Source organism: Giraffa tippelskirchi, chromosome 3 (genome assembly GCF_054371585.1).
Source record: "Giraffa tippelskirchi isolate mGirTip1 chromosome 3, T2T-mGirTip1v1.2.pri, whole genome shotgun sequence".
Taxonomy (NCBI): Eukaryota; Metazoa; Chordata; class Mammalia; order Artiodactyla; family Giraffidae; genus Giraffa; species Giraffa tippelskirchi.
In genome coordinates this window covers 152,588,666-152,732,844 of record NC_137277.1, presented here as the reverse complement: position 1 = coordinate 152,732,844, position 144,179 = coordinate 152,588,666, and the positions used below count along the sequence as shown (strand labels likewise).

General features: G+C 40.6%; 2 protein-coding genes and 1 long non-coding RNA gene across 4 annotated transcripts; 1 reads left to right on the top strand and 2 right to left on the bottom strand.

Annotated features, from left to right (window-relative positions):
* Positions 1-24,193: 24,193 nt before the first annotated feature.
* LOC145540493 (uncharacterized) lies at positions 24,194-30,500 on the bottom strand. Its single transcript, XM_081574988.1, has 6 exons — positions 30,433-30,500; positions 26,319-26,371; positions 25,254-26,237; positions 24,995-25,096; positions 24,541-24,907; positions 24,194-24,433 (listed from the first exon to the last, which is right to left on the bottom strand). Exons 1-5 carry the CDS (start codon positions 30,498-30,500, stop codon positions 24,723-24,725), a joined length of 1,392 nt encoding a protein of 463 aa, XP_081431114.1. The 3' UTR covers positions 24,194-24,433; positions 24,541-24,722.
* On the top strand, positions 24,947-92,854 carry INO80D (INO80 complex subunit D). Of its 2 annotated transcripts, XM_081577763.1 has the most exons (12): positions 25,481-25,753; positions 44,600-44,692; positions 44,798-45,044; positions 49,573-50,315; positions 56,859-56,967; positions 66,090-66,314; positions 70,113-70,222; positions 71,668-71,801; positions 78,344-78,561; positions 79,269-79,426; positions 80,846-81,955; positions 90,364-92,854. In XM_081577763.1, exons 3-12 carry the CDS (start codon positions 44,827-44,829, stop codon positions 90,390-90,392), a joined length of 3,054 nt encoding a protein of 1,017 aa, XP_081433889.1. In that variant the 5' UTR covers positions 25,481-25,753; positions 44,600-44,692; positions 44,798-44,826; the 3' UTR covers positions 90,393-92,854. The 2 variants fall into 2 exon arrangements, with proteins under 2 accessions (XP_081433888.1, XP_081433889.1); XM_081577762.1 differs by lacking the exons at positions 25,481-25,753; positions 90,364-92,854 and adding an exon at positions 24,947-25,156 and having other exon boundaries at positions 80,846-82,094.
* On the bottom strand, positions 63,328-81,364 carry LOC145541401 (uncharacterized). The gene is made up of 3 exons (XR_014078979.1): positions 80,585-81,364; positions 67,977-68,062; positions 63,328-64,015 (listed from the first exon to the last, which is right to left on the bottom strand). It is a non-coding gene; the product is annotated as an uncharacterized LOC145541401 (long non-coding RNA).
* Positions 92,855-144,179: the final 51,325 nt, after the last annotated feature.

Here is a 144,179-nt window from a genome sequence, read left to right as displayed (position 1 = left end):
CTATCTATCTATTAGTGAACCAAAAGATACCAGATCCCAGTTTCCTGCGGGACCCATAATTCTTTCCCTGGTCTCTTAACTCCCTTGAACCCACCCACCAAAGTAATACATCAAAAGCACTGACTGCTCATTTGCACCAATATGGGTGGACCTACAGATGATCATACTAAGTAAAGTACTTACTTAGTATGTACTTACTTAGTATTGTGTTTTGTCTGAGAGAAAAGAGACAAATATCATATGATATCACTGATATGTGGAATATAAAAAATAGTACAGGACTTACCTGGTAGCACAGTGGATAAGAATCCACCTGCTAATGCAGGGGACATGGGTTTGATCCCTGGTCCGGGAAGATTTCACATGCCTTGGAGCAGCTAAGCCTGTGTGCCACAACTACTGAGCCCAAGCTCTAGAGCCCATGAGCCACAATTACTGAGCACGTGTGCCGCAACTACTGAAGCCTGCACGCCTAGAGCCTGTGTTCTGCAATAAGAGAAGCCACCAAAAGGAGCAGCCCGCACACCGCAATGAAGAGTAGCCCAGCTCGCCACAATTAGAGCAACCCGAGCAAAGCAATGAAGACGCAGCGCAGCCAAAAGTAAATAAATAAAAAATAGTACAAATAAAATTATTTACAAAACAGAAACAGACTCACAGACATAGTAAACAAACTTAAGGTTACCAAAGGGGAGGGGGCAGGGAGGGGTAAATTGGGTGTAGGGAATTAACAGATGCACACTGCTATTTGTAAAACAGATAAACAACAAAGATTCATAGCACAGGGAACTATATTCAATATCTTGTAGTAAACTATAATGGAAAACAATTTTTAGAAAATAATATAGATATATACAGAAGAGGTGGCAAGAATACACAGAAGAACTGTACAAAAAAGATCTTCACGACCCAGATAATCACAATGGTGTGATCACTCACCTAGAGCCAGACATCCTGGAATGTGAAGTCAAGTGGGCCTTAGGAAGCATCACTATGAACAAAGCTAGTGGAGGAGATGGAATTCCAGTTGGGCTATTTCAAATCCTGAAAGATGATGCTGTGAAAGTGCTGCACTCAATAAGCCAGCAAACTTGGAAAACTCAGCAGTGGTCACAGGACTGGAAAAGGTCAGTTTTCATTCCAATCCCAAAGAAAGGCAATGCCAGAGAATGTCAAACTACCACACAATTGCACTCATCTCACATGCTACTGAAGTAATGCTCAAAATTCTCTAAGCCAGGCTTCAGCAATATGTGAATCATGAACTTCCAGATGGTCAAGCTGGTTTTAGAAAAGGCAGAGGAACCAGAGATCAGATTGCCAACATCTGCTGGATCATCGAAAAAGCAAGAGAGAAAAACATCTATTTCTGCTTTATTGACTATGCCAAAGCCTTTGACTGTGTAGATCACAATAAACTGTGGAAAATTCTGAAAGAGATGGGCATACCAGACCACCTGACCTGCCTCTTGAGAAACTGTATGCAGGTCAGGAAGCAACAGTTAGAAGTGGACATGGAACAACAGACTGTTTCCAAATAGGAAAAGGAGTACGTCAAGGCTGTATATTGTCACCTTGCTTATTTAACTTATATGCAGAGTACATCATGAGAAACGCTGAGCTGGAAGAAACACAAGCTGGAATCAAGATTGCCAGGAGAAATATCAAGAACCTCAGATATGCAGACGACACCACCCTCATGGCAGAAAGTGAAGAGGAACTAAAGAGCCTCTGGATGAAAGGGAAAGAGGAGAGTGAAAAAGTTGGTTTAAAGCTCAACATTCAGAAAACTAAGATCATGGCATCTGGTCCCATCACTTCATGGCAAATAGATGGGGAAACAGTGAGAGACTTTATTTTTGAGGACTTCAAAATCACTGCAGATGGTGATCGCAGCCATGAAATTAAAAGACGCTTACTCCTTGGAAGGAAAGTTATGACCAACCTAGACAGCATATTAAAAAGCAGAGACATTACTTTGTCAACAAAGGTCCGTCTAGTCAAGGCTATGGTTTTTCTGGTGGTCATGTATGGATGTGACAGTTGGACTATAAAGGAAGCTGAGCAACGAAGAATTGATGCTTTTGAACTGTGGTGTTGGGGAAGACTCTTGAGAGTCCCTTGGACTGTAAGGAGATGCAACCAGTTCATCCTAAAGCAGGTCAGTCCTGTGTGTTCATTGGAAGGACTGATGTTGAAGCTGAAACTCTGATACTTTGGCCACCTGATGCAAAAAGAGCTGACTCACTTGAAAAGACCCTGATGCTGGGAAAGATTGAGGGCAGGAGGAGAAGGGGACGACAGAGGATGAGATGGTTGGATGGCATCACTGACTCAATGGACATGAGTTTGGGTAAACTCTGGGAGTTGGTGATGGACAGGGAGGCCTGGCGTGCTGTGGCTCATGGGGTTGCAAAGAGTCAGACATGACTGAGCAACTGAACTGAACTGAACTGATACATACATATAATATAACTGAACCACTTTGTTTAACACCTGAAACTGATATAATTTTGTAAGTTAACTGTACTTCAATTAAAAAAATTAGCCCAAGGAGAGTAATAAGTAGGGATCATATTCATCCCTAGTTCCTGTACATTAACTGAGCAACTACCAGGGGTTGGGAACTATACAGGGGTTGGAGATTGACCCTGTCTTCAGTGGCAAAGGCAGATGAGTCACTGATGATTGCATATATGGGCAATTGCTGTGACAGAACAAGGTCCCCTGGGAACAGTAGGGAACGCACCTTTGTGACAGCCCTGACTGGGAGGCTATCAAGAGCTATCAGGGAAGGCTTCCAAGAGGAAGTGCTTACTGTGAGGAGGCCTGTGGGCTGAGGAGGAGTAAGTCGAGTGGACAGAAGGAGCACAGCAAGCAAGGACAGATTCCCTTTTGGAAAAATGGGAAGCAGCTCTGACAATATGGATGCCAGATAATGTGGTCTGCTCCATGAAAGATCTTACGCTTTCCTTGGAGGCACTGAAGTGACGAGCATTGATTTGAGAAAAGTATCTTGAAGTCACGAAGTCAGTACAGGTTTTGAGCTTCGCATAGCCTAGATAAGCTCCAGGTGTGGCAGTCAAACCATTTCACCTCTATAATTTTGTGGTCAACCAGCAGTAACACCCACCTCTTAGGGTTACTTTGAAGACTAGATGGAATTATTTACTTATATCAAGCTGGCAGCAAAGTGCATGTCACCTAATGAGCATTTTAATAAACATCAGTTTTCTTTCCCTAGAAAGAAAAAAAACCTGGCAGGTCTTTTCTCTCTATATAATCCACATTGCCCTGAAGCCTCTCCCCTTTCTCCTCCTATAACTCCCCCCCTCAAATCATTTTATTTTCCACCAGAGGCCTCCCAAATCTGTTCTCTGTTCTTCAATATATATGCACAAAATTCAGCCCCTCTCTAGCTAAGTTTTTTGTAGGGCATTGGAGGGAGGGAGACAAAGTGAGTTGGCAACAGACTGTCTTCTAGTTAAGTAGTGCATACAGCTGTCTTTTTTTAAAAAGTTACCTAGTATTCCCTTGTGTGCCTTTACCAAGATGTATCCCAATTCCCTATCAATAATGATAACTAAAATGTATTGAGCACATACTATGGACTAGGAACTATTCTTGCAGCCATGAAATTAAAAGACACTTACTTCTTGGAAGGAAAGTTATGACCAACCTTGACAGCATATTGAAAAGCAGAGACACTTGGCCAACAAAGGTCTGTCTAGTCAAGGCTATGATTTTTCCAATAGTCATGTATGGATGTGAGAGTTGGACTATAAAGAAAGCTGAGCAATGAAGAATTGATGCTTTTGAACTGTGGTGTTGGAGAAGACTCTTGAGAGTCCCTTGGACTGCAAGGAGATCCAACTAGTCCATCCTAAAGATCAGTCCTGGGTGTTCATTGGAAGGACTGATGTTGAAGCTGAAACTCCAATACTTTGGCCGCTTGATGCGAAGAGCTGACTCATTTGAAAAGTCCCTGATGCTGGGAAAGATTGAGGGCAGGAGGAGAAGGGGACGAGAGAGGATGAGATGGTTGGATAGCATCACCAACTCAATGGACATGGGTTTGGGTGGACTCCGGGAGTTGGTGATAGACAGGGAGGCCTGGCATTCTGTGGTTCATGGGGTCGCAAAGAATTGGACATGACTGAGCGACTGAACTGAACTGAGGAACTATTCTAAGTACTATAACAACCCAGTGGAGTAAATTTTATTAGCTTAATTTTACAAATGGGGCTCCCCTGGTGGCTCAGTGGTAAAGAACCTGCCTGCCAATGCAGGAGATGAGGGTTCGATCCTTGAGTCGGGAAGAGCCCCTGGAGAAGGAAATGGCAACCCACTACAACGTTCTTGCCTGGGAAATCCCATGGACAGAGGAGCCTGGGGACTACAGTCCATGGGGTCACAAAAAGTCAGACACTACTTAGTGACTGAGCACGAGCAAACTAATTGGAGAGTGAGATAATGTGTCCATGATCACACAGTAAATTGTGGAGATGGGATTTGAATCCAGGCAATTCTTAACCACAATGCCATATTGCTACCCTATTGATGGGATATTTAGGGCTTTCCTATTTTTTTTCTATTACAGTTAATGTAGTATTAATTATATTTGTACATAAACATTTTTATTGGTCCTTCAGGAAACTATCTTCTATTTCTTTAAAGTTATTGATAGACAAGCCTACTTATGAAAATCACTTACTTCCAAGTGATTAGCAATCTAGTAGAAATTAGTCATGTGTAGTATAGAGAAGGCAATGGCAACCCACTCCAGTACTCTTGCCTGGAAAATCCCATGGATGGAGGAGCCTGGTAGGCTGTGGTCCATGGGGTTGCTAAGAGTCGGACACAACTGAGAGACTTCACTTTCACTTTTCACTTTCATGTATTGGAGAAGGAAATGGCAACCCACTCCAGTGTTCTTGCCTAGAGAATCCCAGGGGCGGGGGAGCCTGGTGGGCTGCTGTCTATGGGGTCGCACAGAGTCGGACACGACTGAAGCAACTTAGCAGCAGCAGCAGCAGTCATATATATGGGCTTCCCAGGTGGCTCGGTGGTAAAGAATACTCCTACAGTGCAGGAGACAGGGGTTCAGTCCCTGGGTTAGGAAGATACCCTGGAGAAGGAAATGGCTAGACACTCTAGCATTCTTGCCTGGGAAATCCCATGGACAGAGGAGCCTGGCAGCTAGAGTCCATGGGGTTGTACAAGAGTCAGACACGACTTAGCAACTAAACAACAATAGTCACATATATGTTGACAAAACTTACTCTCAGATCATAATATAAATTTATTTTGAATATATTTTAGGTCATGTGTATTTTATTAGACTATATAAATCACATTTCATATACTTCATCTATTTTATTCCAAAACCTTCAACTATCTTGAATAATGTTTTTTCTTGTTGAGTGTATCCATTTTCAAAGACTTGTACAAACATGGATATAAGTTGAATTCATTTTCCCCCTTTCCAATTTATCTAGACTTACAGATTTCTAAAACTAAGTATGAGAAATATCTATGAACTTCAACATAAAAATATTTTGGATTTGAGTGTTCTGGAATAGAAAAATTTACATGTTTCTATAAATGAAATATGTAAGTACTGAAATGTATAAAGTAAACATGAAGAGCATTCTTTCTGACTAGATGTAAATAAAATATACTATTAAGAATCTATTATGAGGCAGCCAAAATTTATTTGCCCAAGTTTTCTTCCAGGATTTTTCTAAGAACTGGAGAAATAATACTGTTTTAATCTATTTGGGCTGCTATAACAAAATGCCACACACTGGGTAGCTTATAAACAACAGGAATTTATTTCTTACAGTTCTGGAGGCTGGAAGTCCAAGATCAGGAGCCAGCCTGGTCGAATTCTAGTGAAGACCCTCTTCCAGGGGGCAGACTACCATTCCTCGCTGTGTCCTTACATGGTGGAAGGTACTAGGAAACCCTGGAGGGTCTCCTTTATAACAGAAATAATCCCATTCATGAAAGTTCCAGCCTCACAACTTAAGCACCTTCCTAAGGTGTCACCTCCTAATACCATCACTTTAGGGATTTAGGATTTCAACGTATGAATTTTAAGGAAACACTAACGTTCAAATCATAGCAAATGCCTAACTTGACAGCAGTCATCCTCAATTATGGGAAAGTAACTGCCAATGGTAAACTAGATAACTGTGCTGGGAGCTATTGGTACATTCTCCCTGATTTCATGCTATCAAACTAATGGAATGATTTCAACAGCGGCAATGATGAACTGGAGTCTGAAATGTCCTGGGCTCTACTTATCATATGTGCATTCAATAGGACTTGGATTTACTAAGTCTGTGCAGCATTTAGGCTGCTGCTAAAATTTCTGTTCACTGTATGTATCACAATCTTTTGACATTACAGGTTTTCAGCTATATGCCAAAATTGGAGAAAATGATCTGGTTAAGAGCAGGATTTGAAGAAATCATTATATTCAACTTCTTTTTTTCTTTAAAAAAAAAACTGTGATACTGTACAAAATGATTTGTTAGAAGAGAAAGCTCCATAAATCTGTTTCCTAGATTTAAGTCTTGGCTCCACTGCTTAGCAGCTATGTCATCTCTATTACTATTCCCTTTTTTTTTTGCCGAGCCACACTGCTTGCGGGATCTTAATTCCCCATCCAGGAATTAAATTAGTTAACCCTCATCCTCCACAGTGAAAGCACAGAGTCCTAACCACTGGACCGCCAGGGAATTCCCACTATTACCTATTGATATGGCGTTGCATATGCTATGATGATAGCAACACTTGCCTCATAGATTTGACTAAATAATTTAATATGTGTAAAACACTGGACAAGAGTAAGTGCTTAATGAGTGTAAGGTGCTGTTGCTATTCCATCCTTTAAAAAGAAAGAAAGAAAGTGTATACCTAGAAGCCTGCCTGCAACTTAGTATGCAACCAATCCACAGTTTAGTATTAGAACAGACAGCGTTAAATGGCTTTTTACACAAAATACTTTACATCAAAAATTTTACTATGGCTCATTGAAAATAGTAAGAATGGGAATACCTTGGTTTTAGAAATGAACTAAAAAAGTAAACGCAGTTATAGGCAAGGCTATTTAGAGAACATGTAATTTTTTTCATTTAGCTCTGGCAATGTAATTTCCAACCAATAATGTGCATACATGTTATAGAAACTGAGGTCTTTGGACAGCAGAGTAATGCATCGTGGGAAACTATAATCATTGCTTTTTACAACTGGGTATGGTCCTGTAAAATCTGTGCTGTTGGTGACAAACAACGAAGGAGGAGGAGAGACAGATGGATGAATAGGAGTTCTTCACGGCTGCTGGAGGACAAATCAAAACTGATGTCCTACCAATGGAGGATTAATGACATCTACTTTTACCAAGGATTTAGACAAATGTGCAAAATAGACTGCAATTTTTTAAAAAGTGACTTACGGGGCTAAGAAGAAAAAGTAAAAAAGGATCTGTTATTAAAGGGATATTTTCCTTTTGCCTGATTTTTGTGGACTGATGGTCTCATCTGTGCAAATATATTCACGTGGTAGGTAGAATAATGGCCCCAAATATGTCCATGTTCTAATCCTCCCCCCAACCTGTGAATGTTACCTTACATGGCAAAAGGGATTTTGTAGATGTGACTGAATTAAGGATCTTGAGATAGGGAGATTATTCTGGATTATGTGGGTGGGCATAATGTAAGCAGAAAGATCCTAATAAGAGCAAGATAGGACAAGAGTCACTGGAGACTGGAAGACACTATGTTGCTGGCTTTAGAGTCATAGGAAAAGGGACTTCCCTGGTCCAGGGGTTAAGATTCTGTGCTCTTGCTGCAGGACGGGGTTCATCTCTTGGTCAGGGAGCTAACATCCTACGAGCTTCGAGATACAGCTAAAGTAAATACATAAATAAAAACATAGGAAGGAGTCAGGAGTCAACGAATGCAAGTAGCTTCTAGAAGCTGGAAGAGACAAGGAAGCAGATTCTTGCCTAGAGCCTCCAGAGAGAAATGTAGCCCTTCCCAACAACAAGTAAAACTCATTTCAGATTCCTGACCTGAGGACTGTAAGATAACATATCTGTGTTGTTTTAAGCCACCAAATTTGTGGCACCATGTGAGGATAGCCAAGTGGAAACTAAATACATTTACTAATCTGCACCTAACCTGTGGAGACACTGATTTGTAGCCAGTACAAACTGAAATGTACTTCTAGTTAGTCACTCCGTCACGTCCGACTTTGCGACCCCATAGACTATAGTCCACAAGGCTCCTCTGTCCATGGGATTCTCCAGGCAAGAATAGTGGAGTGTGTTGCCATTCCCTTCTCCAGGGGATCTTCCCAACCCAGGGATCAAACCCAGATCTCCTGAATTGCAGGCAGATTCTTTACCATCTGAGCCATCAGGGAAGCCCAGTGCTTCTAGTTCTCTTGGATTAAAACTGGAGTTATCTGTGGAAAATCGATTTCTTTCAGGGCTTGAGCAGGAAAAAAATGCAAGGTGAATCTAGAGTGTCTCACAGTGTTAGAAAGTAAAGAAGTGCTGAGAAAGTGTGAGGGCACATGGAAAAAACACAGGAGCTAAATGAAAAAGCTTGCAATGGCTAGAGCTGGGACAATTAGCACAGCAAAATAATGATAGTGTTGGATTATAACCCCCCAAATAAAATATGTATCCATGAATCTGCAATGAAATAGACAAACAAATAAATAAATGGAAGAGAATGGACAATTCCACTGGTGAGTTAACATTAGTATAGGAAAGTTTGAGGAGAAATAAAATGTTTACATAGTTCAAATGACCTCCCTCCAGGTATCTTTTAATTACAAATGGAAAGACAGTAAGGTTACAATGGAGAAACCAGAAGACACCAGCTATACCGAGTAATCAGGCTAATAGCAGTAATGTGGTAAGCAGAATTCTAAGATGTTCACACCCTGCCTTTCCCTCCCCACTCTTGGGACACACCTTTCGTAATCTGCCAGGTTGTGAATACCATGGATTTTAATCCTGTGACTAGGCTATATTACGTGACACAACTGACATTAAAAAAAAGGGAAATTACGGGTTTGCCTGACCTAATCATATAAGTCTTGTAAATATGGGTCTAGAAGTCAGAGATGCAAAGTTTAAGAGGGATTGTCAGGGAGGGTAATTCTCCTGCTGCCCTTGTAAATAGAGGGGCTGCAGGTGAGAACTTGAGAATGGCTTCCAGGAACTGAGAGAGATTCCTACTGCCAATCAGCAGGTAAACAATCCATCCTGGATTCTGCCAACAACCTGAATGAGCTGGAAGAGGACCACAAGCTCCAGATGAGAATGCAGCCCAGCTGACACCTTGATATTGGCCTTGGGAGACCCCGAGCAGGGAGACCAGCCACAGGCTGCCTGGACCCCTGACCTCCAGATAAGAATTGGGTGCTGTGTTGCGGTGCTAGGTCTGTGGAGATATGTCACAGCAGCAGTACAAAACCATAGAACCAGTCCTAACACAGTCAGCATCACGTCCTCCCTCACAGGATGCTCTGAAAAGGACACATCATGTCTGAGATTTTTTTTTTTTTTGCCAAAAATACATTCCCTCATCTAATCATGCTGCTGCTGCTGCTGAGTCGCTTCAGTCGTGTCCGACTCTGTGCGACCCCATAGACAGCAGCCCACCAGGCTCCCCCGTCCCTGGGATTCTCCAGGCAAGAACACTGGAGTGGGTTGCCATTTCCTTCTCCCATGCATGAAAGTGAAAAGTGAAAGTGAAAGTGAAGTAGTGTCCGACTCTTAGCGACCCCATGGACTGCAGCCTACCAGGCTCCTCCATCCATGGGATTCTCCAGGCAAGAGTACTGGGGTGGGGTGCCATTACCTTCTCCCATCTAATGATGAGGAACTATTAGAGAAACTCAGATTGAGAGATATTCTACAAAATAATTGCCTGGTACTCTTTAGGAGTGTGGAGTTCATGAAAGATAAGGAAAAACTGAGTATCAGAGACAGAAATAGGACATCAGTGGTAAACTGGTAAAATCAGAATAAAGTCTGTAGTTTAGTTAACGGCAACAAAAATTACAACAGAACATACCCAAAGCTATTTCTGTGTAGAACTGGGCAACTCCATGTAATAGTAAGCAATTCACTTCTAGAATTTATTTTTCCAATTGTTAGGTAACACAAAAAGCATTTGCAGTGTGCTTTAAGATTCTTAGCTGAAATGGTAAGTTATGCTGCTTACTGTTTGCTTTTTAATAATTCTATTTGCCTTTAAGATGACTTAATTTTGGAAGAGTTGGTGTGTTTGGGGAGACTTGGTGTGTTTCAACACTGTAATGACTTTGACGCAGTGGCAGAGATTAATGAAAGCAGATACTATTAATGGGTGAAATCCGAAAATGAAAAATCAGACAACATAGTACATTGTAGGGGCTTTTGTGGTTGTGGCTTTGATGTTTGCTTTTTACTTTTATTTCAAATTAAGAAGTTAGCATGTAAAACTATAAATACACAAAATCCTTTCAATAGCTTAAAAGAATAAACATTTTAGAAGTTTCCTGAATTCAAGAACCAGAGAGAGAAGCAAAAAAACTAACACACTATTTGAACAGTTTGATTCATACAAGATAGAAATCCCCTTCCAATAGGAAAAAAAAAAAAAGATAAATAACCTGCATGGGGTATTTGCAAAAGTTTTCTAAGAATGGTGTCATGAAATCTCTTTCCTTATAATTTTTTTCTTAGCTTCATTTCAGAAAACTGGACACATACTATAGAGATTAAATGATAATTTATCACATCATATTATTGCATGAAGTACTCTGACTTTGCTGCTTATACTTGTAAGTAAGGTAATTCTTCCCTCCTTCCTCCATAGAGAGAAACTTAGTGCCTGCCATCTAGCTCAAGGCCTGGCTTAACGGCCTCCTCTGAGGTTAATGTTAACATCGTTCTAGACAGAGCAACAGGAAGCATCTGTGTACCTTACCACAACTGAGATGATCCACTCTTTCCCCATTTGAAGTCTAAATTCTGTTGGTATTAAATTACTTAATTGCTCTTTCTTTGCACATTTAAAACATTTAGATATATAAAACATCATGGTAATAAGCTCTGAGGAAACTGAAATGATTTATGACTATGTAAATATTTATTTAATTCTTCCCAGCTGGTCAATATTGATTTTTTTTCTCCCATCTATAATTTAAAGGAAACTTGTGTTAGGAAAGCTATTCTGACAAATCTTTTGTTCTTATGTTCCAGAACCATCTATGGTGACAGCAAAACTCAGGGAACAATGTTAGTTAATCAACAGCTGCCAAGCTACCTGGAAGAGCAGATGGTAAAATTGATCCCATCCTAAAAAATGGGGGAAGGGAACACTCGAAGACATTTGCTCAAATATGCTTGAGAGTTTCCATACAAATGGCTTTAATGAAAGTCATATTGTTTTCCTTTTGTATGTTTGCCTTTTACTTTGGATGATTCTCTTACAGTGTATTTTCAATTTTTTAACCTGTCAAGTTTTCAGTATTAACTGACATTAGTCTTTTAAAAATAGAGTATATAAGGACTTCCATGGCAGTCCAGTGGTTTAGACTCTGTGCTTCCAATGCAGGTTTGATCCCTGGTCAGGGAAGTAAGATCCCACAAGTCGAGCAGTGTGGCCAAAAAAAAAAAAAAAAAAAAATGTACAACAGAATATGCCAATAGAAAAAAGTAGAATACTTAACACCACTCCCAGGTTTCTTTTTAGCGGGACTATAATATGGTCAAATGGAGAAGGCAATGGCACCCCACTCCAGTACTCTTGCCTGGGAAACCGCATGGACGGAGGAGCCTGGTAGGCTACAGCCCATGGGGTCACGGAGAGTCGGACGCGACTGAGCGACTTCACTTTCACTTTTCACTGTCATGCCCTGGAGGAGGAAATGGCAACCCACTCCAGTATTCTTGCCTGGAGAATCCCAGGGATGGGGGAGCCTGGTGGGCTGCCGTCTGTGGGGTCGCACAGAGTCGGACACGACTGACGCGACTAAGCAGCATAATATGGTCAAATGGAATACAATGCTCAAAGGTTATTGACATAATTAGAATTGTACAGATATTTTACTAATCATCTTGGACTCTTGTATTGAGATTGACAACAGTAAGTCCACACAAGCTTTCTTAGAACTTTTCTCATTTAACCTATCTAAAAGTCATATCTTAATTATCTTATTAGTCTCAAAGAGATTGTACTGTTTAAAAATTCAAAATTTCAAATTAATTCAATAAATATTTATGGTGCATATTTTGTGCTAGGCACTATTCTACATGTTAAGTCAACAAAACAGATCAAGAGAGAGAGAAAAAAAAAAGGACAAAACAGCTAGCCTTCAAGGAGTTTATATTTTTAAAACCAGGATCTGGGACTTCCTTGGTGGTCCAGTGGTTAAGACTTTGTGCTTCCAATGCAAGGGGTGCACGTTCAATTCCTGGTCAGGGAACTAAGACTGCTCTGCCAGGCAAGGGGTGGGGGGGAATAAAGAAGAGTAAAAACTAGGATCTGTATATAAATAAAACATCCCAAAGCAATAATTCTTACTTTTCTTGTCAGACTTAAGCCACTTGAGGGCAGGGATGCCATTTCCCCATATCTTAACCATAGTGCCTAGCACACTATAAATGATTCATAGGTAGTCCTTGAATAATTAACTAGCAGATTTTTCTTTTTTTGCTTAAGTATAAATAATTGTCTCCTTCATTGCCTGTTACATCTGTTCAAACTTTTTGGCTTGGCTTTCAAGATCCTCTTAACTGAGCCCTTACCCTACTACTTCCTTTTCCTCTATCTTTCCCAACACACCTTCTGTTGAGACATGCTCACTCCTGCTTTGGCAAATATTATTTCCTCTGTCCAGGTAAATAAAAATTTTTTCCATTTAGATTCAACGAACACTGATTTAGTATCTTCTACGCGCCAGGACTGTGGTAGAGCTGTCCACAGGTCTCCTTAAATCTACACAAGCACTCTCATTGGTTTTTAGAAGGCATGGGAGAGGCTCAGAGTTCTGAGAGCAGCCTGAGGTCCCTGGGCTACTGAGTTGGGTGGATCCCCCACAATAACCCAAGGCAGCCTCCTCTTCTTGCTCTGCCTCTTCCATTCCCTACTAGGAGCTCTTACTTGTTCTCCAAGGGCTTCCTGGATATTATCTACCTCTGCAACTAGATCCTAAGTTCACAACTGTGAATTTTATCAGTATCTTCTTTTACTTCCCTGCAGAACCTAACTAAGTACCATGCCCACTGAGCATGCAATATATAAGCTGCCAACTGAGAAGGTTAACCAACTCTGGCTGTCTCTTACTTTTGACGGTTAGGAAGTTAACCTTTGCAATAAATCCCATCTTTCGAATCAAGTTCTATACAGTCAGAACCTGCTGTGTGAAAAAAAATACTTCCTTTTAGTCATAAACACCTCATCTGCGATTCAAATTATCTTTTACTTATAGGTAAACAATTTAATGTTCAGCTGATCTAATTCTTCATTGACTTGAATCACAAGCCTGTTCAGTCGATTCTACTCAGCAAAGAAGACCTAGTGTTCCCAGGTTCTCTTTCATTCTTCTGATCACACGCTGGCTTCTTGGTGTCACTGAGGTATGGCAAGCAAAACTGCATGGCTAAACTGTATTTTGATGAGATAACCTATCCAGGGTCAGATGTTATAATCAGCCAACAAATCTACCACAGACGTGCCTAGCTTGGCCAGAGGTGGGGAACTTAAAATATTTTTAAGCCCAGTGGTCTCCGAGTTCCTCTCAACCAGGTCAGTTCAAACCCTTATCCTGTGCTAAGACTATAAAGCCAATGAGGATGGGGACGGGTTCACTTACTATTTAACTACTGCAGGCTGCTACAACTGTCAGCCTCATAAGATACACCAGTATCTCTTCAATTTTTTGTCCCTGATGCACCATAAAAATATACATACATGCATCTGTAACTGAAGAGAATCTTTTTGTGAAATAATACAGCAACCACAATGACTTTGGGTATTTTCTCTTCTATATCACTATTCTCTTCAGTAGGTCATAAGCTGCCAAACTGATTTCTTAAGTTCCCTCTTGTAAACACTCTATGCCACAGAGTTGAGGTGAGGTCTCTCGCCACTGTATCATGCAATACCCTGAACAAGAAGACTTGCCATCATTTAAAAAAAAAAATTTATTTATTTTTGGCTGCGCTGGGTTTTAGTTGCATCTTTTGAGATGCAGACTCTTAGCTGTGGCATATGGGATCTAGTTCCCTGACCAGGAATAGATCCTGTGTCCCCTGCATTGAGAGCACAGAGTCTTACCCACTGGACCACCAGGGAAGTCCTCCGTCAGCATTTTCTGTTAGAGCCAAGTGCCAGGGAAATGCATAGCTGCCTGGAACATGGCTAAATGAGTAAACACTTGTGGTTTTGTGTTGGTTGAGCCTCTTCTTGTTGTGAAAATATACAGTTCAATCATATTTTTAAAAAATAATTTTGTCAAAAGTAGTAATAACTAGTCAAAACAAGAAATCTCACACAAATCATGCAAGAAAATAGTAAACATGTAAGTGAAAATAAAGTGAAAGTTGCTCAGTCCTGTCCAACTCTTTGTGATCCCACGGACTGTAGCCCACCAGGCTCTCCTGTCCATGGAATTTTCCAGGCAAGAATACTGGAGTGGGTAGCCATTCCCTTCTCCAGGGGATCTTCCTCACCCAGGGATCAAACCAAGTCTCCCACATGCAGGCAGATTCTTTATCATCTGAGCTACCAGGGAAATTATGTAAGTAGGGTTCTAATTAGGTATTTGGTCTTCAATACTTTAGGAATTGCTTCTAGAGCAAGATCCTCTTTTACAGTTTTCTAATTAAAATCCTACCTTAATTCCAGGCACTTTCTATGAATTCAGTGACAAAAATGGAAATGGACAGTTGTGAAGTGGCTGTTACAGGTCCTACAGTATACTATATATGGTCTATCAATCATCTTATTCAATCGTGTTGAGAATGAGGGCACTGAGATTTGAGGGGCTGGGGAAACTGTCTTAGTTTGTACAGCTAACAAATAATATTAGCTCTGGGATTCACACATGGTTTTCTGATCTAAACCCCACAGTTTGTCTACTATTTAACACTGTAGGTACAATGAACTAGTACCTGCCCTATTAAACATTTCATTTTAAATGTGTCAAACACCTTTTGTGTGTGTGTGTGTGTGGGGTGACTTGTTTTGAAGATATTTCATAAACCTTTCCATGTCTTGTCAGAAAAGTCTTCTTCAAGATCTCATGCTGAAATTTAAATGCATCTCTCTCTCTTTAGAACGGGCTTCCCTGGTGGCTCCAATGGTCAAGCATCTGCCTCCAATGTGGGAGGCCCAGGTTCAATCCCTAGGTTGGGAAGATCGCCTAGAAAAGGCAATGGCTACCCACTCCAGTATTCTTGCCTGGAGAATTCTATGGACAGAGGAGCCTGGTGGGCTATGTGGTCCATGGCGTTGCAAAGAGTTGGACACGACTGAGCAACTAACACTTTCTCTTTAGAACAGCTAATGAAAAGGTGTAAATTGGTCACATTATTTCTCTTCTGCATTCTGTATGGACTCTTCCTGTATTTCATTTTACAGTTTTTAAGACCTTGAATGAGTCTGAAGGACACCCAGATCTCAAAAAGAGTCAATTGATTGTTTTTGTAGGTATTGTGGTGTAGGTATTTGGTATGCCACAATCACAGTCGTTGTCTTTCTGTACTGAGTTAATTCAACTTGTGACTAGTGCTGCTAAGTCCACTGTCTTGGTAATGTTTAAAAACAAAACACAAACAAAACAGCACTCCCTGACCTTGGGCTGTGCTGCCTGTAAGATGTTTATTGGCAAGCAACCAGAGAGCAGCTGACCTTCACATGGCACTAAGACTCTGCCTTATGCATTATGCCCTGTAATCCTCACAAGAATACAATGAGGTAGGTACTATTATTATCCCTGAGAGGCTAAGTAGCTTGCCCAGGGTCATACTCCCAAGGAAAATAGTGGAGCCAAGTTTCTAAACCAGATAGCCTGGACTGGAGACTAACCTCTTAAACTACTACAGCTCCTCCTGCACAAAAGAACACATATTGGGGGAGGGGGGGGGAGTCCTGGAAAACAACTCAAGGCACTAGAGTAAGAATCAGGTACACTCAGATTGGCACCAGAAGGCTTCAGAAACAAGACTGTGAGCAAAGCATCGGGGCAGAGTGGGACTTAACTGGCAGAGCTGAGAACAGAGGCATCATGACTGGAATGGCCAGGGCTTGCTCCGTGGGGTAAAACAGCATCAGGCTAATAGCAGGAGACTAGGTTATGTAATTTTTAGTAAATTTTACCTACGTCTATGCCTTCATTTCTCTTTCTGGTTTTCCTTAAGAAGAAAACAAAATGCAAATAACTACTATAGGACCATACAGCACTCAGACAGGCATAAAACAGAAACATCAGTGTATATAGATAAACAGTACAATTTTTATTGACTAAAGTCTTCTTCTTACTGGTGTACTACAACTGGCCTCATCCTTTTATAGCTTCAAAAATCTCCTTTACCTGAATTTAAATCAAGCTGTTTAAATTGTGTTAATGGTTATTCCTTACTCTAATTGAATGAGAGGATTTCCCACCACCCCCCTCCCCCATCCTTACTTGAATTCTGGCAGCCTGTAACAAATATATGGCAAAGATATTACAGCACAGGAAGTCCAAACTTGTTAATGGATTGTGTTGCAGAATATCACTGTAAATTAGCTATTTGGAACCTGAGATTAATTTTCCCATGGAAATAGTAGTTAAGTTCCTAGTGGGTCTACAAAGCTTGCTTAACCAGGAACATAGCAGAACAGTCACCTTTGTGTTGGTCTCTGCCTATTAGTCTGAGGACTCCATGGATTTCTCTTCTTATTACAATGTTTTAGCTAACATCACCTTTGGGCAAGTTTTCTCATTACAAGTTTTAGAAAAAGTTGAGTATCACAATTTTGCTCAAATCCAATCTTTGATACTGCTTTGGGGGGTGTTGGTTTCTACTAAGTGAAAAGTATTAGTCACTCAGTTGTGTCCCACTCTTTGCGACCCCATGGACTGCAGCATTCCAGGCTTAGGCTCAGGCTCCTCTGTCCATTGAGTTCTCCAGGCAAGAATACTGGAGTGGGTAGCCATTCCCTTCTCCAGGGGATCTTCCTGACCCAGGGATCGAACCTGGGTCCTCCGCACTGCAGGCAGATTCTTTACTGTCTGAGCCACAAGGGAAGCCCCTTCTTTCTACTCACCATTACTTAAAACACAGCTTCAGTTGGAAAGGTGTTTTCCTCAGTCTAAGGTCAGTCTAAGAAGGGAATACCAGGCCACCTGACCCGTCTCTTGAGAAACCTGTATGCAGGTCAAGAAGCAACAGTTAGAACTGGACATGGAACAACAGACTGGTTCCAAATCGGGAAAGGAGTACGTCAAGGCTGTATACTGTCACCCTGCTTATTTAACTTATATGCAAAGTACGTCATGAGAAATGCTGGGCTGGATGAAGCACAATCTGGAATCAAGATTGCCGGGAGAAATATGAATAACCTCAGATATGCAGATGACACCACCCTTATGGCAGAAAGTGAAGAAGAACTAAAGAGCTTCTTGATGAAAGTGAAAGAAGACAGTGAAAAAGTTGGCTTAAAACTCAACATTCAGAAAATGAAGATCATGGCATCCAGTCCCGTCACTTCTTGGCAAATAGATGGGGAAACAATGGAAACAGTGAGAGACTTTATTCTTTTGGGCTCCAAAATCACTGCAGATGGTGACTGCTGCCATGAAATTAAAAGATGCTTGCTCCTTGGAAGGAAAGTTATGACCAACCTAGACAGCATATTAAAAAGCAGAGACATTACTTTGCCTACAAAGGTCCATCTAGTCAAAGCTATGGTTTTTCCAGTAGTCATGTGTGGATGTGAGAGTTGGACCATAAAGAAAGCTGAGTGGCGAAGAATTGATGCTTTTGAACTGTGGTGTTGGAGAAGACTCTTGAGAGTCCCTTGGTCTGCAAGGAGATCCAACCAGTCAATCCTAAAGGAAATCAGTCCTGAATATTCATTGGAAGGACTGATGTTGAAGCTGAAACTCCAATACTTTGGCCACTTGATGCGAAGAACTGATTCATTGGAAAAGACCTTGATGCTGGGAAAGATTGAAGGTGAAGGGGACCACAGAGTATAAGATGGTTGGATGGCATCACCGACGCAATGGACATGACTTTGAGCAAGCTCCAAGAGTCGGTGATGGACAGGCAAGCCTAACGTGCTCCAGTCCATGGGGTCACAAAGAGTCGGACACGACTGAGCGACTGAAGGTCGGGGTCAAAAGAAATGGTCAGAGACTGCCAAGGCTGAAGTGATGTCACATTCTTTTGCCTGCAGTGTGACAAGAAGGCAGTGATATGGCATTGGGGACATATCCTGTCCCTGCTGCTGCAGGTGACTATCTGCTTCCTGGAGAGTATCTTCTATCCCTTATGGGGATTTGAAAAGACATTTCTGGCTTGGTATCAGGTAGTTGTTTCCAAGATTCAATGCCCTTGGGTAGGTGTCAGAACTTGGAGATTACCTGATCGTGTGTGCTCTGACTGTAGTTCAATCTCTAATATAGAACTTTCATATTTGAATAACCTAAAGCTATGATGAGGATATCTCCCATATACAATGCTTGTCTCAGAAATGTTTTCATCAGGGCATAAAAACCACAAGAAAACTAAAATCTTCGTTTTAGATAGAAACATTACCAACAAATGTTTCCAAAATAAACGCTTAAAAGTAAAGAAAAAAAAGTACATTTATGGCCACCATAATAGTGAGGCAGGAGACAGTGGGCCTCTGGGCTGGACACCTGGTATTTGTCAAGTGGAATAAAATTCAAGCTTTGTTCTCACCCAGATACTCCAAGGACAAAGCTAGTGGTAAAAGCTGAGCTCTGCTAGAGTAGAGATAAAGTGCCCGCTCCTGAGGTCAAGGAAAGCCTCCCTGTCTGCACATGTGCAGGAAGGCTTCTTGGGGGTCAAAAAGGGAGCGGGGAAACCCACCCATAGGAAGTATGGACACGCACTGTTAGGCCTCTAGAGTGGGATCCAGCTTAGCAAAAAGGCTGCCCGCGTATCTTGGTGAGGACCCCTGGATCAGTCAGGTGTGAAGAAAGAAACAAGATAACTAGCCAAGGATAAACAAAGACCTGGAGGAATGTCCTATGTAAGTGATTTACATCGCCTCCATACTGCACTCCTCTCCTGGTGTGTATCTGACTTACTGTACTCCTCCTCTCGAGAGGATGCCCATAACCTTTCTCTCTGGGTGTGCATCTCTACCCTGCTTCTGAGTTGGATAAACAAACTGTTTTCCTGTGAGATCTCCCACACATTGTGCTATGTCTCTAATTATAAACTTTGTACCTGTTTTTACAGTTTTTGCCTCCTTGAAACATTCTTGCTTTCAAACAGGGGCAAGAGCCAGGGCCACTTTGCTTCTAGCTTCTAGCTCCAGTGATCTAGTGGCCAGGACTCTTGGTTTTCATCCAAGTGACCCAGATTTAATTCTTGGGCAGGGAACTAAGATCTCTCCTCAGGACTGCTCACTGCTCTTTCTCTGAGATCAACAATATGATTTTTGAAAACTTTTAGGCTCTGAACACACCCTACTTCTTTTTACCTCCTTGGAAGTCTTCACACTAGGGGCCTCTTGATATGCCTTCAGAGTTTGCCTCAAGAAATGTTAGGAAAAACATTTCTGTGACTAGGGAAGGTTTATAATCACACCCCTACCTCTCTCCCAAAACCCCTCACTAAATTTGTATAATAACGTCTGATGTCACTGGTGATTCTGTGAGCACACATTCGCCAATAAAGGTATGGCTTTATTGCTTAAAGACATCTAATATATTAAACATGCATAAATCATTCACTTTAAATCCACACTATCTGTGAATCTAGGTGGTATTTTCTTTTTTGTGGCTACACCCTGTGGCTTTTGGGATCTTAGTTTCCAGACAAGGGATTGAACCCAGGCCCTTTGCAGTGAAAGTACGGGAGTCCTAACCATTGGACTTCCTAACCAGGGAAGTCCCTAGGTAGTATTTTCGTAACTTCACTACAGTGTTCACAATAAGGTGGTTAATTTTTACAAAACGAAAATCACTAATACCAAAAGGCAATTAAAATTTCTACTAATAGTAAAAATATTAAGGCAAGAATTTGTTTCAGCTAAAGGCTAAACAAGCTACTTGTGAAATTAAGGCATAACAGAATAAATAAAACACACTGCTTTAAAGATCACATAGGTAAACTTTGGCATTCATGGTTCCAGGTCACTTCATCCATTGATTAGATTTTTTAGAAAGTACCATAATTTCACAACCATAGGTAACATTTCTAACTACACTAGTGCTCCACATATACTGTCCACTTTTAGGATCAGGAAACAAATCTCTCTTAAACACAGTGTTTCAGCTGACATATATACATATTAATATAGATATGCATTCCTTAAAACAATGGATAGACATAGGAACTAGACTTTACAAGGGTGAAATAAGCCACTGGCTGCCACTAGTGAATGAAAGGGGGATCTAACTGCTGGCTACTCTGTTTTTGGCAAAGAGTAAATGGCAGAAGGGCTTCCCAGGTGGCTCAGTGGTAAAGAATATGCCTGTCAATGCAGAAGCCACAGGTTAAAGAATATGCCTGTCAATGCAGGAGCCGCAAGTTCGATCTCTGGGTTGGGAAGAGCCCCTACAGAAGGAAATAGCACCCCAGTACAGTATTCTTGCCTGGGAAACCCTACAGACAGAGAAGCCTGGAAGGCTACAGTCCATGGCGTCCCAAAAGAGTCGGACACAACGTAGTGACTAAATTACAAAAAAATGGCAGAAACAGCATTTCCAGATATAGAGTATAGAGAAACGGTAGGTACCTCAGCAAGTATACAGCAAAAGGATTTGGAATCTTTCAGTTCAGTTCAGTCACTCACGAAAGCCTTAGTACCAAGAAGATCTACACTCCTTGAAAGTGCAGGTAATTATCCCAACGGAATTTAAAAGAAGAAAGAAGGGGAAAGGAGTAGGAGGAGGGGAGGAAGGAAAGAAAAATAGTATTTTTTTGGAGCTGTTAGGGGAATTAAACCAGATCCCATAGATGAAAGTGTCCAGCAAAGTTACCAAGATATATTAGGTGCTCAGTTCAGTTCAGTTGTTCAGTCGTGTTTGACTCTTTGCAACCCCATGGACTGCGCACTCCAGGTCTCCCTGTCCATCGCCAACTCCCGGAGTTTACTCAAACTCATGTCCATTGAGTCGGTGATGCCATCCAACCATCTCATCCTCTGTCATCCCCTTCTCCTCCCACCTTCAATCTTTCCCAGCATCAAGGTCTTTTCCAATGAGTCAGTTCTTCACATCAAGTAGCCAAAGTATTGGAGTTTCAGCTTCAACATCAGTCCAATGAATATTCAGGACTGATTTCCTTTAGGATGGACTGGTTTGATCTCCCTGCTGTCCAAAGGACTCTCAAGAGTCTTCTCCAACACTGCAGTTCAAAAGCATCAATTCTTCGGTGTTCAGCTTTTTTTATAGTCCAACTCTCACATCCACATATGACTACTGGAAAAACCATAGCTTTGACTAGATGGACCTTTGTAGGCAAAGTAATGTCTCTGCTTTTTAATATGCTGTCTAGGTTGGTCATAACTTTTCTTCCAAGGAGCAAGCATCTTTTAATTTCATGGCAGCAGTCACATCTGCAGTGATTTTGGAGCCTAAGAAAAGAAAGTCTATCACTGTTTCCCCATCTATTTGCCATGAGATGATGGGGCCGGATGCCATGATCTTCATTTTCTGAATGTTGAGTTTTAAGCCAACTTTTTCACTCTCCTCTTTCACTGTCATGAAGAAGCTCTTTAGTTCTTCTTCACTTTCTGCCATAAGGGTGGTGACATCTGCATATCTGAGGTTATTGATATTTCTCCTGGCAATCTTGATTCTAGCTTGTGCTTCATCCAGCCCAGCATTTCTCACGATGTACTCTGCATATAAGTTAAATAAGCAGGGTGACTGTATACAGCCTTGACATACTCCTTTCCCGATTTGGAACCAGTCTGTTGTTCCGTGTCCAGTTCTAACTGTTGCTTCCTGACCTGCATACAGATTTCTCAAAAGGCAGGTGCTCAATGTTAGCCAAATTTGAGTACTGGGAATTTTACTGGGCAAAACAGGGTTATTTAAGGTTAACTATGTCAGTAGTTTTGTTAGCACCTGTAGTTTCTAGGAATTAAGAGATATAACACCTGAAATGAGTTCAGCTATCAATAGAAATAAACACTGACCAATCAAATTCACCCATGTTGCAATTGTAGCAGGATTTCTTTTTCGTTTGGGCTGTAATTCCCTCAGACTAGGCTATTTAGCTCAGCTGATGGAAAAACTTGATGGATCACAGCCCTGTACAAGTCAAACTTTACAAAGAGAAAGACACTGAAATGGTACTATATTTGCACCCTGTTATCCACATATCCCTATCCCCAGACAGGTATCACTCAAAAAAGCTTGTTGGTCACAAGAGGGACTGCATAAAAGGGTGCTGCTGCTGCTGCTAAGTCACTTCAGTCGTGTCCGACTCTGTGCAACCCCATAGATGGCAGCCCACCAGGCTCCCCTGTCCCTGGGATTCTCCAGGCAAGAAAGTGGAGTGGGTTGCCATTTCCTTCTCCAATGCATGAAAGTGAAAAGTGAAAGTGAAATCGCTCAGTCATGTCCGACTCTTAGTGACCCTGTGGACCACAGCCTACTAGGCTCCTCCATCCATGGGATTGTCCAGGCAAGAGTACTGGAGTGGGTTGCCATTGCCTTCTCCGATAAAAGGGTGCAGTCAGCTTAAATCAAACACATCTCAATGTCTTGAAAAATTCAAAGTATTTCTATTAAGTCATGTCATATATAAGGAACAAGTTGCTCAAAATCATGGTTTTCAACTCCACTAGATTTCATTAAGAGAATGGACTTCCTTGTTATGACCAAAGTGTTTTACCTCTAAAGATTAAAAAAAAAACAGTAAATGGAACACAACTTTATAACTGAGGCTTCTGAGATGTTAAGAATCAGTTAATTTTACTTTAATTACTTTAGATTTTTCTAGCAAATAGCGAGGAAAAAACTCCAGAAAAAAGACTATTCAGGTACTGAATTCAAACTGAGATAATAAAGATGCGAGTGAGAATGAAAATAATTAATATCTGTTATATGCATTATCTGAACTCACTTTAACGTTATGGGAATTTTGACATTTGGAAGCTCAAAAAATAAACATTTTAAAGTGAGTCATCAGTTATTTCTAAATGCTTTTTAGTCAATTTTAAATTAAAGGAATTAAGGATTCTACTGATGCAAGGCACTGACATTACTAATTAATTTCCACTATGTCAGGCAATCTGCATCAGAAAAATAACTTTTAGTACAAGATTCATCATTCCTTGTAGAAATACAAAAAGATCTTTTGTTCATTTTCTAGTATTCTTTTCTTTACAAAAATAGCAAAATATCTGCAATTTGTTCTCCTTCAGTAAGATTTCTATGGAATTGTTGCAAGTGAGCAGCACCCTTCTGTCCCTCATCTCTCTGTTATCTCAGCTTTGATCCCCCCTATCCTGGGTAACTTTGATCCCCTGTATCTACTAACCTTTTGCTTACTGAAGAAACGCTGATTCATGACATCCATCGCAATATATCAAAAGTAATTCATAGCTTGGCAACACATTGGAAGTTCTGAACATTTCAACTCTTGACAAAAACAGACACACTCTCAATTCTGTGACACAGAAAAGTGGACAGCAACATGTGCAATGCACCAAAAACCTAAATTTTAAAGGATATAAACTAAACAACAAAAAATCAAATGGCTGGATATAATTCTAAGTAAGCAATTTTACTTAAAAGAAAATCTAAAGCTGTCTTTATAAACTATTTGCAGTTTTTCAGTAATCTTTCTTCACAAGCAGACCACAACAGCATTAGGATTATTTCTAGAAACATGGTCAGTTATACTTGAGTTGTATTTAACCCCCCAGTGATCTCTGCCTTAATTTGCACTGTGAAAAATAAACAGCTGTATCTTGCCTTTCTGAACAGTCAATAGGTTTTATTTACATCGCTTTGGGAAAAGGAGACAAAAGACATCCCTTTACAATTGTCTTCCAGCAATCTCAGTTTGGAAGGGAATATATAGCACAAATTTTTATATATGAGGAAACAAATATCCCTTTACACAAAAACGTATAAATAAGCAGACAAATAAAGTGGCTAGGAAGTCTCTTGAAGTTCAAATTTATAAACTGACCATCAAACCCAGAACTTAGATCTGTAATGGGGGAAAAAAACACCATTATTAGCCTGAAAAAAAATTCAAATATCGCTATCGCGAACATGGGGAAAAAAATTAAATAGAAAACAGAAAACAATAATCACCGGAAAACCTGTGTCTTGTAAAGATTTCTTTCCATCAGAAGATGCCGAAACATTTTCCCCCCTGGAGCAAACGCAAAGGTTTCTCAGGTACCCCCACTTTCTTCCCCGCTTTCTCCCCCAGGCGCCGGTGGAGACGGCCGGTGTGGACTTTTCTCCAGAGATGAGAAGTAGAAATTGGTACTTTATCGGGAGCGGGTGCACTTTTCCCCCCGGCCCCCCTCTGCTCTGCCTCCAAGATGGTAGGAAAGTTGTCGTTTCGGAGGGCAGAGGAGCGGCTCTCTGGTGTTATGTCCTCGCAGTGCCTGTAGTGGTGCTGTAGGAGGCTGCCGCCTCTTCTTGTGCAGCCCCGGCAGCCCTGCCTTCTTGGCTGGAGAGTATATTCAGGGATTTCCCCTTAATAATCACCGACCCTGGGAGCACTTTTTAGTTTCCAAAATAAAAATATGATCCTCACCCCTCTTGCTTGACAGGGAAAGGCTCTCGCCGGAGCCCAGGGGGGAGCAGTAGCAGCGGCAGCCGAGCTTCCTAGTCCATTGCCAGCGCCTCTCACTCTGATCTGTCAGCCCAGCCGAGGGAAAAGGGGGGAAGGAGAAAAAAAAAAAAAAGCAGCTGAAAGGTAAGCAGAAGCGGCCCCAGGCCCGGCCCACATCCCCGGGCTCCCGTAGGGCGGCGGGCTGGGCCGCGCAGGCAGGGCGGGCGGCGAGCACGCTTACGTGAGGCCGGGGATTCGCCGGCCCGCGCCAGGCCCCGGGCAGAGAATGAAAGGGTGAGAGGGCCGGCGCCGGGGTGGCGGGGGCTGGGGACTCGGGGGGCTGGGGGGCGCCCACGGGCAACGACGGCGGGCCGCCGGCCAGGGGTCCAGCCGGGGCCGGAGCGGGGCGAGCGGCGCGGCCTGCGCGGGCCGGGGTAGGGGTGTGGAGCGGGGGGGGGGGTGCCGGTTAGGCCTCGGGCCGACGGGCCCCGCAGCGGCCGCGCCCTGCCCCCCTGCCCCCGCACCCCGGGCCTCCCCGCGCCCCTTCGGGTCCCCTGGGGCCTCCGGGCGGGACGGCAGCGCTGCTGGGCCGAATCCTGCGCGGGCCCCCGGGAGGCTCCCTGGCGGGGCGGCAGGCCTGAGGTTGCCGGGACAGGGGCGTCAGGGCCTAGGAGTGGGGAATGGGCGTCCAGCCGCCCCCTCCCCCGAGTCTCTCGCTGACCTCCCCCACCCCCGATTCCGGTAATAGTTGGATTTATTTCTCCCCCTCCTCTGCGCTCCGGGCGGCCCAGGCCGGGGCGGGGCGGGCGGCCTTGCGGGCGTGGGGTGGGGTGGAGGGGCGGTGGAGGAGTCAGGTGCAGCCGCGGCCCGGAAAGTTTCCTTTTAGGCCCGAATTGGGGGCTGGCCACCTTTCGGGGAGCCCCGGTCCTAGCGCTCGCGACCCCCGAGGGCGTGGGGGAGAGCACTCGGCTATTTTGAAACTCTTTGCCAGTTCCTGTCCGTGGAAGGTACTCCGCCCCTGCACCCCTCGCCCGCGCCCCACCCCGTTCCCCGGTGAGCCCTTCCAGGGCTGCAAACTCCAGCCCCGTCCCCGGGAGCCCCCCGGCTGGGGAGAGGGTCCTCTCTGCCCGTTTGCAAAAGTTTTCCAGGGATTTGTCTTGGCTGATTAGTTGGTGACTGGGCTTGTTGCAGTGGGAAAGGGAGGAGGTACATTCAGGTGGTGTTTCTACTGGGCAGGCTTTTCTAATCGCTTTTTTAGCCCGTACCCCAGGAAGCGAGGGTGTTTATTTTCAGACCGAGCACCCACCCTTCCTCCCATCCCGGACTCCTTCGAGTCTCGAGCCCCCTTTTCTGGACAGCCTTGCAGAGGGAAAGATGCAGGGAGGGGGGAGGAGACTGTCAGGGAGGGAGAGGGGGGCTGGATGTCTGGAACAGCCCCTAGATGGAGGAGTTTCCTGTCCTGTTTGGTCACTGTCCGGGAAAACAAACACGGGGACTGGACCCAAGGCGGGGACCCTGGTTGTTAGGACGGACCCCGCTGGGAAGCACTAAAAATGAGGAGGGAAGTGGAGGTGGGCAGGGCAGCTCCTGAAACAAGGTCTACAGTTTAAGGATAGTCCGTTTATTTTTTTCTGATAATAACTATTTGGATTTCTGTGATACTCTTCTGTTCGACCCTAGAAATAGAAAAGTGGGGGATTTTTAAGGAAACTTGTTATTGCCGCAACTCAGAAGGGTCTGTGGAAGAGCCCTCCGGGAACTGTACAAAGCTGACACAGTGTGGTTTGGGTATTTTTCCCCCCTCTATGTTTAAACGGATTCAATTTTAGCTATATTTTGGTGCCGTGAGTTTTGAAAGTTTTTTTTTTTTAATGTCTAAAACTTAAATTACCAAATCTAGATTTCCTGGTTTTCGGGGATGGGATGTTTCCTGTGGCTCCACTTAACCTCCTGGTGTTCTTTAGTGTGTGCAAGTCAAATGTTAATGTGCCCTGCCCGCCCCCACCCCCCACCAGCGCCAGCGCGGGATTGTCTGGGGAGGTGGTTTTTCCTCTTTTATTGGCTCTTTTCTTCCCAGCTCTTTTTAAGTGGACCTGGGGCAGGAGGCTGTGTGTAGGTATGTGTGTCCCGCCTGGTAGCAGGCTGTGGAGTTGGCTGGCAGAGGTGTTCCACACTCTGACCACTCACTCCCAGAGTACTATTATCCAGGAGAAGCTGGCACTTGCAGGGCAGTGGGTAACCCACCACAGGGTCAGTGCTGACTTCTGTTCCGCGTGCAAGTGAGATTCCTTCTGTGGCGTCTTGCTAAGTTTGTCTCCTTTTCCTTTTTGTTTGCCTGAAATAAAACTCCTGTTTCTCTACAATGACAGCCATCCAGCCATTTAGTACTTTGCTTAAGAAAGAAAGGCTTGATATTTGAAATTGTGTGGATTTCATACAAAAAATGTAAATTACACTTAATGGTTGTTTAACTTTACTGATTTATTGAAATTGCATGTTGATTTGGATACTTGTTTTCAGATACTTGTGTACCCAAAATTGTTACTTCTGTTATAGTTTGTCCTTATTTTTAGAGCATACTGTATGGAAGAAATCAGTTTATGAATCTCTTAGGACATTTTAAGGTTTTTTTAAAAAAAAATCTCTTTGCTTCCTAATTTGATATTTTTAAGGTATATTGTTGGCTTCATATTCCCAGACTTTCAAAATCTGTATATGTACAAATCCCAAAAGTTTTGTACCCCACTACCCCTGCAGTCTTTCCTGATCTAATCATTCCATGGGCTATTTTATTTTTGAAGGAATAGTGGGTTTGATAATCTAAAAATTTACATTGTATTTGAAACTAAAAGACTTTCAAGGCAAATACTGAATTAATTTTAAGTGGCTAAGGTAGTATACTTTTTCACTATTAAATATTTAGTTTCAAAAGTAGATGTTTATTTTCATTTATAAGTCTGAAGTAATCAAGTTTTCTTTCCTCTGAAAGATTGTGTAAGGAAATTTGTATACCCTACCCCAAACCATTTTTCTCAGTAAATCATGTTAGTACTATTATAGAGAATTGAAATTATCGTTTAGATGGATTTTAAAATTTCTAAGTCAGAGCACCCAAAATTAGACATGTCACTGCAAAAAAAAAAAAAATGGCTGATCCATTCATTCTTACCTGAATTGTTCCCCCAGGGTTAGCAGCTCTCACTATTCCAGGTTTCGAACCATAGTTATGGATAAGGAGAGGTCATTTATATCTGAATACAGTTAGACTGCAATGTTCTCAGACTGGTAGCACCCAGTCTCTTCCCCCTACATACCTGGTAACATGTAAACAATGGATGAATGGGTGATATTGGGTTGGAGGCAGCCAATTGTCCCCAAAGGAGATACTCCACTGCGTGTACAATGGTGTTCCATCCAAACCCATTTAATTTATGCTAATACAGCTCTGTGCTTTGCAAAACAAACAGCAGTGGAGTCTTCCTTTCCCATCAGGTATGAGTTTGTCCCAGAACCTCAACTGTAACGACTGGTCCTGGCTTTTTTGGGACAGTCACAGAGATACTCTTGACCTGCTCCTCTCTTTTTTTCCCTGGTTGTACTTAGGATGCTCGGTTACTTGGTTCAGTTTCTTTCCCTGAATGTGACTTGTTTTTAAGACAGCTTTTGGTTGCATTTTATTTGTAGCATAGTACCCTACAAGTCAGCCACATTTGAACTGGGCCTTGAGTTCTGATCCCAGCCAGTTCTTGCACTGGGCAGGTTCTTCAGCTTTATCTGTAAAATGGAAAAAAAACACTTTTTTTTCTTTTGATATAAAGATTAGATAAGATAGCTCATGTACTTGACTCTTAACTCCCCTAGGCCACTTTAGTCTTCTGTGCTCTATACTATTTCTCTTCTATGCTCTATACTATTCCCCTTGGCCACTTTGGGCTTCCCTTGTGGCTCAACAGCTGGTAAAGAATCCACCTGCAGTTTGGGAGACCTGGGTTTGATCCCTGGGTTGGGAAGATCCCCTGGAGAAGGGAAAGACTACCCACTCCAGTATTCTGGCCTGGAGAATTACATGGACTGTGTGGTCCATGGGGTCGCAAAGAGTTGGGCATAACTGAGCAATTTTCATTTTCACTTTCAGGTCACTTTACTCTTCTATTCTCTGTTCCGTTTCTCTTGTTTGTCTTTTTTTCTGATTAAAGGTAATATTTGAAAGTGAAAATGAAGTTGCTCAGTAGTGTCTGGCTCTTTGTGACCCCTTGGACTGTAGCCTACCAGACTCCTCAGTCCATAGGATTTTCCAGGCACGAGTACTGGAGTGGGTTGCCACTTCCTTTTCCAGGGGATCTTCCTGACCCAGGGATCGAACCCTGGTCTCTCGCATTGTAGGCATACGCTTTTACCGTCTGAGCCACCAGGGGACCCCAGGGTAATATTTACTCATATTCATTCCATTCAATCTGCCTGCGATACAGGAGACCTGGTTTCCATCCCTGGGTGGGGAAGATCCCCTGGAGAAGGGAATGGCTACCCATTCCAGTATTCTTGCCTAGGAAATCCTATGGACAAGGAGTCTGGTGGGCTGCTGTCAATGGGGTCACAAAGAGGTGGACACTTTTTGTGTCTAACAGTTTCATTCTATTCAAGAGATAACCATTGTTAACATTTTGTGATCTGTGTGTGTTTGTTTTGTGATTGTGTGTGCATACCGCGTGATCTCAGGATCTTCCATTTAATGATGTTGTATACTTTTGTATATGGGAGTCAGTGATGGACAGGGAAGCCTAGCATGCTACAGTCCTTGGGGTTGCAAAGAGTCGGGCACAGCTGAGTGACTGAACTGAACTGATAGTTTTGTATTGGTTAAAAGCTTGGGCTGTGGAGTCACATTGGCTTTGAATCCTACCTATGTGACTTAGATAAATTACTTAATCTCATTAAGTCTCAGTTTATTCATCTGTGAAAGGGGGTGATGATAACACCTTCATAGGGCTGTTGTGATTAAATGAGGAACTGCACATAAAGCCTTGTATGTGGTTTTGGATAATATTTTCCTTTAAAGATTTTTAATATTCTTGATGTGAATTTTTTTCATTGTGAATGAGTGCTTGACTCAGCATGTATTAATAATACTAGTAAGTATTTGAGTACAGATACAATATAATAATTACCTTCGTGGGACAAATATTTTTGTGCCAGTAAAAAATTAGAAGTATTTTCACAAAGTTTCAGCAGCTTGATGTTAGCCTCGTCTCTGCCATTGAACTCTTGAGTTGGTAAATGTAAGGAAGTGGTAAGTATACCAGTGGGCAAAGAAGGTGGGTTTTCTTTTAGCTCCTTTTAAACTTGAAGCTATATGCGTGCAGGTGTGTGTGTTGCATGGTTTTGAAAAGCCGAATAGTCTATGGCTGATTTGGTAGGCTCACCTTGGGAAGGTAGGATGCTTATCCGAGGTGACGGTAGGATTTGCTGAAGCCTGTGATGTTTCGTTCATTTATCGCATCAGCTTCTTTAGTGGTAGCTCAGGGTTTGGGAAAGATCGAAGGCAGGAGGAGAAGTGGGCAACAGACTATGAGATAATTGGATGGCATCACCGACTCAATGGACGTGAGTTGGAGCAAACTCTGGGAGATGGGGAAGGACAGGGGAGCCTGGCGAGTCCATGGGGTCAAAAAGAGTTGGACACAACTGAGTGACTGAAAAACAACTGGGCCTTTTAAGAAAGATACTTTGTTTGCCCTTGAGGAGGTTTTAGTCTAGTGGAGAAGAAAAATAAAGTTGACATTTACAACATTGAATGAGGAGGGATAGTTTAGCTTGGAGGAAGGAAAGTCTCTTTACTCTGGCCTGGGGCAAGAAGTAAGGATTTTCCAGGGGGGTGGGTTTCTGCCCAGAGTGAATAGGAGGAGTTAGATAGGCATTCCAGGAGGTGGGACCTGACAAAGGAGTATTCTGTATTGCAAATTGTAGGAACTGGGGGAGTAGGAATCTATAATAGGAGAGGGAGTGGTTGGCTTGGGCAGGTCCTAAGGAGTCTGTACTTGGGTTAAGAGGTTTGGATTTCTCATACATTTATGTAGGCCTTTGGCCAAATAAATTATTTGCATTTTGGAGGATTCAGATCATAAAAAAGTGGAACAAAGAAGGGCAAATGGACAGCTGCTGAGAAGAGATTGAAGGTTTGGACTGCCGTGATGGCAGTGGCAATGGGCTTGGAGAGAAGTCAGTGGCGAGGCTGGTTACAGAGGTAAAGTGGTCTTCTTTGGGTAATTGGATGTGAATTTGGGATCCATCCTTGTATAAATAACAGCTAAAGTTGTAGAAGTAGAAAAATTTGGCTTAGTCAGTGGTTCTTAGTCTTTTTTGGGAATCTGATAAACTTTCTGGACCCTGCTCCAGTAAAGTATATTTATACATATTTACAGTTTTATATATTTAGCTTGAAACCTGGGATAATGTAGAACAGACATTAAAATGGAAGCCGGTAAAAGTTTTTGTTTGGCATTCACTGTTTGTCACTTTTATCACTGACACTTTATAGATGAGGAAACAGATTTGTAAAATAACTTGCTCAGGGTCACATGCCTTGTGTTTTAACAGTTTAAATGAGCTGCTGACATGGAAGATTTTTGTGAGAAAATTTGGATTTGTATCTTTTGAAAAATTGGAAGATCTGGAAACCATAGGTCCTTGTGTGTGTGTGTGTGTGTGTTTTAATTCCAGCAACTTGTTGAAACTGGTTTGAGTCTGCTGCCTTTAGATGAGCAAAGTTTGCCAGTGTGCCCTTGGCCCACCCCTGTGGCCCATGTAGGCATTTCATCTTGCATCTCTATAAAACAAGATTAAAAGCATCTTTGGGAACAGTGACATTTAAGTGTGGGCGCCAAGAGGAAGGAAGCCACTGACTGAGAAGCCAAAAAGAGATTTTTCAAGAAAGAGCAAGTGGTCAGCAGTGTCAGATGCGGCAGAGAGGTCAAGTGAGATAAGGATGGAAATGAGTACCTGGAACTGAGCAACAAAGAGGCCATTAGTTTCAGATTCTTAGAACAAAAGAACTGTAGCTGCAACTTAATTTTTCTTTTTGTCCTGCAACATAGGGTTTCTGTAACAATTGAGAGTGACCCCATGGCAGGGATAGAAACTCAGAAAGCATTTGTAAAGGATTCTTAATTGGAGCTAATAAATGCCATAGCCCAATCAAACACTACTCATTCTGCAAGTCTTTTCGTCCTAAGAACACCAGTGTCTAGATGTTCTGTAGAATGTTGAAAACATTTTTAATATTAGATTTTTAACACATAATAATAGGAAACAATTTTCAGTGGATTCTGTTACTCTAGCCTCAAGAAGGTGGGAGGGCCTGATTTACTGGAGAATTACACTGTATCATTCAGAGAACCACAAGCAGCTGGAGACTGCCTTTCAGCCCTGCAGATCTTTGATTAAAATGATAATACCAATAAACCACTACTTAACTGCTTCTAATAGTAGTTAACATTAAGTGATTACTATGTGCTGGGTACCATGCATATTGAAATACCTAATTTAATTCTCCTAAGTGACTCAATGAGGTACATACTATTATAATCCTCTTTACAACTGAGAAAACTGAAACCTAAATAACTTGCCCAAGGTCAAACACCTAGTAATGAGCTGAGCCCGCTTTAAGCCCCATCTCTGATACCCACTGAAGCCAGTAAGTGCTCTCCACTGCTGCATGAGCTCTCCTTACCTTTCTAATAAATTAGGTAAGAAGCTCAACTAGCATAAAGGTCATTTTAATTGAAATTCAAAATGCAGACTTATTTGCACAGTGATATTTGAGCACAGTATTCAGCACATAGTAGACATTCAATAAGCATTTAACTTAGCTTAAAATACTCTCCTTTGCACTTTGTGTTGAATATTGTTTATATTTTGGGATAATAGGCAGATTTTCTCACTGATCTTTGAATCACACCAGTTGATAGATCTTTATAATTTCTGAGTCTAACACTGATGTGTGGGATATTGCCTTTTTTTTTTTTAAATCAACATACTCATTTAGTTTCACACTTCTGTGCTGCATGAATTTTGAGTCAAAACATTTAAAAAAGAAAACTTAAAATGGGACACTTTTTGAGTTTTTAAGCCTTTTCAGACTTTATATGATCTGGGATAAGCAAAAATTCTTTTCATTTGTATTAGATAATATTAGCTAGCATTCTGAGAATTTAGGTTCACATTGGATGAGAAAAAAACTGTGAGGTATGTTGTAGGTCCAGGCCCTTAAAAGGGGGTAGACTATATAAAATTACAGATGGCAATTAGGAGAAAATAGTGTGGCAGTGAAATGAACATGCCTCTGAAACAGGAGACTCAAAAGAGCAGTAATGACACGCAGAGATTCCACATGGAGGTGATAGAGTGGCAGTCCCAAAGAGACTGATGTTCATATTTTGCAAATTGGTTTCTGGTTGCTGTTGGAAGACCGAAAGGGCTGTAGGTTGCTTTTGTTAAAAGCTTATCTTCCTTATCTTTCTTCCTACTAATGTTTTATTCCTCCGTATTTGCAAGAAGAAAGAAACTATGGAAGGGAATTGTTTTATTTTTTATTAAACTCAGCATCTAATATCAAGGGGTTCCCTTGTGGTTCAGCTGGTAAAGAATCTGCCTACAATGCTGGAGACCTGTTCGATCCCTTGGTTGGGAAGGTCCCCTGGAGAAAGGGAAAGGCTACCCACTCCAGTATTCTGGCCTGGAGAATTCCATGGACTGTATTGTCCGTGGGGTTGCAAAGAGTTGGACATGACTGAGCAATTTTCACATAATATCGAGGATTTTTTAGAAAGATTTTACAGCTAACCATATTTCCTTCTCTTCAATTCTATATATGGATATGTTTGCCATGAAAAATTTATTTCTGTGAGTCTCTTCTCAGGTATTTTTTGCTTTTTTGGTAATAATAAGGGTATATTAGAGGATATATTGGAGAAGGCAATAGCAACCCACTCCAGTACTCTTGCCTGGAAAATCCCATGGACGGAGGATCCTGGTAGGCTGCAGTCCATGGGGTCGCTAAGACTGAGTGACTTCACTTTCACTTTTACTTTCATGCATTGGAGAAGGAAATGGCAACCCACTCCAGTATTCTTGCCTGGAGAATCCCAGGTGCAGGGGAACCTGGTGGGCTGCCATCTATGGGTCGCAGAGAGTTGGACACGACTGAAGCGACTTAGCAGCAGCAGCAAAGGGTATATTCTAGTGCTGCTGAGAGTGCTTAATTACCTTAATTCTCTTTAAGGAAGCATAGACTTGTTTCTATTCTTTTTCTAAGCAAGCTATTTCCACAGATGAAGATAGTATCTACTGTAGTGATAAATTTGGTCTGGTTAAGACTTTTTTAAGTGATATTTATCGTGTATTAAAAGATGTAGTTCTAAATGGATTAGACATTGGGATAGTATTTCAGTGGGATCATATTTAAATATTAGGGTCTATAAGACATTTGATTAAGATCACATGGCCTTCATACATTATATGTTTCCTCAAATTTTATCTTACAGTGAATGTCAATGAATGAAGGCCATGTGAACTGCACCTTTGGTGGAGTAGCAGTAAAGAACTTCAGTGTTGGGAGGCTAGATGTACAAAATAAAAAAAATGTAGGTTCCCCCACCCGAAATCTATTTTAGTACTTTTGTCATGATTACTTCTTTAATTAAAAAGGGGGAACCTTTTTTAAGATAGAGAAGACCATATTAATGGTCATTTCCAGTTTATAGACAAGTGACTTTGATACTAAATATCAAATATTATTTGATTAAACAATACTTCTTAAGAAGGAAGTTAGATTCAAAGCAGAAAGCCATTTTCCCCAAACATTCTGTCCTTTTATAGTGTATAAAGTAAGTCTGAACACATCAGGGAATTGAAAATGTAGCTATAAAGATTAAATTGGGCTTATTAAAAGAGGGATTTGAAAATGGAGAACAGGTAGGTGATTGTTTAAAAAGAAGATGGAAAGTTGGCTTTTAGTAGGATTTTTAAAATGTTAACAATTCAAAGAAATAGAAAAAATAATCACAGCTTGATGTAAAAAACATGAAGTTTGGAGAGAAGTTGTTTTTAAGATGTTGCAATTAAACACTTTGTAATGGCATAGAGATCGTTAGCAAGAGCTTTGGCATCTTGTGGCAAATGCTGAAAGATGGACTAATGGATAGATTAATGAATTCTTAGAGTTAGAAGGATGTTGAATAGGCAGATTTTAATGCGTTCTTACATTTATTAAAAAACATTATTTTAATGCTTTTAAAAAACATTATTTGCTAAATAGACCTTGGGTGGCAAATTATATGTATCTATTTGATGAAACTTTTTTTTTTAAATATTTATTTTTGGCTGTGCCGGATTTTTGTTGTGCACGGGCTTCTCATTGCAGCGGCTTCTCTTGTTCAGGAGCTTGGGCTCTAGGTGCACCGGCTTCAAGGCTCACAGGTTTAGTTGCCCCGCAGCATGTGGGATCTTCTAGAACCGGGATTTGAACTGTCCTCTGAATTGCAAAGTGGTTTCTAACCACTGCACCTCATGGGAAGCCCATGAAACGTTTGATGTTCATGAGATATATACGGCGATATTCAAACATTTTAAAGCTTCTAAATTATACTTTCTCTTGGCAAATGGCTCTGGCTGTTACAAATTACTGTGTAACTTAAGTACCAATTTAGTGATTTTTAAAAATTAATTATTGGTTGGTGAATCTAGTAACCTGTTTTGGGTAGACAACCTAGAATTGAGTTGCTATCACAGAAGCCATTTATGTGGGCAATGTGTACTTACTGAGCAGCTATTTACTTCTGGGCACTGTGCTAGGCTCTGGGTATAATGAAGAACAGGAAACTGTCCCTCTAGGAGCTCATTTCCTAAGAGGGAAGAGAACAGAAGAACAAGCAAAGTAGACTCTGCTGCTGCTAAATCGCTTCAGTCATGTCCGACTGTGCGACCCCATAGATGGCAGCCCACCAGGCTCCGCCGTCCGTGGGATTCTCCAGGCAAGAACACTGGAGTGGGTTGCCATCTCCTTCTCCAATGCATGAAAGTGAAAAGTGAAAGTGAAGTCGCTCAGTTTTGTCCAACTCTTAGTGACTCCATGGACCGCAGCCTACCAGGCTCCTCCATCCATGGGATTTTCCAGGCAAGAGTACTGGAGTGGGTTGTCATTGCCTTCTCTGAAAGTAGACTCTAATGAGGGTTAAAACGGGTAAATGCACAGAGTACCTCAAAAGAGCATGGAACTAACTCTGCCTTTGGGAACTTGCATGTGGTGACAACTAAGCTGTGTTCTGAAGGCTAGGACTGGCCAGGGGAGGGGACACAAAGAGGAAGACATCCACTGTTCTGGACAGAGGGCCTGTCCTTGGGCATGGTGAGACTGGAGGAGCCTGGGTGCTCAGAGCTGTGGGTAAAATCCTCCAGTTACTCACTTCCTTTCTTTTGAGTGCATCTCACTGCATATGGAGCTTCCCAGGTGGCTCAGTGGTGAAGAATCCACCTGCCAGTGCAGGAGACACAGGAGATGCAGGTTCAGTCCCTGAGTCAGGAAGATCCCCTGGAGGAGGAAATGGCAAACACTCCCCGTATTCTTGCCTGGGAAATTCCATGGACAGAGTCTGACGGGCTACAGTCCATGGGGTTGCAAAGAGTCGGACAAGACTAAGCAATTGAGCACACGTGCACTGCATAGATTGTAATCTTCTAAGGGGAAAAAAGTTGTCTTTTACTATTAATATACTCTGTAGCTTCTCAGAAAGTGATGGACTTGTCATAAGTGTTTAATAAATGAATGCTGCCGCTGCCAAGTCGCTTCAGTCGTGTCCGACTCTGTGCGACCCCATAGACGGCAGCCCACCAGGCTCCGCCGTCCCTGGGATTCTCCAGGCAAGAATACTGGAGTGGGTTGCCGTTTCCTTCTCCAGTGCATGAAAGGGAAAAGTGAAAGTGAAGTCGCTCAGTCGTGTCCGACTCTTAGCGACCCCATGGACTGTAGCCCACCAGGCTCCTCCGTCCATGGGATTTCCAGGCAAGAGTACTGGAGTGGGGTGCCATTGCCTTCTCCAAATAAATGAATACTTGCCATTAAAGCTAGAATCATGTGGATTTGACATAGTGATTATAAATCAAATTTAGTACCTTCTTTAATAGCATGTTTATTCATTAAAATAAGAAATTCAAGTGATCACAAAAGAATATGTTTGCAAAAATTAGATGTTTGTTTTATGATTTTTTATTTTGGTATATTTTACTATACAGAGTTTTAAAAGATACTTCTGGTTAATGATGGCAGAATACTGACCTCTCTGTTCTCTCCTCTCTAAACCAACTAAAAAGAAGGAGGAGAATGAGAAACAGAAGAGAAACTCAATCTTTGATAACAAAACCTTATAATTTGAATGTATGAATTAGTATTATTTAAGTGCAGTGGAGAATCCCAGGGATGGCAGAGCCTGGTGGGCTGCCGTCTATGGGATCGCACAGAGTCGGACACGACTGAAGCGACTTAGCAGCAGCAGCAGCAAGTGCAGTGGGAATTGAACCAGGGCAAGAAAGGATGCAAGGAGAGATGATTTCCTCTATATAACTCAAGCAGAGTGGTGGGAAACACCATGAGGACAAAACCAGTGATCCCCTTACTAGGAATGGCAGGGTTGGTATGTACATTGTGCTCCCTGAGTGGCAAGCGAGGTGGGATTGAATAACAAACTGTATGCGTGCTAAGTCCCTTCAGTCGTGTCCAACTCTGTGCGACCCCATGGACTGTAGCCCACCAGGCTCCTCTGTCCATGGGATTCTCCAGACAAGAATATTGGAGTGGGTTGCCATGCCCTTCTCCAAACAAGCTGTACAGTTGAACTATTTTTGCAAGAAGTTAAGCGTAGAGGAGAAACTGGCAGCATGCAGCTATATAGCTGTGTATCTGGTCAGCTGATGAGAAATAAAGCCTAAATGATCATCCCCCAAAATCTATGCCATGTGGGCCCTTTTGAGTAGGGGAGACTAGTCCAGCATTTAGTCAAGCCTTAAGGGAGAAATATTGAAGGTGATCATTTTAAGAAAGAACTGAGAAAGTAAAAATTATGAATAAATAGTTCCTTATGATGGGAGGCAGTCTGGAGAGTTGGGGTAAGACATGGGTCCTGTGAAACAGAAGTTTATAGATAGATACAAAAGCTCAAGAAATAAATGATAAGATATAAGAGTGGAGCTAATGAAACCAAAGTATGAAATAAAAGAGAAATGTATAGTTATTATAGAAATGAAGGTCACTTTCAAAGCAGCACATATACCCAATAGCTGAGAATAATGGAGGTAAGCTTGAGAAATTTGAGCAATTCAAAATGGAAAAAGTAAAAATAAAGCCTAGAGACAGAGACAGATATGCAAGACAGTAAATTTAGCATGCCTATAATTGATATCCATAAAAAAAAAACAGAATAAATGAAATAGAAAAACAATTTCAAGACATTAAGGAAGCGTTTCCCACAATAAAAAATGAGTTTAAATTCTAAAATGATTTCTAGACTTCATAAATTAAAAAGAAAATTTTTTTTGGCCACATCATGCAGCTTGCAGATCTTAGTTCCCCAACCAGAGGTTGGGCCCAGGTCCTGGCTGTGAAAGCAGCCACTGGATCACCAGAGAATTCCTATGAAGACTTTTATTGTTAGGTTAAAATACGGGGAAAATATGACCTAAGACTTTATGTCCAGGCAAGCTTTAAGTGTAATATCAATTGACATTTTTAAATAGAAAAATCATGGCTTATTTTCAGTAAGTCAGCCCTTGATGGGAAAGGTGGAGAATGGAGGTAAGTAAATTATAAACTATTGAATCCAGAGATGGATTGAAAACTAAGTTAAAAGATAAGTGATTAGCATCGAATAATTTTGAATATAGGACAGACATTAAAATGTTGTCAGCTATAGCAACGTAGAAATAATATAAGGAAGAAATATTGAGTTGGGATAGGTAGGTAGTTAACAAAAATGGAATTTTTTCTCATTCATAGCAAGATCAATCATAGGAATGCTAAGCACACTAACTTTCTTAATTGCAGTAAAGAAATGTGCTTTAAAGGACACCCACTATAAATCTTCCAAGAAAACAGGCTATAAAATGAAATATGTAATAAAAAGGTAGAATTGAAAGCTAAACAATATAAAAAATAAGGTAGTAAAATTAAGATGAAACATTTGTCATGTAAGTAAATATTAAATTATAAATTGGATGAACTCATTAAAAGAAAATGACTCAGATTGGAGGGGAAAAAAAGAACAACTGTTAAGAGATGCATTGAAAAAGGGAGCAGCAAGTAATATTTTAGTAAATATTTAGGCTTTGTGGCCATACAGGCTGTTACGGCTACTCACTTCTCCTGTTACAACATGGAAGCAATCATATACAATATACAAATGAAGGAACAGGACAATGTTCCAATAAAACTTTATTTATAAAAGCAGACAATGAGTCAAATTTGTCTTATAAGCCAGAATTTGTTGACCTGTGATCTTAAATAGTGCTTCAGAAAACTTGAGAGTAAAAGGATAGGCAAAGACTTAACCAGCAAATTCAGGTCCAAAATACGGAGTCCAGATACTAATATCAGACAAGGTTGAATTCAAGACAAATAACATCAATTGCCTTTTCTAATGATAAAGAGTGACAGTCTAATGATCACGAAATCTCTGTATCAAATAATATAGCTTTAAAATTTATAAATACAAGGGAAAATAAGGTTATAGTTGGAGATTTTGTTTCATCCTTTGGTAGACAGAAAAAGCAAACAAAAGAACAGTGAATGTTAATAGCGTGATATATGGTGTAAGTAGCAAGATACCCTAGAAACAACAAATGCTTTTTTTCAGGAGCACCTGCTGCTGCTGCTGAGTCGCTTCAGTCGTGTCCGACTCTGTGTGACCCCATAGACGGCAGCCCACCAGGCTCTGCTGTCCCTGGGATTCTCCAGGCAAGAACACTGGAGTGGGTTGCCATTTCCTTCTCCAATGCATTAGTCCCCAAATAAAAATGCAGTCAAATCCAAAATCAGAGATATATGCAGATTATGCTCTTTCTTCTTTTTTCCTTGTGAAATTTGTTTTTATTAGAATACAGGGGATAATTTGAGAATTATCTCTGTGGGTTATGCCCTACCAGAGAAGTATCCATTCCGATCTTCCTGGGATAGCTTTTGGAACTTTTTAGAGCTGCTTTTCTTGCTGCCAGCAGACTCTGAAGGCCCCCCTGCTTGAGTGGCTCCTCCATGGAAGAGAATTTCCTCTTTTTCTTGGAGACACTCTTGTTTCTGACAGTTCAGAGTCACTAACTGGTTCCTCTTTGGGGAAAGATTTCTTCCTCTTGGGAAGACTTCCACTGCTAGCTGTGTCTTCAAGATCACTACTAACCAGCTTCTCCTTGGAAAAAGATGTCTTTTTCTTGGGTTTGGAAAAAGAGATAGGCCTTTCATTGCATTCTCCTGAGGAGTCTCCTGGGGCTTTTTCTTCATTGGGGTCCTAGCCTCCTGGGAGGCAGCCAAGCCCAAGGAACCAGAGTGTGTTTGAGCCAGCTCTCTGGGCTCTCTGCAAGGTCCCAGCACCTCTCTTTCCTCATACTCCTCCACACAGCTGCTATTTTCTGGTGATGTGAGGGCAGTTGCAGCCAGCTGTTTCCTTCAAGTGTTTCTTCTCCTGTTTCTCCAGCTTCCTAGTAATCTCAGCAGCTGTCTGCCTGAACCGTTCACCTCCTTCATGACATCCAGATTCTTCTGTGGTATCTCTCCAGTCTCCTAGGACAGGCGTTCCTCAACTTGTTCGAGTTCTCCCCAAATACACTTGTGCACCCCTCAGAGAAGCAATCCATTTGTGAGGAAGTACCTCATTTGTTTGCTAGGTGTCTGGAGAGGCAGCCTTTGTTCTTGGCAGTTGCTTGGTCAATGAAGGCGGGATGGAAAATAAGTCTGTATTTTGGAGTGTTACCCCTTGTCTTCAGGGCTCTGGAAGCTTGGTGCTTTGCTAGGCCCAGGGAATCAGTCAGACACCAGTATGCTCCTTTTTCGTGTGTGTGTGTGTGTGTGTGTGTGTGTGTGTGTGTGTGTGTGTGTGTGTGTGTGTGTGTGTGTGTGTGTGTCAGACACCAGTATGCTCCTTTTTCGTGTGTGTGTGTGTGTGTGTGTGTCAGACACCAGTATGCTCCTTTTTCGTGTGTGTGTGTGTGTGTGTGTGTGTGTGTGTGTGTGTGTCAGACACCAGTATGCTCCTTTTTCGTGTGTGTGTGTGTGTGTGTCAGACACCAGTATGCTCCTTTTTCGTGTGTGTGTGTGTGTGTGTGTGTGTCAGACACCAGTATGCTCCTTTTTCGTGTGTGTGTGTGTGTGTGTGTCAGACACCAGTATGCTCCTTTTTCGTGTGTGTGTGTGTGTGTGTGTGTGTGTGTGTCAGACACCAGTATGCTCCTTTTTCGTGTGTGTGTGTGTGTGTGTCAGACACCAGTATGCTCCTTTTTCGTGTGTGTGTGTGTGTGTGTCAGACACCAGTATGCTCCTTTTTCGTGTGTGTGTGTGTGTGTGTGTGTGTGTGTTTGTGATCTTAGTTCCCTGACCAAGGATTGAACCTGGGTCCTTCGCAGTGGAAGCATGAAGTCCTAACCACTGGACTGCCAGGGAATTCCCAGTGGTCCTTATTCTTAACTAGAACTAAAACAAAGGGAAGCATAAACTCTGCCATCTGAAAATGTTAGATAACTCGTGGGTCAAAGGAGAAATTAAAAAATAAAATCCAAATCAACTAGAAAGTATTGATAATTAGAATGTGTATTACTACATATGGAATATGATTAAAACACTACTCAGGAAAACTCATAGATGTAAACAAATTACTAAGCAAGAAAAGAATGAAAATAAAAGAATTAAGCCCAAGAAGTTAAAAAAAATAATGAAAAGAATGGAAAGAAAGCAGAAAGAAAGTATTAAAAAAATATTAAAAGCAGAAATTGATGAATTAGAAAATACATGGAGGTGCTGATAATTCCAAGAGATTTTTTTTCTTCTTTTTGCGGGGGGAAGTATATTAGTAAAAATATTAAGAGGATAAACTCCCGTTGAACCCAGTCATGAACAAAAGGGGAAAACACAACTATCACAAATGTGTATGGACATACATAGAATATGAGAATGAGTCACATATTTAGGAAATTAAGTGTAAGAGGTCACATTGCTAAATCGTACGCAGGTAAATTTGAAAACCTGATATGCACAAAACACTGCCCAGGCAACCTTCTAAGGAACGTTACAATTGCAGTGCTTTTTAACTTGTTCGGGAACATAGATTTTATAAATTGTTTTTTAAAATGTTATATTAATACCTAATTCTGCCAAGGCGCACACATAGAAAAAACTCTAGACATTCTCAAAATACGAAAATCCTCAATATTAGCAATTATAGCCCAGTCATGCATTAGAAGATGACCAGGTTGTTTTCATCCCAGGAGTGTAAGAAGAGTACAGTATCAGGAAGTATTAAATACTAAATATTCTTAGTACATATTTTTAGAAGTGCAAGAGAAAAATGATCATTTCCCTGGAAACTGAAAAAGAATTTGGTAAAAATTATCTGTCAATTCTGAGTTTGTTTTTTTCTTAATAAAGTAGGGATTACTTCATACTTCCTTAGCATAACACAGAAGTCAGCATTTTCTTGCCATTGACTCAAACCAATTCTTATTTAAAATTAGGAGTAACAGTGGATGCTGTCATTCACATTGTTTCAATAGTTCTAGCCAACTCAAATACGGAAAAAGGATGCATGAACATTGGCAAACAAGGGGGAATCATCAATCTTGATAGACATGATGCCACCTAGGATATGTCAGAGTAAAAAGTGAAGGTTACCCTTCATGTGACTTGTAAAATATTCTCATACATATAGATATATAGGCTGCTTTTTTTCATAATAGCAATCAAATTGATTATGTAAATTCATTTTTTTCAGTTAGTTATATCCAGCCTATGTTTTTCCTAAAGTTCATATAGATTTACTTAACTAATTCATGAAAGATTTATGTTTGCCAGGTGGATGAGCAGGCCAAAGAGAGTGTAAAAATGAAACTGCATGGGTTTGCTTTGAAATAATTTCCTGTCCTGAACATCCAGACCTTCAAGGCAGCTGAATTTAAATTTTTAGTCCAACTTTTCTTCCTTGCCTCCTAATAAAGTGAAAAGGCAAAGTTCTTGTTTTTGTTTTACATTGATGCATGGTTAGGTTTACTCAGTAATGTGTGATTTTTTTTTTTTTATTACCCAAGTTAAAATTTCAGATTTTTTTCTGCTGATGTAAGTGAAATGCTTCTTAAAGGTAATATAAATTCTCTACCTTTATCATAAGCAGGTAAAATGTAGTAATAATAAGAACTTCATGAGTAATAACTCTCCTTTGTTCAAGGCATGGTACTTAGTGTGTTGCATGCTTTGTGTAATCTGATCCCTGAAGCAACCTCATAACATAGCTACTAATATTATCTCTATTTTACAGATTAGAAAACCAAGGTTAAATGATTTGTCCAAGGTAAATACTGTAGTTATCTTGGCAGATCTCTGACTTAGCAAACATATCTTCTGACTCTTCAGGGATTTGTGTATCTTGTCATTCACTGATGTAAGGAGTTTTTTATTTAGTTTCATAAAGGGGAGAGTGCTTCTTGAGGTTGTCTGTAGCTTATGTCTAAGCTGTTCATCATCTGTCTCGGTGACTTCTGGAGCGTAGAGCAAGCAGGTTGGACCACAGCAGCTCCCTATGTCCTGATGTGACCGATTAGTTGTTTCAGTTTCATTGTAGACGGTATGGTGTTATTATATATGTTACTCCTAGACCTTTTGTGTGTCGCGAGGTAGTGACTACTGTGTGATTTCTTCCTTCCATCTTCTTATTAAATTTCCAGAAACTCATCAGCCATGGTAATTATACTATCTGGTGTAATTGGGAGCATTGTGTGGTGCAGAGCACTCAACTGAATGGTGGAAATGTGGTGACTAGTCTTTGGGCTCAAGGCTATAGTCTGGATGGGACAGGTGTGGGGGAGTATTAGAGGGAAAAATGACTTTTAAAAAACAGGGATTTGTTCTTTTTTAATATTTCATAGAAATGTTTGTTACAAGTTGCTAAATATTTTGCCAACACATCAGAAAATGTAGAATTTCTGGGGGAAGTTTTGGGTCTGTAGAGCTCATTCCATTGCCATTTTAAAGGGATTTGAGTTCTGAAAATCGGCGTAAGGTGGAACCATCAGTAAAGAAAAAAAAAAGGACCCTCCACCTTATAACATGAGTTTGGTAGAAGAACCCTGCTATTTTGAGGTATTTACAAGCCTTAAAGCAAAAATTATTTAGTTCAATTTGGAGTGGTAGGTTAAGTTAATATTTTATGTTTTATTATTTGAATTCAGTACTGGGAGGTTGGGTTACAGTGAAGAATCCATCCCGTTAGGAATACCCTAGAATTTTACTTCCCAGGTGAGCAAGCTTTGCTTATTTCTATTTGTTAACTAGGCCTTTTGATATTTTTGTAGACAATCTGCTTCATCTTGATTCTGCAGCATTCCAAACAGTGGTATCCTTGGGGTTCTCTTAACATTGCTATGGTGCAGAAGATTTAAAATCAGGTATGGCTGTGGGGCCCAAAGTCCCTCAGTGAAATTCTCAACTTAAACCTGCCTTATACTCTCTGATTTATCATTTGGGTTTCTTTTTTTGTGGTGGTCTTTTAGCTGATGTTCACAAGGAATAGAGTCACGTGATGTATGAAGGGAAACATATACACTTCTCTGAGGTTGACAATAAGCCCTTGTGCTCATATAGCCCCAAACTGTGCAAGCAGCGGCGACTCAACGGCTACGCTTTCTGTATCAGACACGTTCTGGAGGACAAGACTGCCCCCTTCAAGCAATGTGAATATGTGGCCAAGTATAACAGCCAGCGCTGCACCAACCCCATTCCTAAATCGGAGGACCGCAGGTAAGTGCTGACAGCAGGCAGCAGCTTTTGATTGAATCAGCAAGCTTGGAAGTTGGTTCTGTTTTGTTTGATGTACGATATGGTGAAATTAAATGTTGAGTTCAGGGGTTAATCTAAGTAAACTGTAGAATGGTTCTAAAGATGAGAGATGACAATTTTTAGGAAATGGAGTAGTAACTTTCAAGAATTCTTTGTGAAGTATGTTTAAGTGTGTTCTTTCTTACTTAATAGACTTTTAGGATTATTAAAAAAATTTTTGTTTTTGCTTGAAGTCTTGGTACTGATGTGCTTTGTTTACAGCCTTAGAAAGTATTTTCTGATTTTTCTACTTAGTATTTCATCAGCCTAAATGAGACAAATGATAGGAACTACTTTGATGTTATAGTTAATGATAATAATTTTGAAATTTTTAAATCTGCACTTGGATATATACTTACTGAAAAAGCATTATTCAAAAGAATGATTACTTGAATCATTCAGAAGATTTATTTCCTCTCAGGCTTCTTTTGGTTAAAAAGAGTTCCATATAGACTATATTTACTATAATTTAGAACCTATAATTTCATAGTAAAGTAGACTTTATGACTGGGATTATGAATTTATACTTTTCTGAGTTAAAGAAAATAATGAGATTTTTTAAAGGAATTTTATGCTGATTATTCATCTTTCATATCCTTAGAAAAATTTATACTATATTTCACATATAATCTCTTTTTTTATGTCTCTTTTTGTCAGTTCTCCAGAAACCATGTCGAGCATTGTAGGATATTACAGAGACATGCATGCTTCTTTTCCTGAAAGTTTCAAATATTTGTTTTTAGGTAGAAAATTTGAACTTTTTACTTCTATATTTAAAAAATACATATACAGCCTTTATTTTTTTGTTCCTATATGTAAACAAATGTCACCTGTGTTAATTGGTTGAAAAGGGAATCATGTATTTTGTATGTCATGGTGAGCAACTTACAAACTTTCAGGGTGAAATAAATAATTTGTGTTGATAAATATCCCACCAAAATGAGTATGGTATAATGTGGTGATCTGGAAATACTCTCTTAGAATATCTAATGAGCACTTCAGGTTTCAAATTACAATACCTGAAAGTTAGAAACAGCTGTTTAGTGAGGAAAGGAATAAAATTTTAATCTCAGGTGGGAAAGGTACCAGTGTATTAGGCTAAGCATGTCTATCCAGTTGGTTTTAGCTGACTAAAAATAATTTCTTATTCTTACCCCTTTTTAACTTGAAGAATGAATGGACTTGTATTAATTTTTTCACATCAAGATCCATTACAATCACATTCCTATAATTTTGTCTTAAATTCACTTTATCAGAGGTGCAGTTTTTGTCAACCTTGGATTTTTTTTCAATTCAGCTGAAGCAAGTATTATCTTAACAGCAAATAGCAAAAAGTAAATTGAGAGTCACTCTGAATTTCTCCAAAATATTAATTCTCTGAATTAATTTGTCTTCACCTTTATATTTGAAGTAATTTTCTTTTTTTTTTTAAGAACAAGAAAGGAAAGGACTTTTGTGTTGCTGTGTCAAGAGAATTTGGGCTTAAAAAGTACTGAGTTATATATTTTTTCAAAATTGGTCCAAGACCATATGAACACAAATGCTATTAATAGTTCTGTGTTTTTGTTGTTGTAGGGCTGTAAAACAGATTAAAGTAGATGTTAGTAGGAAGTAATATTCTTACTTAACCTCAAGAAACCCAGGTTGAACTCATGTCATAATATGTTTAAACCTTTGTATAAATGTAATAGTTGTAACTATACTATATGACACAATGTAGAAAAGATTAATATTCTTTTGAAAATAAGCTTTTATCATTGTTAAGGCAGTTACTCCTTGGACACTTAGGGATTTGAAATGGTTTTATGTGTAGTTTTAGAAAACAAATTCCCAAGGACTTTTAATTTAAAAAATAGCTGGTCAGTAGTCAGCTAGAATAAGTACATAACTTACCTGGTGTGTATTATAAATGCTAACTTATGAAATTCCATCTTTTGGATAGAATAGGATTAAGTTCAGTTAGAAGTACTGGTATAATTAAAAAGTAATGTCCATTTTCTAATATACTTTTACAGTGGGAAGCTAAGGCCTAGTACTGTAGCCTTGATATTTCAGAGATAAATGGTTATATTAAATTGGTTGTTTTATATAGTATTGTAAATTTAAGTTTGGTATAGTTTTTATATATATATATATTTAGTAGTATGTATTTACCAAGAAATTTTCTTGTTTCCTATATTTATTCTTTTCTAAAACAGCTTAAGATATAATTCGAATTAAGATATATACGAATTAAGTTACCCATTTGAAGTATACAGTTCAGTATTCTCTAATGTCTTTACAGGAGTGTGTAACTATCAACATAGTCTAGTTTTACATTTTCAGCTCCCCAAAGGAACACATTTGCAGGCATTTCCCTGTATTCTTTTTGACTGGAAATGCATATTTACATACTTACTTTAAATACGTACTTATTTTAAATGCTGTTCATAACTAAGTAAGCTGTTGAAATTCTAGTTATGTGGTCACAGTGTGACAGTGGCTGGAGTGGGTTGAGGGTGGGGTTGAAGGAGGACTGTCCCTGTGGATTCGCCTCCGCTGGGTTAGGTGATGCACGAATAGTAGCCTCATTTACCAGTCTAGACGGCCCATGTCAATGAGCAGAGCAGCTTGATTTCTAAATTTAAAAAAGCCCACTTCATTACTCCTCTCTAAAAATACTAATCCTTTTGTTAATTTGAAAATGAGTGGAAAACAACAAAAACCATCAACACTTTGTTGGGAAGCTTAATACAATTATACCTGAAACCCTCTTCCTTATTAGCTGTAGTTTTATGACTCTTTTCTATTTAGAGTATGTAGGACCTAGCTCAAACCTTCTAGTTACACACACATACATGCGCAGTGCAGAGTCTTTTTACAGTCCAGAACGCTTTTTCTTAATAGTTGTATTTAAAATGAGAATGAGACAAAGCAGCAAAACCATGTGTCCTCATTTTTGGTGAATCTGTGTTTTTAACAGTTGTTAAAACACTTTTCTGTTGCAGCCCAGTGTGTTTGGGGAAATGACATTTTTTACTTTATTGCCTTTTTTCCCAAACTGTGTTCTATGGAGATATGCTGCAATAAAAATAGGTGCCATTTTAAATAAGTTTGGGAAACAGTGCCACATGGGTACATTTCTACCCTTGGAGTATAATGCATATATCATACAAGATGCTTTGAGAGATTGTTCAGCAGAAACAAATGATATTATCTCTTTCTGTTTAAGCCAGCATTTTTCCAAATTTATTTAAGCATGGGATACTGTCTTTATGGCATACTTGTCAGCATACCTTAGAACTGCATGAAGTATACCAGTTTGGGAAATTCTACTTTTCTGTTTCCTAGAGAAGGAAATGGCAACCCACTCCAATATTCTTGCCTGGAAAATCTCATAGATAGAGGAGCCTGGTGGGCTACAGTCTATGGAGTTGCAAAGAGTCGAGCGTGACTTAGCAGCTAAACGACAAATGACTTTTCTCTTGGTTAGAAACCTCTATACTCTATAGGTTTTCAGTGTAATTTTATTCAAATAACATGCATTCTTAATAAGAGTCTTCAAGAGCTTTGATTTTTTTCCTTCTATTTTTTTAATTGAAGTATAGTTGATTTACATGTTAATGTCTGCTGTACAACATAGTGATTCAGTTATACATATGTGCATTCTGTTTCATATTCTTTTCCACTATAGTTTATCACAGGATATTAAATATTGTTCCCTGTGCTAAATCAGCTTTGATTTTTAGTTTAAGTCTTAGCTCTGTCACTTTCTATATGGTGGTTTTGGGTAAGTTACTTTATATAAAATGAGCTTACTCATCTGTATAAAGGGCATTAATTTGGTACCTGTTGCAGGTAGAAATTAGTAGAAATAATTCATGTACTCAACGCATGGCTATTGAGAAACTCATTTAATCTGTAATCATACTAACTAGTTTTATTATTTTCTCCTCTTCTCTGTGTTTGTGTGTGTGTGTGTGTGTGTGTGTGTATAGAACACACAGTAGACATTTGACATTCTTAAGTGTTATGTCATAAGATCTTTGTGAATCTCCAATACTTGAATGGCATTAGAACATGTGATTTTTTTTCTCCAGAAGAGAATTTTAAGTGACCCTTTAGATTCCTGATGAGCTACTTTGTATGCTATGAATAGAGAATAACAAAGCCATGTGAGAACCTATAGCTAGGTGTTTATCCAGGACCACTCACTATTTGAATGACTTGCGTCTGTCCGGCAGCCTCTTCACATGTGCAGTTCATTTATTTGCTTTAGCAAAACTGCACAGACTTTGCGGATTGCTTGAGGGTAATGAAAGTTGTATAAATTACATCCATGAATGCAGAGTTATTATAGTCATGCATTTTGAGCATACAAGGATTCACATTTTATGATAGGTAGCTTTGTAGTCTACTTTTCTTAAGATGTATTATGAACAGTCTCCTGTATATGTGTGTATTTTTATAGGTACTGCAACAGCCACTTGCAGGTACTTGGCTTTATCCCGAAAAAAGAGAGGAAGAAAAAGAATGACCCTATAGATGAGGTCAAGGTCAGGCACCAGATGGATACCATGGCCTTTAGCCTGACAGTGCCCACGCTGGCCTTGAAGATGCCCAATGGACTGGATGGAATGTCCCTCTCTCCACCAGGGGCAAGGGTCCCTGTCCACTACCTGGAAACCGAGTTGGAAGACCCCTTTGCTTTCAACGAGGAAGATGATGACCTAAAGAAAGGGGCAACTGTGAGAAAGAAGTTGCAGAGCAAGTTGGCCCAGAATCGGCAGCGCCAGAGAGAGACAGAGATTTTAAAAGTTCGACAAGAGCACTTTAGTCCCCCTCCTGCCCCTTCTCAGCAGCAGCCTCCACAGCAGCACTCCCACCTGTCACCTTTACCCACTTTAAAACCTCCAGCGCCACCGCAGGGTGTAGTCTGCAAGTCACCTCAACCTCAGAACACCAGCCTACCAATGCAGGGAGTGGCCCCCACCACACACACTATAGCACAAGCCAGGCAGTTGTCTCACAAGAGGCCTCTGCCCCTCCTGCCATCCAGTAGGGCTCCCGCCGTGGACCCGCCCAGGACTGACCAGGTCCTTATGAAAGCCACAGCCTTCTCTCCACACTTCTCTTGTATAAGTCGACTGCAGAGACTGGTGAAACTGTGCACCCAAAAACATCAGTTGGACACTGATCTGTTTCCCCATTTAGGTGAGTGACCGTCTCTTTTACCGTGTCATATACATGAGTAATATTACAAAATGTGCCCTTTTGCACAAGGTTTTATTTTCATATTCCTTCTCATATGTAATAGGGGTAGAAGAATACTTGGACAGAGTGTCCAGTCAAGACTCTGTATTTAGATAAATCACCTTAACATAAACATGCTACTGGAGAGAACAGTAATTGGTGAACAGGATACAGAAAAACAGGAGCTGGGAGTTTAGAATTCCAGTACAGCTTCTAGTAGGGTTGTAGCAATATTGAAAGCAGTTGTGTTTGGTTTTGTACTTCTGTGAGCTCAGTCCCTGTGTGTCTAATGAAGTTCTTGACATGTCTTATCACAGAACTTTGGAATAAAGATAGTATTGTTGACATCTACTGACAGTTTTCTAAAAAAAATTCTTAAAGTAATGCCTTTTCATGATTTAAAAGCAAAAAGTTACAGAAAACTATAATGGAGACAAATATCTATCTTTCCTTGGTTGCTTCTGCATTTTCTATCTCAATCAAGAAAATCCTCTGATAGCAAGTTTATACAGATATTCTACATATTCTGTTAATAGTTTGATTGTTTTATTTTTGTTCATTTAAACCTTTGATACATTTGGAATTTATTCTTGTGTTGTGAGCTGTGATTCTAACTTTAGGAAAGATTATTTGCATAACATATGACAGCAATAGAAAAATGGGAAAAGGGTGGGAATAGAAGAAGAAGAAGAAATATAAATGGTCAATAAACAAATGAAAACCTCAATCCTCCTAACAGATGGGGAAACGCAAATTAAAGTAACACTCAGTTATCATCAGATTAGCAAAAATTATATCCGTTGTTAATGAGAATATGGGATCTCATACGTGGCTGGTGAGTAATGCAACAATATCTGCTAATTAAAAGTGTATATATAGTCAGCAAGCTCACTTTTGGAACTCTGTGTATTAAAAAAATACCAGAATGTAAGGATATGTGTTCCAGGATGTTTATTGCAGCATTGCTTGCAATACTAAAAATCTGCAAACGACCTTTATAACTTGTGGGAAATTTTGAGTAAATTCTGATATATATACATTTTATAAAGTGTTACACAGCTATTTAAAAAAAAATAAGTAAAAATAAAAAGAATGAGTGAAATCTCTATCTTTTACCTGGATATATCCATGATATCTTACCCCACTCCAGTACTCTTGCCTGGAAAATCCCATGGACGGAGGAGCCTGGTAGGCTACAGTCCATGGGGTCGCTAAGAGTCGGACACGACTGAGTGACTTCACTTGCACTTTTCCCTTTCATGCACTGAAGAAATGGCAACCCACTCCAGTATTCTTGCCTGGAGAATCCTAGGGACGGCGGAGCCTGGTGAGCTGCCGTCTATGGGGTTGCACCGAGTCGGACACGACTGAAGCGACTTAGCATAGCATAATATCCATGATATCTTAAGCAGAAAAATACCGTGGTATTGTACTGTCCTATTTTTGTAAAAATAAGCAAAGTGAATAAACAAGGGACACCAGTATATCTGTTGATCAAGCATGTGAATAAATGTTTGTCTCTTTGTTACAAGCATAGTTAAAGTGTGAATGAATGTACACTACTAGGCTGTTAACATTGGCTGCCATGGGGGATGGAATTGGACAGGATATGTTTTTAGGGAGATGGGAGTGATAACTCTTATATAGCTTTATATTGTTTCACTTGTTATTAAGCAATGTATGAAATTTGGTGGGCTTCCCAGGTGACTCAGTGGTAAAGAATCCACCTGCCAATGCAGGAGACATAGGTTCCATCCCTGGGTGGGCAAGGTCCCCTGGAGAAGAAAATGGCAACCACTCCAGTCTTCTTACCTGGCGAATCCCATAGACTGAGGAGCCTGGTGAACTACAGTCTATGGGGTCACAAAGAGTCGGACAGAACTTAGCGACTAAACAACAACAAAACATGACTTTTGTTATTAAAGAAACTAATGAAGCTTAAAGAAAAAAATATAGATAAGCAAATATAACAAAGCAAGCCTTGTTAATACTTATTTGTTAATACCTTGGCATATTCTTTCAGATATATAAAATTAAATTCCTGCTATATGTACAGTATTATAACCTATTAAAAAATTTTTATAATGTATTAAGTTAGTAATTTTTCATACACAACATAATTTGTCACAGCTGAATTCTTTCTGTAATTTAAATCATTTCCAATTTATTTAATTATAAAGTATTGCAGCTGTATAGCCCTCGCAGTAAAATAATTACCATCACATCTTTAATTTTTCCTTCAAATAGATTCCTGGAAGCAGAATTGCTGATTCCAAGCTTTTTCACTTTTTAAAAAGGTTTTTGATATGTATTACCAAGTTGGCCTTCAGAATTATTTTTTCAGTTTACTTTTCTTTCAGCAGTGTATGAGAATGAGTTTCTCTACATCTTTATAGACCTGGATATTAGATATTACTATTATTATTTTGCCTTTACAAATTTGATAGAAAATTTAGCAATACATATAAAATACTTCTGAGGTGTGCTTTAATACCTTAGACCAGTATTTCTCAAATTTTTGGCCTTAGAATCACTTTATTTGCACTCTCAAAAATTGTTGAGGTCACTGTCGAGATTTTATATATGTGAGTTATATCTCTTGCTAGTTACTGGATTAGAAGTTAAAAGTGAGAAATTTAAAAAGTACTAATTCATTTTAAAATAACAATAAACTTACTGCATGTTAACATGTTCTTTTTATGAAAAATAACTTTCCAAAACAAAAACAAATATAATGGGAAGAACAGCATTTTTTGACCTTGTTTAGCAAATCTTTTTGGCCACACTGTGTGGCCTGTGGGATCTTAGTTCCCCGACCAAGGAATTGAACCTGTGCTCCTGCAATGGAAGCGTGCAGTCTTAACCACTGGACCACGAGGGAAGTCCCTGTTTAGCAAAACGCAATGTCTGATATAGTAGAAGATAGCTAGATATCTGCATTCAGTGTGTCCTGATTCAATGTGGTTTTGGTTAGTAGATAAAAGGATGGCTTTACACATCTGTTGTAGGAAAAAGAGGGCAGGTATTTTAATAGTTTTTTTTCCAAAAAATTGTGAATATTTGTAATTGGTTCTTCACCATAACTTGACAAGTGGTAGTTTTTAAAGATTAGTTTCAGTGTGAAATCCGAAACCACATCAAGGAATTTTACCTACAGTAACATTAAAATCCATTGATTTGCCTTGTACTTTGAATGAATATCTTACACATAGATGATATTGTAACATCGTATGTTGGTTATTTGGTAAATACTGGCTTACTGAATTACACACATGTCCCAAATGTTGCCATATTTTGTTATATTAAAATTTTAGGTTGCATTCATTAATATTAACACTAATAATATCAGAAAAATCTGACTCTTAAGAATTTGTCATACCATCAGTGATGAATTCAAGTTTTACTCCAGAATTGAGCTTTGTGTTTTTTTTTTTCCATTTCATTGTAAGTCATTGTGTGGAACATATATTGACAAATAGTACAGTTTTTTGCCCCTCTTGATTCATGCTAAGGCATCAGCAGTTTGACTCACCATGGTTTGTTGTTGTTTTTACCAACAGTGCAAATGTCACCACAGTAAAAAGGCAAATAATATCTTAATATTGTTTTGAAGGTAGTATTGACCTAGAGGTCTCCCCAAAGGGTTTAAGGGACCCCTGGGGATCTGTAGGCCAAACTTTGAGTAAAAACTGCTATTCTAGATTAATAATGTAGTTTTGACTATTAGTTCATACTGCCTTTTTGGACCTACGTATTTCCTATTTTATCTTGTCAATTTTCTCATCCATTTTTATTTAAGCATTTCTCTTTTTTTCTTGATAGGTAAGGGCCTTTTATACATATTTCTTGTTTGTTGCAAAGTCTCTCCTCCTTCCCATTTGTTATTTGCTTTTAGTACCCATTATAAAGGTTTCAGAATTTAGAGGTTAAAATTTTTTATGTAAACTCTCTTTCTCTCTCTTTTTTTTTTAAGATTTCTTTTTGAATCAGATTTTTTTTCCTCTCCCTTTGTTTAGACTGTCTTCATTCCAAGAAAACATATATATATATATGTGTGTGTGTGTGTGTGTGTGTGTGTATTCACCAACATTTTCTTTAGTCCTTTTGTTATTTCAGTCATCTATTTGGAACTCATTAGGCATTAGTTTTGAGGCAGAGATTTAAGTTTTCTTTGCATGTCTGCCTCTCGTTCCAGCTTTTACCCACATCATCTGCTAAATTTTTATTTGTATTTCTATTTATTTCTAGATACTGATAATATTTTAGCTTTTGAAATTTTACATTGAGAGCTGACTGAATCATTTTGAACAGAACTAAAACTCATACAAAAATATTGTCTTTATTTTTAGAAAATGTAAATATTTGAGGAACTCAAGTTTTTGTTTTTTTAGTTTTTAAATTTTTTTTTATTGGAGAATAATTGCTTTACAATGTTGTGTGGTCTCTACCACCAAGTTTTTAAAACAGGTTATTTTGGAGAAACCAGAAGTTGTAATGTACTGTTACAACCAACTCTGCATTCATGTCAGCAAAGAATACTTAAAGAAAAATGCAGTATTTAATTGGCTCCTCCCATCCCATTTGGGTTGGTTATCTCAATTAGTTACGTTGAAACTGGTGATAATGAAGCCGAGACCAAAGGTTTGCTTTATTGGACGGTTAATTTTACAACAGGAGAAGCACTTCAATCTCAGTTCTTATAACTTAGATCTTGACTTTTTCAGAGAAAGCATAGATGACTTTGTAGACATTATTATGACTTTTACAGAAACTTAAAAAATAACAGTTCATGTTCTAATTTTTAAAGGTGCCTTAAGTGTCACTTTGTGTTTGAAAGATCTCACCTTTCAAAATCCTGAAGCTGATGATGTGATCACTTTTTTTTTTTAATTTACTCTTTAACAAATTAATAGTTATTTTAGTTAGAGAAAGTAACTTTTTAAGATGACCTGATAGTTTGAACAGTCATCTTGGAACTAGATTTAGAGTTTCTTTATGCCGGTGGCAGTGTTATTTAATTTTAAGCATTTATAATTTGCATTTCAATTAACCTTTTCTTAATTTCCTAGTTTGGCACATGTGAACTAGTGGTTAGATGATAAAGAATCTGCCTCCAATGCAGGAGACCCAGGTTTGTTCTCTGGTTGGGGAAGATCCCCTGGAGAAGGGAATGGCTACCCATTCTAGTGTTCTTGCCTGGAGAATTCCATGGACAGAGGGGCATGATAGGCTACAGTCCATGGGATTGCAAAGAGTCGGACATGACTAAGCAATTACACTGGACACTAAACTCATTTAAATTATGAAAGAAATCTATGAGATCCTTTTTAACTAATTGTGCGTAATGAAGACTGTCTGATTTTTGAGGGTCTCAAGAAGGAAGACATAGAATACTAGTCATCAGGGTGTCTAATTAAAGTTTCATAGTGGTTTTGAATATGTTAAGTAGTCCACACACTGTTGTATTTTAGGCTATGCAGGATCAGTATTTATCAAGACCTCTTCAAGATACAAAACTTTTAAAAAGGCAAAACCTTTATGTTGGAAGCTAATAATTATCCAGTCATTAAAAATAATGCATTTAACAAATGAATGAATGAATAAGCATTATTCATACTCTATTTCTCTGCTTTTCTTTCTAACCTTGTTTTCAAAATGGAACTCAGAATGTGACAGCCTTTGTTTAACTAAAAGAAACCCCAGTGACATTAGAAATAGAAGGTTGCTATCCTGCCCCTGAGGGCAGGAGGAGAATGGGGCAAAAGAGGATGAGATGGTTGGATGGCATCACTGACTCAGTGGACATGCATTTGAACAAAGTCTGGGAGACAGTGAAGTGAAGGACAGGGAAGCCTGGCGTGCTGCAGTCCATGGGCTCGCAAAGAGTTGGACACAACTGAGCGACTGAACAGCAGTCCTGCCCTTCCCTCTTGCCCTGAGGAACAAAAGACTGGGCATGTTCCTGCCTTGTGGATGGAGTCCTTTCCTCCAGAGATGTTGTTGGGAGAGGGGGATGCAGTGTGCCTGCCTTTTAACAATTTATTCTAGGGCCCTTCTTTGTTGAGGTATAGCATGAGTCCAGTGGTACCTTTTGACTTTTTCTTGCCTGAACATACATTAGGCTTCTTTCCCCATTGTCTTGAATACCTCTTATGTTTTTCTGACATTATTTTAGTGTATATGTTTTGATACTTAAGAAATTCTACCCTTTATTTTTTTCTGACTTGAATCCTCTGTTGTTTCTTCTCCTTTTGTGAAGCATCCTATAGAAGAAGTTCATCTGAGCCTTTTTGTTACAATGTCACTGTTTTAAATTTGAGTGCATGTTATACATTCATTATTAATATCTTTGCTAGAAACAGGGATGAAATTCATCAGGCATTTATTCACACAATGAAAGTGTTTGCTACAGGTGTTGGGTTATGTGTTTCAGGTAGCTTTTCATCTCAATTTTAAATAAACATGAATTTTTTCTAACTTGCCACATCATCTCCCCTGTCCTAGGGTTGGACTGGTCTGAAGAGAGTGGAGAAGAACTTGAGGACTCAGAGCAGGCCTCGCCATACCAGGTGGCCTGGTCCATCCGAGAGACCCTCAGATACGAGAGACACACGTGAGTCCTCCTTTTCCTTTTTATTCTTCAATTTCCACTGTAGTAAATGGGTTCTTCCTATATATGCTAATTTTTAAAATGTTACTGAATGTGGTTTTATTGTAATGGATGTAAAAATAGATTCCACTTGAGAGGAGATGTACTATATTATTTGAGGAGAGTGATGTTTATGTTTGCTAGGTAAATTTGTTTCAGTACCTTTTTCAGTTATGACTGAAGGAACCAATTATAATAGATTTTAGAACTAAAGCGGACCTGCGAGTTTATCTGATCCCGTTTCCTCATTTTATAGAAGAAGAAATCAAGGTCTTGACAGGTTAAGGAACTTGCCAGTGTCCCTGGCCTACTTGGATCCCCCTGTCTGATTTCTCCATGTTTTCTTTGGCCCTATCTACACAGTAGCTGGGAATAGTTCTTTTTACTTCATCTCCATCTTATGCAAGATTGATCCTTTCTTTAATATTTCTAGTGTGCTGAATATTTGTAATGTGTTAAAGTAGTTTCCAAAATAGTCTCCTTAGAGGTTCTTGGTACCCACCTTATCAGAAAGCTTTAGGTTAATGCCTAGACCCTTCAGTGGTAGTAAGAAGGCTAGTTCTCTTTCAGAGGACTGCCTCAGCATCATGGGGCTGTGCTCTGGGTGCAGTGTGAGAGGACTGAGATAGATCCTTTTCTGTGAGGCCAAAAGGTGACTTACAGACTCAGCTAATTTTTTTTTTTTTTTTTTAAGTTCTGTTGAATAGATGTTCAACAAGGTAGAGGGGAGACTATCTGCCCCAGGCCAGCTCCTAGAATTTCAAAGTATCCTTGTATGGATATACATTCTAGGATCTGGTTTCTGAATTTATAGGCATACAGTGTGATTTGTTAGTATACCCAGAGATGATTAGGCTTAAGAAACTGATTCACTAGAGACTAATGTATAAGCCAAAATGCCAGCTTATAATAGAAATGCAATCATTAAGTGGTACAAATATGTTCACTAAGCAAAACTATACAGGAAGCAAGTTATAGTCAGAAGCTTATTTGGACGTGGAGTTAGAGCAGGAGAGTTAGCTGTATTTATTAATGGTCGTTGTCCTTAACCTTTAATAGCCTAATGCTTCCATTTCCACTCTTGGGACTTATATCCCATATAGTTGTCCCTGTCTCTCCTGTCTCCGAGTTAGTATTGGAAAATGCTATATGTTTTTTTCTCTCTGAGGTTCTGTTTTATATGTCATTCAAGACTATTTCCTTATCATTAGCATTTCTTGCTTCCAGATGGAAGTACAACTGAGTTTAAGCTTTCTTTCCAAGTTATAGATAATATCAAACATGTTTCCTAAGGTTGATATTCATATCAGCTTAGCTTGACTTGGAATATTTTGAGTTAATTTGACAAATTGCTCTAAATGAGGTAACATAAGTAAATGCTCAGCATACCTGATTCATGAGAAACAACTGGTAAATGGTAGCCAAGAATCCTATTTTAATTCTGCAGGTGACCTGAACATTAGTATTGGCAGTATTTGCCTTTGATCAGGAACAGTTTATATTCCATTTCTTCCTTAATTACAGAGTTCTCAGAATTTGTGTTAGACTTGTGACCAATTGTCATCATCTTTATCTCTGTAGCATTTTACTTTCTTGGCCAGTTTTGCTAACTTACTTCTTCCTTGACTCACCAGGATGCTCTGCTTTCCTGGCCCTTCTTTCCCTTCAGTGTGTATTTCACCTTTTTACAAGCAATTGTCTTTAGTTCTTGCCCAGCTGTCCCTTTAATCTTTCCCTCTTCACTCATTTGTTCACTCACTCTGCATATTCTCGCTGAACTCGGGTTATGCTTCAGGCAGTGTTCTGCTTCAGGCACGGGGCACTGCATTCTTTCCTTTGGGTGAAACTGGGGTTGCGTTGGTTTATCATCCCTCCTATGCCTGCAGCTGCACGTCTGCATCTACCGCTGTGCTCTCTCAGGAACTCTGTCTTGTACTGTAGATGACCTGTAGAACAACTTCCTTCTAGCTTCTAGTTGTGCTCCACTGGAACAGCAGATGGAGAGCTCTAGGAAGCTGGTCCTGCCTAGCCTGTCCATTATATCTTCAAGAAGCTCTTGCCATGTGAGATTTCTCAAAAGGTTTTGCCATTTAAAATCCCTCAATGAGTTCATTGTGTTTTGGGAAGAAAAAACGGACAGTGGTTTGATCACTGCATTCCCCTCTGAAGAACCTTTTCATGAACTTTCTTCCTAAACTAAAATGGTACTTAAAGAAATTTGGGGAGACAGTTTGGCCTTGTTTTGGCAAAGGTTCCTTGGTTATTTAGTTTAGTTGTAGATGCATATGGCAAAGCAGAACTCTTAGGATTTTACTGAGGTCTCTCAGTAGCAGAACTTAAGTTGATATCTTAAATGTATTATTAAGGAACAGTAATAACTGCCAGGAACTACTTACCTTTTCACGTTCCTAATGATGTCTTCAACAGAATAATGTTCTTAATTTTAATGAGTACAATTTATTAGTGTTTTTTTTTTTCCTTTCTGGTTAGTTTATTTGTGACTCACTTGAGAAATTATTGCTTATGCCAGGATTATGAAGCTATTTTCTCATAATATCTTTTAAAAGATTTATTGTTTTACTGGCAGTCTTTCTGGAATTTATTTTTGTATATATTATATGTGATGTGAGTTAGGACCAAGGATCATTTTTTTTCCAATATGACTTTTCTGTTTAAGCAACACTATTGAACACTTGCTTTCCATTGTGCTGGAACCCTTGACATATATGTGTTTGTCTATTTGTGCATTTTCTAATCTCTTCCATTGACTTGTTTGTTCTTGTGCCAATACCTCAAAGTTTTAATTAAAATAGTTTTATAATAGATTTTAATCTTTTTAAAGAAAGCTTTTGGTTTCATTGCTTTTTCTTCCTTTTTAATTTCTTATTTTTTATTTCATTGCTTTCTTTTCTTTTTTATTTGACTCCACCATGCGGCATCTTCCTGGTCAGGGATTGAACCCCTGCCTCCTGCACTGGGGTGTGGAGTCTTAACCACTGGACTGTCAGGAAAGTCCTATTTTGTTGCTTTCTGTTCTTTATTGTTTTTTCTCTTTGGCTTTAATTTTTTGAAGTTTTTAAGATAATAGCTTAAGTCATGTAAATCTGAGATATTTCTGGCATAGATGCTTGGTGCTATTCATTTTCCTCTAAACACTGGTTTTAGCTGCATCCTACAAATTTTGGTATGACATGTTTTCATTTTTATTGAATTCAAAATACTTTCTAATACCCACCCCACCTCCTTTTTTTTTATATCACCGTGCAGCCCTTGGGATCTTAGTTCCCTGACCAGGGGTTGAACCCAGGCCCTTGGCAGTAAGATCTAGAAGTCCTAACCACTGGACCACCAGGGAATTCTAATACCCCTTTTGATGTCTTGTTTGATCTGTGGGTTATTTAGAAGTGATATTTAGTTTACACATATTTGGAGATTTATCAGGAATTGGCTTCTCATTTAATTGTACTGTGATCAGAGATCACATTTAGATTAGAGTGTTCTGTAAATGTCAGGTCAACTTGGTTAATAGTGTTGAGGTTTTCTCTGATTTTCTTTCTTTTCATCTTTGGTGATTTCCTTTCATTTTGTTCTATCAATTACTGAGAATGGGATGTTGAAATCTCTATTTGACTTTGTTTTTTTTTTTTAGGAAAATTACATATCTTCTTTATTTTTAAATTATCCTTAATATTACTACATTTGCCAATAAAGACAACATATATATGCTTGAATGTGAAAGATGGGGTTAGGCAACGTAGATGGAGCGCTGGACCGTCAGCTCCTGAGTAAAACTGTTGGTATCATTGTTCGAAAGTTTGTTTTGTGGTCTTTTTTCTACCATGAGAGACTAAGCAGAATCCTTTTTTATTATTCAATTTATTTAAACTAAAAAACAAATAAAATACCCTAAAACATAGTTCACCCATTTTTCCTCCCATATACCTCTGTCTCTGGCATCCACCAATCAAGTCTTTTTTAAAGATTCCATGTACAAGGAGAGATCATATGGCATTTATTTCTCTGATTTATTTCATTTAGCATAATGCCCTTGATGTCCCTCCTTGTTGTCACGAATGACAGGATTTTTGTTTTTGTGGCTGAATAATATTCTATTATATACATCTCCTGCAGTTTCTTTATCCATTCATCCATGTGTAGGCACTTAGGTTGCTTCCACATCTTGGCTATTGTGAGTAATGATGTAGTGAACCTGGGGATGCGGATATCTCTTTGAGACAGTGATTTCATTTCCATCGATTATATGTCCCCAAAGGTGAGACTGCTGGGTCATATGGTAATTCTTTTCTATTTTTAATTTTTTGAGGACTGTTTAGACTGTTTCCCAAGTGTCTGCTCCAGTTTACATTCCCACCAACAGTGTACAAAGGTTCTCTTTTCTCTACAGCCTCACCAACCCTTGTTATTTCTTTTTGATAGTAGGTATTCCAACAGGTTGGAGGTGACAGATTACTGTAGTTTTTATTTTTGTTTTGTTTTGTTTTTTGGCTGTGCCCTGCAGCATGTGGGATCTTAATTCCCCAACCAGGGATCAAACCCATGCCCCCTGAAATGGGAGCGTGGAATCTTAACCGCTGGACCACCAGGGAAGCCCTCTAATTCTTTATAAACATTTTGTATAATTCACCAGTGAATCCATCTGGTCCTGAATTTTTTCTTTGTAGAAAGTTTTTGCTCTTTTGTTGTTTTAATAAATTAATGTGAATTTTATTTGTAAAATTTCTTGTTGCTCTGAGATTACAGACAAGCCTAAAGTCTTAGGAAATCAGGTTCGGAATTTTACTGCTCTGTACGTGGGGCTATTAGTAGCATCTTAATACCTGTACTTATATTGTGATTTCACACATATTATTTCTCTTAACCATGGGAGATAGAGGAGCCAGCTATGTCTCTCATTTTACCAATGAGAAAATTTAAAGAAGGAAGGAAACTTAACACTTACTGAGGAATGCTGTAGGTACAAGCTCTTGTCACTGCTGGTAAATGATAGGAACTGGCCTTTCTCTTCGTAGTTTGGCAATCTTCCTTAGCAACTAGGTTTGAAGAATGTACTTGCATGCTCCGTCCTGTCGGACTCTTTGCAACCCCATGGACTATAGCCTGCCAGGCTTCTTTGTCCAAGGGATTATCCTGGCAAAAATACTGGAGTGGGTTGCCATTTCCTACTCCAGGGGATCTTCCCTACCCAGGGATCGAATCCAAGTCTTCTGCATTGGCAGGTGGATTCTTTATCACTGAGCTACCTGGGAAGCCCCTTGAAGTATTACTCCCAAGCCGTCTTAGAGTGGAAGGCACCTTGAAGACTTTCTAGTTTAGGACCATACCAAGGATGGCCTGTGGACCTGCACTAGTCTGCAAACTGCCAATTATTGGGCCACAGCAACATAAATATGAAGGTTATGAATAAGCTCTGAAAACTTTTATCACAACATAACATGTCTCTACATCCAAGTGCAGCTTCCCATGGTTAACTTGAGAACCATTCATTCAGTCCATTTTCTCTGAAGTAATAGAGCCTTTTTAAATAACAGTGTTGGCAGTTGATTATTCACCCTACCTTTATTTTCCCTTTAAGACTTACTGTTTCTCTCCTCTTTCTATTATGACACTTCCATTCTCTTAGTTATGCAGATTCGAAGTCATTATTGACTTTCTTATCCTTCATACCCAGTCACCGAATTCTTTTGTGATAATGACCCTTATGTGTCTTGCTCTTTCTATTATCTCTGTGGCCTTTTACTTTTAGTTACTCCCAGTTGTTAGCTGTTGACTTTGAAATCTGTATCTCTTCCCTAAATGTGCTCAAGTTTATAATTTCCAACGGTTTTTCTACCACTCCCTTTGATGGCTCCTCTGCATTTTAAATTACGTAGGTCTAAAGTGGAATTTGAGCTTCTCGGGTGGCTCAGTGGTAAAGAACCCTCCTGCCAATGCAGGAGATGAGTGTTCACTCCCAGATTCGGGAGGATCCCCTGGAGGAGGAAATGGCAACACACCCTATTATTGCATGTGTGCTAAGTCACTTCAGTCGTGTCTGACTCTTTGCGATCCTATGAACTATATAGCCCACCAGGCTCCTCTGTCCATGGGATTCTCCAGGTGAGAATACTGGAGAATCTTGTTGGTTGCCACACCCTCCTCCAAGGGGATCTCCCCAACCCAGGGATCGAACCTGAGTCTCTTACATCTCCTGCATTGGCAGGAGGGTTCTTTACCATTAACTCTACCTGGGAAGCCTTCCAGTATTCTTGCCATGGACAGAGGAGCCTGGTGGGCTGTAGTCTGTGGGGTTGCAAAGAGACAGACTTGACTGTGCATGCATGCACACAAAATGGAATTTATTTCCTACCCCAAATTTTCTCTTGCTGCTGTTTCCTGGTCTTTGCCAGTGGAACTGCTGGGTGATAATTGTCCCTTCCTTCTTCCTTGCCCAGCTGACAAATCTTTAATACATGCAGATGACCTCCCATGTTCTCCAGTCCTGCTGCTGCTATCCTGGGGTGGGGTCTTTGTTATTTCTTACCTGGAATTTATTATTTTTTTTTAATTTTATTTGTTTATTGGCTGTGCTGAGTCTTTGTTGCTGCTAGGGCTTTTCTTTAGTTGTGGTGGGCAGGGACTACTCTTCATTGCACTGGCTTCTCTTGTAGGTTCTCGGTGCTCAGGTTCAGTAGTTGTGGCGCATTTGCTTAGTAGTTGCAGTTCGTGGGCTCTGGAGCACAGTCTCAATAGTTGTGGTGCACAAGCTTAGTTGCTTGGAGACAGGTGGGATCGTCTTGGACCAGAGATCACATCCATGTCCCCTGCATTAGCAGGCGGATTCTTTCCCACTGAGCCACCAGGGAAGCCCTTACCTGGGGTTTTATAATAACTTCCTCATTACTCTTTTCTTCTGTCTCTTTCTCTGTTTATATCTGCCCATGTGTAATCTTTCTCATGCACAGCTCAGTTATTGTTAGCTGTATTCTTAATAATCTACAGAGTTCTTCATTGCCTGTGGAATAAAGGTTAAATTCTTTAATCTGGCCTTTACGTTTAGCAGGTCTGCCTTACCCGTCAGTACTCTGCATACCCCACTCCTTAGCTCACCTAAGTTCTTCAGTCCTTGCTGTTCCCCATCCTGTCCATCTCTGTATCTTGGCTTATTGCTTTATCCTTGTGAGGTCCCTCTCTTTTCTCATCCTCAGATTCCAGCTTGTCTTGAAGGCTCCATTCTGTTGTCATCTCCTCTACAAAGCCTTTCATCCAGGAGTCTTTTCAGTAGACGTTAAAAGCTTTTTATCTGTACCTCTCCTATGTTACTTGTTGTTCTCTATCTCACATTAAACATACTAACAGCATTTACTGGCCCTACCAGAACTCTCAAATGGAGACCTGCTGTGAGACTTGGGGAGCAATTAAAAGATTCCTGCGTCCTATCCCATGGACGTTCTGGTGTGGGTTTCCTAGATGGCGCTAGTGGTAAAGAACCTGCCTGCCAGTGCAGGAGACGTAAGAGACATGGGTTTAATCCCTGGGTCTGGAAGATCCCCTGGAGGAGGGCATAGCAACCCACTCCAGTATTCTTGCCTGGAGAACCCCATGGACAGAGAGAGGAGCCTGGCGGATTACAGTCCATAGGGTTGCAAAGAATCGGACATGACTGAAATGACTTAGCATACACACGCATATCTAGGGTAGGTCTTGGGAAATTGAAATTTTAAATAGCTCCTAGCTTTTCACAAAGCATGACAGACATAGAACAAATGTTGAATGTCAAATAGAGGAAAAGATTGAAGTGAGATCCTTCGGTTGGTATATCTGTAGTAAAAACTGTGCTGAAGAAAACGTGACTTAGGACATATACTAAACAGAAGTTTACAGAGTAGCTGGTTATGAGCTATTTTGAAGGAAAGAGGGGTGATACCACTCGAGAAGAGAAACCGAGCAGGATTTACCGCAAATTAGTGAAATACTGTATTTGGAGTGTCACACGTGTGTTGTTTATGTTATGATATAAGAGAAGGAAGGTAATATATAACATAACACAGGTTGGTTTTCCAGTCTTATGTGCATTATTCCTAATAGTAAAAGAAAAAAAAAAAGAATGAGGTCACATTAGTTCCCTAGGAAAGTGACTTTGTTAAATTCCCTGGTGGTAGACATTGCTAACTAACCACCATACTGTTTCTTTTTGAGCCTGATGTACTCTCAGCATCCTTTTCAACATAGTGCTCCAGCCAGGGCCACCCATCAGTCAATATTAGCATAAAGACAGAAGGTGCTCAGTTGTGTCTGACTCTTTGCAACCCCATAGACTCTAGCCCACCAGACTCTGTCCATGGGATTTTCCAGGCAAGAATACTGAAGTGGGTTGCCATTTCCTCCTCCAGGGGATATTCCTGACCCCGGGATTGAACCCACATCTCTGGCGTCTCCTGCATTTGCAAGCGGATTCTTTACCGCTGTACCACCTAGGGAACCCAAAGACAGAAAAGCCTCTGTGTAATTCCCTGGGATGTGAAATGTTGTTTAGGATATTTCCTTAGTTTGAACAAACGCTATAGAATGATTTTGATCCCTACAATCAAAATTCTTTTAGTGCTTAGCAAAAGAAGGTAGTTAAAAACCAGTGCATCTGAAAGGGCAGCTCTTAGATGTATTCACTGCTCCATTTCTGGTATGACCTATCTTTTATGAAATAATGCTGAGTGTTTCCTCACAACCTTCATGTCATTTATTCAGACTTTTTAGTAAATAGAGGTAAAGAAATTATTTTCTTCCCCCAGATAGCTCTTCACTTAATATTTAGAAGACACTGATGCATGGAATGTCTAATTGTGACAGACTAAGAAGTTTAAGCCTCTTAGAGCATTGGATTGTCTCTACTGCCCACTTAGTGTTAAAACACTGTACTCATTTTCAGCTGCTCTACTGAAATTCTGTTCCTCTCATTTCGTTGTGTGTGTTCACAAGCCACCAGTTTCGGCCCTGTATATCCAGCCCCCTTTCCTCAACCTGCTTTTCCCTTTTCTAAAATGCACCTCCCGTATAATTAAGTTTTCTGCTTCTCTCCCTGCACTTTCTAGGTCGGATGATGATGACACGGAGAGTAGGAGCTCCAGGGTGACCCAACTTTGCACTTACTTTCAGCAGAAATATAAGCACCTCTGCCGCCTGGAGCGGGCAGAATCTCGTCAAAAGAAATGCCGGCACACATTTAGGAAGGCCTTGCTGCAGGCAGCCAGTAGAGAACCAGAGTGTACTGGCCAGCTGATCCAGGAACTGCAGAGAGCTACATGCAGTCAAGCCAGGTCAGAGCTCCACACAGCCACCTGTTTCTAAGAACTCACTTGGTCTGTTTTCTCTATTTTTTGAGAGGATAGTCAAGACACAGAGAGTGTTGGGACATATTATCCTAAAGTACTTAAGCTCTGTGTTTTGGTTTTGTTGCTCAAAGTTCTACAACAATGGCAAAATAATCCTGCCACAAGCTGACCGTAAAAAAGAAAAGAGTATTACTAGAATTTTGCTGGAATTCGATTAGAATTTATTTAGTAGAGAATTTGAGAATGCTACCTGTCTTTAAAAAAATACAATGCTTAAAAAATTTCTTGTTAAGTAATTTCTTGTAAAAGTGATACTTATAGGTTTTTTTAACTACCAAAGTGGTATTTTATGGTTTTGACTTATATAAGCATTTCTATTATATTTTCTGGTAATATATACATTATCCCAAATATCATATTCAGAATGTTTTATTACAATGGATTTCTTTGGGGGGAAAAAAATCCCTTCTGTTTATAATAAGATATTTTCTTATTGTGAAAGTTTGAAAAATATGGAAAATAGCAGAAAATCTCCATAATATCACCATTCACAAAACAGAATGAGCACTATGAATATTTTTATTCTGTTTCCTTCTAGTCTTTTTCTGTGTGTGTGTGTGTGTGTGCGTGTGCAAATAAGCATATATGTAAAACATTTTGGGGTTTATATACCTAAATATTACCAGTATTATCTCAAGATGATGGAATTATTGATAAAGTTTTTAAAAAATTGTAGTTTGTATATTTTAATTTTTCAAGGATGATCATAAGTCATTTGAGGGGGAAAGGGTTTAAAACAAGCCAAAAACTAAAAACTAACCTTTGCTTTGTAGCTATTGATCATATTCCTTACATAACTATACTGTAATTTTTGAAATTTCATTTTCATTTTGTGCATTTTAACTTTCATTATATTTGCTTTAACAAAGTAACCTATTTTCCAGTTGAGTATCTCAAAAAATAATATGCCCTTAAGAATTTTCTGCTTCTTGGCATATTTGGAGTGGTGTGAAACTATGTATGTATATCTGGTATACCTCCATAGTGACTGCAGCCTGCAGTATTTCCTTCACTTTTAGAACTCTCAGGCTCCTGTCATGGAGGTAGTGTTTGTACTAGAAGGTATTTAGGGCTTAACTTACTTCTTACGTGGTCAGAGACATGTCTTTCTCAGAGAAACATTCCCAGATTCCCCTGACGATGTTTGGTCTCCTAATATATACACTTTTGTGCTCTGTCCTCTGCTTCATTGTAGAATTTTATACTTATATTAATGTCTCTCTGTCATGCTAGACAGTAGTTTCTATGAGGGCAGGGACAATGTATATTTTGTTTTTAATCTCCAGTGTTGATGAATGAATGAATAGAACTGAACAAGTGAGAGTCTGTTTTCTCTTTGTTAAAAGAACTCATTCAGTTTGATATAAATTTTAAAATAAAGATATCTAACATTTTTATGATATAATGCTTTCAAGTGTATAATTTCAGTAGAAATTTTAGTTTTGTCCAGCATGAAGCAATCTAGGTGTAGATCATTGTATATATTGGGTCTCATATATTGTTACAACTCTGTCAAAGATGTGACATATAAAGAGACTATACTGTAAGTTTTGGACAATTTGCTATCTGTATGGAAACTGTACTTACCTATGATTTTTAACTGGCAGAATCGACCCCTTCTTATCATGTCCCAAACCACCTTTAGTGATGTTTTTCAGAAAATTTCATGATAACTGTTACAAGACAGACACCAAGATGAAGTCAGTTACAGATCTCAAATTTATGTGATATCATTTGCTTCTGTCCCCCATGATTAATAAAATGTTTTATTGCTCCCTGCATTGCTGATAATCATATGCCAGTGTGCCATAATCATTCCTTGGTGATTAGTTCCTTACGCCTTTACATTATATATAAGGTCTGCAAAAATCAACTCAGTTGACTAACTTCCTCTATATTTAATATTTTTGTTATCAGAGGCCTAGTTCTACAGAAAACATTTAAAAAGTTGCTGTTAAGTATTTTAGAAATTGAAACTATAATGGCTACCTTCTAATAGGTATTCTTAAAATATGGTTTAGATAGAAACTAAACAACATTAAAATATTCTTTATCTAGTAACTTTGTCATTTATGGGTGAGCATGTAGAATAAACCATTGATATAGCTTAAAATTTATAAACACTAGTCTCAATATCTTATAGCCCACAGTTCTGCAGAGAGATAGTGTTGTTTGTGTGGAATCTTCTTTTTTAACAGGGGATCCAGTAGAGCATACAAACTGGAAGCCCACAATAAATATTTTCATATTAACAGCATCAGAACTTTTGTTTCATTGGGATTATTCTCTATGGGGATATTGAAATCCTGACTTTGGATTTATTTTGAGAGAGAGATTGGTGAGTTAGAACATAATGATGATTCTAAAATTGAGGCCAATGGTTTACTTTGAAGTTTAGGATAAAGTAAGTGAGGGCTGTGGTATAACACTAGGCCTGGCAGATGGTTGAGTAAATTACTAAAGATTTCAATGAAAGTTATCCATTCAAAATAGAGAGCTACCTTCTATTTAAATCTAGACCAAGAGAAATTGAGTTTAGCTGCCAGAATAGTAAAGCTTCAATTTTTGGAAATTGTGAGCTTAATGACCTACCTCCTCACTCGTGATCCTGACAAACCTAGCAGAACTCTTAATTAAAGCAGCTTCTATGGCAGCACCTTTTTGCATTCACTATTTATATGAAAGTTACAGTTACAATAGAAATGTTGTATGTAACTTAGATTCTATATGACCTTTTCTAATTAATGTAAATCGTCTCAGTTAAATCCTTAGAAGGATACTAGAAACCAACAATTCAAAAGATTTTTCAGTTTTTGATGCCTGACTTATGACGCAGTGCACCAAGTAGATTCTTTTTCCATACTCAGGCATGTGTAAAGGCCTAATAGTTTATGACATCTGATAGAATTACATAGATAGCATAGTTTTTATACCTCCAAGAATTAAAATTTTTTAAAAAATTTAATGTTTGTATAAAACTATGGGAGAATTATAAACTAATAAAATGAACACATATTAATTAATAGAGCAAGTGGAAGCTGGCAGATTGAGACAGGGGTGGAAAGGAGATTCTTCACTGCTTAGCTTTCTGTTCTGCATCCCATTCCTCATGTATTAGGTTCATTATTTTGCAGATGTATTGTTTAGAAGCTTTCTGAGGCCAAAATTTAACGATGATGATGTTGATAATAGTGGTGACTGACAACCATTGATTCTTTACTATGTACCATACTCTATACTGTATGTGGTGTTTTAGATGTGTTATGTCTTTTGATGCTTGCCTGTCAGCTAGAGGACTCTTATCTCCACTCCACAGGTGAGGAAGTTGAGACTTAAGCAAGGCTAAGTAAACTTGCCCAAGATCATAGAGCTACTAAGAGGTAGAGCTGAGATTCAGAACCAGGTCTGTCTGATCTAGTCTTATGGTCTTCATTACTATTTTCTACTGCTTCTTTGTGAAGTGAAAGGAACCAAAATGTCACTTTAAAAAAAGCCAAACAAAACCCCAAAATAGATAGACATAGCTGAAGCCAAATTATAATGTAATTATTTGTTTTGTCAGTTGGGGAAATATTGGACTGGTCATTGTAATTCATACTTGCATATTAATTAATGAATCTAGGTAGCTAAAAGTGTGAATGTTATAAAGTAACATTATTTGAACAATTGCCCTGGATTCTTAAAGCATTTAAAAAAATTCTTTTTGTGTTTTTCATTCCTTAGCATAAGTCGGACCACGTTGAAGGAAATGGAAGCTGCGGCATGCAGTGGGACCGTGAAGGGTGAACAGTGCACCAACAAAGCCCTTCCATTCACCAGACATTGTTTCCAGCGTATCCTCCTAACTAAACTGAGTGCACATTGAAAAGTACTGATTCATTGGGGTGATATATTTCATTCTTAGGCCAAGTGAATGATTTTTGAAATCATAGCTATTTAATATTTAAAATAGTTTTTATATTGCTTCTGATTTTCTTGGTGTTTATCAAGGTTTCTTGCATTTGTTTTGCACAAAAACTGAATAGCTTTTTTTTCCTGCTTATGTCATTATAATTCTGTATTCAGCTATTATATCAAAATGAGCAAAATGGATAGCAAATAGTAGGTTCTTCCAGTGGCTATCATTTAAATAAATTTTTTTAAAAATAGGATTCTGGTCCTTCCAGTAGTTCTAGGTAGTTTGTAAGAGATAACTATGACACCCATTGACAGGCAAATCAAATCCCATTGTTCAAAAACTGTCTTTAGTCTTCCAAGAAAGTTATACAGTTTTACAGTTTTGGTTTTTTTTTTTATACTATGGGATTAATTTGCTCTTTTTATTGAGTACATTGCTGATCTGAAATGTATGAAAGATAACAAACATCACTAACTAGGAAAGAAGATATCATAAGGCAGAATATACATGAGGAAAACCTATGTTAAGGAACTTCAGGGTGATTATGAAATCTTACTACTTTCACTTCTATTAAACATTTAAAAGTTGAGTAGCATTTTAAAAATTAATATAGTAGCAATTACTTTACTATCTTTCTGATTTTTTCCTTCCTTTCTCTTCTTGGTATTGTATTTTCACAGCTTTTTTAGCAACAGTTTCTATGCAATAAAGGCTTTTTTCCTGTATGCTTAATTGTAAAAGCATAGAGGAATAAATGAAAGATACTCCCTTCATAGATATAAAGTAAATCTGTGGAAATGTAGTTAGTGGCTAAAAGTATCAATGCTTAAAAATGATGATAACAAAAAGCTGATGTTCTACTTTTAATAGTGCAGTTTTAATTTAAAAGTAATTTTTCATAAGTTAGAAGTTTGAGTTTGGTATTAGAAATGTGAAATGAAAAATTCAAATATGTATAGATGAGTTTTTTTTAAATTATATCTTTAACTTTTTATTCTTGATTAGTATCTTAGGCAGAAATTTTCCTTAAAAGAAAGTTTTGTTGTTGTTGTTTAAACCATCATAGTGTAACTTTTAGGATTTAGTGTGTCAGGAAGGAAATGACCCTGCTTCTCTAAACAGAAATCAGAATGGCCATAAGGGAGACTCATTTTAGGAGCTCATTAGCAAAATAGACTCCTTTAGAAGTATCTTCTGATAATTGAAGATGATAAATTCAACTGTTACCATTTTCTATAATAGTAGTTGGGTTCTTTAGCTTTTGTAGAAAACAAAATTTATGATTACTAAGCACAAGTAACTGAAGAAATAAATTTTATATAGAAATTGAAAAATTAAATTATTTCAGTGTATTTTATTCTTAACTTAAAAAAACCCCAGATATCCTCTTAAACCGCTCTCAGCAACTCTTCTCAAGTTGCACGGCCAAGTTTGCAGATGGACAGCAGTGTTCTGTGCCCGTTTTTGACATTATACACCAGACACCTCTGTGTGAAGAACATGCCAAAAAAATGGTAAGTTCAGATTTTATTTTCTGCAACAGAGGCTTTCAATGTTTTTTTTTTCTTTCATATTTGTATTTTAAAAATTCTATTGAAATATATTTGACTTATGATGATGTGTTGATTTTTTTTCTCTATAGTAAAGTGACTCAGTTATACATGTATATACATTCTTTTTCATATTCTTTTCCATGATGGTTTGTCACGAGATATTGAATATAGTTCTCGGTGCTATACAATAAGCTCTTGTTTATCCATCCTGTATATGATAGTTTGAGGCTTTAAATGGTTTGATAGCTGTCCATAGTAGGAAATGTTTTGTGACTTGGTACAAGCTATGTGTGTATATATATCACTGAAACAAGTTTTGTGAATCTCTTTTAGTACCTCATATTTTGTAGTCTGTTCTATTTCACTAAAAAAAAAAAAATGTTGATAATAAGCTATTGATTAATTTTATACCCTCATTACAAAAAAAACTAGAAAATATTTAGTAGTTACTTAGATATGGTCATTTTGCTTATTATCTATACCTAGTCTATACTTCTTAAGATACATTTGCTTATACTTAGGCAGATTTTCCAAGATCTTTCTTTGCTTCATTTCTCTAGGTTTTTGCTTTACTTGTATATAACTCTGTGAATGTCTTGCTTATCTGGTGAAATTTCAGGCAAAAGCCAAACCCTATTATAATTCCATTGAATTTAATTATTGCTTTAGTTAGTGCTGGTAGCATAAGCCCTAATTAATGCAGAATAATTGAGAGGAGAGACAAGTCTGAATCAGTGAACTGTCTGAATTATATAATCACTTAAGATAAAGGCGGTTCCCCATGAGACCACTCCTGAGTTCTGCTGCTGTTTGCAGAGTATTGTGCTAGGTACTTGTGTGCTAAAAAACTGAGCAAGACAGCTCTTACTTGCTATGAGCATAGTTCAGTTTGCAGGGCTGTGTCAGGGTCACCCTGTGGCCATTGGACAGGACTTAGTATTGTAACACTGTGGTCCTGGCATGGCCACTAGCTAAGTGCATATCAAGGATTTTTTAGATCTCATTCTTTTTAGACCTCAGTTGCCATGTATTAAGTTTACTGGCTGCTTCTTCCTGAACGTCTTTTGTTTTTTAGATTTCCCTTATTGACCGTATATTTTGAAATGTTGTATACTAAACTGTGTATACAAATGTTGAGTAATTATTTTAACATTTAAAATAAAGACATTTTTGTTAGCTCGTTGAGGCTTTATCATGGTTAGAGAATGATTTCCGTATGTTTTTTGAACCACTTTTGAGGGCCTTCATTGGTGGTTTTGTGGACCCTTGGTAACATGGGCTCTGTAGCTTTCAAACCACTGAAGTAAATGATCTTGGTTGTAAATGTGGATTTTAAAGTTACACAATTCTAGCATACTTCTAATAAGACTAGGAAAATATTGCTAAATAGCGGTTCAGGATCTGCTTTATTGATTCAGTGAGTTGATCAGTATAACAATTATGTGAATGCATCTAAAGAAATTGAAAGCAGTTTATTCTTTTCAGCTGGTTAAATATTCTACTTAGACAAATTCAGCTGGGCAAACATAAGGTTGAATTAGTATAATAAACTTAGTCATAAAATAATATTTATTTTATATAATAAAAATATAGTGTAAATAAAATTATATTAATTGGGTTTTTAAAAGGTATTTTCAATGCAAAGTTTTTACAACATGATTCAAACGGTTTTCTCTCTGGAGGCAGTTGTAGAATCTGACACTAGTTTGAGCTATTTTTAAGTAAAAAATTACATAAGAGAGTATAGCAACACTTGTATTCCATCAGTCCACCAGTGAGAGACTCAATGGTAAAAACCATGCTAATCTCATGGCTCTACTTTCCAACTATAGACCATCATCTTTCCTACATCACTGTAATAGTCTCCTAGTTAGGCTCCCTTCCTCGTGCCATGCCTCCTGCACCCACATGTGTTGCTTGCATATCAGCCAGTGTAGACCATGTACATGGGTCCCACTGTCTTTGAATTGCATATAATAAAGTTCACTCTTTCCAATGTACAGTTCTGTGAATTTTGACAGTGCATACAATCGCATAAACACCACCATAATCAAGATGCACAATAGTTCATCACCCTCCAAAAGTCTCTAGGGCTGCCCTTTGTAGTCAGCCCTTTTTTATCCCCACTGATCTGCTTCTGTTCCTATTTACATTTTCCAGGGTGTCTTATAAATGGAATCGTTCAGCATGTAGCCTTTAGAGCAGGCCTTTCAGAATATAGATCTGATCATTTTAGTTCCCGGCTCAAAACCTTCCATTGGCTTCACATCGAGTCTAGAATCCAGTTCAAAATTCTTAATCATGCCTATGAGGCACTTCCTCATCTGGCCCTATCAACCTCTCCAGCTTCATCTTTCACGCTCTCCTCACTTCCAGAGCTCCAGCAACACTGGCCTTCTTGCTCTTTCTTAAACACTTTACATATGCTTCCATCTCGAGGAGGTCATGGCAACCCACTCCAGTATTCATGCCTCTTCTTGCCATGGCAGAGGAGCCTGGTGGGCTAAAGTCCATGGGGGTCGCGAAGAGTCAGACATGACTGAGCATCTAAGCACAGCACAGCACAGCATGCTCCCATCTCAGGGGCTTTGTACTTGTTTTTCTCTTTTCCTGGAATGTTCTTTTCCCAAATTCTCCATGTCTCATTCCTTCATATCATTCAGGTTTCTGATCAAAGGTCAGTTCATTTCCACCTCCCCTCTACCCTGCCACTTTTTATGCTCATTTGTTGTTGTTCAGTCACTAAATCGTGTCTGACTCTTTTGTGACCTCATGGACTATATAGCCCACCAGGCTCCTCTGTCCATGGGATTTCTCAGGCAAGAATGGATGAAAGAAAGTCAAACTCCCTCAGTCGTGTCTGACTCTTTGCGACCCCATGGACTATGCAGTCCATGGAATTCTCCAAGCCAGAATATTGGAGTGGGTAGCCTTTCGCTTCTCCAGGGATTCCCCAACCCAGGGATTGAACCCAGGTCTCCCGCATTGCGGGTGGATTCTTTACCAGCTGAGTCATAGGGGAAGCCCAAGAACACTGGAGTGGGTAGTGTATCCCTTTTCCAGTGGATCTTCCCAACCCAGGAATTGAACCAGGGTCTCCTGCATTGCAGGTGGATTCTTTACCAACTGAGCTATCAGGGAAGCCCAGGCAAGAATACGGGAATGGACTGCCATTTCCTTCACCAGGGGATCTTCCCAAACCAGGGATCGAGCCCAAGTCTCCTGCGTTGGCAGGCAGGTTCTTTACCACTGGGCTACCAGGGAATCGTCATACTCTACCTGTTTTCCTTCCTAACATTTGTATTTACCTAATGTTATTTATTAATTTGTTTATTTTCTGAATCCCCCTACTAGAATGTAAACTTCACAAAGGCAGGAATGTTGTTTGTTCATTGCTGTATCTGCAGTGCTTGGAGCAAAGATACTCCATAAGTAATTGTTGAATAAGTTACTGGTAGGTACACGGCTTGTGGGTTCGGGGGAGATTCTGAACTAGACTCAGCCACTGGATAGGACAGCCATTGGTAGAAGAGACTCAAGCTGTACGAGGTCCAGGCTGGCAGACAGAACATGGTATTCAACAGGAATAAACTCGTAGAACAGAGGGTAAGGTATTAAATGGGTTGTTGTCCTGAAGAGAAATATTAGTAGAAGGGGACAGTTGAGAACGCTGGGAGTGAAGTGTTCGTAAATAGTGTAGGTAAAGGAACAATTGGCTTTAGGAATGCCTCCAGGACACAGGTGCTTGGCTTTCTGGAGGAGCCACGTAAGGGGATAGCAAGAGCCAGGCAGGGCCTCGGTCACAGGCAGTTCTGTGTGGAGTGTTGCCAGGATACACAGCATAAGCTTAGAAGAGTAAGGAAGAAGCCTAGAACCAGAACTGGTATGGCTTGTATATTTTTAACTAGAGTTCTCTGACTTCCTCATATTCAAGACCCACACTGGTCCTAGAGGGAGATCCTGGAGTGGATGCCAGCTCCTGGTGGAGACTGGCAGCTGCTTATTCACTGCATAGTGGACATAAAAAATGTAGACATCAAGTGTTGAACCAAAAGGAATTACAGAGGCTGGAAAGCAGCCTGTCTTCTGTTGTTTTCTAAATTTGTTTGCGACTTTTGAGTTTGTAATTGTGTTTGGATTCAGGTGTTTGGCTGGGATTAAACTTCTTTTTAGATTTCTTGGATTTATGCTTAATTTTATTCTTTCTTGCTTTGAGTATGTTTGTTGCTACTGATACTTAGTCTTCAGATCTTCTAATGTATTTGGTTATAAAAGTTACTACTGAATTCATCAGCTCAAAGGTGACATCAATCATAGAAACCACAATTATTTTATATACCACCAAGATGGAAAAAATGTTGCACAGTGCATTTCTTATCAGTTAAAATTTTTATTTTATACTTATCAAAATAGCTTTTTTAGACTTAAAGTTTTTTAGACATAAATATTTTTATCTTCTGTTTCACTCCTGATTTCAGCTAATTCTTGATGTGTGAAAGGCAGTATATAACATCTGCTATAACACAGCTTTGTTCTCTTAGTGATTATTTTCCTTTCTTATTTGGTTGTTGCTTTGCAAAAAAGAAAAAAAAACGGTAGAAGTGGGGATTGTGATCAGTTCTTTAATAATGAATATTTGCTTCGCTAATAACAATTTTCTACCCTGCTTCTTTTTGTGCCTTTCTGCGTACCAATGTTTTTCCTCTACCTGTAAAACCAACAGTGCGCAAACCTCAGTTCAAACAAGGAGAGTACAGAGAGCTATGACCAACTTTGAACATGTAGGCAGCACCAACTATAATGACCATCACCTGGCTGACAGAGATAATAATATGCCATTATTGTAAACTGCTCCCCAACTGTAGAGATAGTAAAATATGCATCTGGGAATTGATGAAATATCGTATTCAGATTTAAGGGTTCTAGCTGAAGAAAGCTAGTTATACTGCAAGTACTGCAAGTTTCTTGTTCTTGCTGGTTCTTCTTCCTTTCCCACTTCACTTAACTGCAGCAGTTTTATAAAGCTGTGTCCCCATTGTCTTCTCTCTTTACGTTGTCACCCTGGTCCACGTGAATTATTTGAAGGACTTCCACTGTGTCGCGACTTCCGAGTCTACACCTCCATCCCTTTCTTGCATCCTGTGCACCAGATACAATTTTCTCCTGCCCCCCCCCCCGCCCATCTTCACACCTCAAACTGTATGTGAGCCCAGCTGAATTCCTTAACTCGGATGCCGTTTATTCTGCTGTGTTCTGTATCCCACGAATGGCATCTTCACCTAAATCACCTCAACTGGAAACTCTAGAAACACACGAGAGTTTTATATTCCCCTCCATCCTCACCACATCCATGCATGCAGCTGTCATATCTTGAGAATTCTCTCGCAGCAAGCCTTTGCTTTTCTGTTCTTGCTCACTTTGCCCTCAGCTGTTTATCTTCTAGTATCTATTGAAATTGCCCTCTGATTGGAACTTTTGCCTTCACTCACTTGCCTCTTCTCTTTATTCATTTACATTGCTACTACTAGGATAGTTAATCCTTTTATTATTATTCCTATTATTTTTTGGCTGGGCTGGGTCTTCGTTGCTGCACACAGTCTTTCTCGTGTTGTAGAGAGCAGGGGCTACACTCTTGTGGTGGTGCACGGGCTCTAACACATGGGCTTCAGTAGTTGCAGCTCGCAGGTTCCAGAGCGCAGGTCGGTAGTTGTGGCACACAGGCTTAGTTGTGCTCCGCAGCATGTGGGATCTTCCCAGCCCAGGGATCGAACCAACGCCTCCTGAATTGGCAGGCAGATTTTTATCCACTGTACCATCAGGGAAGTCCAGTTAATCCTTTTAAAACATCTGCTGTCATCAAAAATCATTCCCCATTGCCTATAAAATAAAGTTTAAAATCCTGAGCAGAGTATTCAGAGTCATACAGGATCTGGTGCCAGACTTCCTTACAGCTGACTTTTATATTTGACCCTCCATCATATCCCCAAGCAACAGTCTATACCCAGTTATTTGCTGTCCTTTTTGTCTCATTTGTACTATTTCCTTTAGCTTAGAGTGATCTTCCCCCTTATCCCAACAACTGAAAGTCCTGTTTATCCTTTAATCCCACATAACTACAAATAATGAATTTTCCATCTGCATACCCTTGGACAGTATTTACATCATCATTGCCCAGTTTTTCTTATAGTATTTATGTATACTCGTATTCATATTTTTCCCATGGGATACCAAGTAAATTCCTCTGGAGCGCAAATCAAGTTTTATTCAGTTCTTTTATACTATAGCACCTGTGACAATGCCTGTAAGTGTGGAGTGAGCTTTATGTATATATTGAATTGATGTGAATTAAATTTTAAGATGAATTTCTTATTCATTTAATTATTGTTATACATAGTTTTGGGCACTGTATAAAATAATAAGAGATACAAGTATTTTTTTCAGATAGCGGTTTGCTTTTTACCAAATAATCTGAATTCAAAAATACCCGTTTATTCATTCCAAAGGATAATTTCTTGAGAGGAGATAGCTCCCGTAAAGTTCAGCACCAGCAGCAGAGGAAACCCAGGAAAAAAACCAAGCCTCCTGCACTTACCAAAAAACACAAGAAGAAGAGAAGGCGTGGACCTCGTCGACCCCAGAAGCCCATCCCCCCTGCAGTCCCCCAGGGGAACCTCAGCATGCCCACCAGCGTCTCACTGCCAGTGGAGGCCTCCCACATGCGGTCAGTGACTGCGCCAGGGCTCACATCTCCTTTACGTATTCTGATTGTTTTCAGAACATCGGCTTCCTTTCCTGTTGGAAGGAGGCTAAAGGCACCCTGCGGTGTATCAGCCTAGACTCTGTAGTTTCTAGTAGGATTTTTACCAGATACCTGACGGGTTTAGATCTGGAGTAAAACTCAAGAGAGCAGATGGTGATATTGGGAATTTATTTGTCTACTCTCAGATTTTTCTGTTTCAACAGAAATTGCATGTATGTTCCAACAGAAACATTCCATCAGAAATGTGATGCATTATTAATTTTGACAGGGGTAAGCATTTTGACCCAATGAATGATACTTCTGTTTCAGCTGCAAATTTCAGTTTTATCTCTTTCATCTTTTTTAAAAATTATTTTGAACAGATTTTAAATTTGACCAGAAAATAGTAAGACATACCTGATAGACCAGATTGTAATTCGTTCTACTAGTACACCAAATTGCAATTCATTCTACTAATTTGCAGTAAAAATAGTATCTCAAAATGGTTTCCTTCTCTTAATACATGGGTGAAAAGTTGCAGAAATATGTGACTGCATATGGTGAGGTCTGTTTCAGATCATAAAGTAGGCGAGGAGATTGTTTTGAGTTAGGATTTTCCATTTCTGCTTCTCGTGACTTGGTGTGAAGGTAAAGTGGGAGTGGTGGGCCAACCGTGTTGTCTTCCCCAGGAGCCCGTCCACGCCGGAGCTGAGCGCTGATGAGTTGCCGGATGACATTGCCAATGAGATCACCGACATTCCACACGACTTGGAATTGAACCAGGAGGACTTCTCTGACGTCCTTCCGCGGCTACCTGATGACTTACAAGATTTCGATTTTTTTGAAGGTATGGTCAGTATTTTGATTCAAGAAAGCTGGTTTTTCAAATGAATTTTTTAAAAAAGGGAAGTAGTTTTTTAAAAATATGTTCAAAGTATTCCTCCTCACATGTAACATGGACAGAAAATATAAAGTGCTGAAGCTGTTTTATTCTCTTTAGAAGGTATACTTTTTTTTTTTTAACGATAATATAGGCTTAGTAAATCAGTAGGTTGGATAGCTAGGTTTATAACTTTATTCCTTTAAAATGAGTCGTTGTGGTAGTGGTGGTGGTTTAGTCACTAAATTGAGTCTGACTCTTGCAACCCCCTGGACTGTAGCCCACCAGGCTTCTCTGTCCATGGAATTTTCCAGGCAAGAATAGTGGAGTGTATTGCCATTCCCTTCTTCAAGGGATCTTTCCGACCCAGGGATTGAACCCAGGTCTCCTGTATTGCAACTGAGCCACAAGGGAAGCCCAAAATCAGCAATTTTAGTTTATTTTCTAACCTTTTCTTTTTGACTACGTTGCATGGCTTGTGGGATCTTAGTTCCTTGACCAGGGGTCATGGCAGTGAAAGCGCTGAGTCCTAATCACTGGACCGCCAGGGAATGCCCCCACTTTAGTTTATTTTTAAATAAAGACATTTAAAACTTGAGTTTATTGAACTTTTCAGAACTTGTCCTCATTTCGATACTCCACCCTGTACTTCAGTTGAAGTGTACTTTTCCACAACAAAGTTTGCTTAACCCCACCAATTGTTTAGTGCTTTCAAGGGAAATCTTTAATACTCTGAGAATGTTTCCTTCACCATTAAAAACTGGATATTTTTATGGTGATTACTCCAGTTCCAAATAGTAGATTTTTTGATATTGGAAAGGAAATCAGTATAGCTTCCATTTTATGAAAATTCCTTAGAAATGGGAGACGTGTGAGAGGGGAAGAGCAGAGAGTAATGCAGAAACATGGGAAAAGGTAACCAACAAAGTGAGCTGAGCACTTGCTTTTGTGCTGAGATATACGTGTGAGTTCTGTGTTCTGGGTTCATGGCTGTCCCTCCAGCTGAAAGAGCCCAAGAGCAGAAGGGCTAACGGGGCTTCTCCTGCACAGCCTTTTGTCTCAAATGTGAACCGATTGATACGTTTTCTGTTTTAATGTCTTAATATACCTTTGGTAAAAACATACCTGTAATCAGATAGTCACCCCGGGTTTTACTAGGTAATCCTTAGATTCCTGAGCACTGAACACTGTGCTGAGATGGCTGTGAGAGTGCTGTCAGTGACCCGAAGATGTGGTTCAGGCTCACCTGTCCTGCCGTGAATACGTCACTCTTGCCCTCCAACCCAGTCCTTAGTAGAATGTCGTGACAGATAGTTCCAGTGTATGGTTTTTGTGGTCAGGATGGTGGAAGCCCCGCTGACTTGTTGATAGCTCTTGTTTACCCAGGAAAGAACGGAGACCTCCTCCCCACCACCGAAGAGGCCGAGGAACTTGAACGGGCCTTGCAGGCCGTGACTTCTCTCGAGTGCCTGAGTACCATTGGGGTGCTCACCCAGTCAGATGGTGTGCCCGTCCAGGAGCTGTCAGACAGAGGAATAGGGGTATTCTCCACAGGGACGGGGGCGTCGGGGATCCCGTCCTTGAGCCGAGAGGTCAACACGGACCTGGGGGAGCTGCTGAATGGGCGTATAGTCCATGACAACTTCTCTAGCCTAGAGCTGGATGAGAGCCTGCTCCGTTCGGCTACCTTGTCTAACCCACCTACACCCCTGGCAGGGCAGATCCAGGGGCAGTTCTCTGCCCCCGCCAGCGTCGGCCTTACTTCTGCCACTCTGATGAGCCAGAGTGCCCTTGGGGAGAGAGCCTTCCCAGGACAGTTTCATGGACTTCATGATGGCAGCCATGCCTCCCAGAGGCCACATCCTGCCCAGCTGCTGAGCAAGGCAGATGACCTAATCACCTCACGACAGCAATACAGCAGTGATCACTCACACTCCTCGCCCCATGGAAGCCATTATGACAGCGAGCACGTGCCGTCTCCCTACAGTGACCACATCACCTCTCCTCACACGACATCTTACTCTGGTGATAACATGGCAGCTACCTTCTCAGCAGAGATGCCCGTCATGGCACAGCACTTGCTCCCAACGCCACTCGAGGTGCCACTCGGAGGGGTCGTGAACCCCAGAACTCACTGGGGCAATCTCCCCGTCAACCTCGGAGACCCCTCTCCGTTCAGCAACCTTCTCGTCGCCGATGGGCATCTTCTTTCCACGTCCCTCTCCACGCCGCCCACCACTTCGAACTCAGAGACCACACAGCCTGCCTTCGCCACCGTGACCCCCAGCAGCTCCAGTGTGCTTCCGGGGTTACCGCAGACCAGCTTCAGTGGCATGGGGCCTTCCGCTGAACTGCTGGCCTCCACCTCCCCCAAGCAGCAACTCCCTCAGTTCAGCGCAGCCTTTGGCCACCAGCTGAGTTCTCACAGTGGCATTCCCAAGGACCTGCAGCCCAGCCACAGCTCAATAGCGCCTCCCACAGGCTTCACAGTAACAGGTGCCACAGCTACAAGTACCAATAACGCGTCTTCTCCCTTTACCTCCCCTAACTGAGCGTGTCTGTGTGTTCGCAGGCAGGTGGGGAACCTGGTGTTTTCTATCTTCTTTTCCCTCTTTATCACCCACCCCCTCTCCCCTTTTTCCTAAAGAAGATTTTAAAAATAACAGACGGGGACTAGAGGAGAACTCCCCTTTTCCAGTTAAACAAGTTCCCCCTGCGGTGGACCTCGCTTCAGTGTTCACATGTGCTCCTAGGCACTGGTGCTCGTTCCCTCCTGGCGGGTCCACCCTCCCCCCAATGGTTTCCTTAGCGGCTCAGCACAGTGACTGGATAGAATCGACTTTCAGCAGCAAGTCCTAGAAGTGGAAGATACCTCAGATTACCAGTGCCCTTTACTATTTGCTAGTATTTCAGATCAATGCTTTCCATTCTAATACCAGGTCTTTACACAGGTGGTTCTAGCTAGAATGAGCCTGTTCATCGAATTCTGTGTAAGAGATGGCGAATGGTGTGCAGAGGCAGATTCAAGCCTCTGACTTAGCACCAACTGCTCAACAAACACCACATGAGGCCAGGATTCCATTCCTAATTGTGATCATGTTTAATTAAAAAGAAAAAGAATTAGTCTTTTGACTGCCTGTGTGTATGTGTGCACCCACGCGTGTATTTCAGTGCAGAGCAGGAAGCAGCTGTCCCGTTGTTGTTGTTGTTGTTGTTTTCTTATTTCCTAATAAGTAGAAGTCTCTTCTCCTTTCCCACATCTCACAGCCCTAATAAGGTTGGTCATTCTTTCCCACTGAGTTAGCTGACCTTGGTGAATGGAGAAGGGTGGCGGTCTGGCGGCGTGAGTAGCAGCACAACCCTTTTCTGCTAAGTTAGCCCAGAACACAAAAAGCTGAATTCACATCAGTGCCCTGCGGATATGGTGAAGAGCTTGGCCAGAGGGACTGCAGGGTTGCTGTGATTCTGAGGTCTGGTGGTTGGTTGTATTGCCTTTTTAGACATGCATTTGTTTGTGAATCCCTCTTCCATGGAATATATTCGCAAGATGTAATTAAAGAAAATATTTTGATGTGAAAAGCAGGATAGTTCAAGATTGGTTTGGAGAGATGGGATCTGTGAACTCCTTGATCCATCTTTTGCTTTGGGATTTTTAATGTTTACAGTAGTGATTCTTTGGTAAAGTTTGTAAAATGTTGATGACACTTGTAGAATCAATGTACCAGTTGTGAAGTGACATGTAATATCTGAAGGATACACATTTTAAAATTTTCTTTCAAAGCAAAATATGGAAATTAGACATAAATCTTACTCACCCTTTGGTACTTTTAAAATAATTTTAAGTATTTAGGTTTAAGTTTGGGGAATTTTTTTGAAATACCAGATCTTGAAGGTTAAAAATCATATTGGATAGTTTAGTAGGTTGGTGACTTTGAAATGAATATGTGAGGTTTCTTTTTAACCTGCCTTCTCCCCGACCCCCCACCCTCTGCCCAAGGGTGGAACTAGATTTTAAAGGCATCTGTTCTCTGCTTTTGCTGAGAAGTTTCACTGTCCCTTGAGATACCATTGGCTATTTATACCTGAATCTAGTCTAATTTACATAGATATATTTTAAAAGATGCGTAGAGAGAACATATCTATTAATGATGTGATATAATAATTCATTTGTCAGGGAATATTTGATCTTAATTCCTTTTCAATAGGTAAAGATTTGGATGTATTTTCCTACTTCCTCTATGTATTTCTCTTTATGCCATGCTAATTCTAACCAGTCCCTTCTTTTGAAAGCTTTTCTTTCTCTGCTTTTTAAAGGAATGATGGTGATCAGCAGGCATTATGCAGATACCACGTGCCTGAGATTATGGAGGGGAAATGGCACATGACTGTATGAAATCATGATATGCCCTATTTTCTATTTATTGAAGTTTTCTTTTTGTGGGCCAAAAATATGTTTGTAATATATTTAGTTTTTTTTTAATCATGATAATTGATTGGAAGATGTATTTTTTAATAGCTTTGCCTTTTTTGCAGATTGAGAAATTTCTAAATTATAAAATTATGTCACAAAGCAAAATTATATTTGGTAGCACCGTAAATTTTTATTCTGAATGGTGAGAACAGATAATTTGAATATTTCTCACATGTGAACCTATGTTAGTAAGCTTTTTAATTTTAACGTACTGTAATGAAATGATTATGAGTAGTTACCTCTGCTCAAAAATGTCATTGAGTTCACTGAGCTCTTCGCATCCCATTGTAGCCATCACATGCTAACTGTCCACTCCTAGTGATTCGATTCTGTCTCCATTGTGTACTAATTACAGCTTGTAGCAGAGCAGCCCGTTGACTTTCTTTTTTACTGACGTAAAAGTGGTACATGCACATTGACTTTCTTATCAGCCCTTCTTTGACAGTGAAGGGAAAGTCATGGGATGTCGATTTGAATTTTTCTGGCAATTTGTCCCTCGTGGTAGCTGCTTAAAATTCTTCAGTTATCAAAACTGAGTTTGCAGTAAGTTGCACATTTTATTGTTTGCAATTTTCTGTTTTCTGTGCATTTTTAAGCCCTTTCCTGCTTTCTGGAAAGGAGGCATGAAATGATCAGGAATGTTGCCAGTTACAGCTTCACACCAAAAACTTTTGAGTAAATTTGTTTTTGTGTAGATGCCCACGATGATAGCTGAAGAAGGGGCACCCGTAGAAAGTACCCGTGTAGATTTAAGAAAGTAGCAAAAAACAAATTTTTCCTCTCACTTTGTCTACTTCAAAACAAATACCTGAGCTTGCGATTCACTTTGCTCTTGCTGTTTCTTGTGAGTCCCTTTTTGGAAAGAGAAGAACATCTGTGAACCCAGAGATAACCGTTATGTTGTTGTTTTAGCTAATGGAGCAACTTTAGTCTCTTAGTAGAAGGTTTGCTATTAACATGTAAAGAAAGGAGTGAAATATCTTTTACTCCAGAAATATGAAAATTAATGTCTTTTAAAATAGCACTTAATGCTCCAATAAGGCAATACTGGAATCAGAAACAAATTTTATATAAGGTTCTATCTAATTACGTGGATACTAGCTTTCATTTTAGTGTTAAACTCATGAGAAATAGTGGCAAAGAAGGTTCACTCTTGTTTCTGCAGTTCTTTGGGACCATTTATAAAGGCCAGTTAGATTGTGTTAATGTGATTCAGTTTATAAAGTAGCTGCAGTTAATGGATACATTCTGTGCTCTGAGAATCTGAATTCCATGCTAATGTATAATGCTCACTGGCTGTGATCTAAAGCATCCGAAGGAAAGATGTGTTTTTCTCCTTTACACTCTCTACATAACTGTTAATATTATTTTAGTTAAAATACTTAAGACATTGATTTTCCTCTGTACAAATGGCTTAGCAATTTGCACATCTGGGTAGATTATATAGTTAGTAAACAATCCACAATAGTAAATAGCAATCACATTTAACCCACCAATTGATACACTATGCAATGGAAAAATTTTCTAATTATCACCACATAGCTTAAATGGCAAAGGATTCTTTTCTCTAGTAACCTACCATGTGAACTAGAACTGTCTCATAAATGACTTCCTGAGCAATTTCATGTTGGCAGGCAGTGTGATGCGCCTAGTGTCCTTCCATGAAAAGAGTATAATTTAATGAGAAGCAAATAGTAGGTATGGACATAAAGTTGGAAAAAAATTTTTTCTTTTCCTTAAAATCATAGTTATTGTTTTGAGTGGTTTAAGGCTAAAGAAAGCAAATACTTTATCTTTGCCAAATAATTATTTATAAGATTTATTTCTTGAATAAGCCCAATCTCTCAACTGCAAGTGAAGCAGCATCACTTTCTGTGACTAACACTAAAGCTTTTCCTTATCCGAGCTCGTGCTGTCCATGATCGTAATCCACAGAGGCAAAGACAGTGTCCATGATACACACAGCTGCCGTAGCTGTGTGATTTTCTTCTTAACCTGAAAAAAGATATTGATCCATACCATTGGGCTTTTATCATTTGGCACTAAAATTTGAGCCTGTGTAGGTCACACTCATCCTGTAAATTCACTGATACTTGCCTGCAGTCTTTCCTGTGCCCCTGCCTTGTGGGAGTGGTGATGGTGGTGGTAGCTTCATCCACAGTGTTTGTGGGAGGCAAGTTGCCTTTTTCTCCAAGTTAGTTCAAAGGGTTGCTGTGGTTTGGTATTGCAAAGAGCTGAGGCTATTAATAACACTAAACTATCATTTCAAGCTAATAGGTTTGAAATTCATTTAAAATTTGTTTAGGTATTTAGTTTCTGGTTTCTTCATCCTCTTTCTTTTCAGCCTTCTTTTAACACTCTTATTGAATTCTCTTTTTAATCTGGTGTATATAGAATAATGCAGTAGTCGTTTAAATGGTCAACAGAATTCTGCAGTTTAATGAGGCAATTTAAAGGATTCCCTGGAAGAAAGTGTAGTCAGTCTGAATGTTTCATCGCAAACAGCTACATTGCTCCAAGGATTTTTTTTCCTGCTGAGAATTATATTTCTTGGAGAAGGGTGGGTATGGGAATATATATGACAGAACATGGGGTTTTTTTCCCCCCTCTCAATACATTGAAAACAACTGAATTTTAATGGGCATTCTATAGAAAAGTAAAATAATATAGTGACTGCTTAATACCTTGAACTTTATAAAGATTTCTAATATCATATATTGAAGTGAAGTGAAGTCACTCAGTCATGTCCGACTCTTTGCGACCTTGTGGACTGTAGCCTACCAGGCTGCTCCGTCCATGGAATTCTCCAGGTAAGAATACTGGAGTGGGTTGCCGTTTCCTTAGCTCCAGGGGATCTTCCCGACCCAGGGATCAAACCCGGGTCTCCCGCATTGCAGGCAGACGCTTTACCCTCTGAGCCACCAGGGAAGCCCAATATCATATATTGGAGGGACACAAAATCCATGTTTAGTAAATTAAAGCAAGACCTTTTTTTTCATAATACTGTCTTTCAAAAGATGTGTAATAAGAGATCGGTGAAGAATATATTTGAATATCTCTTAAGCGTTTTTTTTCTGATCAGTGAGTTAGGAAAGAAAACATAAAACATAAATGAGTAATTATGTCTCTTCTAATAACCAGTGTCATTAATGCAAAAATTGTGGGTCAAACTTAGCCTTATTTCTAAATAGCAAAAATTCTCTCTTTTTACTCTTACTCTGATTTTTTGTTAGGTTCCTTCTCTCTGCACTGTGATACAGAGCAAATAAAAGGAAACGTGGCATTTGAGAGAGAGTGAAAGAGTAAATGTGGGATGACTTTTTTCCCCCTAGGTTCCCAAACCTTGGGAATGTTTGGCTACTTTGAATGGCAGCGTTATGGTGATCTCAAGTGCAGTCTGGGAAAACAGTCTTCTAAGAGAAAACCTGTCTCACTCTTAGCAAAGTAGGGGAGCACAGCTTTCCTTCCATTTTTCCCTTCTGCCTGCTTGCTCAGCCCACCCCCAGCACTGAAGTACGTGTACACACACACATGCATGATCTGTACTGCTCCTGGCCCAAGAGAACCTTTTCTTTCACTTGGTTCTTTTTTTTTTTTTTTTTAAGCTGGGGACCACGGAAGTAAGCTCTATATGCACCCAAAGTTACCCATGGAAAACTTTTCAACATGCAGTGCAGAAGGCTCCAATGCAGTTTAAACGCCACCCTTGCTTTTACTTGGAGAACAGACTGATTTGCCCTGACATGACTCCACCCTGCGTCACTGAAGTACAGTTGGCTCCAGCTGATGAGCCTGGAAGGGATGGGAAGTTTGGTACTTAGCACGTTGTCTTCATCTGCTCGGAAGGGTTGAATCAGTTCCTCTCAACAGTGATAATTCTTTTCACTGTATAGTGTTGAGTATGTCTCAGGGATTCCTTGTGGAAATTAGGGCAGTTTTTAAAATAAGAAATTAGTTTTAAAAGCAACTAAAGGTGACTCACCATTGAGAGCGCGCAGGAAAGAGAAAACGTTTGGTTTTGTAGCCCATGGTGTCTTGCTTGGGACGCTTCTCCTTCTCCTTCAGGCTCTCATCTCAGCCTCAGCATACAGAATCCTTTCCCACCACGCACAGCTTTAAAACTTTTATTTAAAAATTTCCTTCCCCAATGAGCTTTCAGAATACTTATTGTAGATTTTAAGAGAAAAGGTATATTAATTTATGCTATTAACATCACCTCATAAATTATAAGTTTTATACTAAAGCTGTATTGAGTGTAATGAATTATGTTGCCTATGTGTTTAATAGCTAAAAAATTATATATGAGCTTTTTTTTTTTTTTTTTTTGACAAAACAAACTAGTGAAGCACCTTTTTACACTGGATCTCTGCCGTGTCAAGGTGTATAGCTATCCTTTGCTACCTTGCAGATATATAAAATAGAAGGATATCCTGGGGCCTCAAAATGTAGAACACCTTTAGACCATTTATTACTGCTCATAGAACCGTTGAGAAATCACGTTTCCTTAGTAAATGATCTGTGGTTTACACTTAAGATGGCTAGAAGCTTAGTTACAGGGTAAATAGAAATACATAGATCAAGTAAAAACTCCCAACTACTGTAGCTGGAATTTGTAAATTAAGTTTTTAAGACCTCTTTTATTTCCTATGGATTTATTCTTTTAATTACAGTTTATTCTGCAAGTTGGGAAGTAAAATAGGAAAAATAATAAATCTAGATGTTCTCAGTGTCTTATTCAGGAACTTTTTTTCCCTCCTCACTAAGGAATTCCCACTGTGACTTAAAAATAGAATTAAAGTACTTGTGTACATGTATTTGTCTGTGTTTTTACACACATGCAAAAATATACATTGGGGGCACGTGTATGAGAGAGATGAATGTGTGCTTACGTAAAAAGAGAAAGGCAACAGAATGTATGGTAGAAATATGATTTATTTAGTTGAGGGCGTTGGAGTTCCTTTCTCATTGTCTCTGTTGTATAAATACACCAAATTCTTGATTGTGTTATGTTAAAAGGCTAGCTCTGATATCATGTGCATTTTATTTCAAGCTTTTGATTAGCTTACGCTATGTTTTTAAAATAACACAAGAAACAGCAGCCTCTTGCTTTTGAGTGAAATAAGTGAAAAACAGACCTGGACATGAGCTGTGTTTATCTATTGGGGTGATGGGACCAGAGATCAGTTGAACCTTTTTTATGTTGATAATAGATTTCTTCATATTCTGAGTTATAAAATATTATTGATCACCTTTCCTTGGTGAAATAAAGAAAAGTAGAGGCCTTTTATAAAGAATGCCATTTTTAAAGGGGCTCCTTTGTTTAAAGAGTTGGTGGGATCATTTCACCATGCACATTTCAAAGCTGAGTTGATTTCAGTTATTTCCAAATTTTTTTTTTAATTACTCAGTTGTGTTATTATTTATGAAGTTAGCATGCCCCCAAACCACCATATTTTGGCTATGGGAAAATTATGCTACCCTTGACTTTTTACCTGGTTTATATGCAGTTTTTAAAAAATGCATTCCTGTATTTTGAGTTTTGTCATTTTGCTATACGTTCATTACTGGAGTGTCTGGTGGTCTAAAATAGTCAAAGCTAGAGTTTTATTAAATGCTCCAATCACATTTATTTTTAATATTAAAAAATCTTATACTTTGAAACATGTTAAAACAACTTCTGATAAATAACATCTGGATTTGTCGTTATCTTTGAAGCCTCATTCATTTTAGATATACTCAAGATCTAGGAAAGCTTTTTGTATGTTGTTTTTACAGTTGTATTTTTTGCAGCATCTCCTAGTTTCATTCACTCTTGCTTTATGGATTTTTTTAAAAATCTGCATATTTCTTGTACATATGCATGCAAATGAAAGAAGGGAGGTTGTATTGGTGCCATTTCTCCCTTCAGTTACTGGTTAATGGGATTTGCTAGAATAAATTCCCCCGATTGAAGGGTGAAACGAAACCCTTTTGTGTATATCTGTACAGAGATGTGTATATGGGATGTGGTGGCACTTTGCTGAATGTGAACTTGCCTTGTCAATGGAAAGATTGAGAAGTATTATGTTTATTTATACATTTGTATAAATCTATATATACACGTATGTATATGTGTGTGTATAGATAAATCTATATACATATATTTCCCTAAAAGAAAAAAAGTGTGTGTATAATAGATAAACAGCCTTTGTTAAGCAAGATTATATGTCTTTGGAGAATTGTGGATTATTCTATAAGCAAGAAGAGGGACAGTCTAGCGTAATCATCAGAGGGTACAAAGATGGAAGTCCTTAGGATTATAGTCTTGTTTATGAATTCCTTTTAGAACTGTTCTTACTTGCCAATCCCACTATTCTTCATTTTCATTGACTTCTAAATCAGTCTCTCACCACTTAAAAGTCACACTTCTTTGTGTTTTTTTCTCCTTTATTAGGTCCTTTTCGCCAGAATCATTTGGCCTAACCATATTTCATTAACACTCTGAAATTTCCTGGAAGATACAAATTTTGGCAATACTTTCTATGGTAATTTTGAGAATTGGGCATCATTTGTCTCAAAAACAGCCAACCAATAAACAAAAGACCAACATTCAAACAGAACTACTTTGAAAGTTTTACCTAGATAATTTGGGGATGTTTTGCTTAAATTGAAAAAACATAATTGTGATTTTATGATTAATATTAGTATTAGATTTTGTCATTTATTGTCACTAATTTGTCATTTTAAAATTTTGTTTTACTTTGTGATTTGATCATACTTTTACCATTTTCATTTTAATGGAAAGCATCTTGAATTCTATAACTCATTTTCTTCATGATGAAACTGCTTTAGTGAGTTCTTGTGTAATGAATTCTGCTATATTTCCTTTTGACTTTTCTCACATTTGTGAAATTCTGTTTTAACTTTGCTGCAGCTCTCTAGAAAACTTGCATCCCTATATATTGTGCCTTTAAAGCTTTTATGCACACACAGACAGAAGTGTATATATACATGTTGGAGCATGTGTACATATACTTTCCTATATACTCACACAGTATGTCTCTAGTATATATTGTGTGAGTGGATATATAGATATTCAAAGGCAATGAAATGTTGCTCTCTAGATATATATGTATATAAATAGTGTTGATATATTGTATATACACATGTATATGTATGACTTTTAAATGGCAATCTTTTACATTTAGCAAAATGCTACCCCTACTGGAATATTGTCACTGCGATGGCAGTTGTATGTAATGATTTAAAATACATTATCAAAAGTTATTTAAAGAACATTTAGAAGTCTCACCTGAAGAGGTCCACATATTATTTATTTCTCCTCCTTTTCCTTTTATTGTTACTGTTTTTTTTTTAACTGAAAGGGAGACTGTCATTTTAAAAATACCACCTATCCCAGGAGAGGAAGAGAACTGGAGACTCACTTGAGGACCCTCGTGTGTCTTCCTCTCTCTGAAATGGAGATAAACCACAAACCAGCCTGTTTATTTCAGTTATAAAGCAACCTGAACACTTCCATTACCGTGTGTCATCCACCATCTCCCAGATCAACTTAATTCACCAATTTGCCTCTTCCTTTCGTTAATAATTAATGATCATTGAGATCATTTTGCCTGGGGGAAGTTAACTACTCTCTAGCTGCAGGGAAATTTATCACCTACTTGTTATTCTGCCTTGTTCAAAATTCCACTTTGAGAAAAGACAGGTCTGTCATGAAGCTATCTTAAACAGGTTTTACATTTATTTAGTCAAAGGTCTTCCCAGACATTTTTTTTTTTTTAAGAACTCCAAGTCTGCATGTACCCAACCTAGATTTAATTCTTATTCCCCACAGCTTCAGGTATTTTTCCTTAGTATATCAATTTGACATGCTGAATGGAAGAATACTAAGAAAAAATTGTTCAGTATTTTATTTTGTGATGAGTTGGCAGCAGATTCCATTTCAAGACTTTCTAGAGAGAGGAGTGTAGATGGACAACCCTAAATTGTAAGATGTTAACAAAAAACAGATGGAGTAAGAACACCCCTGAAGACACAAATAGAGAAGTTGGGGTTTGACGGATTTCACAGAGTAGCTTAGCTGAAACTTGATATCAGAAGCAGCCTTTAACAGAAGCCTCTTGGCAGTTGTATGGTACTAACCAGAGTACTGAAGTGCACGCTGAAACCAAGTTGCAGTGGGAAATCAAAGGTGAGGTAACATATTCAAAACCAGTAAAACAACAGGTTGCACAGTTCTGAAATCTCTTCTAACAAAGTAGCTGCACGGTAGCAAGGACGAGCCGTTCTCAAAGCCCTTCCTTTTCAGTGTTCTCCTTCACCTTGGCACACAAGTATGTTCAACAGGCCATACATTAGAATATACATACAAAACAAATTTAAAGCTGCTTAAAGGGAACTTACAAACTGAGACACTTCTCTGTGCTAGTAGTGGCTAGAAGCTTAGTTATATGCACAAAAGCTAGAAGCCACTTGTTTCTACACAGATTGTAGGAGCAAGATGAGGTTGGCAGGTTTGGGGACAGGGCGCGCAGTTCTGAGGAGAGGCGTATCCATGGTATTGAGTGTGCTATTGCTGGTGGGGAGACCACATTTGGGGAAATGATGGGCTTTGGTTTGTAATTTCCCTTTAAACAAGAAGAGATGGCTCACATTTTCCATGTATATCTCAATGAATGTACTGTATTACCATTTTAAAAATTTAATGAAATAATAATGGATTGGTCTCCTTTTGTTTTCTGGTCCTTGTTTGATTTGTTTAAGGGTTTTTGTATACAAAAGTTTACATTTTTATGTATATTTTTCTTGTGTAAAAACTGATGTAATATGTGTATAAAACACTGTATGTATTATCTGTATATAGTGTGACAAAATGATTTTTCTTTCTTTCTTTTGGATGTATTAATAAATCTTGCTGTGAAGTAGCCTTGCTCTTGGTTTAATTTCTTTTGCCTTGATGTTGATGGAAGCTGTTAATACAGAGTAAGGATTTTTTCCCCTTTGTTAGCTAGAGTGTATATACATGTTTTTTATATCTTATGTCAGGAACTCCAGGGGGCTTTATTCATGGTTCTTTATAGTTGGACTAACAGTGGTTAATATGTGTCATATCTGGATCAATTAAGTGCTACTCAAAGTGACTTTAAAGTGGTATCCAACCTGGAAATCCAAGCAGAAGTTGCATTGGAAATTGTTAGGTGCTATAATGGAGGTCTTGCAAGTTAGTTTCTATTTAATTTATCAGGAGCACCTTTTTCTCTTCATTTTCATAGTTTCACAAGTATAAGAACAACTTCATGTTGTATAATCAAAGTAGTACAAACAAAAAACTTTAACACTCTTCCTTTAAGACATTACCAAGTGCCTGCCTTGTATCTCCTTGGAATTGAATTGCTTTTTTTTTTTTAATATGTAGATTGGAACTCGTCATTTTCTATGCTGAGGAACTGTCTGGTACTGAAACAGGCTAGGACAAAATTCACAAAGAAAAGTTAGTAATGTTCTAATCACACTTTCCTCTTGTAGAGATTTATGATTCTTTATTTTTGTGGGACATTTGACTATTTAAACAATCATTTTTTATTATTTATTTTTGGTTGTGCTGTGTCTTTGTTGCTGCATGGGCTTTTCTCGAGATGCAGCAAGTGAGGACTACTCTCTAGTTGCAGTGTGCAAGCTTCTCACTGTGGTGGCTTCTCATTGCAGCTCCCGGGCTCTCGAGCACAAGCTCAATAGTTGTGGCTGGCTCATGGGCTTAGTTGCTCCATGGCATGTGGGATCTTCCCAGATCAGGGATTGAACCCGTCTCTCCTGCATTGGCAGACAGATTCTTTACCACGGAGCTTCCAGGGAAGCCCCTTGGATTTTTTTTTTCTTTATCTCTAATCCAAGCATGTACATTCCGGAATTGTACTTTGCTTCTCTAAAGAAGTTAACATTCTGCAACTACAAGCAGATGCCCACAGCACTAATGAAACGGCACACTGACAGAGCTTCATTCATCCATTTCTCTGCCTTTGAAACTGACAAGTTATGAAGACTAATGCTTGGCATTGATCTATCCATGTTTTTGGTTATATGGTAGTTGATTTTAAATTCTTGTTCTTTTCTACTTAAGGATGCTTTTCTAAATATCTGCTTAAGTACAAAAACTTGAGGTTGTGCTGAGTTTTTGATTTGATTTTTAAAAGGTAGCCTTAAGGAGCGACAAGCTTTTAAGTGAAATGTTTGAGTTAGGCAACATCTTTAAAGGGCTGGTGCTGAGGACCTGTGGATTACCAAGTATAAGCAAAAATTCAAGTTTAGAAGAGAATATACTTAATTCCTTTATTAGCATATCTCCAACTCCTTACCCTATCATCTGCCTCATTAACAGTAATACTTAAAAAAAAACCTGTATTGTTAAAAAACCTTATTTCCATTAATTTGTAGCTTTTAGAAATGTGTGGATCTGAACATTAAGGAGGTATTAGTTTGTTTCTTTCACATAACTGGTGTCCTGGAAAATTCTTCTCTAACATGTTGTGACTATAGTCAGTTATTTTTCCTACTCTAAATCTCTGTAATAGATGCCTACTGCTTAGTTTTCTGAAATTTTCATTCAAGCTGCTGGTGGTATGCTATTGCTGGTTCTGTTCTGTCTTCCCATTGATCTTTTTGGCCTTCCATTCATTTTTTTTTTTTATTCACTTGTTAATATGTTTGAGCACTCCTGTTCAGGACAGTGGGGCATGTAAGAATAAATCACAACTAGTTTCTACACCCTCAAGACTATCACAGAGAAGAGAGAAGATGCATAAGTATACAAACAAGGTAGAAATTGTCGAATGCTTAGAAGAGTAGCAAAATGCTACATAAGTTCATGTCAAAAAAGAAATCCTTTCCAACCAAAGGGGAGAGAAAATTTTGTAGAGAACAGTGCATCTGAACTGAGCATTCAAGGATGAGCAGTATTTGGACATCCAAAAACAGAGGAAGTATTCCAGATTGAGGAATCTGTATACTCAGTCGGGTGCCTCATGGTTTGTGTGAGAATAGGGAGAGGTTTAACTTGACATGTATGTATAAGATGTATGAGGGAGGGTGGCGAGGAATAGAGTGGAGAAGTTAACAGGGAAGAAGAGAGCATAATGAGCATGGAAGGCTAGACCAGACAGTGGGACAAGGGAGGGATGGGGACTAATCTGATATCATCATTTAAGAGGTTCATGATAGGGAGGTGAGTTGGGATGTTGATAGTGCAATGGTTAGCCTTGCTAATGAAGTCAAGACTGTGGCAGTGAAAAGCGGAAAGGAAGGAGGAATTCAAAAAAGCTTGGGAACACTCAGATGTTAGGAGCAAGGCAGGAGGAAGAGAAACTAAAGCAAGACTTCATCTCTAGATTTCTAGAAGAATAGTGGTACTGATGGTGAGAGTGGACAGCACTACTCTCCACACACAATGGCTTTGAGTCAATTATATTTTCCAATGGTTTTAAATACATAAAGTTTGAGTCAGAAACAGGGGCATCCTCTCTGTTCGCATGGCCCACTGGTTAGGGCTCAGAAGAGAGAATCAAACTGAAGTTAGAGATCAGAAGTTATGGACATAGAGTTGCTTGTTGAAGCCAGGTATAAATGATGAGGAAGAAAGATAAGGACAAATTTTGGAGACTACTTCTACATAATCTATTATATTTTACTTACAGGCCTAAAAGAGCTTAAATAATTTTTCCAGAGTCTCTTACAGAGTAAAGGCTAGCAGACTGACTTGCCTAGGGGTAATAGTATTGAGGAAAGGCCCTCCCCATCCCTGGCCTCATGAGGGCCTGTAGACATTCACCCCTCACACTCCTTTCCAATGATTTGTTCATCCCACCTGGATAGGACACTCAGTGTCCATACTATAGCTCCTGAAGCCCTAGTCCCTAGCACAGTGTAGTTGCCCATAATCACAGGAAAGGATTACTGAATGAATTCAGTACTCTGAAGAAGTTCATGACTGGAAAAAATGCAGATTTGAAGAGACTTAGAGGATCTGGTGAGAGGCAATGTGGCAACTGGTGAAGGCTACGGACTTGGGAGTAAGACTTCCTTTATTCTAATCTTGGCTCCACTATCTACAAACTTTGTGATCTCCCGGTAAGTCATTGAACCTATCCCTGCCTTGCTTTCTTCAACCATTAAATGCAATGGGAGGGTTACATGACACAACCTATGGAAAGCAGGTGCAGTAGTTAGTTCCTTAGTACACACACTAAGTAAACACTTGGTTATTTTAGTTATGCTCATTTTACGACTAGAGGAAGATACAAACAACATAGGTGTCTGGGGGGAAATGGAAAGAAAATAGGAAAACGAACAAAAGTTAGCTGTGGAGAAGGAGGATGCTGATAGGCAAGAAGCTTGGGCAAGAAGTTTCTAAAGATAAAGGCAGTGCTGATTTTTGTAACACAAGAGGATATGGGTCACCAACAGGTAGGGTTACTTTTACTCAAGTTCCAAAATATTCTAGAATGTATTCAGTTACTGAAACCCTGTTAACTAGTATTTGTCTTTTGCTTTTTAACATTTATAGATTTTACATTTAATTTTTTTCTTTTTTTGACTCTACTGGGTCTTCATTGCTTTGCTTGGGCTTTCTCTAGTTGCAGCCAGCGGGGGCTGCTCTCTAGTTGTGACGCTCAGGCTTTTCATGGCAGTAGCTTCTCTTGGTGAGCACAGGATTTAGGGTGCATGGGCTCAGTAGTTGTGGCACGCAGGTTTAGTTGCCCCGAGGCATGTGGGATCTTCCTGGACCAGGGCTCAAACCCATGTCCCCTGCATTGTCAGGAGGATTCTTTACCCCTGGACCATCAGGGAAGTCCTATATTTACTCTTACATAGTACAAAGTATTATGTAGTGGAACAAATGTATCATTGTATCCTGACTTGTAGAATATAGTTTGGGTTACAAAGCATTTGAGAGGGCTTCCCTGGTGGTTTAGTGGTAAAGAATCTGCCTGCCAGTGCAGGAGACACAGATTCAATACCTGATCCAGGAAGATCCCACAGGCCGCAGAGCAACGAAGCCTGTGTGCCATAGCTATTGAGCCTGTGCTCAGGAGCTTGGTAGCCACAACTTCTAAGCCTGTGTGCCACAACTACTGAAGTCCACGTGCCCTAAAGCCTGTGCTCTGCAACACGAGAAGCCACTGCAGTGAGAGGCCTGCACCCTGAACCTGGAGAATAGCCCCTGCTCACCGCAACTAGAGAAAAGCCAGTGTAGCAGCAATGAAGACCCAGCACAGCCAAAAATAAATATATAAAATTATTTTTTTAAAGCATTTAAGAAAACAGAATATAAGGACTTAGTAGAGGGTCTTTTATGAAAAGATGTGCATGTCACCTGCTAAACTAAAGAGTAGAAATCAAATTTACAGAGCCAAACCATGTATACCCCTGCAATGCAGAGAGGTCAATATGGTGATCTGTGGTACTCAGCCTCTGTGTCACAGATGTTTTTTTAAGACTAATATCTTTCCCTTACTTTCTTTTCCCTTCAATATCTGTCATTTCTATTTACTGCTAAACATTATACTTGCTTTTTCCACCATTACTCTTTAACTATTGCACTTTAGCATTCACCTTATTTTTCTGAAGCTATTCTTTCCAAAGCTATTGATGGACTTTGATGCCATTCTCTGTAACCTCTCTGACCCAGTCAGCATGGACAACATTACATTGTCCTGTGTCTCCACTTAATTCTCAGATTATGTCATTTCTGGGTTCTCTGTTAGTTCCAACTCGTTTTTCTTTTCCCTAAGTTTGAACATGTCTCAAACTCATTCTTCAACCTTTTGTTATTCTTCTCTGTACACGAGCTTCCAGTGTAGGATGCTTCTACTGCCTTAAATGTTGACCTGGCTTAAACGTTGACCTCTCTGGAGATTAACTCCAAACCTATGTCTACAGTTCTGATTGTGGTTAGACTTTAGCCTCCCGTCTCCTACTGTTTTATGAGGACCTTCATCTCTCTATTCAGTCATCACTATAAATTTAGTTTGTCTAACCCAAACTTACCATCTCTCTAACCCAAACTTACCATCTCTCCCTTTTAAACCAGCGCTTGCTCTGAATTTCATCCCTTGCTTTCTTGTTCTCTCATTCATTCAGCAAGTATAAAGACTCCTAGTCACCCATAGTAGAAGCTTCAGTCATCTTGATTTCTCCCAGCTTCCGAGCTTTTCATCACTGGGTGACTAAACCAGTAACTAAAACATTTGTTTTCTGACTGGTGTTCATGCCTCTAATCTTCCTCAAACCAACCTTTATCAAGCCTTTACATAGCTCTTGCCAGACTGACCTTCCCCAAACACTCCCAGATTGGCTGAGGGTAATTTATGATTTCCAGTGGAAACCTCCTTCATTCAGTCTCTTTGCATTCCCTCGTTGGAAGGTCCCTACGTAGTTTTGTTCTGTTTTTTTCTTTTAAAAAAAATTTTATTCATCTATTTATTTTTGGCTGTACTGGGTCTTGGTTGCTGCACTTGGGCTTTCTCTAATTACAGCAAACTATGGCTACTCTCTTGTAGTGTGTGGGCTATTCATTGTGGAGGTGCACAGGCTTAGTTTCTCCTTGGCATGTGAGATCTTCATGGACCAGGGATCGAACCCATGTTCCCTGCATTGGCAGGTGGGTTCTTAACCACTGGACCACCAGGGAAGTCCCATAGGTTGGTTTTCAAGGGTCCTCATCTTGTCTCTTCTAACCCGTAAGAACCACATTTCACTGTGTGATCACCAACAACAAATGTGCTTCCCTTCACAGCTCCTCTCTTCCAGCCAAACTCATCCATACATACTTCAATGCATACACCCACAGTCCTGTCTAGACCTGTGATAGTGCATATTGTGGAGACCTGCCCTTTGCTTATCTAAGAACTCCTCTCCTTCAAGCCATCCTACCCTCAAGAAGACTTCCTCCTCTAGAGAAATCCTTTGCCACTTCCTTTTTTGGGCTGCATCCATTGCCTGTAGTAATAATTTGAGGCAAAATATGTTTCCTTGACTTATTTATCTTTTTATGTCCTATGCCTGCTCAAGAAGAACAAGCTACATTAGGATAGCTGTCTTCTAAAAACCCTTATTGGTTTGGATGGTGGCCCAACACATGCTGCAGAACCTCAATAAATTGTTGCTCATTGTGATGCAAGCAGAAGCCAGATAATACATTTGGTTTCTTTGGGTAGGGGGAAGACAAGGAATCTTCAAATATATCTTGATATTCAAAGTTGGTGATCTTGTCTATAACACTCATTTGTCACAGCATATGCTAGATTGTCAGCATTTCATTTATCCATGTCTTGCTCAAAATATGTGCAGAATATTAATCATTAAGAATGTGTACCAGTGTCTTTTTAATTGAATTTTCATATAATGATGGAATAGCAGTGCCAAAATTATATTTGAATTTTGGTATTGAAAGTATAACGTTTTCCTGTTCATGGCTGTTACTTACAACATTTCTCTCTGAAAATAACAAGAAACATGGGGCTATAACTTATTTGTATTATGATCATTTATTTATCTTATCATACTCCTATTTAATTAACAAGCTACTTAACAAAACACATTTATTCATGAAAAGTTGGCAGTAAATCTGATTTATATTAATTCATCATAGTTTCTTGTTGACATAACTTACAAAATTGGATATGCTCTCCTTTGGGAAGTGTTTTACATCTGAGACTAAACTAAAATATTGGTAGAAAATGCAATGAAACATTAAAGTCACATATTCTTAAATGTCTTATAGAATAATGCTTAAATTACTAAAAATAGAAGCTATTCTTGATGCCATGGAACTAGTCCAGTAGAGGAAAAAAGTAATTTTTATTTATTTATTTATTTTTGTTTTAGTTTTAGTGTGTCTGCCCTCTGATGCCCTCTCGTAACACTTACCGTCTTACTTGGGTTTCTCTTACCTTGGGCCTTGGGTAATTCCTCTTGCCGCCGCCACCGCTGCCGCCGGCCCCAGCCCCCGGCCTGGCCTAGCCCCTCTCGACTGCCGCCCCCGGCCCTCGGCCCCCAGCCCCCGGCCCGGCCTAGGCCCTGTCAGCCGCTGCCCCCGGCCCCCGGCCCAGGCTAGCCCCTGTCGGCCGCCGCCCCCGGCCCCCGGCCTGGCCTAGGCCCTCTCGGTCGCCGCCCCCAGCTCCCGGCCCCCAGCCCGGCCTAGCCCCTGTTGGCTTAAAGCTCAACGTTCAGAAAACTAAGATCATGGCATCTGGTCCCATCACTCCATGGGAAATAGATGGGGAAACAGTGGAAACAGTGTCAGACTTTACTTTTTTGGGCTCCAGAATCACTGCTGATGGTGACTGCAGCCATGAAATTAAAAGACGCTTACTACTTGGAAGGAAGGTTATGGCCAACCTAGATAGCATGTTTAAAAGCAGAGACATTACTTTGCCAACAAAAGTCCGTCTAGTCAAGACTATGGTTTTTCCAGTGGTCATGTATGGATGTGAGAGTTGGACGGTGAAGAAAGCTGAGCGCCGCAGAATTGATGCTTTTGAACTGTGGTGTTGGAGAAGACTCTTGAGAGTTTCTTGGACTGTAAGGAGATCCAGTCAATCCATCCTAAAAGAGATCAATCCTGGGTGTTCATTGGAAGGTCTGATGTTGAAGCTGAAGCTCCAATACTTTGGCCACCTCATGCGAAGGGTTGACTCATTGGAGAAGACCCTAATGCTGGGTAGGATTGGGGGCGGGAGGAGAAGGGGACGACAGAGGATGAGATGGTTGGATGGCATCACTGACTCGATGAACATGGTTTGGGTAGACTCCGGGAGTTGGTGATGGACAGAGAGGCCTGGCGTGCTGCAATTCATGGGGTCGCAGAGAGTCGGACACGACTGAGCGACTGAACTGAACTGAACTGATTTATTTTTGGCTGTGCTAGGTCTTCATTGCTGTAGGTGGTCTTTCTCTAGTAGAGGTGCCCGGGCTTCTCACTGCAGTGGCTTTTCTTGTTGCGGCTCCTGGGCTCTAAGGCAGCTGGGCTCAGTAGTTGTGGCATACAGACTTTGTTGCCCCGAAGCATGTGGAATCTTCCCGGACCAGGGATCGAACCTATGTCCCCTGCATTGGCAGGCAGATTCTTAACCACTGGGCCAGCAGGGAAGTCCTATTTATTTATTTTTTAAGTGATCTATTTATTTATTTTGGCTGTGCTGAGTCTTCATTGCTACACGCAGGCTTTCTCTAGTTGCAGCCAGCAAGGGCTACTCTTTGGTTTGTGGTGAGCAGGTTTCTCAACTGCAGCGTTTTCTCTGGTTGTGGAGCACAGGCTTTAGGTGGGTGGGCTACAGTACTTTTGGCTCGAAGGCTCAGTAGTTGTGGCAAATGTGCTTAGTTGCTCCATGGCACGTGGAATCCTCCCAGACCAGGTTTCGAACCCCTGTCCCCTGAGCTGGCAGGTGGATTCTTATCCACGGTACCACCAGAGATGTCCAAAAAGTGAATTTTAAAAGTATAATTTCAGTCTCAGAACAATAGAATTCTAAAAGTCAGTTTTGCTTTGAAACAATTCCTTACTGGTGTGATTTTGTATTACTAAATCAAGCTGTGTGGCAGTTTAGAAATGATAGTTTACTAGAAACAGCACTGTAGTGTGGAGAAATGCTCAGATGTGCAAGCTGTTTCTCTAAACTAAAAGTTTAACTTTGGAAAAATAGCCTCACCCTTCTGAACTTTAGTTTTTTTATCCGTAAACTACAAGAATTCAGCTAAATTAGTGGGTTTCTCAACTTTGCTCTGGGCATGTCCTCAAGGGCCCCCAGAGCGGTGGATGGGATTAGAAAATAGTGGAGTGGGCTAGACTGTCTCCCTTTCCTTCCCCTAGTGGCTCAGTGGTAAAGAATTCACCTGCAATGCAGGAGCTGCAGGAGACACAGTTTCGATCCCTGGGTTGGGAAGATCCCCTGGAGGAGGGCATGGCAACTCACTCCAGTATTCTTGTCTGGAGAATCCCATGGACAGAGGAGCCTAGTGGGCTATAGTCCATAGGATTGCAAAGTCAGACACGATTGAAGCGACTTAGCACGCACACATTTCGCTTCTCGTGAGTTTTTGTTTGAACAGTGAGTTATGGAGCTAAAAACGTTCAATGTTTGGAAATCTTCACATTATATCATGTCTAAGATTCCTTCCAAATCTAAAATTTTAACAACTTTTGTTTTTGTTTTGAACACAGTGTCTTTACTGTGGAGTATAGGGTGCTAAGCAAACAACTGTTTGGATCTCTCTTTTAAACCATAGTTTTTCCTACTTGTTTCCACCATTGTGTCCAATGGGCTGTTTGTCAGTTCCTTGGCCCTGGTGGGTCCCACCTCCATGAGCCAGAGCTGCCTGTTTATCCTCTTTCCTTCGCTAACCAGTCAGTGACTCAGCTCTCTAATAAGAGCCTTGTTGACTATTTTGACTGACTTCTCACGTCACACTCCTTCCTCCTGTTCATCATCTTCCCCCAGAGACTCTAAGCCCAACATGGTATAGGGGGATGGCTCTGCCCTAGCGATCTGTCTCCACGTGGGCCCTGAGATTGTCTCAGAACAGGAGAGGTTTGTGAGAAGATGCTATCAGGCCATTTCTCAATTGTCTCCCAATCTTCCTGGGAAGCCAACCGGAGACCCTCCTCATTTCCAGCCTCTGATGAGGTCTGAGACCTTGTCACCACTGTGAGGGCACAGCTGCAGGTTTTAAACTGATTAGCTCGGCTTGGCGATGACTTCTTGGCGACAGAGCTTCCTGTGATCCATGTTGTAGTCACCTGATCCCTCTGTGAGACAGAGGACACAAGGAGCTGGCACCTTCACTGCTTGCTTTTTTTGCTGTCTGCATAAATAATAAACTGAATCTGACAGGGCTCCTGTGGAATCTACCAACCTTGACACATGGCGGTTATCAGTGGACATGGTATATCTGTCCTTATCATTCCCCCAGTTCTTTTCCAATATGCTGTAGAAAAATTTTAAAAGTACAATCATGCTATGGAGCAAACTGGATTGGAGAAAACTTGCCCAAATTGTGTCTACAGACATTTCTCTGCTGTGGCTGTTCCTATTTATTGGAATAGCAATGTAATTGTCCTTTCTTTACAGTGTAAACTTTGGAGCAAACTTGTGGTCCATTCATTGTTTGGTGCTGGGAAACGTTTGGGTTAGTTTTAGCACCGTTAGAAATGCTTGTCAGATTAATAGCCTTGGAGCCTCAGTACATCAATTATTCAAGACAAATTATCTGTCCTGTTTATTATTCAAGCATCTTAGGTCTCCTACCTCTTCCTCCGGCTGCTTGTTTTATGGACATTTCCTGCTGGATAAACATAGGTATTGTAGCATGGGTAGAGGAAATAAGGGGCTTCAGTCAGTTCTGTTATTTCAAAAGTTGTAATTGAAGACTTTAGTGGAGGAGGTTTTATGTGAGCTGTTGGCCTTAGTTATCCTAGTAGTCCTGACGCTGCCAGTGGTGTGCTTTTTAGTGCACTGTATTCTTGAACACTTCATCTGAAGTGTAGAACATCAGAATTAGAGAGCAGGACTTCCCTGGTAGAGCAGTAGATAAGAATCCATTTGCCAATGCAAGGGACACAGTTTCGATCCCTGGTCCGGGTAGATCCCACATCCTGTGTGCCACAACTTCTGAGCCTGAGCTCTAGGGCTTGCAAGCTGCAACTACTGAGCCCATGGGCTGCAACTACTGAGGCCTGCATGCCCAGAGCCTGTGCTCTGCAACAAGAGATGCCACCGCAATGAGAAGGCAGCTCGCCACATCTAGAGAAAGCCCATGCACAGCAGTGAAAACCCAGTGCAACCAAAAATAAATACATAAAAATTTAAATAAAAAAGAATTAGAAGGATAATTTAGACTAACTCCACTGTAATGCAAGAACCATCCTTCACAACACTTTAAACTCCCATCCTGTTATTGTATATTTCTAGCAAGAAAGTGTTGTATTTATCTGGAATCTATACATTCCAGCTATTGATGTGTAGTCTATGTTTGGGGGAGACACCATTCAATTATTTATTCTCTTCCCCACCAAACAGATATGAGTTCTGCCACTAATTTGCCTAGGGACCTTGTTTAGCAAACATCTTAAATTCCCTGATCTCCTACTTTTTCCCCTATGAAAGCAAGAATTTGAATGATAGTATTTAAAGTATCTTCTAATTCAAAAAGTCTAGAGTTCTATGATTTTAGTAGTGAAATTAATATTTCCATTGATCAATTCATATTCTTTAAAAAGGAATAATAAATACGGGGGCCTTGAGCATGGTTTTATGGCCACTGAGTTCTAGTGTGCTCACCTTTAACGCTGCCTAGCAAATGAGCAATCCCTTTGCTCTTCTCCCCTTCTAAATGATATGTTCACACTTTCTCCTCTTTCCTCAAACCTGACCTCATGCCTCATCTTCACCTTGAGCAGAAATCCTTGCTTCCTAAGGATAATTAAGCACACTCCTACAACACGTCTCAGTTCAGTTCAGTTGCTCAGTTGTGTCCGACTCTTTGCGACACCATGGACTGCAGCACACCAGGCCTCCCTGTCCATCACCAACTCCCGGAGCCTACTCAAACTCATGCCCATCGGGTCAGTGATGCCATCCAACCATCTCATCCTCTGTCATCCCCTTCTCCTCCCACCTTCAATCTTTTCCAGCATCAGGATCTTTTCAAATGAGTCGCTTCTTCGCATCAGGTGACCAAAACATTGGAGCTTCAGCTTCAGCATCAGTCCTTCCAGTGACTATTCAGGACTGATTTTCTTTAGGATGGACTGGTTGGATCTCCTTGCAGTCCAAGGGACTCTCAAGAGTCTTCTCCAACACCACAGTTCAAAAGCATCAATTCTTCAGTGCTCAGCTTTCTTTATAGTCCAACTCTCACACCCATACATGACTATTGGAAAAACCATACCTTTGACTAGATGGACCTTTTTTGGTAAAGTAATGTCTCTGCTTTTTAATATGCTGTCCAGGTTGGTCATAACTTTTCTTCCAAGGAGCAAGCATCTTTTAATTTCATGGCTATAGTCACCATCTGCAGTGATTTTGGAGTCCCCCCAAAATAAAGTCAGCCACTGTTTCCATTGTTTTCCCATCTATTTGCCACGAAGTGATGGGACCAGATGCCATGATCTCAGTTTTCTGAATTTTGAGTTTTAAGCCAACTTTTTCACTCTCCTCTTTCACTTTCATCAAGAGACTCTTTAGTTCTTTGGTTTCTGCCATAAGAGTGGTGTCATTTGCATATCTGAGGTTATTGATATTTCTTCTGGCAATCTTGATTTCAGCTTGTGCTTCATCCAGCCCAGCATTTCGCATGATGTACTATGCACATAAGTTAAATAAGCAGGGTGACAGTATACAGCCTTGACATACTCCTTTCCAACCAGTCTGTTGTTCCATGTCCAATTCTAACTGTTGCTTCTTAACCTGCATACAGATTTCTCAGGAGGCAGGTCAGGTGGTCTGGTATTCCCATCTCTTTAAGAATTTTCCATAGTTTGTTGTGATCCATACAGTCAAAGGCTTTGGCATAGTCAATAAGGCAAAAGTAGATGTTTTTCTGGAATTCTCCTGCTTTTTCAATGATCCAGGGGATGTTGGCAATTGATTTAAAATTACCTGTCACTTTTCTAAATCCAGCTTGAATATCTGGAAGTTCACAGTTCATGTACTGTTGAAGAATGGCTTGGAGAATTTTGAGCATTACTTTGCTAGCATGTGAGATGAGTGCAATTGTGCATTAGTTTGATCATTCTTTGGCATTGCCTTTCTTTGGGATTGGAATGAAAACTGACCTTTTGCAGTCCTGTGGCCACTGCTGAGTTTTCCAAATTTGCTGGCATAATAAGTGCAGCATTTTAACAGCATCATCTTTTAGGATTTTAAATAGCTCAGCTGGAATTTAACTACCATCTATTTGACAGCTTCTGATTTACATCTATTAAGAACAACCGCCCCAAATGGAGCTGTTCATGCTAAGTCTCATGTCACCAAAATTGAGATTTAGCTTAATTAAGATTTTGATTTTCCCAGAAATAGAATCTTAAACCAGTCAATCAGGAACCCCCTGATTAGCACTAGTTAGATAATCTGCCTGATAAATCCCTACCATCCTCTGCAAGGAAAGTAACGTTGCAATTACCAATCCATTTTTTTTTTTTTCTTTGCCTATGAGAACTTCTTGTTCCTTCAACCTTTTGCCTATAAAGCTTTTCATTTTGTGTAACTCCTTGGAGTGACTTCTATCTGCCGGACTAGATGCTGCTTGAGTCATGAATCAGTGCATAATGCCAGTAAGATCTTTAAAATGTCCTCAGTTGAATTTTGTTTTAGTAACACCTCTATCTGGAGAGATGTTGTCTCTACCCAGCAATCTTTCCTCTTCTCTCCAGAAACATTTGTCCTCTTGATCTCTCCACTTGGTTGTCTAAGAGGTTTTCGAATGGAACGTTCAAAGCTGAGCTCCTGGTATCTGACCCCATTTGACTCTTCCCCAGTCTTCCCCTCCTTGAATACAGTGGCTCCCGCTCAAAACTTTGGTGTCATTCTTCGCTTCTCTCTTTCTTTCACACCCCACATCTAGCTCCTCAGCAAGTCCTGAGGATTCTACTCTCAGAATATACCCTGGTCACTAACAATTGGTTAATGTGTTTAATCAACACTACAGGTTACCACGTGGGTTTAAGCCACTGTCATCTCTTGCCTGTGAAGTCTTATGATCTGGCCTTTGTTTCCTCTCTGACTATCTCCTTCTCTCCCAACTCCCTCCACTGCAGCTTGCTGGGCTGTTTGATCATTGTTGAATGTGAGCCACGCTCCTGCCTCAGGGTCTTTGCACTTACTCTCCCTTGACTCTTTTTTCACACACACCTGAACATGGCAGGTCCCTTTACCTACATCTGGCCTTGACGCGATCAGCACATTCTCTGTGAGCTTTCCCTGATAACCTTATGTAAAAATTTTAACCTCTCCAACACTTGCTACCCTTTGGCTGCTTTTATTTTTCCCCAAATCACTTGTCACTACTAATATACCAAATATTTTTCTTATTTCTTTTTTATTGTCTGTCTTTGTTAGAATGTAAGTTCAGAAGGGCAAGGAATTTTGTCTGTCTTGTTCAGTACTGTCCCCCAGCACCTTAAAACAGTGTCTGACACATAATAGACATTCATTCATTGAGTGAATGAATGAATGAATGATCTGTCCTTGATCCTTATCTGCTACGAAGATTGGTTATAATTTATTTATAGAAAGCATTATTTAACTGTATTATACAAGCACCACATGTCTTATAGAATTAGAAAATGATGTTAAGCAAAAAGAAAATATGCCTTCACCCATAAATAACCTCGGTGATATCTTAGTGTATAATCTCTGAGACTTTCCTTTCTGTTTATCTATATTTATATATATTTAAAAAAAATACTATGCTACTATGCATATGGTTTGCTCAGTTCAGTTCAGTTTAGTCGCTCAGTCGTGTCTGACTCTTTGCGACCCCAGGGACTACAGCACGCCAGGCTTCCCTGTTCATCATCAACTCCCGGAGTCTACTCAAACTCATGTCCATAGAGTCAGTAATACTATCCAACCATCGCATCCTCTGTCGTCCCTTTCTCCTCCTGCCTTCAATCTTTCCCAGCATCAAGGTCTTTTCAAATGAGTCAGTTCTTCACATCAGGTGGCCAAACTGTTGAAGTTTCAGCTTCAGCATCAGTTCCTTCCAATGACTATTCAGGACTGATTTCCTTTAGGATGGACTGGTTGAATCTCCTTGCAGTCCAAGAGACTCTCAAGGGTCTTCTCCAACACCACAGTTCAAAAGCATCAATTCTTCGGCTCAGCTTTCTTTACAGTCCAACTCTCACATCCATACATGACTATTTTAATATGCTGTCTAGGTTGGTCATAACTTTTTTCCGAAGGAGTAAGCTAGCATGGTTTGCTAGCATGCTTTTTAATCATTTAACATATGGTAAAAATCTTTCAAGGTCAATAAATCTGCATCTCCATCATCATTTTTTAATGGCTGCATAATAATCCACTGCATGGATTGACTACAATTTACTTAACTAATCCTCTTTCTGAACAATTATAATATTATATATATTGCTCTCAAATTGATATGTAGGTGTTGACAGACTTGAACAGGAAGAGAGCTAGGACAAGCAGGCCAGAACATCTGTCTCCAATTTTTTAAAGGATAACAATGACATATATTTTGTATAGTTCTGGAAACTAGGACTTGGATGAGCAGATGAACATTAAATGGAGGTAAATTTCAATATGATAGAAATAATTTTGTAACATTTCTTAAAAATGGAAAAGGATGTCTTATTGAGATAGTGAACTCTTTCCAGAAGTTCTCAAGGAAGTGCTGGCTGTCCTTGTTTCTGAAAGAATTCATGCCTTGAAGGGAGTATGAAGTCAATGGTCCTCCAGTTCTATAACTTATAGAAGCAAATTCTGTAGAAGACTCAGGAGGGATCCTCTTATGCTGGTTTTATATGGCTCAGTTGTGGCAGCATCAAGTCTCCTCCTGTTTCTAGACCAAGGCAGGAAAAAAGTCTCCAAAAATTATCTTCTTGTGTGTAGCCTAGGAACTAAGGTGAGAAAGTGAGAAAGCAAATAGAAGTTAAGTGTTTAGAGGCATTTTTCTTTTCCTTGGGATTCTTTTATCTCCAGCTCGTCTCACTTTTCTTTTTCTCTCTTTTTTAAAAATTCTTTCTTTGTTTCTTTCTTTTTTTTGGCTGCACCATGCAACATGAGGAATCTTACTTCCCCGTGTGTGTGTGTGTGTGTGCGTGCGTGCGCACATATGCTCAGTCATGTCTGACTCTTTTGTGATCCCACGGACTGTGATCCCGCGGACCTGTGATCCTGTGGACCCTGCCAGGGTCCTCTATTCATGGGATTCTCCTGGCAAGAATACTGGAGTGGGTTGCCATTTCCTCCTTCAGGGGAACTTCCCCACCCAGGGATCCAACCAGCATCTCTTACATCTCCTGAATTGGCAGGTGGGTTCTTTACCGCTATCACCACCCGAGAAGCTTCCCCAAAGTGAAAAGAAAGTGAAAGTCACTCGGTCGTGTCTGACAGTTTTTGACCCCATGGACTATATGGTCCATGGAATTCTCCAGGCCAGAATACTGGAGTGGGTAGCCTTTCCCTTCTCCAGGGGATCTTCCCAACCCAGGGATCAAACCCAGCTCTCCCACATTGCAGGCGGATTCTTTACCAGCTGAGCCACAAGGGAAGCCCAAGAACACTGGAGTGGGTAGCCTAACCCTTTTCCAGCGGATCTTCCCAACCCAGAACTTGAACCGGGGTCTCCTGCATTGCAGGTGGATTCTTTACCAACTGAGCTATCAAGGAAGTCCAGCTATCAGGGAAGCTTCCCCAAACAGGGATCAAACCTGTGCTTCCTATAGTGGAAGCGTGAAGTCTTAAAACACTGGACCATCGGAGAAGTTCCTCTTTTTACATTTTTTTAATGTGGCTACCAGAAAATTTAAAATTAAGTGTGTGGCTCACGTTTTTGCCTTGCCTTACATTTCTTTTGAGCAGTGAGCGCTGTTCTGGAACCTCATTCCTTAATGTTGTCCCTGCTCAAGCAGCATCAGCATTTCCAGGAAGCTTGTGAGAAATAGACTCTCAGAGCTCAGCCCAGACCTAAAGAATCAGAATCTTCGTTTTGGTCAGATTCCTGGGGGATTCAAGTGTGAGAAGTGACCCTCAGAGGACTTCCTGTAGGTTCAGCTGATCCGCCTGCTACCAGGAAGGCATGCTGGCATGGCCACTGCACGGTGACATAGTGGACAGCAAGTAAGAGACTTGCAGAATGTTGCTGCAGATTCTGTGTTTTTTTTTTTTTTCTCCTTCCCTTTCTCCCAGCATGGACCCTTGGGTTGAGGTGAACTTCCACAGAAAGTCTATTGCGTGATAATATTTTCCAAGGTGGGCTGGGAGCTGGGGTGAGGAAAAGCAGGTGTGTCACCATAGAAGAGGGAAGCCTCAGACAAAAAAGACAAAGTCCTTGTTTGGTCTCACGTTAATGGTTAATCTACTATGGAGAAAGAAGCAGTTGAGACGGTGGACTTTAGTTTCTGGCTCTTTCTCTACAAACTTCTATGGCCTTGGTTTAATTATCCCCCTGTCTTGCAGAACAGCAAATGCTGGAAATAGACTGGACCCTTTGACACCCAAATCTTGCGAACTAGGGGACAGAGCCAAGAAGAGTGAGGTCAGCTTTTCACTGTGGCCTGGTTTTCTCCTCTTCTCTGGATAAGTGAGATAACTCATGGAGCTTCAGGAACGATCAGTAGACCTCCTACCTATAAATAATGGGTTAGTCTTTGCAAATAGTTATGAATAAATAACTCTAGTAGTATTTGTAACAGCTTTACTGAATGCGTACCATAAACTGGATGGCTTATAAACCGCAGAAATTTATTTATCCCAAGCTAGAAGTCCAGAATCAGGGTGCCCACATGGTGGAGTTCTTCCAGGTTGTGATGGGTACCTTCTGGTATTTTGCTGTGGTGGGGAGCAGAGAGAGGAAGCAAACTCTCTCCTCACTCTTACTAGGGCACTAATCCCACCCACGAGGACTTCATCCTCATAATCTCCTCTAATCCTAATTTTTTCCTAAAGGCTACGTTGAAGGGTAGGGTTTCAACATGAATTTGGGGGTGGGGGGACACAAACATTCAATTTATAACATTGAGATATCGTTTATATGCTGAAGATTCATGTATTTTAAATTCAAGCATAACTTTTATTGTATTTAAGTAAAAATGTAATGATACTCTTCTCAGTCCTATTGTATTTGATTCAGTCATTGAAATTGTGGATGTTTAATTGTTTTGACCTACAATGTGATTCAAACTTTACCTCTAAAATGCTCTTTGTTAAAATTCTTTCAAAGCCAAGGAGTATTTTTCCAGAGAGATTTCAGTTAGAATGATATCATCCATATTTCATATCTTTCTTCAAAGTCAACTGCAGTATAAGATATGCTACACAAATCTAGATTCAATAATTCTAGTTTTTCCAAATAACTACTTTCCTATTAATTCATTTTACACTTGGAAAATGGATTTTTTTATCCAATAATCAAGTCTAATCAATTTTTTTTTTCTGAAAAAGAGATTTTTTTAATATTCAGAAAAAAGAATGAGAAGACCTGAGGGAGAGCTAAACATGGATCTTCTGCTGGGCATGGAAATGATGATTTTCATAAAGAAAATAAATATATGCAATAAAGCCCAGAGATATAAATGCAGAAATGAATAACGAGCTCAAGGTAAGTAGCAGATCCAGGCTTGCTTGAGCTCAGTGAGCTCCTTGGGCTGAAAACGAGATGTGAATATTAATACTGTTTTATCTCCTCTCAATCTCTTAACATAATAGAGAAATATACATTTGAGGGATACAAATACTCATTTCATATATATATATATTTATATATATATACATACACATACACACATCTAGTGTATTCTCTTCTTGGCTAGAAAATATCTTGTTTCATGCCTTAGGTTTTTTAATTTAAAAAATTTTTTGAAATTATTTTTATTTATTTTTGGTTGTGCTGGGTCTTCATTGCCGCATGTGGGCTTTCTCTAGTCATGATGAACAGGGGCTGCCCTAGTTGCAGTGTGTGGGCTTCTCATTACTGTGGCTTCTCTTGTTGTGGAGCGCAGGCTCTAGGCTCACAGGCTTCAGTAGCTGGGATGCATGGGCTTAATAGTTGAGGCTCGCGGGCTCTCGATAGTTGTGGCACACGGGCATGTGGGATCTTCCCGGACCAGGGATTGAACCTGTGTCCCCTGCATTGGCATGCAGATTCTTATTCACTACACCACAGTTAAGCTGTGCCCCCTGCGGTAGGTCTTTCTTTGAATGGGTCTCTCTCTCTCTACACACATGCATGCCATTAGGCAGAAAGAAAAGAAGAAAAAGGCAAGTTAATTACATGGAACCCCCATGACTCCAGCCAGATCAGCTTGTTGGTGCTGAGGTGCTGTGAGGAAGCAGCTGCCTGGCCTTGGACATTCCCGCGCCCTCTGTCCAGGGTCAGTACTTCATCCCTCACTGGACACTTTCTTACTCTTACTTTTGCAAAGTGAGTTTGGGCAGGTGTGCAGCCTGCATCTCAGCACCTGTGTCAGCTGTTTGGACAGGGGCACCTCAAAAGAATTATCAAAGTGGGCTGTTAACGTTTTGACCAGAGTGTAGAGAGAATAGGGGGAAAAGCTTTAATAATAGATGTCAAGTAGAAAAATAGTTTTCCTGAGAGCCAAAGGAGTTCTTAGGGGAGAAATTGACACAGTGTGCCTGGCCTAGGGCAGGGATGGAGGGGGCTGGGGCAGTGCCCCTCTCCCCACCCACGCCCCTGCCCCCGCGCTGGCTTTTGTGCGTCCTTGGAGTCACAGGGTCCTGTCCTTCTCACCCCCTGACCTCATCTTCCAGGGAACTGCTTGGAATGAAACGTTGTTGCTTTTTTATTTCCTCCAGTTCTGCCTTCTTGGAAGAGGAGGAAACTTGCAAAGAGAAATTAGATTGTGGCCCTTGGAGCCTTTGTAGATTATCAGGCCCTGCCTGTCACAAATGCAAAAATTAAGTTATTTTTCCTTTTATTTCCTATGAATCAAGCTAAGGGAATGCCTTACTACCTGATGTTTCAGTCTGTGTCAAAGAGATCTGCTTCGTGACTTGATCTTCCTCAAGAAGCCCTCGGAGCCTCATGTATGCTGAAATCTCAAAGGGTGTGTGTAATTAATTACAGCAAAGGCTTGACAGGACAATGCTCTCATTGCACATTCATACCCAATAAGGCGTATCTGGCCGTGTCTTCAGCCTGAATGGTTTGATACCATGCATCTTAATAGGCAGCTTTCCCCATTTTCCTGAAAAGAATCCCTATTTTCAATCAACAAATTTCCTTAAGGTGTAACCCAAGAAGAGCTGTGTCATTCAGTAGCTGTATGGCTGCTGCAGAAAGAAATGTTACTGAAAGGTTACATTTAGTTTAAATATCTCTCCCTTCTCCTGTCTCTCAACACTTTAATTTTTCCTCTTTCCTCCCTACCTTGCTTCACTGCCAGTGTCACAGATCACAGACATCTGCATGCACGTGTACACACACACGCACACATACACACACACGCAGTGGGAGGGTACATGTGTGCATCATTTCACCTTCTGCTGAAATTCTGATGATGTTTGCAAGGCCCTGGGTTGTCTCTGGAGAACAGGGGAGGCTGGTGGAAACGCGCTTCACTCTGACATATGCAAATATTCATCTGTGGCACCCTGCAGGGCAGAGCTCACATCTTGTGGTCTTCAATATGCCTGGAGGGTGTCGTTTCAATTATTGATAGAAAGAGACTGAGGCTTGAAGGAAGGGCTGGGGATGGCGAGTCCAGGATTCTCTTTTCGGGTTAAGTTTGGTGTTTTCCTTTCATTCATACATTTTCACTGTGTTGTTTGAAGCCATTGTTGCGAATTAACTCGTTAGAATTTAATATTGGCAGTTGTGGTTACTCCCAGTGTTTTCTCATTTTGCTAGTCCTTGGTCTGTCTTTTTTGGCACCAAGCTTGAGTATTTTCACTTTGGCCAGTTCCTCTCACTACTCTTCACATGGGAGCGCACGTGCGTGTTTTGACTTCTCTGATTGTCTGAGGAATATTTCTTCTGTGAGCGTCTCGTTCCTGGATCGCCGACCCCTTCACAGTTTGCTTTCCTCTTCCTTTCAAAACTTTCGGTTCCATAATGGGAACGATATCCTTGTGCTTTCCCCGGCTCTCACATGCTCAGCTTTGGGGGTCCAACAGAGCAAAATTTGAACCCTAGCCGCCCTACCTGATAGTCTCGGCCCATGCGTGTTTCTTATCCTCTCCGAACTTCAGTTTCCCCGTGACTTATACCAAGGTGGGATGTGGGTCTGAATTTGGCCCACACTTATAGATGTGTTGTATTTGCCCTGCATCTGTTAAGAACATTAAGAGGAAAAATATAAATATAAAGAATGTGTGTACATATGTATACAACCTGTGTATGTATGCATGGCTGTATACACACATTATATATATATATTTTATATTTTCCTATATATGTATGTTTATACACACACACACATATATTGTCTAGCTTCTCTGAGAAGTCTGCAAATCTGACTGCTCTCACTTTCCTCCAACTGGGCCAAGCTGAGCAGTAGCGTCTCCCTTAGGTGACAAGCTCTCTGTCACCACCCTGACCCATGTCAATATTTCAGTTTCCAATATTGACTTATCTGAATTGCTCTGATGGTTCTTGGAGCCCAGCTGTTTCCTGAACTCCCTTCTGAACAGCATTTTTGAATTCCTGGGAACAGGATGGAAGGGTGGCAGATGGGATGGGAACCACATGACCGAGGAGTACCATGTGTGTGAAGTGCCTTTCTCGCCAGTGTAGCACTTCCATGCCCAGGACCTTTGCTCATTCTGGATGTTTGGCCTGGGCTGTCCTTTCCTAGAGAAGGCATCTACTCCTCTAAAACCCAGAATAAAGGACACACATCACTCCACTGGGGGCTTCCCAGGTGGCTCAGTGGTAAAGAATTTGCCTGCCAATCAGGAGACGGGTTCGATCCCTGGGTCGGGAAGATGTCCCGGAGAAGGAAATGGCAACCCACTTGAGTATTCTTGCCTGGAAAATCTCATGGACAGAGGAGCCTGAGGGTCTACAGTCCATGGGGTTGTGAAGAGTTAGACATTAGTATCAACGAATTTCCTGCTTTCCCTCAGCACCCAGAGTTAGTCCCTCCTTGGCTTGGTGCCTGTACCTCAGGTGAGCACAGATCTGTCCTTCTGTGGCTGCCTTCCCCGGCCTATTTCTTTTTTGTTAAGGCACGGTCCCATCTAACTTACCCAAGACCCCATCTTCCTTCCTTGCTCTCTAGCCTTCTGGCCTTGAATACATGATCTGGCACTAAGTTAAGGGCTAGGTAGATGTTTTTTGAATTTAGTTGAATTCTTTAGGGAAATTCAATTTTCAGATTTGGGGTTGAGGATCTAATACATGAAGAAAAGTACTGTTCAAGGTTGAAGAGCTCCATGAGAGGGGGGCCAGTTCAAGCTGACTTTCTAACGTTGTGACCACAACACCTGACTCGTCATCAGAGTCCAACAAACAGTGAGTATAGGAGAGTGTGATTGAGATTTTTACAGCAAAGGCTAGAAACCAAGTGCCTTTATCATCTCCTCTCTAAACAAGCGTGATAATGTGTGAAGCCAAATCCAATTCCTCATTGGATGTGACCTGGCATCTCTCCAATTAATGAGGCTGCATTCTGTCCCCAGAGAAAGGTTGTTCTGCCCATCCCTAGTCATAGGAGCTTCTCTTAAGATTCAGACTCTGTGTTTTTCTACCTTTGGCCCCATCCCACCCCAAGTGTTGGAAGGAAGTGGGAGAAACTCAAATAATAAAATCAGTATATTACTAAGTCTTTCCCAGGCAGTTTGATACAGAACATCAGTTCTCTTTTCTTCACTTCTTAGACCTCTGTTAGAGAAATCACCACATCCATCTTTCCTGATTCAACCTTGCTCTCCCCAAATGAGCACTGTTTTTATTCAAATGCTGTTCAAAGAGGAGAGGTTCACACGTGGGTTAGTGGCAGGTACCTGAAGACCATTTTCACCAGACTTGCTGCATTTCTACCTTATAATTGGATGGTAGATACATCTGAAAGAGAAGCGTTAAAGTTGAAGTAAAGTGTTAAGAAAACAGAATTCTCATTATAAAATTCCCTTAGCGGTCTCCTCTTTCTTTCCTAGTTGATTCTATATCATAGGTGATGATTCTGAAGTCTTGGATAAAAGGGTGGCTTCTTATTTAGTGTGTGCATGTGGCAGGTTGGCCCTGCTTATGCAAGTATTTTCGATGTATTTAGATTCTAGGTATTTGGAGTTCATGCCAGGAAGATTTTTGCTTCCTGTTACGGGTTGAATTATGTCCCCCCTTAAATTCAAATGTTGAAGCCCTAACTCTTAGCGTCTCCCTTCTTAGCCTTTCCCTCCTCCAGGGGATCTTCCCAACTCAGGGATCACACCCAGGTCTCCCGCATTGCAGGCAGATTCTCTACAAGCTGAGCCACAAGGGAAGCCCAAGAATACTGGAGTGGGTAGCCTATCCCTTCTTCAGCGTATTGTCCCAACCCAGGAATCGAACCAGGGCCTCCTGCAATGCAGGAGGATTTTTTACCAACTGAGCTATCAGGGAAGCCCTAAGCATCTCAGAACAAGGCTTTATTTGGAATTTAAGTCATTGCAGATGTATTGGGTCAGCCAAAAAATTCGTTTGGTTAGTGAATATGTTGTTCAAAAAAGTTTTTGGTAAAAATGAAAAATGCATCTTTACTTAAAACTGAATGAACTTTTTGGCAAACCCAGTAGTTAGTTATGTGGTCAGACCCCTAATCTGACATGAATGTGCCCTTACAAAAAGGGGAAATTTGGAGAGACATGCACGTTGTAAGACTATCATGTGAACATCAAGGCAAAGATGGGGTAATATGTCCATTCACCAAAGATGCCAAAGACGGCCAGCAAACCACCAGTTAATGCCAGCAGAAGGCAGGAACCCTGCCAATACCTTTCTCTTGGATTGCCAGCCTCCAGAATGGGAAAATGCAATATTTTGGTTTAAGGCACTCAGTCTGGGCAGCCCTACCAGATAAATACATTTCCCTTTTTCACCTCGTTTCTCTCCAGAGAGAGTGACTTGCAAAGTGGAGGTGCCTTCCTAAAGGTCTAGCAGGAGGATTCATGAGGGAAAGAAGATTCTAGTATCTCTGTTCCCAGTGTCACCTCTGCTTCCTATACCAGCAGCAGGGCACAGCGGTTAAGGATGTGGGCCCTAGAGCTGGACCTGAATCTACCAGTTGCTTATCTCCCTCCCGCTTGGGTTTCCCAGTCCAAGTAAACAGGGGATATGAATAGCACCAGAGCTTGTCTGGTGGTTTAAATGAGATAAAGCATTAAGTACTCAGGGTATGCTCTGCACAGGCTAAGGGCACAATAAATCCATGTTAGCTGCTACTATTATTCCACTATTTGTGTTTTTCTATTTTTTAAATTAATTAATTAATTATTTTGGCTTTGCTGGTTCTTCACTGCTGTGTGAAGCCTTTCTCTAGTTGCAGTGAGTGGGGGCTACTCTTCATTGCAGTGTTTGGGCTTCTCATTGTGGTGGCTTCTTTTGTTGTGGAGCATGGGTTCTAGGTGTGTAGGCTTCAGTAGTTGCCTCTTGAGGGCTCTAGAGCTCAGGCTTAGTCATTGTGGTACACGGGCTTTGTTGCTTTGTGGCATGTGGGATCTTCCTAGACCAGGGATGGAACCCATGTCCCCTGCAATTGGCAGGTGGATTCTTATCCAATGTACCACCAGAGAAGTCCTTCCTTGTGTTTTTCAATGGAATCTCTCCCGTTGTTTCTCTCTAGCCAGCTTGTTTGTCCCTGGACCTTTCCTTGTAGACCTGTGTGTGTTTCCTCTTGTGATCCATCTGCTCAGGTGACTTGAGAAAACAGGTGAGATAGTTTATTTAGGGGGCTGGTTTTGAATACCTGGCTGCAAGATGGGCAGCATCTGCATCAGCTCATCCAGGGATTGTTAGGCTCCACCCCAGACTTAAGGAAGAGGGGTGCTGGGGGTGGGGCCCACTTGTCTGTTACCGGTGATTCTGATGCTCGCTCAAGTTTGAGATGCAGGATGCTTTCCTGTTTCTGGATACAGCAGTGTCTCTAGGTGTGCCTTCCTCTTCTCCTTCTTAAGTACCATTTCTTCACACCGTCAGTTGCATCTGCTCACAAAATAGGAGGTGGTGACCTGGTTTACGTTCCTGCCCTCAACCTTCTTCTCTGAATGGACGCTGTCCCAGAGTCTAAGAGGGGGATGTCTTTCTCTGCCAGGGGCCACCGAAAGAGCATCTCCTTTTTTCTGACTCTTGAGTATAACTAGCTCCCCACTGCTTGGGACCCAGGGTCAGTCTCTCCACATGCCCCCGGGCCTGTGCCAGGTAGACCTTCAGTCACGTTTGCTAACGCAGGGAAGTCCTGGCAGTCTACCGATCGGCAAGAGATTTTTTAGTGCACCTCCATCTATTGAGGCTGGTGAGGGCCGGCCTGGTTCTCCCATCATTTGTGTTCAGTTTGTACAGAACGGAAGCTCAGTCAGAGCCTGAGGTGGGGAGCGATTCAGACTCATCATGCCTGTCCTGGTGCTGCGGCTTCAAGGTCCTGCCCCTTGGTTCCCGCCATCTCCTCCTGCCCGGCTGCGGCCAGCTGGGCCGCTCACATTCACCTTCTTGCTGAGTGTGCATGGGTCCATGGGAAGGAGATATATGCCCAAGGAGATATACGTCCAGGCAGCACTCACCCTGCCTCTTGGCCTCAGATGCTGTGCCTGCTGATTTTTTTCTTTTTCACATCTGTCCTGCTCTGCTTTCACCAAAGCCTACTTGAGGTCTTTTTCAGTCTGTTCTCTAGTCCCATCTTGATGCGGGCAGCTGCACTGTCTTCTCAGGGAGAATGAAGAGTCCTGTTCGCATGGGGTGTGTGGGCTTGTCTCTGTTGCTCTGACTCCCTGTGAAGCCCTGATGTTCCCAGGCTCCACATCCTTCGCTCTCTGTTCCAGGTTGGGGTACCCTCCATCCTTTATCTGCTCTCACCTGCTGTCAGCCTCTCTGATGCGCGCACGCACACACACACACACACACACACACACACGCACACGCACACACGGCTGAGGGCTGGGCTGAAGCTCACAGTCTTTTTGGCCATAGTTACACAAACACGTTTGAATGCAGGTGGCCAGCAGTTTCTTTCACAAGATTGCCTTCCACCTTGGGAAGTGATTGCTCTTTTATAACTCTCCCAGGCATATTTGCATGTTAATAGGAGGCTCTCAACTATCAAAAGCCTTCAAGTCTCAAAGTCATAAATAGCTTAGGGTGGAATACAGTTGCCCACTGAAGCCGTGGGGAAGAGCCTTGGGGCTGGTCCTTCCTCTGGGCTGACAGCCAGCCCTGAGTCCCGCCTTCTTGCTGGCTCACAATACACTCATTACCATGTCTTAGGAAGAAACTTGCTCAGTCTGTTGTTTATTTATTTATTATTTTTTATACCAGCTTTATTGGGATACCATAAAGGTCACCATTTTAAAGTGTACAGTTCAGTTTTTTTTAGTATATTTATAGACTTCTATAACTGTCACCACTATCTAATTTTAGAATATTTTTATCACCCGCCAAAGATACTTTGTACCAGTTAGCAATCATTTCTCATTCCTTCTTTCCCTCATCCTTGGCAATCACTATTCTACATTCTCTCTGTGCCTATAATACCTATTATGAATGTTTTATATACATAGAGTCATAGAACATGTGACCCTTTGTGTCTGCCTTCTTTCATGGAGCATGACATTTTCAAGGTTCATCCATGATGTAGCATGTATCAGTACTTCATTCCTTTTTATTGGTGAATAATATTCCTTTGTGCTGAGCCACTGTGGCTCAGCTGTAAAGAATCTGCCTGACAATGCAGGAGATGTGGGTTCGATCTCTGGATCAGGAAAATCCCCTGGAGAAGGAAATGGTAACCCACTCCAGTATTCTTGCCTGGAAAAAGCCCATGGACAAAGGAGCCTGGCAGGCTGCAGTCTGTGGGGTCACAAAAGAGTCGGATGTGACTTAGCAACAAAACAACAATATTCCTTTGTATGAATATGCCACATTTTGTTATCCACTCATCAGTAAATGGCATTTGGGTGTATGTCTGGTTTTGTTAACCCAGTACATGACCAGCTATTTGAATTAAACCTGATCTGCAGCGGAGAAAGAAACCACGCTCTCATGTTCCATTCGCCTTTTTTGGACATATATCTTCTTCCCATGGAGCTATACACACTCAGCAAGAATAAAGTTTACTGTTTTGCATATTTCGTTATCCATTCTGACATTCCCTTTGTGTATTAACCATGTATTTTATTTTCCATATTCTGATGCTTTGTTATTTGTGGCCTGGATGACCCTGGCGTGACTGCCCCTCCCAGGGTTAGCCAGTTCCTAGAGACAGGAAACAGCTTGCCCTTCAGTATGCTTGTCAAAAGCAACTAATCCAGAGTCCACAACCCCAGTCACCTCCTTCACTGGGCTCTCACACTCGGGGCCCCTGTCCACCTGCCCTAGTCACCTGGGGCCAGGCACCAGGAAACGAGAGATACCCTCGTGCCCAGCCTGCTCAAAGTATTCAAACTAGCCTGCTTACCCTATCTCACCCATTCCTTCCCGTGAAGACCACAATAAAGACTTCCCTTGTTCAGTGGTTAAGACTCTGAACTCCCACTGTAGCGGGTGTGGGTTCCATCCCTGGTCAGTGAACTAAGATCTCACATACTGTTCAATGTGGCCAAAAAAAAAAAAAGGTTCTTGTCCCTGCTTCCCTCTTCTGCCTCCCAACTGACCCTGGTGCATCCTTGTGTGGCCTTTTGTGGCATGGCATTCTCTCTGCTCTTGAGAGTCATGAGTCACAAACTTCCTTTTCAATTGCTGTCATCTCCTGATCTGTTGGCCTCACGGCATCTACACAGTAATAAAACCTAACGGAACACCTTATTCTAGCACACTGCCAGATCTTTTATTTCTGGCATGATATCACAATTCTAACAATGTACCATTCTTTCCAACAAATGCCATGCTGCTATCTTGAAGCTTGTTTTATAGCATCTTATAGTCTCCTTAATTTTAGGAAACTAACACCTCTTACTTTATTTTTAGCATTGGACATCACTCATCAAATTGTTTTTTTTCTCGCTAACTTTGTATACAGATTTTATTTTATTTTTTACCATCTCCAGCTTCTGTTGGGAATTAAGACTTAAAAAAAGCATACCACGCAAAACATCTTTTATGAGATTACAGCTGGGCCTGCTAAGGAGAGGTGGCAATGGTGTGTGTTTTGATCCTATTGGGAAAGCTTGAGTGATGCACCTGTCTGTAAATGGGTCTAACTTTTGCACATGGAACACATTTTACCAAGACAAGTGTTAATAGATAATAGAGCTTTATTGTGATAAAAGAAGAGGACAGCCAATCTTTTTATCTTACTTGAATAATTGTATCACAATTTCTAGCACATGACTTGTCAATCTAGATTCTATTTACATTTTGGGTCAGAGCATACTTCGTTGGAGTAGGTGGGGGAGCTGTGCTGTGCATTGTAGGGTTTTAAGCAGCAGTCCTGGCTTCAACAAAGTAGGTGCCAGTGGCACCCCACCCTCTATGCCCCAGTTCTAAAAAACAAAAATGTCTCTAAACATTGTTAAATGTCCTCAGGGTTGGGTGAGTGTAGGGGGTTGGGGGGTGATATGTTAAAGTGTAAGCCCACCAGGCTCCTCTGTCCAAGAGATTCTCCAGGCAAGAATACTGAAGCGGGTAGCCATTCTCTTCTCCAGGGGGTTTTCCCAACTCAGGGATCAAACCCATGTCTCCTGTATCTCCGGCACTGGCAGGCAAATTCTTTACCCCTGAACCACCTAGGGGTGGTACGAGGGGAAGGAAAAGTTGCTGTAGGTAACCACCACTCTCAGGTTATGAGGGACCTTGAAATCCAGCCACCTCCTGGCTGTGGGAAGCTCTCTATGCCATCCCCTGATGGAGGGTTGAGAGGAGAGCTGAGTGAGTGATGCTTGAACACTTTTACTTCCTAAGGGAATTTGCTTCACTATGTTCATTTTTTTTCAGTTGAATTTACAAGCTGCTGCTGCTGCTCTCCACCAAATTGTACTTTCCAGGAAAGTTCAAAGTGTCTCTCTCGCCCCTGTAGTTACAGAGTGGTCCCAGATGTTGTGAGCTGAATGAAGAACTTGGTCTTGCATGGACTGTGAGGTACAGGGACCAAACTGGGAGAGCGCCACTATGTGGAATAAGGTCCTAGAGCTATGTTTCTGACATCACCTGGGGTCGTTGTTCAGTTGCTCAGTCGTGTCCAACTCTTTGCGACCCCGTGGACTGCAGAAAGCCAGGCTTCCCTGTCCTTCACTGTCTCCCAGAGTTTGCTCAGTCTCATGTCCATTGAGTTGATGATGCTATCCAACCATCTCATCCTCTTTCACCCCCTTCTCCTCCTGCCTCAATCTTTCCCAGCATCAAGGTCTTTTTCAGTGAGTCAGCTCTTTGCATCAGGTGGTTAAAGTATTGGAGCTTCAGCTTCAGCATCAGTCCTTCCAGTGAATATTCAGGGTTGATTTTCTTTAGGATTGACTGGTTTGATCTCCTTGCTGTCCTAGGGACTCTCAAGAGCCTTCTCCAGCACCACAGTTTGAAAGCATAAGTTTTTCAGTGCTCAACCTTCTTTATCGTCCAACTCTCACGTCTGTATATGACCACTGGAAAAACCATAGCTTTGACTATGTGGGCCTTTGTCAGCAAAGTGATGTCTCTGCCTTTTAATATGCTGTCTAGGTTTGTCATAGCTTTTTTTCCAAATGTTGCAAATGCAAATTTCTGTACCCTAGCTGGCACCTGCTGAAAGCATGAGCAAAGCAGAGGCATTTGCAGGGACACACACTCACGATTAGAAAATTGTCCAGTCTAGAAAGGCACTATGTAAACTTCATATCTATTGAATATGTACTATGGATTGTTGGGTAATTTAGAAAATTAAAAAAATTTCCTGGCTTGGTATTGCTTTATATTTTGAACCATTTGTGACACTTCTGGTCTATTTAGTGAGTCACTTAGTTGTGTTCGACTCTTGGCGACCCCATGGACCGTAGTCCATGGAATTCTCCAGGCCAGAATACTGGAGTGGGTAGCCTTTCCCTTCTCCAGGGGATCTTCCCAACCCAGGGATTGAACCCAGGTCTCCCACATTGCAGGCAGATTCTTTACCAGCTGAGCCACACGGGAATCCCTCTGGTCTACTTGGAGCATCTCTTATGGTCCAAGATCTCAGAGGGTGAAGCCTGGGCTCCTGCATTTTAAGTAACTCCCCAGGTAATGTCTATGCATATCAACATTTTGGGACTATGACTTTGGCATAAATATTTGTAAGTATGTTTCTTAAAAATGTTTGCCAGAACACTTCCTTTACAAATGCATTACATTATTTTCACAGAAAATTTGGAAAATGTGAAAAAGGAGAAGGAAGGCAAAATCAGGCCTAGAACCGCTCTATCTGCTACACTTTCCCATGCATCTCATTCAATTTCCTTTTCTTTTAAAATGTATGTGTGGTATATATAGGGCTTTCTAGATGGCTCAGTGATAAAGAAGCTGCCTGCAATTCAGGAGACACAGAAGACATGGATTTGATCCCTGGTTTGGGAAGATCCCCTGGAGGAGGGCATGGCAACCCACTCCAGTATTCTTGCCTGGAGAATCCCATGGAGAGAGGAGCCTGGCAGGCTGCAGTCCATAGGGTTGCAGAGTCATTCATGACTGAAGTAACTTAGCACACACACAAGAATGTATTTATTCAATTAAAGACACGTGTGCACTTAGCTGAAAACTCAGTGCGTACCAAAAGGCTTATAAAGAAAAGCATTCATTTCCTGCTCTGTTTGTGTCTGCTCTCCATAGCCCTGCATTGAGAACTTGATGGTTATTTCTTCTGTATTTACTTCATATTGATGCATAGCATGCTTATGTTACTGTGTAGTATATATCCATTTCAGACACCATCTCTTGGCTCCCTGTAGTTGAAGAATTAGCTCCTTACATGCTCCTCCCTTCTCTCTGCTTTTCTGTTCCCCATCCTCCCAAAATCACAGTTGAGGGGTAAATTAATGTCCCATCTCTTTACTGCTCGATTACACTTATGAAGTAAAATTCATATTTTATGGCAGAAACAGGACAAATTTAAACATAAATTTTTTTTCTCTGCCCTTCGACCCCCTCTCTCCCACACTGTGTATTGTGTTTCTGCACTATGCATCAACAAAACCTCCTCCGTGGGCAGAAATACCTGCTCAACCATAAAGAGCAACATTCTTCCAGCATCAACAAGACAACTCCTTAAAAGATAACATTCCTTCTTGATCTTGTAAGGGGCCATGGTGACGCTCAGATCTGGACTGTGTAAACTGTCAATAATCTGTCATCTGATGTACAACCCTCTGTCTCAAAAAACTTATATAACCGTGCCTTGACTTCTAACGGGTGGAACAATTCCCAGCGCTTTCTGAGATGCTCTTCCAGGGTTACAATCCTCAATTTGGCTCAAATGAAATTTTCCCTTTCTTTCTTAGATCGACTGATTAATTTTTTGCCATCACATTTTATAATGTTTTGCTTTTCCTGGTTTTAATCATTGTCTTAATTTTCTGTGGATCTACCACTATATAAACACTTTTTTTTCCTAAGCACTTCAACAGAAATTTTCAACGAAATACTTTATAATGGTGTCTCCAAACGCTCAAACAAATCACACAGTCCTCCAGTCCTGTGTTCCCTTGAGTCCCTGTCCTCTGTGGTCTGCTTCCATTGGTTGTGGTTCTCTGGCTTGGCGCACACATGACTTCCAGCGCTTTCCCTCTACTGCTCAGCTATCTTCCATTTTCTCTGTTCTTATTTTCTGGAACTTGTATTAGAAGTGAGGCCGCCTTGACTGATCCCCTGAGTCTCTCCCTGCCTCCTCTGTTCCCCACCTCCCTGTAATTTTCCATCTCAATTTCTTTTGTTTTAGCTTTTTGGAAGATTTTGTCACCTTAATCCAATAAACCTTCTATTGAATTTTTTATGTCAGCTACCATGTTTTCACTTTGTAAAGCTCTTTTTTATTCCCTGTTTATTTTTGTCGCTCCACCATCCCATTAGCTTCCAGTTCTTGTTATGTGGACACTATACTCCTCTCTGAGGATATCAACTAATGCCTCTTCAAAGTTTTTTTTTGTTCCTTACATTGACTGCATCCCCATTCCTTTTAAAATAATTTATTCATTTACTTATTCATCAAATATTTATGGACTACTTTTTATGTGCCAGGTGTTGTTCTGGGTGTTGGAAATACAGTGGTTGATGAGATAAAGTCCTCTGACCTTATGAAGATTATATCCTAGCAAGGGAGAATAATAATAAACAAGTGAATTAAGTCATGGCTATGAATAAAAGTGAAGCAGGATGAGGGTGTTGTTTTAGATAGAATAGACAGGGAAAGCTTCTCTGTCCAAGGTTTCTCTATTTGCCTGTCTGCCACCTAGATTGGGATGACTCGAAGTCTGGGCTTAGCTGGACCTCTGAACCAAAGAGCCTACAAGTAACTACTTCAAGTGGCTTGGGCTTCCTCACAGCATGAAGTTGTTGGAGCGAGCTTTCCAAGACACCCATTCAGAGCTGCAAGTCTTCTGTTGGTTATAGGAAAGTCATTAATATCAGTCCAGACTCAAGGCGAGGGGAGTAAGACCACACTTCTTAAAGGGAGAATGGCAAGGTGACATTGCAGAATATATATAACAGGAGGAAAGGTTGTGCCATTTTTGGAAAATACAGTCTACCACATGCTATAACTTCCTCCATTCTGTTAAACCAGTTGCTATTTCCCCATCCATCTCTTATTTTTCAACATTACATGTCTTCGTTGTTTCCCCTTCTAGTGTTTCCTTATAAGTTAACATGCTTTTATTATTCCTTCACAGTCTAGTTGAGTGTGGAGAGGAGAAGGAACAAGTATGTCTTCTCATTTGGCTAGTTTGAAGTGTTATCACAGAATAATGGCTTCAGGTAACCCTTCACAGAGACTGTTGAAAATTGTGTATGAGGAGACAAGAGCAGAGTTTAAGCATGGCTGAGATAAAATAATTTTTCTGTCTTCCTTTTTCTCTCTTGGTTCACATCGGAAAAAAAGAAGGCACACAGAGGTTAGGGAACTTTCAAAAATGTTGCTCAACTAGTATAAGAGCTGAGACTGCATTTAGACTTGTATTCCTCAAATTCTTTGGGTAATATTAAAAATCATAACAATTAAAAAAAAAAGACCCAGGACTTCCTTGGTGGTTTAGACTTCTTGCTTCCAATGCAGGGGATGTGGGTCCACTCCCTGGTCGGGGAGCCAAGATTCCACAGGCTGCATGGTGTGGCCAAAAAAATAAAAAATAAAACAGAATCACACAGCTTAAAAAAAAAGTACCCAAGAACAAAAGTCTACTAAGCAAGCCAGAAGATATATTCATAGGTTCAAGAAACTTCAGATATTCTGAGCTAAGCAAAGCTAAGCAACTTTACTGCCAGAATTCTCTGAGGCTTTCATATGCTAAAGAACCTGTGGATCTCCTCGGAAGGATAAATGGAAGGCAGACTAGAGAAGGGGTGGTGGTTTTCCAAACATCTCTGACCAGTTTTGTAAGTTGTCTCTGGAACTGGTTTTTCATAGACTGACTCTGGGAAGTGTTCATGCAGACCATAGCTGGGTAAATACACCCACGAGTGGTTCTCAGAGTGTTCCAGGTCCCTGTCTTGTATTATCAAGTATCCACTGATATCAATTATCAACTGTATTGTCAAAATGAGCTACTTGTTCCCTCCACTTGACCACCAATAGACATGTGCATGGCACAATGGATGGTCATTGCAGACATTTGACCAAAGGGATTTGCAGACTTCAATTTTTAATGGCAGTTTTTCTGAAACTGTTTGGTTACCAGTCAGGCTCATCCAACCAAGCAATGTAAAAGCCTGTAAGCCTTAGAGAAGATTCTTCACAAATGGTTTGTTTTTTTCAGAATCCCAACTTCCTTTGCTCATTGATAAAGAACTTGAGAAAACCTTTCTGTTCATGATTTATATGAAGTTATATGACTATTTTCAGACTTGGCTGAGTTGTTGTTCAGTCACTAAGTCATGTCCAACTCCCTGTGACCTCATGAACTGCAGCACACCAGGCTTCCTATCCTTCACTATCTCTCTGAGTTTGTTCAAACTCATGTCTATTGAGTTGGAATTGGTGATGTCATCCAACCATGTCATCCTCTGTCTCTCCCTTCTCCTCTTGTCCTCAGTCTTTCCCAGCATCAGGATCTTTTCCAGAGAGTCACATCTTCGCATCAGGTGGCCAAAGTATTGTAGCTTCAGCTTCAGCATCAGTCCTTCCAATGAATATTCAGGGTCCATTTCCTTTAGGATTGAGTGTCATTTCACTTTTGACCACCAGATGGCAGAGCGCTGTCGTACTATGATGCTTGGATTTTCTCTGGAAGGTCTGTGCTTCTGGCTGGCAGAGGAGGAGCTGTATGTGTGCCTTTGAGAAATGGTTTATTTCTAGAACACTTCGAACATTAGAGTCTATCTTGTTTTAGTGATGCCTGGATGGACAGAGGAGCTTGGAGAGCTACAGTCCACAGGGTCGCCAAGAGCTAGACATGACTGAAGTGACTTAGCATACACACGCACCCACGAATTTATTTCTGTCAGTACTTAGGATAGGATAATTGAGCCATAAATAGGACTCGTAAAAAGAGTTTCATTTTTTCTTAATGATTTGTCAACTGTACTATTTACTTGTGGGCATTTGTTGCTTCAAGGTCAGTTTTCTGATAACACAACTATATATATATATATTTTTTTTTTTTTTTTAATTGGAAAAAGTAAGTTGAGAAATTTGTCAAGATTTAAAACTCCTTCAATTCAGATTGCTAATTTTGGAAGCTGCAAAGACACAAAGGGCTTAAAAAAACTGCTACTTCTTGTATTTGCATCTCAAGAACAAGGGTGTTACTTTAGATCTTCATGGGTATAGGAGTTCCTGCCTTTCTAGTCAAAGATGATCTTTTTCAAGAGAGATGAGAATTAAAACACAGCTAAGATTCGGGAGGGAAGGGGGAAGGGAGAGATCTCGGGACAAAAAAACAAGAGAACTCTGGGTGGTCTGGCTGGAATATTTATGATTATGGAATCCATAAAGGGGGAGGGATGTCTCAAGAGGCCTTGAAATGAAGAAAAATTAAACATAAGGATATTTACAACTAATTTGCCAGATATTCACCTCACACTGGTTCTTGAAGATGGGAAATGGGAAGGCAAGAGTGACTGAGAGCAAAGCTCCAATTCTTCTCTGTGCTTGTCTTCCATCGCTTATGCCCAGCCCTGAGATTTGGGAACCGCACTCTTCTGTCTGTCCCCACCCCCATCTGGAAATCCTAGTACACTGTACTTCACCAGGTGCCCCTGTCATGGAGGCTGGGGGATGAGAGGTGAGGCGAGTGACTATTTACCAGCTCATGCCAAGTTCCCTCTTAGAGCCCAGGGAACTCTACTCCACGCTCTGTAATGACATACACGGGAAAAGAATCTGAAAAAGGGGGGATATGTGTAGAACTGCCTCACTTTGCTGTACAACAGAAACTAACAACACTGTAAACTAACTATGTGCTTAGTTGCTCAGGCGTGTCTGACTCTGTGACCCCATGGACTGCAGCCCTCCAGGTTGTTCTGTCCATGGAATTCTCCGACTTCAATAAAAGATTTTTGTAAAAAAGTTCCCTCTGATTAGCAGCCGATGAAGATGAATCGACACATATGAAGTCTTGGCTGGGGCTCCAAGAGGTGTGTCGTTTACAATGTGTGTGCACGATGTGGTGGGTCTGGGCCAGCGTGGTCTGTGGCATAGCCGGGCTCCCCAGCATCTTTTCCTTCCTGGTGGCCGGAGTGGCCATTTCTTGCCAGGATGGTGCTCTTGGCCAGGCCCTCGGCACCAACTTCTCTTCAGCTTCCCCATCTCCCTGGGAGGGCTCTGAAGCTCAAGCTCATTGTATTCTCTGCCCTTGAGTCTGGAAGCTTCGATTTCCCCTGGGGCAGGGAGAAAGCGTGTCCCGTAACTCATGGGCTACACTGGTGTTCTCGCCAGCAACACAGCCGCCCCACTGTAGTCAGAGGCCAAGTGCCGATGAGAGCGCCTCGTTTTAATCTGAGCTCTGGGTGAGAAGCTGGAAGGATGAATGAGGTGCCCTTTCCCAAGGTCTCTTCCTGCCCTATAATTCTAAGTTTCTGCTGTGTTTTGAGACCCTTGAATTGTTGAGGTCAAGAGAGAAAGGCATTACGATTATTTATTGTCACAATTGCCATCTGTCTGATTCTCTGCTGACACCCAGGGCTCCTCATCAATCTCTATGAACATCACATTACCACGGCTTAAGAGGGAAAAAGTACTTTTACGAAAGATTCATAGAAAGATGTAGTTTGTGGGGACCACCTCCTTGGCACCTAAAACCGTCAAGAGGACTAGCGTAAAAAAGCCAGCTGTCCCCGAGCACATAGGGATGAGGACAGTGGAGCCGGAATTTAGGTTCTTGTAGGAAAGGTGGGGTTTTTATTTGGGTGGGGATTGTCTTTGTGTACACACACCAGCTTTGTTTGCTTATATCATGTCTCCTCCTGCAAGATACACTGCTTATATTTCTCCCAACATAGAGAATTTTTAAAAGCTTGGCAGAAAAGTATCGTAATAAAAATATATAAGCCCCAGCTTTTACGTATTTCACTTTTATTGAACTCCTGTTAGGACAAAAGTAGCCTATTTTGCAGGATTCAATCTTAAGTCTGTCTGGAGAAAGAACGCACTGAGAGCTGAGAGACAGAAGGCCGATAAGGGGGAGGATGCAGGCTGGGGAAGGAGAGACACCACTGCCTTCCGAGTCAGGGCCACTCCTGTGTCTCTACCATTTGGTTTCCTTTCTGTGTTTGTGCTTCTCTATGGAGGTGGTTTAGTCGCTAAGTCGTGTCTGACTCTTGGGATCCCGTGGACTGCAGCCCGCCAGGCTCCTCTGTCCATGGGATTTTCCAGGCAAGAATACTGGAGAGGTTTTGCCATTTCCTTCTTCAAGGGACCTTCCCAACCCAGAGATCGAACTGGGGTCTCCGGCACTGCAGGCAGATTCTTTACTGACTAAGCTACCATCACTTGGGTGATTTTCTGATATGGCTTAAGGGTGTCTTCTGCGTGCCTGCCAAGTTGCTTCAGTCATGTCCGACTCTTTGCGACCCCATGGACTGTAGCTCACCAGGCTCCTCTGTCCATGAGATTCTCCAGGCAAGAATACCGGAGTGGATTGCCACACCCTCCTCCAGGGTATCTTCCTGATCCAGGGACTGAACCTGCATCTCTTAAGTCTCCTGCATTAGTTTCATTTAAAAAAACTTTTGACTCACCTCTGTTAACCAAATAAATGGTAAAACAAACAAACAAACAAACATAGAAGGGTCATCATTTTCTCATAGTTTTACTCAGTTTTACAGTTTTACCTGTATTAGGTGTGGAATCAAACTGTGAATGTGTGTCAGCTGATAACCTATATTTTTCACATCTTAGTTCAATGGAAAGAGACTTTCCAGCAGTTGCTTTATCTGCTAGCTCCAGACGTTCCCTAGTCTCTCACGGGCCTCTTTTTTAGCATGGTACTCCATTGGCACAGCCGCGATCACCAGCAGCGCCCAGAGCGTTGGTGACTAGTGGGACAGCATCAGCTCACGGGCGTCTCTGAGTTACTGTGTGGGCTGAGTGTGGAGTTTTGCATTCACACACGTCCATGGCAGGGCCATATGCCTTGTCCTGACAAAGGAGGTTTGGGAGGGGTGGGGAAACCAGTACTCAGCAGGACACCAGCTCCTCCCACCAGGCACCCAATGCTGTGCCAGCTGACCACATTTCATCTTCTTCCCCGTGGCTTGGCTCCTGCCCTGTGAGTCCTCCTAGGCTGGTTTGTCTGCACTTAGGGAGCTGATACTCACAGAATGTGAACCTGAGAGTTGGTGTGTGTGGAGGGGCTAGCATGGCCCCTGACATAGGAGATGCTGGGTGACATGTCCAGACAGAGATTTCTGGTCCAAACAACCTGTCCTCAGCCAGCCTGAACTGAATGGCTTGGTCCCACAGATGGAAGAGTGGAGGTGAGGGTTCTCCTTGAGCTCCTGAGTTCTGCTTAGGGTCGCCTTAGCGGGGTCACCACAGGGGGGACTCAGGAAGGAGCAGTGAAGTGCACCTTCCTCTGAGACAAAGTTCCATACTCTTGGCCTGCTTTGTGCCACTGCAACCCCTTCTGGGCTGACCCTGCCCCCCTGCAGAAAGGGAGGGCTGGTTACAGACATCAGAATCTGCTGCAGGCTTTCGCCTCCCTGCAGTGGGGACCCCAGCCCTGGTGAAGGCATGAATGTGCTCAGCTTTGTAGGATGGGGGAGCCCTTTTCACCCCCGGAACACACGTGTCACACTGTCTCTCTGGGATCTCCCTAAATTTGATATTTTGGTACAACCTGTTTCCAGTGCTGAAAAACCACTTTTCTTCTACATTAGCTCATTATCACTTAGGATAATGTTCTCAATTATCCTGACAACTCATGAGCTCATAGTCTTAGATTTTCTGCTTAAATATCCATCTAGGTTTTTTGTTTTTTTTTTAATTCGTCAGGATGTCGGTATAATAGCTCTTTTGCCTTTTTCTTTCCCTGCACCTTGTAGCTTTTCAGGATGTGGTGTTATCTTTCTCACCCACATTGGAATATGCTGAGAATAGGCCCCATTGGTTACTTTACCTAAACCAACCCCAGTTCTCTTCAGAGAAAAAGGCTAGTTGGGGATGGCAGAGGAGAGACAGAACCTGAGCAGTCTTTTTATTGTTGTTGTTTTTAAATTGAATGAAAGCTTCTTTACATTCTATAGTGCTTTACAGTTTTCAAAAGTTTCACACACATGATTTCATGCAATCCCTTAATAATCCTTCCCCCTCTACTCCTGTATTGTCCCTCCCCACTTCCCTCTCCCCACTTGTAACTACTAGTTTGTTCTATGTGTGAGTCTGCTTCTTTTTAAAAAATATTCACTAGTTTGTTCTGTTTTTTAGATTCCACATGTAAGTGAAATCTAAAAAAAAGGAAAGAATCTGAAAAAAAGAAAGTGTTTGTCTTTCTCTGTCTGGCTTATTTCACTTAGCATAATACCCTCCAAGTCGATCCACATTGCTGCAAAGGGCAAAACTTTGTTCTTTTTTTATGACTGAGTAGTAGTCGATTGTGTACATGTGTGTGTATATATATATAGCTCATATCTTCTTTATCCATTCATCTGTTGATGCACAGTTTCCCTCCATACTTTGGCTATTGTAAATAGTGCTGCTATGAACATTGGGCTGCATGCATCTTTTCGAATCAGTGTTTTTAGTGTTTTGGATATATATCCAGGAGTGGATTTGCTGAAAACTGGAGCAGTCCTACTTTCTGGCTCTTCCAATAAGTCTTGGTTTAATTGAACACTATAAACTTAAAATCAACTCATCCCCATGATATGTCAAAATATCACTTAAAATACATTTAACTAGGGTAAAAGTACTACTTAACTGTTTCATCAGTAGGATAAAGCTATACAGGAAATGTAACATTAAGGCAATTGTCACAGAATCATAGTGCTGGAAAGGGTCTTATATTTTCTGATGCCCCTCAGGAGAGGAAAGGGGAATGTCTGCAGAGAGGTAAGATGTCTGAGCAGCTACTGAGTGGGGGTGGGAATTAAATGGTGGTCCCAGGGGGTCCCCCTTGTGCTCCCCACTGAGGATGTAACTTTATGGTGTGCTCCAAGCTTCTGTGGCTGACTTGGGAATGGGCTCTGGCCAATGGGACGGTAACAAATGTGACTCAACCCGATGACGGAAAAGGCTTGTCTCTCTCTCCTTCCTCTGCCATCACCCTGAGCACATGGCCAGGCTAGCCCACTGGAGGAGAGAGACATGGGCCACCGAGCTGCCCCAAGGGATCCAGTCCAGAAACAGCTGCCCCCCAGCTGTATCCCAAATGCATAATGAGTCTGGATGAAATCAGTGAACTCATAGATTTTGAGAAATAAACTGTTGATGAATGGCACTGAGGCCTTGTAGTGGATTGTTTTATGGTATATATCTGTGTAATGGACTGCATATTTGTGTCCCACACCCCAATTCATATGTTCAAGCCACAAGCCCCAAATATGATGATATTTATTTAATTATATATATTAAAGATCTAAATATAGCACACTTAAAAAAAATAGTCTATAGGGAACTGGGGCTTCCCTGGTGGTAGAGAATCTGCCTGCAATGCAGGAGACCTGGGTTTGATCCCTGAGTTGGGAAGATCCCCTGGAGAAGGGAAAGGCAACTCACTCCAGTATTCTTTCCTGGAGAACCCCATGAACCAGAGGAGCCTGGTGGGCTACAGTTTATAGGGTCGTAAAGAGTCGGATATGACGGAGTGATTAACATTTTCACACTTCGTATGGAATCAAGTACTCATGCATTGTTTTATTTCTTTATATATATATATATATATATATACACACATATATATATATTTAGTTATTCATTTATGATTGTGTTGGGTCTTAGTTGTGGCCTGCATGCTCTTGGTTGTGGTGTACGGGCTTCTCTCTAGCTGTGGTGTGTGGACTCAGTAATTGTGGTGTGCGGACTTAGTCGCCCTGCAGCATGTGGGATCCTAGTTCCTCGACTAGGATTGAACCTGGAAACCCTCGTTCCCTACATTAGAAGGCAGATTCTTAACCACTGGACCACCAGGGAACTTCCTAATCTTTTTTAAAAAATCGAAATATAGTTGATTTACAATGTTGCGTTAGTGGACAGGGAAGCCTGGCATGCTGCGATTCATGGGCTTGCAAATAGTCAGACATGACTGAGCAACTGATTAGTTTCTGGTGTACAGCAAAGTAATTCTGTTTGTATCTATTCTTTTTCATATTCTTTTCCATTGTGGTTTAGTTGAATAAACTAAATATAATTCCCTGTGCTCTACAGTAGGCCTTTGCTGTTTATCCATTTTGTATGTAGTCGTTTGTATCTGCTAATCCCAAACTCCTAATTTATCCCTCCCCCACCCCCTTTTCCCTTTGGTAACCCAGTTTGTTTTCTACATCTGTGAGTCTGTTTCTGTTTGGTAAGTAAGTTCATTTGTATCCTATTTTAGATTCCTTTTTATGAGTGAGTGAGCCAATCTCAAAAAAAGCCTATGCCAAAGAATGCTCAAACTACCGCACAATTGCACTCATCTCACACCCTGGTAAAGTAATGCTCAAAATTCTCCAAGCCAGGCTTCAGCAATACGTGTACCGTGAACTTGCAGATGTTCAAGCTGGTTTTAAAAAAGGCAGAGGAACCAGAGATCAAATTGCCAACATTTGCTGGATCATTGAAAAAGCAAGAGAGTTCCAGAAAAACATCTATTTTTGCTTTATTTACTATGCTAAAGCCTTTGACTGTGTGGATCACAATAAACTGTGGAAAATTCTGAAAGAGATGGGAATACCAGACCACCTGACCTGCCTCTTGAGAAAACCTGTATGCAGGTAAGGAAGCAACAGTTAGAACTGGACATGAAACAACAGACTGGTTCCAAATAGGAAAAGGAGTACGTCAAGGCTGTATATTGTCACCCTGCTTATTTAACTTATATGCAGAGTACATCATGAGAAACGCTGGGCTGGAGGAAGCACAAGCTGGAATCAAGATTGCCGGGAGAAACATCAATAACCTCAGATATGCAGATGACACCACCCTTATGGCAAAAAGTGGAGAGGAACTAAAGAGCCTCTTGATGAAAGTGAAAGAGGAGAGTGAAAATGTTGACTTAAAGCTCAACATTCAGAAAACTAAGATCATGGCATCTGGTCCCATCACTTCATGGGAAATAGATGGGGAAACAGTGGAAACAGTGTCAGACTTTATTTTTCTGGGCTCCAAAATCACTGCAGATGGTGATTGCAGCCATAAAATTAAAAGACACTTACTCCTTGGAAGGAAGGTTATGGCCAACCTAGATAGCATATTAAAAAGCAGAGATATTACTTTGCCAACAAAGGTCCGTCTAGTCAAGGCTATGGTTTTTCCAGTAGTCATGTATGGATGTGAGAGTTGGACGGTGAAGAAAACTAAGCAATGAAGAATTGATGCTTTTGAAGTGTGGTGTTGGAGAAGACTCTTGAGAGTCCCTTGGACCGCAAGGAGATCCAACCAGTCCATCCTAAAGGAGATCAGTCCTGGGTGTTCATTGGAAGAACTGATGTTGAAGCTGAAACTCCAATACTTTGGCCACCTGATGCGAAGAGCTGACTCATTGGAAAAGATTCTGATGCTGGGAAGGATTGGGGGCAGGAGGAGAAGGGGACGACAGAGGATGAGATGGCTGGATGGCATCACCGATTCGATGGACATGGGTTTGGTTAGACTCTGGAAGTTGGTGATGGACAGGGAGGACTGGCGTGCTGCGCTTTATGGGGTTGCAAAGAGTCGGACACGACTGAGCGACTGAACTGAACTGAACTGAGCCTGTGTGAGAGTTTGGAAGTTCTCTCTTACCTCCTCCTTCCAAGTTCTGCATTTGATGCCCCGTCCTTGTTTGTGGGCTCTAGGCTGAGGTCAGGGCCCATGCACACCAGCCTGCCATCTGGACATCAGCCAGAGCTCCCTGTTCTGCTGAGGGGTGCCTCTTGCCTTCTGACCATCACTCTTGTGGCCAGGTATAATCAGCGTCCCCTCTCAAACTGCTATACACCTTACTTTCTTTTCTTTTTTTTTTTACACCTTACTTTCTACTCAGAACCATCTTTTTTTTTTTTTCTGTTGCCCATTTCGAATAGTAGCTTGATTTAAAAAAAAAAAAAAGTAGACTTTGAGATGTAGTCACAGTGTTTTATGATTTCTTTCTCTAACAGGCAGATACACTTTTAAGGGGAAGCCCCTATTTAAATACAATTGGCTCTAGTGGTAAAAAAAACCTGCCTGCCAATGCAGGAGACAAAAGAGACACAAGTTCGACCCCTAGGTCGGGAAGATCCCCTGGAGGAGAAAATGGCAACCCACTCCAGTATTCTTACCTGGAGAATCCCATGGACGGAGGAGCCTGGCTGGCTACAGTCCAAAGGGTCGCAAAGAATCAGACATGACTGAAGCAACTTAGCACACAGATGGACCAAGAGATTGTCACATTGAGTGAAGTAAGTTGGACAGAGAAAGATAAATATCATATGATATTGCTTGTATGTGAAATCTAAAAAAAATGTACAAATGAACTTATTTACAAAACAGAAATAGAGTCATAGATGTAGAAAACAAACTATGGTTACCAGTGGAGAAAAGGGGGGATAAATTGGGAGATTTGGATTGACATATACACAGTACTATATATAAAATAGATAACTAATTAGGACCTACTGTATAGCACAGGGAACTCTAGTCAATACTGTAATCACTTATATGGGAAAAAATCATAAAAAGAGTGGACATATGTATACACATAATTGATTCACTTTACTTTGTAAACCAACTATACTCCAGTAAAAAAATTTTTTTAAAAGGGAATGCTTAAAAAGTTTTTTAAAAAGCCAAAACAAACAAACAAAAAAACATAACTAAAACTGATGCTGGAAATGAAAAGAATTTCTTAGCAACTGGTAAAAATGATCAGAGCAAAGGACTCCCTGAGGAGGTAACTTTAAACTTTAGGCATTACATGACTTTCAGTGTTCACTAGGCGAAGAATTCATAAAAATGAGAAGAGGACTTCCCTGGTGGTCCAGCGGGTAAGACTTGGCACTTTCACTGCAAGGGGTGTGGATTCCATCCTTGGCTAGGGAAGATCTTGTGTGCTGCCTGGCACAGTCAAAAAAAAAAAAATGAGAGAAAGAAGAAAACAAAAAAGCAAAAGAAGAGAGGAAATGGTCCCCGTCTGAGTTCAGATAAAGAAGCCCCCTATGGAGCTAAAAAAATATATTAACCTATTTATAATTCACTTGAGAAAAAATGAAATTACACACTATACTATTCAGATTATGCATATGCATATTATGAAACTGTATGGTGATAATATTTGCTTCATTTTTCAGTATATTTTAAATAATTATTTCTAAATAGAAATATATGTATATACACACACATACATACATACGCAGATGCACCATGTTGAAATGCAGTAAATGGAATTGAGAGTAAAGAACTAAACATTATGCCTGTAGCCTTGGGGCTATTTTAGATTATGCTACTGAGGTTGCAGTTGGAAGACAAGGACAATCAACGGGAGAGCTCAGGAAAGAAAAGGCAAAGGTCACAGTTTTTTGTTACTATGCTTTGTGGAATGTGTTTGTGCCACCCTTTCCTCAGAAAGGATTTAGTTTTCTCTCTAGAGTTTGCATGAGAAATGGGGAACAAGAAGAAGCAAATTGATGAAAATAAAGGTGAAGGTTGGAAGCCATCGGGCGGGGGTGGGGGTGGGGGAGAGCCTATTTGAGTTCAGCTGGGTGACCTGAACCATCCTATGCTATTCAGACTCTCAGATGAAAGAGCTTTCATCTAGCCCGTGGCTTTAATCGCCTCCACCTCCCATCACCAAGAGGCCAGGCGGAATCTTCCCTGGGACGGAGTGGGGAGGGGGTCTCCTAAAAGCATCAGAATAATGTCAACAGAAAACTCTTTCATGCATTCAGCCCACTTGAGTAAGAACCGCTGGGCTCCATCACCAATGAACCTGACCTTAGACACCAGGGCAAGGCAACAGCTGTTAGAGCAGGGGTATGGAAGCCGGGAGTGGGCATGTCCGTGAAATTTGTGTATCTCCTCAAACATGAGAAATAATACAATGATTTAGTCACACAGGGAATCCATTAGACGTGGCAATTTAATTTCTATATCCTTAAGATCTTTTCTTGAGGGCTTGGGGCAATAGTGTCTTCATAGTTAGCATAATAGATCTGATTAGATTCCCCAGGGATTCTTGACTTGTTCTTTGGGGCGATTTTAAGAATTTGATTTTTTTTTTTAATGTCGATCTTGACTGAGAAGAAAATAATTTCTGAGCCTTGATCACTTACTGTTTCGGATTAACATTGAAATGCTAGAGGTTGGAGATCTGTCAAATGGGGCAGCAGAAAATCTGGTTATCTCCAAACAGGGGAAGTGCAGATTAACAAATTTCATATCCAATAATATTTATTGAGCGTTTGCTTTGCTAAACTGAAAATTTTCCATCCTGAGTCAGTGAGTGTTCAAAGCGTCACAGGATAAATCTGTATTAAATGAAAAATAAATCAATTGTCATGCTCGTATAGCCCAGAAAATTTACAGCTGAAGTAAAACAGAGCGCAGTGATCTGCCTTCCTCTAACCTGCGGCAGCCCCATCACTTCCTACCTCCGCGCTCTCCTGGGCACACAGCGGTGGGTCCGCTCAGGGTGACACAGGTGCATCAAGAAAGGGCCTCACTCTGCTGTGTATCCTCAGGAGCAGTCTGACTTTGAGGGCAGCAGCTGGAGGCTTGGTGGCTTTATCCAGCCATTCCCTGGCCTCCTTTTCCCAGCAACTCTGTCTTTCTGTCAAAAACTTCATCACTGTAATTTAGAAACACAAAAAAATCAGACAGCAGTCTTTTTCCCCCTGCGCTTTAATGAATTCCATATAAAGCTTAAAAGAAGCTGGGACTTTCCTCAGCACCATCCTCATCCACTTCTCAAGCCTGGGGTGTGGTGGTGAGGGTGGTGAGGGTGGTGAGGGGAAGATGATTTCCGTTTCTAGAATTTGAGGTGAGTGGCATTTTACTTTAATGACTATAAGGTTGTCTCGCAGGGAAGCTCCTGTCCGGAGAATTTAGGGGTTTCGCTAGCAAAGGTCTCAAGGTGTGGGGGACAGAACACTGGTTTAAGGATCTAGACACTCTGCCCTTGATTTGGAGCGGTCCCATAGGCTTAACCACTTTCTCCAATCTTCCTGGCTGGAGCGTTATGGGGTTGGCTTTCTGAGGTCTCTTCTGGCTCTGATGTTGTGTAAGTGATGCTCTTTCCATAAATGATACCTGAGCTAGCAACTCATTCTAGAGGAAGGTGGGGCCAGCACCAGTGTCTGATGGGGAGCTAACCGATAGAAGCCTAAAGTTCTCAGAACCTCTTTCTCTGTGGGTGCATATCCCTCCTAGGATGAATCTGGAAGAATGCTCTCACCTCTCAGTTTCAGAAGAATTTCTTTGTGGAATTCAACTCTTTTGTATCTTGTGGATCCCAAAAGACCACTAATTTGAGGTCATGGTATACTCCTTGGACTAGAAGCACTGGCTCTAAAAATCTTATATATGTGTTAATACATGATATTTGTTTTTCTCTTTCTGACTTACTTTATTCTGTATGACAGACTGTAGGTTCATCCACATCGCTACAGATGACCCAATTTTGTTCCTTTTTTATGGCTGAGTAATATTCCACTGCAGGGCTTACCAGGTGGCAGTGGTAAAAAATCCACCAGCCAATGCAAGAGATGCAGTTTCGACTCCTGGGTCAGGAAGATCCCCTGGAGTAGGAAATGGAAACCCACGCCAGTATTCTTGCCTGGAAAATTCCATGGACATAGGAGACTGGAAGGCTACAGTCCATAGGGTTGCAAAGAGTTGGACATGATTGAATGACTCAGTGTCCCCTCAATATTCCATTGTAAATATGTACCACATTTTCTTTATCCATTCATCTGTTGATGGACATGTCATTATTGCTTCCATGTTCTGGCTATTGTAAATAGTGCTGCAATGAACATTGGGGTACATGTGTCTTTTTGAATTGTGAGTGGCATTGACATTTATATACTACCATGTGTAAAATAGATAGCTGTGGGAACCTGCTGTGTAGCATAGAGAGCTCAGCTCGGTGCTCTGTGGTGACCTAGAGGGATGGGATGGAGGTGAGGGTGGGAGGGAGGCTCAAGAGAGGGGATATATGTATATATATAGTGGATTCACGTTGTTGTACAGCAGAAATTAACATGACATTGTAAAGCAGTTATACTCCAATTTAAAAAAAAGAATTTAAACTACCCTGTGCAAAAAATCTTAGTGCTCATTTGGCCACTATGATTGAGTCTTTTCGAGCCAAGTCAGTAGGAGAATAAGAACCATTCAAGTCCTTTGGGAGAAGCTTTAAGGGAAAATTAGTTTCTCCTTTTTTTTTCTAATTGTCAAAGGTAATGGCAGTGAGATAGTGTAGCTGCTTGTGACATATACTCATGGAAAGAGAATCATTTAAGGCCCAAATCTCACTTCCAGCAAAAACCGAGCTTGTCAAATTCCTATTTGGTGTGTATAGCAGGAATGCTCTTACTATTTTATATATAACAATGATGGATAGTTACCTAGTTAATAAAAAAACTGGTTGAAGTGGGGGAATGATAAAAAATGTTACATACATGCCATAAACATTTTTTCTAACTTAAAATGTATGCCATACTTCATGGATACACATTATTTTTACATTAACTTGTCTGAAATTGGGATTGTTTTGCAATCACTGTCTGAGAGGCAAAATTCAAGATTTAGCTGTCGTTGCTGGCATGAGAATATTAGTTTGCTCTTTCTGATGGCACAACTAGACACCGAAGATCCTCAGTGCTTTGAATCACAATCTAAGGGACTCCTTGAGGAGTGAATGAGAGTCCTAGCTGTTGTTGGCAAGCATTGTTTTGACACATTCTAGTAAGATCAAGAAAGGGACAGCATGAAAACTTGTTGAATATGTTTCAGGGGCTGGGGAGAATTCTTGAAACAATCATGGAGCACTCTTCTAAGAAATGCTGCCTTACCATCACCCTGATGGTCTGTTGAGCTGAAAGATACAGACTTCCATGACTCTAGAAGGAAAATGATGTATAAATCAGACTCTTCATGTCAAGTTTTAGGAATGCATTAACCGATTTATTTTACATATATATGTATATTTCATGTATACACAAAACTGATGAAAAACTGTCTTCTATGTCTAAAATAATGTTTTCAAGAAGTGTAAGATAAAAGTTCTAACTGATAAGAAAGTTTTGATTATGGTTTTGGCTGTATTTTGTCTTAGTGGCACGCATAAAATAATATATATCTTATTAATACGGTCAATGGGATCTTAGATTTGATGAAACACAGTAAACATAAGTTTATCCTCCAATCTTGATGGCTGGGAAATTTTCTTTGAATATTGATTTTCTTGCACCTTCTATAATTTTTCAATTGCAATATCTTTAAAGTAGTGGAAGTCACTCAGTCGTGTCCAACTCTTTACAACCCCATGGACTATACAGTTCATGAAATTCTCCAGGCCAGAATACTGGTGTGGGTACGCTTTTCCCTTCTCTAGGGGATCTTCCCAACCCAGGGATCAAACCCAGGTCTCCCGAATTACAGGCAGATTCTTTACCAGCTGAGCCACAAAGGAAGCCCCTTTAAAGTAGACTAAGAACTTAAAAATGGTGAAGAAGAGTAGATATCAGAAATATTTAAGAGGTAATAATTGGCAATCTCATATGTTGATTGGATGTATGGAGTTAGAGAAGAAAAGATGGTGATTCTCAGGTTTCTGATCTAAAGGATTGACAAATTATGACCCTAGGGCCCCAACTGGACAATCCCCTGTTTTTGTAAATAAAGTTTAATTGGAACCTGTCCACACCATTCACTGATATATCATCTGTGGCTGCTTTTACACTGCAGCCACAGAATTGAGTAATTGTGACAGAGACCATATGGCCCCAAAGCCTAAACTATTTATTAACTGGCCCTTTATAGATTTTGCTAACCCCTGGACTAGGCGATGGCAGTGTCTTTGAATTAGTATAAAGACTGTGAGAGGAAGACCAGATTTATAGGGAAAGACAATGGGTTTGTAATACTGGGCTTCTTTTATGGATATATCTACAAATGAGCAATGTTTTTATTTAATGAGAAATCTGGAATTCAGTAAAATAAAGAACTGAACTGAAGGCACAGATAATTTTTTAATGGCCTGGAAGGAAAATGTTAACACGGATTATAGATGCTTTTGACACTGATGCTGAACCAGAAGCATGGGGGGAGAGAAAACCTGATCTTTCAAGGCTTTCATACTCAGTCCCCTATGAGGCATAAGAGGCTTCCCTGGTGGCTCAGATGGTAAATAATCTGCCTTCAATGCAGCAGACCCAGGTTTGATTCCCTGGGTCAGGAAGAAGGAACTGGCAACTCACTCCGGTATTCTTGCCTGGAGAATCCCATGGACAGAGGAGGCTGGTGGGCTACAGCCCGCGGGGTCGCAGAGAGTCAGACACAACTGAGTGAGTAACACACATGAGGCATGAAGTGCACCAAACATATACACAGAGAACTTCCACCAGGAAGACAGAAAGGAGCAGATTCCTGCAAATGTGGAAACTGGGATCGTGGTCTTATCTCCACTCGCTATTTAGGGTAGTGCGGTGACAATAGTATGCTTGACAGAGCTCTCGAATTAAACATTGTCTTGATGAATGTAATCTAATCAACACATAGAAAATTAATTCTGAAAGTTAGTTCTGTATACACTTCATCCTCTGAAGGTAAAACCAGAAGCTTTATTTTAGTTGGTTTTACTTGGAGCCTGGAAAAAAGTAATGCTAAAAAAAAAAAAAAAACAATGTGAGAAAGTAATTTGTAAGAAGAGAGATGATCAGTTTAAAGAATTCTTGGTCCCTCAGAGTTAGGGTGTAGGAGTGGATTTTATGCATAACAAAAGGTCAGTCATTTCTGGGCTCCAGAAGGATTAGAGAGCTGTCTGATGACATCAGCCTCTGTGCTTCCTGCTGACCACGGCCTTAATATTACAGCAAACGGGCTGGTTGGGGAGCGGCCTTAATATTACAGCAAACGGGCTGGTTGGGGAGCCAGTCGGGGGGAGGAAGGGCAGGCACAGTGGGTAGGGGGTGGGGAGTGGGGGGTGAAGTGGGAGGCTGAAACACTGAGCTTTAATCCCAGTTTGGAAATTGCTTGGAATGTCCGGGGAGGAGAGGCCAGTTGGAAAACTAAATAAACTGACAATTGAAATTCATTAGACAACTTGAGTGCATTCTGATCAAAAAGAGTAGAATTACCTGCATTGTGGAAAATCAAAGAATGCCAGGGAAAAAAAGAAAACACAGATGAGATAAAGAGATCAACATTAACCCTCTTCTGGGAAGGCTTGCTAGGATATTAATAACCTGCTTGAGCTTTTGATTTTCGTGACTGCCTCCGAAATGAACAATCTGTTCACTGTGGGATGAGGATTTGCCAAATCGAGTTCCCCACTTCACCCCAGATAAGCAGCTCCACGAGCTTCCAAGGCTCTCTGCTGCCAGGGTGGGCTTTGCCGGGGGAGGGTCCAGATGGACACTGTGGTTGCTTGAGCTCTTTGCAAGTTTTGGATAAGAAAGGAGGTGCCAGGGACATGAGACCTATCATGACGGCTGGGCCTCTGGGAGGCACCTTGAGGCTTCTAGACAGATGTCAACTGTGTCTTCATGGCATTTATTTCTTGGGGCTGGTTCTCAAAGGTAGTTTCAAATATTTGACACGGGAAGGAGATAGCTAGAAAATGCAGCATGCCAGCCAGCCATCTTTGCTAGACTAGCAGGCGGCTGTGATCTCTTCAAGGTGACCTTCGGATGCAGCTTTATGGAAGTGTAGAGAAATTCCAGGGTGCCTGGCAGCACCCGTTTCTGTGTATGCACGGCATGTCGCAGGCAATTACTGAGCATGGGGAAAGGGATTGCATTATTAATATATGAATTATTAATTATTATAATTGCATTTGTCATTTATTGAGCACAAGCCATGCACTAGAAGCTTAGCAGACCTTAAGAGTCCCTGCCCAGTGGGGGGTGACTGAGGTAATTACATTTGAAATAGCTGCGATCACGGGCTCACAGTAGAACTGGTAGCATCGCTTCTGTTCAGGGTGTAACTCCTGTTCTTTTGCTCTCCCTAGATCCATATATTCTCATTTGGTTTTTCTAATTTGTTTATGTAAAGATGGGGGACGAGGCTATTTGTCAAGATGAAAGATGCTGCATCAGGTTATTTTAATTAGTATTTATTACATTTTCCTACCTGCGATAAGAAGCCAAGTGAGAAAACGCTTCTGTAACAAAACACAGGCAATTCTTTTTTTTTCTGACCCGCCTTCTCTTGGATGAAGGCTGATGGTCAGAAGTCGAGTCCACACAAAGGTGAAGGGACCAATTTTGCTGCCTTGGGAACCCTCTTCTGGGTTCACCTGAGCCACAGCATTGTATTTGCATGGTACGGGCAGCTCATCTTAATAGCTTATTTTTAACATTTAATACGTAGAGTTTTAGATTTAAGGCTGAAAGTCATTTAAGAAACGATCTTGTCAAAACTTCTTATTTTGCAGATTTGAAAATTGGGATGCT

What these genes read in the sequence shown, in the direction of transcription:
- LOC145540493 (XM_081574988.1), bottom strand. Translation starts at nt 30,500, where the DNA reads ATGAACGAAACATCACAGGCTTCAGCAAATCCTACCGTCACCTCGGAT. An exon ending in AAGCATCCTACCTTCCCAAG is followed by an intron (nt 26,372 to 30,432) that starts GTGAGCCTACCA and finishes TCCCTCTGCAAG; the next exon opens with GCTGTCCAGAAAAGGGGGCT. An exon ending in AGTCCGGGATGGGAGGAAGG is followed by an intron (nt 26,238 to 26,318) that starts GTGGGTGCTCGG and finishes CCTGCCCAGTAG; the next exon opens with AAACACCACCTGAATGTACC.
- INO80D (XM_081577762.1), top strand. Translation starts at nt 44,827, where the DNA reads ATGTATGAAGGGAAACATATACACTTCTCTGAGGTTGACAATAAGCCC. An exon ending in CCTAAATCGGAGGACCGCAG is followed by an intron (nt 45,045 to 49,572) that starts GTAAGTGCTGAC and finishes GTATTTTTATAG; the next exon opens with GTACTGCAACAGCCACTTGC. An exon ending in CACCAGACATTGTTTCCAGC is followed by an intron (nt 70,223 to 71,667) that starts GTATCCTCCTAA and finishes AAAAAACCCCAG; the next exon opens with ATATCCTCTTAAACCGCTCT.